General features: G+C 34.6%; 7 protein-coding genes, 1 long non-coding RNA gene and 2 pseudogenes across 11 annotated transcripts; 5 read left to right on the top strand and 5 right to left on the bottom strand.

Moving 5' to 3' along the window:
* Positions 1-15361: 15361 nt before the first annotated feature.
* Positions 15362-17465, top strand: LOC132641622 (MYB-like transcription factor 4). The gene is made up of 3 exons (XM_060358664.1): positions 15362-15752; positions 15942-16071; positions 16808-17465. Exons 1-3 carry the CDS (start codon positions 15617-15619, stop codon positions 17073-17075), a joined length of 534 nt encoding a protein of 177 aa, XP_060214647.1. The 5' UTR covers positions 15362-15616; the 3' UTR covers positions 17076-17465.
* A 12505-nt stretch (positions 17466-29970) lies between these two features.
* LOC132639838 (transcription factor MYB3-like) lies at positions 29971-30924 on the top strand. Its single transcript, XM_060356235.1, has 3 exons — positions 29971-30034; positions 30259-30343; positions 30618-30924. Exons 1-3 carry the CDS (start codon positions 29971-29973, stop codon positions 30853-30855), a joined length of 387 nt encoding a protein of 128 aa, XP_060212218.1. The 3' UTR covers positions 30856-30924.
* A 3464-nt stretch (positions 30925-34388) lies between these two features.
* On the top strand, positions 34389-39646 carry LOC132641621 (U-box domain-containing protein 11-like). Of its 2 annotated transcripts, none has more exons than XM_060358663.1 (4): positions 34389-34817; positions 37101-37202; positions 37288-37743; positions 38266-39646. In XM_060358663.1, the coding sequence occupies exons 1-4, from the start codon at positions 34563-34565 to the stop codon at positions 39340-39342; spliced, it is 1890 nt and encodes a 629-aa protein (XP_060214646.1). In that variant the 5' UTR covers positions 34389-34562; the 3' UTR covers positions 39343-39646. The 2 variants fall into 2 exon arrangements, with proteins under 2 accessions (XP_060214646.1, XP_060214644.1); XM_060358661.1 differs by having other exon boundaries at positions 34390-34817; positions 37086-37202.
* Positions 39647-42698: 3052 nt separating this feature from the next.
* LOC132642756 (uncharacterized protein At1g66480-like) lies at positions 42699-71901 on the bottom strand (annotated as a pseudogene).
* Positions 71902-74750: 2849 nt separating this feature from the next.
* LOC132641620 (uncharacterized protein At1g66480-like) lies at positions 74751-75779 on the bottom strand (annotated as a pseudogene).
* Positions 75780-79146: 3367 nt separating this feature from the next.
* Positions 79147-81416, bottom strand: LOC132641619 (uncharacterized protein At1g66480-like). Its single transcript, XM_060358660.1, has 2 exons — positions 80583-81416; positions 79147-79368 (listed from the first exon to the last, which is right to left on the bottom strand). The coding sequence occupies exons 1-2, from the start codon at positions 81213-81215 to the stop codon at positions 79306-79308; spliced, it is 696 nt and encodes a 231-aa protein (XP_060214643.1). The 5' UTR covers positions 81216-81416; the 3' UTR covers positions 79147-79305.
* A 17302-nt stretch (positions 81417-98718) lies between these two features.
* On the bottom strand, positions 98719-99102 carry LOC132639837 (uncharacterized). The gene has a single exon (XM_060356234.1). It carries the CDS (start codon positions 99100-99102, stop codon positions 98719-98721), a length of 384 nt encoding a protein of 127 aa, XP_060212217.1.
* Positions 99103-104858: 5756 nt separating this feature from the next.
* LOC132641617 (uncharacterized protein At1g66480-like) lies at positions 104859-108080 on the top strand. Its single transcript, XM_060358659.1, has 2 exons — positions 104859-105758; positions 107738-108080. Exons 1-2 carry the CDS (start codon positions 105093-105095, stop codon positions 107798-107800), a joined length of 729 nt encoding a protein of 242 aa, XP_060214642.1. The 5' UTR covers positions 104859-105092; the 3' UTR covers positions 107801-108080.
* Positions 108081-116462: 8382 nt separating this feature from the next.
* On the bottom strand, positions 116463-126252 carry LOC132641615 (putative 1-phosphatidylinositol-3-phosphate 5-kinase FAB1C). Of its 3 annotated transcripts, XM_060358656.1 has the most exons (12): positions 124921-126252; positions 123656-124381; positions 123068-123221; positions 122637-122981; positions 121077-121577; positions 120656-120990; positions 120437-120563; positions 120177-120341; positions 119535-120088; positions 118223-119165; positions 117531-117797; positions 116463-116968 (listed from the first exon to the last, which is right to left on the bottom strand). In XM_060358656.1, exons 1-12 carry the CDS (start codon positions 125376-125378, stop codon positions 116717-116719), a joined length of 4827 nt encoding a protein of 1608 aa, XP_060214639.1. In that variant the 5' UTR covers positions 125379-126252; the 3' UTR covers positions 116463-116716. The 3 variants fall into 3 exon arrangements, with proteins under 3 accessions (XP_060214639.1, XP_060214640.1, XP_060214641.1); XM_060358657.1 differs by lacking the exon at positions 116463-116968 and having other exon boundaries at positions 117757-118036; positions 118148-119165; XM_060358658.1 differs by lacking the exon at positions 116463-116968 and having other exon boundaries at positions 117757-118036.
* LOC132641616 (uncharacterized) lies at positions 126029-126620 on the top strand. The gene is made up of 2 exons (XR_009582913.1): positions 126029-126147; positions 126209-126620. It is a non-coding gene; the product is annotated as an uncharacterized LOC132641616 (long non-coding RNA).
* Positions 126621-143255: the final 16635 nt, after the last annotated feature.

The raw sequence follows: 143255 nt of genomic DNA, 5'->3' as shown, positions 1-143255 counted from the left end.
GTCCAACCCTTAGAAAATCAGCAGTTATTAGACTCAAAACCATAACAGTGAACCATCAATAATGCTGCCATAAATAACAAAAATTGCAGCCAAGGATATAACGCTTCGAACCAGCAACTGATTATGGCAGAAAACAGTTTTCAAACACCGCAACAAGCCAACAAGTGATACAACTTGACACCAGCAGGCCTTTAAAGGGTAATAATATTTGGTTTCACAACTAACCAGAATATTACTTTCAAAATGCCACAACCAACAAACTAAGCAAAGCAGCCAAAAATACGTTAAGGCAGAAACAGATAAGGATTGAGTTGGCTTATCCAGTATGGTAGACTGAAATTAACAACTAAACATAGACAGTGTGAATTGAACAATACTAATTTGTTAAGCCAAGTATAACTGTTAAACATCTAACTAGGCTAATGTACCAACAACAAATGAGCATATCAAGCTAAGTTAAGCACATTAAACATGAAAAACTCACATGAAGAAACACAGAAAAGATAAAATAGAATAGAATGTTACCAACAGCCAGCCTTTCTATCAAATGACCACATTTGTTTTTAGGAGAGCATGAATAAACTGGATAAAACACATTTTTTGCCTAGAGGGGAGGGTGGACTGAACAGGGAGAACTTCTTTGAAGGGAATCTCATTCTACAAACTCATGTTCAATGCATACACTGTCCAGAACTACTAGAGATTTAACTCATGTACTAGGTGTGTGAAGTTTGTTACCACTTCCTAGTTCGTTTTTTATTCGGCTGATCATTAAAGAAAACTGCACAAATCTTCATTTGTGGACTCTCATTTCAATCTCAGGATCTCATGTTTTAACTGATAAGCTAACACATCTTTTAAGATGGGACATAGATAAACAGTAATAGCAGCTGTAGGCAAGGTAAAAAAGGGAGAAATATGCAGTTGCTAAGGACCAACAAAGGCAAATTAGGTTGACAAACAACTCAAAACATTGATATAGAGCTAGGTGGAGTATTTCCATACAATAAAGACATAGAGGGAACAACTAGCAGTTTGGGGATACATGATACAGAGTCTTGGCCACAGGGTATAAAATCCCAAATCTCCAAGAAGAGCAACCTAAGGATCACGACACTGGACCAATTGGTCATGTAAAGTACAGAGGCAGAAGTAAAAAAAAAAACATTCACAAAAAAAAGATGTAGGAGAAGGCACTCAGATCTAAGGTCAGAACAAGGCAAGTATAATTGTGAATGATTCAGCTACAACTCATCAGAATGGTCAGGTGGGATTTCTGCTATCTAATCAGATGAATGAATGATAGGTCATAGTAAGATTTAGGGAGACAACACCAAAAGAAATAACCTATGGTACTATGATGACTCTGCAGCAAATTGGATCTTAAGTAGATCAACAAATGAGTGCAAAATTTTAGTTTTTGAAGATGTTTGCAAATGACAAGCGTACATAGACTGAACCAACAATCAATTGTCAAAGGGTTTGGGTCAAACAGCACAACAGGATTACCATGTACTACTACTTATTGGGGAAATTTAAAGACTCCATGTCGTGCCATCTAAACCTTAGAGGAACACAACCTATTCTCATGCCTATGCAAGACTTAACAACTTTTGCCAAATTAAGGAATCACCACAGAAAGGCAAACAGAATAGCAGTCTGAGTATAGTTCATAATACCACACAAGTAAGAGATATGCCACCAAGTCAAGTTCTGTCATTCATTTGTTTGAAAAGACAAATAGGCAAATATTCAAAATTTGATCCCTATATGAAAGTTTACATTACTTTCCACATTCATGCAATTGGTTGAACTTTATCAATTTAATAGTCATACGCTATCATATTGGTCTAAGCTACTTTCGTCTCACAACCCTTTAAAACATATATGATCTTAACACTAATCTAATATGCTCGTATAGTAAACTGTGATTAATGCGTCGACAGAACATTCATAATACACCCACAGGCAATCAAACAGCAGACTTAACTAACAACTAAGTAGACATGGACAAACATAGAGAAAAGTGATCACCGATTGTTCTAAGTACGAGCATGTATCAGACCACATTTATATTTTGAGAAATACAGAACCAGACCCACAGGGATCAAGATACCTAGACAGATTACCAAAATTATGCATTAGACAAACACAGGCAATACTTCAAGGGATACATATCAATTTATATATTACTCATGGTGTCAACATACAAAGTCATATGAGATAAACAACCGAGATCAAGTCATACACAAGAGATTTAAAGCTGGTAGTATAACAACAGTAATTCAGACCCGATGAACACAATCTTTGATTACCATGAATCCGAACATCCACATAAACATTACTTAACTAATATAGCCAGCAAATAACTTAACAAACATCATTGACTAAACAAAATTACCACTTAACTAATTACTCTGTTCGAACTAGGTAAAATTAACTTGGTAAACATAATTAACTACATTAAGCTTAAACTGATACTAAACTTAGAAAAGCATAACTAAAATCCAACAAAAAAAATAAAAGAGATAGGAAGTTTACCTCTTGTGGTCGCAGTGAACTGGGCACAAGTCTTGAAATCTAAACTCGAACGCGAAGAAACTGATTAAAGTAACAAAAAAGTTTCCAACCAAAAATAGAGTATTTGTTGGCTGTTCTTTTTCGAATAAAGCTATCTTTGATGGTTAAAACTTGCGTTTGTATGGGATTTTGGTTCCAGATCCTTCGCCCCCTTTTCGTAGGATTGATTTCGTCTTCACTCCAAGAACTCTAACAAGAGAATTTGAACAAACTCAGATTTAGAGTAACAAAAAATAGGAAATGTTGAGTGTTGTCTCCCCCCAAATCCTCAAAGATACCGAATATCCCCTTTCTCCAGCCAAATCCCCCCTGCAAACGTCTCAAGAAAGTTCTATTTATAGGGTTTCGATTCGGGTTTAAGAAAGGAGAGAGAGGAGCGTATGAGAGAGAGGAAGCGGGGGACAGGCGTGGTGGAAGTGGCAGGGAGGATGGCAGAGGCGTGGGGGAAGCAGTGAGTGGAGGGAACGTGAGATGTGGGGGTGGAAGAGAGAGATGAAGGAGTAGAGAGAGAGTAGGGAAAGAGAAAGAAGAAGGGAAACGAGGGAGGCAGCTGAGGCATTAGGTTTAGAAAAAATAAATGGGCTGGGTCGGGTCACGGGTAATGGGGATTGGGCTGGTCTGTTGAGTATTTTAGTTGGGCTAAAATGTGGATTGAAAATGTGGGTTGGGTATTAAAATGTGGGTTATTTATTTGGGTAGGGAAAAAATATTGTATTTGTATTTTGGGCCATTGATTTGGCTGAAAATCTTCCTCTATATAAATTCTATTGGGCTTCTAATTTAATGACTAGTACAATATATATTATGTGGAGACAATTAATAATTAATATGTAGAAAAAATAAAGATTTTACAAAGTGTTGTCTTGTAATTAATTTAACGATTCCAAACCCGAAAATGAAATGATGACGAACATTTTGAAAGTTGTGATAAAGTAGTGCTAGTAACGTTGAATAGTAAAATAGTAAAAAAAACTAATAATAGTGAAAATAAAGTGTTTCGCTCGTCAATATATTAGCAAGCCCGAGTAAATAAATTTAAATAAAGGAGGTACAAAATTGGGTGTCAACAATTGATATATTCTTTGAGATGTCCGGCTCACAGGAGCTGGGCCACCTCGACCCTCAGGTTCGCGCAATCCTCTGTAGCATTCTCGTGAGTGCTATGGAAGTGACACCACAAACCGATGTTCCTCCTGTCTGGGTTGGTCTGAATCTCCTCTCGAAATCTGGCCTCCTTCATCAACCTCATTACTGCGACAAGTTCTGTGGCACCGAAATTATGATCCGAGAACATCGGGGCCCCGACCCCTTTTGATGCTAATCCCTAAGGACGCGGGTCACAACTGTCGAGGAGACCCCAGATACTCCCGTTGTTTCCCTTGTTCGAATTCCAACCTGAAGGCTTGCGGGCCTCATATGGCTCAAACCGTACCCGGTGACTTGCGACGTTTGCTTCGTAACTCGGATCCGATCTCTTTCCAAGTGACTGCCTACTTCTGTCGGAACCATCGCCCTCTGATTCTCCCCAATGCGCATTTTAGTTGTATATTTGAGGTTTATCTCGCTGTATGTTTTAGCCGGGAATTCCCGCAAACTTTCTTTAAAGTTCCTGGAAGCGTCCGAGCTTCTTGAATTCAAACCATCCGCAAATGCGGTCGCGGCCTAATCTTCCGGGATAGCTGGCAACAATATTTTCTTTCTTTGAAACCTGTCCACGAACCCTCGGAGCAACACATCCCCCCACTACTTTATGGCGAACATATCCTGCTTGTGTGTTTTGACCTTTCGCGCCCCCGCGCGGGCTTTGACAAAAGCATCTGCAAGAGGGGGCAAAAGAGCTAATAGAATTTTCGAGTAAATGAGTATACCAAGAGAGCGCTCCCTTTATGAGCGTTTGATTAAATTTCTTCAGCATGACCGATTCGATCTCATGCTGCTTGAGGTCGTGCCCAGTAACGGCTGCTTCAAACATCGTTATATGTTTCTCCGTATCGGTGGTACCATCGTATTTGGGCATATCCGACATTTTGAATTTCCTAGGTATGGGCCTGCACTTTCTGGGTACGACAGTATACCGTACTTTTTAGCTCCTACGCCTTTCATCACGGATGGGGCTCCTGGGATTTGACTCATTCGCTCGTTCATTTCCCTTTTGACCCTGAGTAACTCCTCGATAAATGCATCCAACCGTTCTTTCACCACCTCAGCCTTTTTAGTTTTCTGGGTCGTAAGGATCTTATCCGCGTTCTGATCTGACGCTGAAGTCCTTGCCCTAGATGCTTAGCCATGGTAGTCATGGCCCTTTCCATGTGTTGTATCCTTTCATCCTATGCCTTGAGCGTGGCCATCAGTACTTCGCTTGTCAAAGAACCCGTCTTTTGAGCAGGTTTTTATCCGTCAGGTTGAGATTGCGCTCGACCCGCTCTTCCGAACATGCGGTTGCTCTGCTTCGTCGGTGTTTAGGACTCCTCTGCTTCGCTCCTCACTAGGCTGCCTGCGCGGTGTCCCATCCCTACTGCTCCTATGTTCTTTAATGGGTTCCCATCCGTGCTCGGACACTTTCACCTCCACCAAATCCTTCATACCTCTCACCAACATTTGTACGTCCTCAAGCCCCTATATATTGCTCGAGCTACTGTTAGACATATCTTTCTGTGCACAATGATTTTACTTAGAGTTTCAGGAAGGAGAATTTCTGCTGCGAATCCGGACAACTCCACAGCTGTTTATCGCCACAGACGGCGCCAAACTGTATTTCGGTGAAAACGGATAACTAATTAGAGATAGTTAGAGATTTGTATTTTATGGATGTAAAGACAAGGAGGTAGTATCCAATCCCGGAAACTCTCTTTTCGGGGTCAGTGTTTGTGATTGCAAGAGTTAGATTGAACAAACGGAACTAAAGAAACAATAAAAGCAAGCAAAATACACATAAGTTCAAAGGTAAATGATGTGCCCGGATCTGTATTGCCTCAGAGAGAAAAATGAGAGATAGGTTACAAGTAGGGGTGTACATGGACCGGGTTGGTTCGGGTTTTTTAAAGACCAAACCAAACCAATTGCATCAGGTTTTTAAATCTATAAACCAAACCAAACCAACGAAAGTCGGTTTTTTCAACCTCGTGTTTTCTCAGTTTTTTCGAGTTGCTCGGATTTTTCGGGTTTTTTGGATTTTTTTCTGATAAAGTCTTCATACAAAACATATAACTTGTACTTCAAATATTCTTTTAGTCCTAGAAAGATACGACTATCTAATAAGATATTTATTAAGAAAATAACATAAAATATGAGATGAGAGATGACATTATACTAAAATATTCAATAAAAAAATGTAGTGAATATAAAATAAAATGATCATAATCTAAAAGTACTAAGTCATGCTATAATAAATACGACTAATGTATAAGGCATATAGAAAATTATCTTAATCTAAAAGTACTAAGCCATGCTAAAATAAGTACAACTAATAAGTATAATTACATGACTAGATATTAAAGAAAAAAATAAAATTAATTTATGTATTTTCACTTTCTAAACCAACATAAAACTAAAGAATAGATATCCAACATTATTGTCATTCCTAGTGTTAGAATTGAATTTCTTTTTTAGCATTAATATTGATTTGATTTTTGTTGGGTTTTATTTGAGTTACTAACATCTATGGCTATTAAACTTATTGGACCATTCAAAATTCTAAATCCAAGCTTGAAATAATATGTTAAAAGACAAAAAACTATGAAAAAGTTTAAGAAATATTTATAAATTACATTATAATAAATATTTTTATGTATAAAATATTTATGAAATTTTATACATGTATTGTCGGGTTGGGTTGGTTCGGTTTGAACTTGTTTAGTTAAAACCAAACCAAACCAAACCAATGGTGGTCATGTTTTTTTTTTAAAACCAAACCAATTCAAACTAAACAACTAGTCGGGCTTTTTTCTCGGTTTGATTCGGGTTATTGATTTGGTGCGGTTTGTCGGTTTCCTTTGTACCACCCTAGTTACAAGAGATGGAGATAAGATTCCTTTAGCCTACATGATAAGCTATCCATATAGAAACCAAAACAAGACTTTTCAAACCTAACAGCAACTGGTGTGACCCGACTGTACACCCACATGTTGTTCTTCCACGACACTCTGATCGAGATTCGCTGATATGACCCGAGTAGGTGGAAGTGGATGCCAACTGTGGTTGCCTTCTCGGCCTCTCCGAGCTCCCGGTTACAGAAACTATGCCCGGACACGAATTTTACCCAACACAAACATTATTACACATCAGAGAGTTTCACAAACCTATATGTTGCTCAAACTTTTAAAGAATTTAGTCGTGCTCATGTCAGGTTCTTCAAGATGCACTGCTCACGCATCCGCCGACGACATATTGAAGTGTATGAGCAACATTGCTACTATATAATTTGGATAATAGTTTTCTTTTATAGCCTAGATTTATAGACGTAGTACAATATTGGTACTATTTGTCACGCCCCAAAACCCACCCTAGACGTGATCGGCATCCGATGTAATGAACAATATCGGAAGTACCTTATAAATCAATAACGTCAAGTCCTTTTTTGATAATCTTTCATTAATTAATTAAACAAGTTATAAATAACTAAATAAAATTAAGATCACAATTATGAAACAAAATCAACGGAAGTCTAATATATATGATTAGTTATGAACGTGGCAAATGACTCAAAAAGTCGTAGGAGACTTCAACATCTACCCACAATTCTGACAACTATCTATGGAGCTTCTATAATGAATAAACGAGTATCTAACTTCAGGACGCAGCCCGAAAACTAGAATAAATAAATAACGATGGAGCGGTGTCCCACGAACAGAGGTGTGGGCTCACCAATAAGTCTGGAAAGCAGCAAGTTCTCCTACTTCGTACGCGTATCACAAACCTACTCCTTTTTATTGCCTAACATACCATAAAAAAAAACAATGGTATGTTTGAGTATTGGGTACTCAGTAAGTGTCTCCGGGATAATAGTTAATAGAAAAATAAGTAATAAATATCAGTGAAATAATTTCAATAAAAACAGTTTGACATCCAGAGACAAGATAAACCATAAACTTTATAACCATCAAAAGAAACCATTAAGACACACACACATACACACACACACACACACATATATATATATATATATATATATATATATATATATATATATATATATATCCATTAAGCCGTAAATTACAATTTGAGTCTTTCCATTTGGAGTTCAATATCATCAACAAGCCACTCACAGGCAAACAAGTTCATTATCGTCAACAAGCCACTCACAGGCAAACAAGTTCATTATCATCAATAAGCCACTCACAGGCAAACAAGTTCATATTCATTAATAAGCCACTCATAGGCAAACAAAGTATAACACATGCCAATACAGGCCCAAGTCAGTAAAACGAAGGGATGACCATATAACGTTCCCTAAATAGCATAAAAGAACCACATCGGGGAAATTTGACTCATGATGACTATCCTTCCTCTCGAATAGTTAGACAAATACCACATCGGGGTGTGTAACCCTCGATGACCACTCTTCCTCCCGAATGGCTAGGATAATCCTACTAGGATCCATAGTGACTACCCTTCTTCTCGAGTAGCTAGGCCAATCACAGCTAACAGAGAATCATAGCAAAGCAGTCGAGTCACAATCATAGCATAGAACCAGAATCTCAAACCATGGCGTGGAAGCCGAATCACAAGTCATATCATGATAGTCACATTATTCATTAAGGATCATGTTCATCATCCCATCATAGGGGTACATCAGGCCATTTCAATTTTGTAGAAACTGGGTTCACTTCTTTAAACAAGTTTCAAGTTCAACACAATCCATTATAGAGCATCCACATGAGATAGTCAAGCTTTCCAATTATCAAGTTTAAACATCCCTTATGGGTTAATTCGAGTTCGAATACCAAAGCTTTATATCTCAATTTTTCAATCATCCTTTAGAGAGGAAAACAATCTTGAATACGTATAATATAGTACAAACTAGGTTTAATGTAGGATTGTTCCTCACGCACACAAACCACAACCAAAGAGTTCATTAAACACCGATCGAAAAAGTATGTTAAAAAAGAGACATACTTTAAATCCCGCTAAAATGCTACAACACGGAATTCCTATGGTTTAACATGCACGCAAAAATAGTTTTAGATGAGAAAGATTAAAACTTTAACCAATTTTAGGGATTTCTACCCTTATTCAAAAAACTAGGGCTTTTCTAGCCTTAAAAACCTTTTCTTGGATCTTATGTGAATCATTAGCGGATTCTAATCTTGACACCAATCTAAACCTTATACATAAACTCAGAAAATTAGAAGTCTTACTTCTTAGACGAACTCCACACGCCCATTTCGGATTCTTCTTGAGTTTTCAAGAACCTAGGGTTTGGAGAGATGAACTAGTGTCAAGAAGAGGTGAATTTAGTGTAGAATAAATAATAATATAGATGGAGTAGGAACTCACTTTAGAGGTTTTGGGAGGCCTTAGGGTTGAGTTTTAGTGATTAGGGATATTTAGGAACTAACCCCATGCTTAAATAGGAATAAAAACGCGAAAATCTGACTTTTGACTAGAAAATCCGTTGTTCCCGCGACGCATGGCCAACGCCTGACCCCTTTGTAGGTGCCTGGTCAGAGAGGTGTTTTCCTGCAATGGGCCCAAGACACGGGGCCAATGCATGCTCCCCCAAGCGCGACGCAAAGCCCAAGCGGGTGGCCTATGTCGGTTTCTGCGCAATGTTTTTGTAACGTGCATAACTTCTTGTACGGAACTATGTCAGTCCTCCACAATTTATCGTTGGAAAGGTATTTTACAGATCTACAACTTTCTTTTAAGTTTTCTCAAATCCTCAACGTATTTTCATGAAATGGGGATGGAAGGCAGACATACAGTAAACTTAGCCGATTCTATAATCTTAAGCACCTCACTGTTAGCCATCTTGCGACGATCATATCTCTTTACCTCGATCTCTGCTTGACCTGGTCCTTATATGGTTGGAAAGATATTTCCACGTACTACAACTTTCATTTTAGGTGCTTCTCCAAATTCCCAAATAATCGAGGGCTTATGACTGCTTGAAGTAGGTCCCACGACCACTTTTGTAAAAACGTGGAACTTTCTAAATTTCATTATTTTCTTTTAAAACGAGTCGAGCCTAAGTCAAAAAAACCGAGATACTACACTACTTCATCCCGAAAGGATTCATATAGCTAAAATGTCATCTTAACACCGATTCTTACACATTCACACCTAACTCGAATTTACGGAACATTACACTATTAATGTCGGTAAAACAATAAAGACGCGTCAATATACAAGTTGTATTGGTTATATTAATTGTTACTAATCATGTTTCTTCCATTTAAATTCATCTCTCCCAACAACACATGTATTATGAGGATTTATCATGAATTGATTAGTTTTATGAAGGGGGGTCTTCGTATCTTAGTTGATTGGCTATCTGAATTTTCACCTAGTTGGTGAGAGTTCGATTCCTCATCATGTAATCCCCTCTCCCATTTCCATCCCCCTACCCTCTATGTAATAAAACAAAATTAAAGAAAAAATAGTTTTATATTGACTGTCAGCCTACCTTAACCTTCCTCTTTTTATCTGGATTTGAGACCGACAATATCAGCAACCTCACACAGACAGATGGAATTAAAGTCCGGTGACTTGCAAGTATCAAGTAATACAAAGAGTAGATAACATCGAAAGGACCATGCAGTCCTTGTGACTACGAATATAACCCAACATTCATCATCAAAATCCTGCTTCAATTTATTCTCACCAAAATTTCTACATATATAAATCAATGGAAGTTAATAATTGCATGTTTTGTCTTGTTTTATTGTCTTTCTAAAGATGAAACAAATATTTAGTAAATATGCAATAGTAATTTTTGTACGATGTCAGGTCAGGTTAATTTAAGATACTTAGGACCTTATAAGTAGAAATTAGAGTAGAAACAAATTTAATTATCAGTTTCATTTTATGGATGATCACTAAATTTTTACTTTATTCCACCAAAATATAGTATTAGACTGTTATCGATAATAAAAAAGTCGCTCGACCTCAACTAATTATCATAAAAGTCGCTAATAACTAAACTATTTTCTATAATTGAAGAATCACTCAACTTTACCAAATAGAGTTAACGAGTCATTTAGGGCCTTAAATTATAAGCAAAATACTATACACATATGTTGTGTATTGATATTGTGATGATATATCATATAAACACAATATGCAAGTTAGTATTTTTTTTGTTTGCTTGCCCATTATCAAAATGGCAATTGCTTAGAGTCAGTGACGGAACTAAATAGTGTCGAGGGGTTCAACCAAATCCGTTTCGTCGGAAAATTACACGTGCAAATAAAGTAAAAATAACCCTTTTTCTGTTATATGTGAGCTGTTGAATCTCCTTAATGTGAAAAAATATTCAAGTGTAGCGGTAAAGAGTAGGGGTAGGCATGGTACGGCATTTGAAATATCGGTATGATAATTTCGATTTTCGATTTCTAAAAATAATATACCATTACCGTACTAAATTAGTTCGGTATGGTTCGGTATTTTAAAGTTCGATTTTGGTATTTTACGATACGGTATATCGGTATCATAGGTTGTCCGACTTCGACTTACATATACTCATATTGTGGAGAATTATGACTTCCACTACTTAAGAAACGTCTCAATTATTATGTGCTAAACACCTTACACATGTAAATATATTCAAAGGAAAGTACAAGCAGTCCCCTTCGTAAATCAATTACACAAAAAAGACATTTAAAACAAGATAGAGTAGTCAAAGTTCCAACATTTAAACAATTAGTTTTCTAATAATACTAGTTTATATGTTTGTTAGTATTATAATACTAAGATATATGAATTGTATATGTAATTATATACTTCGGTATGTTATTCGGTATTTCAGTATTTTCTTTATGAATATCGAATACCAAACTTTTTAAAAATGCATACCAAGTACTGTACTAAATACCATAATATCGAAATCGCGATATAAAAAATTTCGATTTCAGTATGTAATCGGTATTTATCATACCATGCCCACCCTTAGTAAAGGCGATTCAAAATTACTTTAGGTCATATGTTTTAAGTGACAATTGTGATATTCTAGAACTTTTTTGAATCCCTTACATAAATTTCTGATTTGGCCACTGCTTAGATCATTAGCTCAATTCTAACCCTCTTTTGAGAGATTATGAGCTCGTTTGGATTGACTTATAAGTTGCTTATAAGTTGCTTATAAGCTGTTTTCAGTTTTTTTGAGTGTTTGGCTGGCCAGTTTAAAGTCATTCTGTGCTTAAAATAAGCTCAAAAAAATAATTGAACCAATTTGACTTAGCTTATCTAAAGCAGCTTATAAGCTGAAAACAGCTCATAAGCCCAAAAAAATAAGTTAGACTACTCCAACTTATTTTTTTTTAGCTTATAAACTGTTCGCAGCTTATAGGTCATCGGCTCTATGTTTCGTGGTCTTTACGAACGTTATCATTATATGATCAGTCTTTTTCACATGACATCAATAACATAGAATATAAAAATTATGTCGACGGTCGTAGTGTCGTTTTCTGGTCTGTTTTTTTTTCCCCTCCCGCTATCACGTGTACTTATCCTGCGTGGCAAAATGTTATTGGTACCAACTATCTGCCCACGTGAGAACATCATCTCAGATGACTTATCAGAACTCTCTGTCCAATGGAATAGTCACTACTAGCATTTGTTTTATTTTATACTTATTCATGTTGTAATGACATGACATGTTAAAGAAATATTAGTGCTAAAAAGTACTATATTTTTGATATGTTGTCGATATATTCAATTTAGATTTTCTTTATATTTTTAATTGTATATATTCAATAAAACTAAACAAGCACATTTAGACATGTGATTTCATGTCATGAGATATAATAAACGTTTGGACATGCGATTTCATCTCATGAGATAAAATTTAGAATCATCCAAAAAGGTGATTTCAAAATTTTTAAGTATAAAATTTGACCCATAAGTTTATATTTTATAAAACAAGACCCATAAGTGGTAGATATTTTTAACAATTACTCCCACCAATCATTTTTAAAAAAGACCCATGCTCGGCTTGAAGAGATTGTTCGTACCATGTAGGAGGATTATATTAAAGAGCAGTTACATTACTATTCATGTTAAATTTTTCTTTTTATTGAACTAAAGTTTGATCAATTGATGTTGTATTTTTTAGAAAGGTCTTCTAGTAGAGTATTAATTTTGTTATGAACTATAACTTGCTCATTTGGTAAGATTATATAAGAATTGAGAAGTTTTTGATAGTGTTCACAACTTGTGAGATTCTTATGTCAATAAGAAAAAATATAATTCAAAAAATTTAAATTACGTGTCTAAATATAATTTCATTTCATGGTTTAAATCATGTAGAAATGGCTTCTAAGACAGATAAAATAAAGCAAAATAGTACTCTGGTAGATATATTAGAGAATTGGAATGATATGGAACTTTCGTATTAAGGAGTGGGGGGCCAATTCACGTGAACCTTTTAACATATTTCGTTCAACATTAATACAAACAATTGACTATCCTAAATGGTGGTTACCTTCTTTTGTCCTCTCCCATTCTGAAGTGATTGATCTTTTTAATTATTAGTAGTATTAAAGTTGATCAAAATAATCTTGAATGCTTAATTAATTCCTATAATATCACATTATTAACAATATAACTAGCACAAGCAAATCTACTAACACAACACTTAAAAGTGGAAAGCAATGATTCCACTAAGAGCCCGTTTGGATTGGCTTATAAGTTAGCTTATAAGCTGTTTTTAGCTTTTTTGAGTGTTTGGCTGGCCAGCTTAAAGTCATTTTATGCTTAAAATAAGCTCAAAAAAATAATTGGACCCATTTGACTTAGTTTATCTAAAACAGCTTATAAGCTGAAAACAGCTTATAAGCCAAAAAAAATAAGTTGGACTACCCCAACTTATTTTTTTCAGCTTATAAGCTGCAAACAGCTTTAAGCTGTAAGCCAATCCAAACGGGCTCTAACTGGTCTCTCTAGATGATTCGAGACCTAATTATTAGTCATTTTCAAAGCCAGTGAATTGTAATTTAATCTATTTAGATTGTGAAACTAATAAGGAATTTTTGGAGGAAATGCATTATTCAGCTTATCTAAATGGTCTTCTTAGGAGTCAGTTTTGACTTGCCACTCCCCGTAGAATCAAGTGCTATATCTTTTGACCAAAAAGAAAATAACAGTCAACATTAAAATTTATTAAATCAAGACAAGTATGTATGAGAAGTAGGTGTGACAAAGAGGTAAAACGGGTTAAAATAATAATTGTGCCCACCTAAAGGCTAAAGTTTACTTGAATCAAGCTGATTAAAGTTTTTAAACAAGAGATATTGATAAAAAAACGCGCCTCAAGTATCACCTTCTTTTGAGTTTTCTACCTAAACTATCAGGTGTGAGAGTTTCCTATCTAAACTATCACTAATTAATTTGCAAAACACACCTCAACTATCACTTGTTCACTTTTCTAGCTGAACTATCACCAACTAGTTTGCAAAACACACCAAAGTAGTTGGTGATAGTTCAGATAGAAAAGTGAACAAGTGATAGTTGAGGTATATTTTGCAAACTAATTGGTGATAGTTTAGGTAGGAAACTCTCACACCTGATAGTTCAGGTAGGAAACTCAAAAGAAGGCGATACTTCAGGTGTGTTTTTTACCCTTAACCTTTTAAACAACGATAACACACATATATAACTTAAAATCCTTGCTGAACAATATTGGCGACAGAGGCGTATCTAGCCTATAAGGTAGGGGTTCAACTGAACCCTAAACTTTCGACACACAGCCTGAATTTATGTGTAAAAAATTATTAAAATTGCAATAAATAGTAGATATGAACCCCTAACTTAAAAAATATATTGGATTCAATATTAAAAATCTTAAGATTGAACCCATAAAATTTAAATCCTAAATCCGCCTCTGGAACCCATAAAATTTAAATCCTGAATCCGCCTCTGATTGGCGGTGACACGTGCAAAAATCCTACTGCACTTGAGGATATGGCTTAGTAGTTAATGAAATGCGAAGAGAATCATGATTCAAATTCCAACGGAAGCAAAAGAATTACACCAAGTAATTTCTTCTCATTTGTCTAAGCTTTGTTGGTCGAGTTACTCATAACCGTGCTAGTAGAAGGTAATAGATATCCGATAAATGATCGAAGTGCACGCAAGTCGGCAGACCACATCATTTGTACCGTGCTAGTGGGAGGTATTAGGTATCCCATAAAATAATCGAAGTGCACACATGACGGAGGACCGCATCACTCATACCATGCTAATCAGGGGTGAATCTACACACAAGTGAGGGTGTTCACCCTAACACCCTCGGCAAAAAATTACACTGTATATATAAGATATTTTTGTATTTTTTATGTATATATATATATAGATTTTGAACACCCGGAACACAAAAGTGTTGGTTCAGTGATTTTCAAACTCCTTCAATGAAATTTCTAGATCCGCCACTGATGCTAATGAAAGGTAATAAATACACCATAAACTAATCAAAGTACGCACAACCTGATTCGAACACCACCACACCTTAAAATAATGGATAAACCCAAGCCTAACATTACTAACAATTAGTCATGATAGACAGTACGAGACCTATTAGTATTGCCAAATTATGAATTGGACGAGGGAAAGTTGGGAATTGTCACGCCTTACATGCATGCAAAGGCCAAACCACCAGTCCAACTTCCAAAGTTCCAAGTCAACACTTCCTATAGATCTTCATTTATTTATTTCTCTCTACTTCTACTTTATTATAAACACATACTCTATCCACTTTCCAAAATACAACAACCCATCTCTTTCTTTTCTCCACATTCAAATCTTCCTAGTATATATGTTCTTCATAATCTCCACAAAGAAAGACAAGCGCTAAACTAGAATATAACACCCAAAACATAGAACTATGAGAAAACCTTGTTGTGATCATACCAAGGAGGAAATGCAAAGAGGAGCTTGGTCTAAACAAGAAGACCAAAAACTCATTGATTATATCACTAAACATGGTGAAGGTTGCTGGAGAAACTTACCTAAAGCTGCTGGTAAGTACCTTCTTTTATTTTTATTTTTCAGCAAGAGCAGTTCTGCAAGTTCAACTGAACCTATTTGCTTTCTATTTGAACTATGCATGCATATGCAATAAAGAAATAATTGAAATGTAAAGATATGCTAAGATCACACTCGTTCTGAACAATGATTCTAAATATAATTCTGAATTTACCTTTGATTAGGTCTGCTTCGTTGCGGCAAAAGTTGCAGGCTGAGATGGATAAATTATCTTAGTCCAAATCTAAAAAGAGGCAATTTTTCTGAGGATGAAGATGATCTCATCATCAAGCTTCATGCTCTCCTTGGCAACAGGTTTTTCACTATTTTCATTATAAAAGGACATTTTAGATAACGAAAAGAAAAAGGAATTCTATGACATACAGCTTAAATGGACTTGTTTGCTTTGAATAATATAAACCACTAAAAAGATTAGAATTAGCTGTGAAATTCGTCAGTTGCTAAATAGTCCATAGCTAACATATTTTTCTGATAACCAACCGCTAAATTAGTGATGGATTTTACTGTTTAGCCACAAAAATATTAATCACTCGCTAATTCCTGTTTTTTCCTTCTGGTGAACTGATTTTATTGTTTAGACAAATACTTTTTGAACGATTGATAACTACACTAATCAGCTTCATTGAATGATGCTTGCTCATTACTCTTTCCATTTTAATTTATATGACGTTGTTCGACTCGTCAAGAAGATTAAGTAAGAAAAAAAGAAGTTCTTTATAATTTGTGATATCTTAAACAAGACATGATACTATTTCTGTGCCTATAAAATATGAAGTTTAAATATTTCTAAAAGATGAAAGTGTGTCACGTAAAATGAAAATTGGGGAGTTTATATATATATATATATATATATATATATATATATATATATATATATATATATTGCAAGGTGGTTAAACATAAATACTTCGATTAATAATAAAGTTTGTTAAAATTAATTAATTTTGGTTAAATATCCGAATCAAGAAAGTTTCAAGGCTAGTGCTTGTTTGTTGATATTATTTCTTCTTTTTGACATTTTAATTTTCAGGTGGTCCCTAATAGCTGGAAGATTACCGGGGAGAACTGATAATGAAGTGAAGAATTATTGGAATTCCCATTTGAGAAGAAAACTAATAAAAATGGGAATCGATCCAAAAAATCATAGGATTTCTCATTATCTTCATATAAAAAGGCTTGAATTTTTGCCAAAAAATAGCACAAGAGAAAATGATGGAGTAATATCTGATACTGCAAGTTCTTGTGCAGATGGTCAACAAATTACAAGTTCATTGCCTGATCTCAATTCACTTCCTTAAATAATATCGATGACTTTCTTGATTATCTCCACTGAGAGTTAATTTTAGCTGAATGATAATATGTACGCAAGGTTGGCTGGACACCACCGTTATGAGATAAATAAAATAATTTGCACCATGGTTGAGAATATGAACTCAACATTTTTTTTAAAAGTTTTAGCTAGCTAGAAAAGTACAATGTATGGTTGTTATTAGACTATTGTTCATGCAGTTATGGTCACATTTGATACTGTACTTTTGAAGGTATAATTTATCTCCATTTCAAGAACTAGCACTTCTCTTTCTATTTTGTTCCTAGAGAGCTACAGAGACGAGGATTCAGAATTTAAATAGTATGTGCTCAAGTTTGAAATTTTATTATAAGCCAAATGATTTAGTGGGTTCGGAATCTATTATTTGTACTTATTTAATGACTCTTCAAATATATAAAAAGTTCGAGCCAAAAAAAATAATGTGCACCGTGGCTGAGAATATGAACCCTCAACAAATTTTTAAGGTTTTGGCTATCTAGAAAAGCACAATGTATGGGTGTTATTTAAAGAGCTCCAGAGAGTTTGACGGATTCAGGATTTGAACATTATGGATTTCAGCTCAAGATTATACCACATGTCATTCCATCTTATTAGATTCAGAATCTATTATTTGTACTTAGTGGATCTTTAAATATATAAAGAAAGTTCGAACTAAAACTACCGATCGAGCCGATCATAACACTACTAGAAAATCGCTAGATTCTACGGACGTTCCATCCGAATTTGGCTAGCTCGGCGGTAAGGGGGTTTCCATCCCAGCTCGTTAGAAATTGGTGACTTTTTGTAGACCCGCACCAGGAGAGCTATAACTTATACATGTACATGTTATTAAGAGAACATTGCTTGAAATGAAAATAAAATGTTCAAGTACACTTTGAATGTTTATCCATTTGGTCATTTTCTTTTGTTCTTTTACCTTTTCTTCATATAATATTTTTTTTAATAGGTGACTAGATAAGTTTCTCTTAATGTATGTGGCCAAAGGTTAGTTTTGCTTTTTCCGTTGACAGCAACTTCTCAATAAGTTCACATATAGTACGCGACATGCAAGCAGATCCAAAAATAATATGCCAGCCTGCACTAATTTCGATTTTGTAATATTAGGTGCTGTTGGCAAGAAGCCATCTCCGATCGCCATTGATGAAATCGATGAAGCTAAGAAGCTGAGAAAGAGAAGATAAAGTGCAGACTAGACGAGGCTCCATTATTTGTTTTGTTCAAATGGATATAATGGAATAATGGGCTGATGAATTTTGTTATGGACTCTATTATTTGATTTGGGCCAATGATTCAACATAGCCCAAATTCTGATCTCAGCCCAATTTCCATGACATCAGCCCAACACCAAACAATACCTGAAGATGTCATTTTCAGCATTGTACAAGGAATATTCTAGGATGTGTATGTATACAAAAAGTTTGTTACACAAAATATGTAATTGCATTTTAGTCCATAGATAGTTTAGATATTACTAGTTTTCTATTTTCTATTTCTTGAAGAAGAATCCTCAGCTACTTGTATATATATGAGGCATTGATCAATAAAAGAGTTACACAGAAAATTCCCAAAATTTCATACATTTTATCTTGTTCTTCTAACATGGTATCAGAGCATTAATCTCGATCCATATCTCAATTTCTGTGTCATCATCTTAATCACTGTTACATCAGATTCATCTACCCACAAAATCTAGACAAAAATGGCTAACAATCCAGCACCAGCTGATGCTACTAAAGACACAAATAACACAGTAGTGACCTATGATGTAAGTCACCCATATCATCTCAATTCTTCGGACTCTCCTGGAATGAATCTCATTCACTCCATATTTGATGGAAGAGGTTTTCCAGGATGGAGAAGGTCAATCTTCATCGCCTTGTCTGCAAAGAAGAAATTAGGATTCATTAATGGTTGCATTAAAACACCAGATCTGACATCTAAAGACTATGAACAATGGAGTTGTGTAAATGATATGGTAATAGCATGGCTTTTGAATGCACTATCTCCAGATATTAGAGATAGTGTTATTTACTCGAAAACAGCTAAAGAGCTATGGGATAGCTTGGAACAAAGATTTGGAAAGCTGGATGGAGCTAAGCTCTATCAACTTCAGAAGGAATTATCAACTCTAGTGCAGGGTAACAACAACATAGCTGGGTATTTTACCAAGCTTAAAAAGATATGGGATGAGTTAGATTCTCTCAACCTTGCCTCATATTGCACCTGTCTCTGTGAATGTGAAGGTAAGGCTAAGCTAATGAAATCTCTAGAAGATCAAAGGTTAATCCACTTTCTTATGGGTCTCAATGATGCTTATGCTCAAGCTAGGAGTGCTATTATCATGATGAATCCATTTCCAACAATGGATGTTGCTTATTCCTTGCTATTGCAAGATGAAAATCAAAGAGAGGCTAGTGTTATTGCCTTCAACACCCCAGCTGATTCTGCCTCTTTTATGGCTTCTGGGAAAATAAGAGAAAACTACAGACCTGGTAATCAACTTAACAAGGGAGGAAACAGTTTTCAATTGAATGGAAATGGTAGTGCTAAACCTACAAGAGGAGAAGGTAACTAGAGGTTCAAACAGAGAAGAGCAAAGTACAATCCTAATGTTTCTTGTACCTATTGTAAGAAGGTAGGACATGTACATGATGACTACTTTAGGCTTCATGGTTTCCCTGAAGATTTTGAATTCACCAAATCAAAAGAGTATGGACACAATATCAGAGGAAATGCTGCTATAGGAAATGAAGAAACTGAGGACATGAACTTCACACCTGCTATTCAGCCAACCCAATTCACCCCTAACCAGGGAAATCAATTTAGCAAGGAGCAGTGTAATGAGATAGTCCAGCAGGTGCTAAAAGAAATGAAGCTCAGTCACTCCAATTCATCAGGTTCAGCTCTCAATGCCAGTGCCATGGCTGGTACTATTCTAAAATACACAGGTTCATGCTTTGCAGTATATAACACTAGCACCTGGATCATTGATTCAGGGGCTTCAAAACATATGTGTTTCAATCCTAACTCTTTCCTAACTCTTAAACCCCTGCCTGCACCACTGAATATAAGTTTGCCCAATTCCTTTAGAATTTCTGTCACACATATAGGGAGTGTCTCTGTTCTTCCTAATCTCACCTTAAATAATGTCTTGCTTGTCCCAGAATTTAAATACAACTTGTTGTCTGTTCATAGATTGTGTGTACAACTTCAATGTGATCTTTTATTCACTCTTACTGGATGTGTGTTACAGGACCTTTCCCTGAAGAAGGAACAAGTTTTTGGTGAAGTAGGGGATGGACTCTATCTACTCAAGCCTACTAAATTAGAGCCAAGCCAAGTCAAGGAAGTCCTTTCTATTCAAAAAGGAAGAAATTCCATAGTTCCTAGGGAAATAGTTTCAATTTCAAAAGGAGTACACTCCAAAATTGTCCCTAGTTCTACTTTAGTTTCTAATTCAGAATGTAATATTACTTCTATTGGTATGTCTGCAAGTGCTATTCCTAATGTAAGCTTATGGCACATCAGACTAGGGCACCTACCCTTTTCAGTAATGAGAAATTTAAATTTCATTCAGTTTCCTTCTTGTTCAGATTATGTGTGTCCTATATGTCCTCAAGCTAGACAAAGTAGACTACCTTTCCCATTGAGTTTCATCAAAACACATAGAGTATTTGAATTGATCCACATTGACACTTGGGGTCCCTTTAAGGCAGCTACCTATAATGGTTATTCTTATTTTTTAACCATAGTGGATGACTATAGCAAGGGGACATGGACTTTTCTTCTAAAAACTAAATCTAATGCATTTCCAGTTCTTAAGGATTTCTTATCAATTGTAGAGAGACAATTTGAAGTAAAGGTTAAGAGGATAAGATCATATAATGCCTTAGAGCTTGGAAAAGGATCACAAGAGGCTTCTTATCTTAATTCAGCAGGGATTATTCATGAGACATCTTGTGTTGCTACCCCTCAACAAAATGGAATTGTTGAGAGGAAGCATAGACATCTTTTGGAAGTGGCAAGAGGACTATATTTCCAGTCTAAAGTTCCTATTGAATACTGGGGTGAGTGTATACTCACTGCCACTCACATCATTAACAGGTTACCTACTAAGGTCTTGAAGAACAAATCACCATATCAAGTTCTTTTCAGAAAATCACCATCCTACAACAATTTTAGGTGTTTTGGGTGTTTATGTTTTGTTTCCAGTCTAACACAATCCAGAGACAAATTCCAACCTAGAGCTAAAACCTGTGTTTTCTTGGGATATTCTCAGACTAAAAAAGGGTATAAGGTTCTGGACATGGAAACTAGAAAAGTGTTTGTTTCTAGAGATGTAAAGTTTCATGAAGAACACTACTTTTTTGCCAAAACCCCTAATTCAGATCCTACCCTTTTTCCACCATTTGACCTTGCTATTGAATCTGCTCAACCTATCTCTATCTCATCACCCTTTCCACCAGCTGACACACTTCCTCCCTCACCCAGACACTCACCTAACACTCCCAGAATTTCCTCAGGTTCACCATTTACTTCTCACTTCTCTCCTCATAATGTACTCTCTGTTTCCCCTAATGTTATTCTTAACCTTCTACAAACCAGTGCAGAAATCCTTCCTATTCCCACTAGACAATCAACCAGAATTAAACAGACACCAGCTTACCTTCAAGACTTCGTATGCAACAGCATCCACTTAACTGATGTTATAAGCTCTTGCTTTATTCATCCCACAACACCAACCCTTTTCTCCTTTGCATCTCTATCACTCTCCAACTAGGCTCTTCTCCAATCCTTTTCACAAATTTCAGAGCCTACTAGTTATGCTGAGGCAAGCAAACACCCAGGTTGGATCAAGGCAATGGAAGCTGAAATTCAAGCCCTACAAGAGAACAACACATGGTCAGTAATTGAGTTACCTGCAGGGAAGAAACCTTTGCCATGTAAATGGGTATTTAAATTCAAACATAAACCAGATGGATCCATAGAGAGACTAAAAGCCAGGCTGGTCGTAAGAGGGGATATTCAACAAGAGGGAATAGACTTTACTGAAACTTTTTCCCCAGTGGTCAAAATGACTACTATTCGATGTCTACTCACAGTTGCTATAAAGAAGGGATGGAAAGTCTCCCAACTTGATGTCAATAATGCCTTTTTACATGGTGAATTACAAGAGGAGGTCTTTATGAGGTTCCCAGCGGGGCTGGAACCTCCTTCACCAAGGCATGTTTGTCTCCTAAAGAAGTCTTTGTATGGTCTTAAGCAAGCATCTCGACAGTGGTATGCTAGGCTTGCGGGAGCTTTGAGTTTCAAAGGATACACTAGTTCTTTAAATGACTACTCTTTGTTTTTCAAGACTACTGGTGATCTCATTTCCATTATCGCAGTCTATGTGGATGACAATCACAGTGATGCTGTTTCAGAAATTCTCGATGTCACTAATTTTCTTAATACATAATTCAAAGTCAAGATGTTGGGTGATATAAACTATTTTCTGGGCATGGAAATAATCAGGGAAGACTCAGGTTTCATCATAAGTCAAAGGCAATTTACTGTGGATCTTCTTATGGAATTTGACTGCACTGGATCAAGTGTGTCCTCACCTCTTGACCCTTATATGAAATTGTAAGCTGATAATGGGCCTTTGTTGGATAATCCCACAGAGTATAGGCATTTAGTTGGCAAATTAAATTATTTGACTAATACTAGACCTGATCTATCCTATGCAGTTTTATGTCTTAGTCAATACATGCAAAGGCCTTGTCTTTCACATTTCTCAGCTGCTCAGAGGGTCCTTCGTTATCTTAGGGAAGATCCAGGCCAAGGTATTCTTTTATCATCTACACCCTCTTTTGATCTACTAGCCTTTTGCGATGCAGACTGGGCTGCTTGCAAGGACGGTAGAAGATCAGTAAGTGGTTTTTTCATTACACTAGGTGGTGCTCCTATTTCGTGGAAATCAAAGAAATAGATGTCCATTTCCCTCTCATCTGCCGAAGCAGAGTATAGATCGATGAGACGAGTTACAGCGGAGCTTACCTGGTTAGTGCGACTTCTGGATGATCTCTCCACTCCTCCTTCACTTCCAAGTCCCCTTCATTCAGATAGCCAGGCCGTCATCCATATCGCTCGCAATCCCGTCTTCCACGAACGCACGAAACACGTTGACTTGGATTGTCATTTCGTGCATCAACAATTTCTCTCAGGTCTGATTTCGCTCCATTTTGTTCCTTCTCACCATCAGCTGGCAGATCTGTTTACCAAGCCTCTCTCTGGGGCTTCTCATCGTGAAATAATGGACAAGTTGGGTGTTATGACCCTTCCCCCCAACTTGAGGGGGGATGTTGGCAAGAAGCCATCTCCGATCGCCATTGATGAAATCGATGAAGCTAAGAAGCCTTGAAAGAGAAGATAAAGTGCAGACTAGACGAGGCTCCATTATTTGTTTTGTTCAAATGGATATAATGGGCTGATGAATTTTGTTGTGGACTCTATTATTTGATTTGGGCCAATGATTCAACACAGCCCAAATTCTGCTCTCAGCCCAATTTCTATGACATCAGCCCAACACCAAACAATACCTGAAGATGTCATTTTCAGCATTGTACAAGGAATATTCTAGGATGTGTATGTATACAAAAAGTTTGTTACACAAAATATGTAATTGCATTTTAGTCCATAGATAGTTTAGATATTACTAGTTTTCTATTTTCTATTTCTTGAAGAAGAATCCTCAGCTACTTGTATATATATGAGGCATTGATCAATAAAAGAGATACACAGAAAATTCCCAAAATTTCATACATTTTATCTTGTTTTTCTAACAGGCGCAAACTTGCAGAAATATTCATTATTGTATGCTCTGCAAAGTTTTCTTAAATGTCAATAAGGGCTACCTATGCTAAATAATTGACATCAATATATCTTTTTTAGACAGGATAAAGTTTAGTGAACCTCAACATATTAGTTTGTCGTAAGAATGTTTAATTTTGGTGGAGTTTGGTCTTGGATAGGATAATGACATGCTTTCTGCTATTGTCAAGCTCCAAATTTAGTGGCGCGTGATCAGCACGCCACTAACTAATTAACCTCTATCGAGTGAATCATCTAATTAACATGTATAAAGCTGAAAATCTATCATTTTTAAACATTCATGTTGAAAATGCTAAATATATCTATTAATGTCCCGACTGAGAAATAGACGATCAACATGTACTACATAGCCAAATTATAATTGAAAACTCATCAAGTCTGGATAAGTCATGAGCTAACAAGAGTAACAAAAAGTACGTGCTGCTACTATAATGGAGTATTCAGGGTATTTGAACTAAGAATTAAACTTAAAGCATAAAATAAATAGTTCATACCAGAGAATAAAGCGGGCTCACCATTGACTATGGAGAAGGATGCAGATGCTATAACTTGTGATATCGGACTCTGAGGATCTGTCTCTGCAATCAAAAAGTATGATCAAAGAACATTTTAAGCCTTTAGCTATCCCAGAAAAGTGTGACATTTAGAGCCCGTTTGGATTGACTTAGAGCCCGTTTGGATTGGCTTACAGCTTAAAGCTGTTTGCAGCTTATAAGCTGAAAAAAATAAGTTGGGGTAGTCCAACTTATTTTTTTTGGCTTATAAGCTGTTTTCAGCTTATAAGCTGCTTTAGATAAACTAAGTCAAATGGGTCCAATTATTTTTTTGAGCTTATTTTAAGCATAAAAATGACTTTAAGCTGGCCAGCCAAACACTCAAAAAAGCTGAAAACAACTTATAAGCTAACTTATAAGCCAATCCAAACGGGCTCTTATAAGTTCCTTATAAGCTGTTTTCAGCTTTTTTGAGTGTTTGGCTGGCCAACTTAAAGTCATTTTGTGCTTAAAATAAGCTCAAAAAAATAATTGGGCTCATTTGACTTAGCTTATCTAAAGCAGCTTATAAGCCAAAAAAAATAAGTTAAACTACCCCAACTTATTTCTTTAGCTTATAAGCTGCAAACAGCTTATAGGCATAAGCCCATCCAAACAGGCTCATAAGGCACATTTTTCGACCTTCGCAATTAAACCGTCACGAATTGATTTTTTTTTATTTTTTTTGTAGTAACGCTTTTTCAAGGGGGACCTAAACTACCGTAACCTTTGCCTTAAAGGCCACGCTTTTAGTACCTCATATGGCAACGTTCTTTATATCCTAAAACTAAACTTTAAAGTGTGACTTTTGCTACCTTATAGGCCACACTTTGAAGTATCATGACTTCTAGAGCGACATTTGTAAAGTATAGTCGTTGTTAATATGTACATGCCACAGTTTTACAGCCAATAAGCAACACAATTGACTCCCTGTGGCCACACTTTTAAAGTGTGACGATGTTGTCTAGACTATAAAATATTTTTGTAAAATATTTATATGCCACAATTTCTGGTTGAAAATTATCTATTTTTTTTGTATATATCCTATAATCACATAATACAGTATTGTCCTATTTTGATGGTCTCAAGCAATAAATTAGCTAATAGATAACTCAAAAATAAAAACACAAATGCATATATTTGTAATATTTTTTTTAAAAACAACATATGTCTCAGACTAGTAATGAATTCTATAAAACCAAATATATCCAAACATTACAATTATGCAAAAAGTCTTTATCATTCACTTCAATAGATCAAAATGACTTGTGATCACCGTTTCAAGTTAGATCACCTGCATTTTCCTACATATTCAAAATAAAATTAAAAATTAGAAAGAAATCAATAAATAGTATTACGTATTCATATAGTATCATGAATAATACAACACCATGGATCGAAAGAATTCAACTTGACTGACTAGTATAGGCATCCATTGATTTTGTTACAATTGAATAAAGAGTGCACAAGTTACATTTTTAATTTTACACTTTTTTATAATGAAAGTGAATGAAAGAGAAGGCTTTTAACACAATTCATCAAGATCATTTGCCTTGCCTACTCACCTTTTTAGCTTTTATGCTCCAAATCTACCACTAACAATTAATGGCGTGCCAAGGGACAAATCTTGGTCCTAATAATTTAGGTCTACATAAGGCCCATGATACAACACCGAAAATATAATTCAATCACTACTAAAATAAAATAGAAATAATGACGGACGAATTCTGTAGCTAAACAGTGAATCCCGTTGCTAATTCTATTTAGTGACGAAGTTCGTAGCTAATTTCAATAGTTATAACGTGAATTAGTTCAAACTCACATGCTTTGTTTCTATTTGAGTTTGGTTCTGGACAACATTAGTAAGTCTCATAAACGACCTACTAATTGGGGGGGGGGGGGGGGGGTTCAAGGTTTAATCAGAATATGAAATGCAACAAATAATACAAATACATTTCACATTGAAAGCTGAAAACTGGAGTACCTGAGAAAACTGACAACCGTATGATATAGTATATGTAACTAAACAACTTAGTACATGAAACAGAACAACACTGAAAATTAACTCAAATATAGCTCTGCAAGCATATGGGGCTTCAATGGCCCGACTATCATCGGTAAATTGACTTTTTTTCTTTTTTGTTCACATATAAATTTAAGACGGGGATTGGGTATATTAGGTTGTCCTAATATATGTGGCTGAAAGGTTAGTTTGTTTCCTATCGAAAGCAACTATTCAATAAGTTCATAGTACACTACATGTAAAGCTGATCCAAAATAATATGTCTATCTACATTAATTGTTGGCTGTACTATTTTGTGAATATTAGGTGGCCTAAATTTATATTTCGTGATATATATATATATCATCAAGATCAACTTCTTGGGCTATTCCTAGGTAATTTGAAAAAAAAAGGTGAATACTTAGCACAAAAAATATATATTACTCGATTTTCATGGGTAAATATCTCAAAAGGTCATTGAACTTTGAGAAATTATATAGTAAAATCATTGAACTTTGTTACATATCAATAAAATCACTCAACTTTGGCCTATTATCTCATAAAATCACTGAACTACATATTTCATCAAAAACATCTGACATGACAATATTAATTAATTATTTTCTGCCATGTAGATGTGGGCTTCACAATAAAAAAGAAAAAATTCATATCTTTAAACCCACACCCACTCATCAACCCTTCATCCAAAACCCACTTTTTCCTTACCTATACCTTCTTCTCACTGTTTCCTTAAAATTAGGTTGGATCAAAATAATTACTTAGCCAATTTATATAACTTAGAGAGTAAATCAAAATAATTATGATATTTTACATATATCTTATTACCTCAAAAATGAACAAGCTTCACACCAACGTACCAGATCCATTACCTCTCAAGACTAAGACAAGCCCAGAGAAACATGTAAGCAATCCTTAATTCTTTATACAAAAACCATCACGCATGCAAAAAAGCCACACGGAGATACACATAGTACTACTAGTCCCCCAACAATCATAAATATTACCACGATGCACCCTAAACCATAGATAATTGTTACCACACGGAGAACTTCATTTTTTAGGTAATCAGATATGTGTAAATTACCATAATTATTTTGATTTACTCTCTAAGTTATATTGGCTAAGTAATTATTTTGATCCCACCTAATTTTAAGGAACAGTGAGAAGAAGGTATAGATAAGGGAAAAATGGGTTTTGGCTGAAGGGTTGGTGAGTGGATGTGAGTATAAAGATATGAATTTATTTTATTTTATTAGGGGGCTCACGTCTACATGGCATAAAATAATTAATTAATATTGTCATGTCAGATTTTTTTTGATAACATATGTAGTTGAGTGATTTTATGAGATAATAGGTCAAAGTTGTGTGATTTTATTGATATGTAACAAAGTTCAATGACTTTACTACATAATTTCTCAAAGTTCAATGATCTTTTGAGATATTTACCCCGATTTTTATTGAGCGCAACTACTCGGGGTGCCAAATCAAAATCGAGTATATATTTTTTGTTTGATAACCAAATCAAAAGATCTTTAATTTATTTTCTTATAGAACGAGAGTGTGTTTGAATGTAAAGGTAAAGAAAGACCCTCTTTTGTAACTATTAGAGCTAATTGTTATTTAATGACCGCTAAGGGTTATTTAAAGCTAGATTGTGATAGATATTTAAACTGCTAAAAAGATCCCCCAAAAGAAGTTATATTTATAAAACGACCCCTTCCCGTTGCTTTAAAAAAAAGGAAAATAACACTATGTCAATTTTGAGCAAATATTTACCTGAAATGGCCCATATTTCTAATATTACCCGAATACAAGGTTGATATATTGTCCACATTAAGTGTATAATGTTGTATATCGTGTGTATAAACACTGTTGCGAAACAAAAGTTGGCTATGCGGATGTAAAGTTAAAAATATGGCTACGTGGGTGTAATATTTTATGCTGAATTGTATATTATTGAAATTATCCTAAAAACCCACCTTTTTAATTCATTCAAGAAAAACAAAGGAAGCGACATTGTATTAATTCAAGTCCTTCACATTTTGCACCCTTATGCATGTAATCTTTTCTAGTTTACACCCTGTCCTATTATTTTTTTACAATATGTACCCCAATCTCTTCATTTTCTTTTTCTCCAGATGTTTGTTCAGTATAATTTCATGTACCCTTTCTTGAAGAGGTTACATGGGTATATTAAATAAGGCAAAAGTGGATATATGTCCCACTTTGTCATTTTCGTGATGACTGTTTCATTTACAAACATAACCCAACAAGTAGTGTTGGCAATATAATTCTGCTTCTAAGCTTGGATTTTCACCAAATTTCCCTTCATGGGTTGTGCTGGTAAAAACTTTACCCACTAAAAAACAAACATAATAAATTTAGTAGTTAATACATGGTACGCGATAGATAATACACATTATTATGCATGCAAAGGCCAAGCTTATAAAATAGTGCCACGTAGAACCAAGTTGGTACTATTCTTTCTGCTAAAATGTCTCACATAGTTAAAAGCAAATTCAATATCATACGTAACTTTTCAAACTTTTTAATTACCAATGTGCGATTTTGTTCGCGCACCCTCAATCTCGACCCTCAAATTAAATTTTACATTTCCCATCATCCCTATCCACGAGTCTCTCCCTTGGACTAAGTTTCACGTGATCTCTTACCACGATTCACTGGTCAAGTTTTGAGATCTCTTACCACGATTCGCTAGTCAAGTTTTGAGATTCACTTCGTGTCATCTACATGATCCAATATTTATGATCATCGAAGCCCCGAGCTAGCTTATTTTTGTGCTCGTGCATATCCAAGCTACTTTTGGCATAATAAATTAAGGTAGGAAACCGAGCTTTCACATTATCATTCCACCATTTTCATGCTCGTCTCGTCAAAGTATTGACCCTGATACGAGTTGTTGGGCTAAACCAGCCCAAAAATACTCTTATCATGGTGTGAAATTGTCCGCTTCTAGTCAAAGCAAAACGGTTTTCCCCGAAAGGTCCGCATCATTAAGATTATCCCTAGCCTTATGTATAGCTTCTCCATATTTTCAATTATTAATGTCAGACTTTGATCGCACACCGAACATATTTGACACATTTTTTTAGCGCCTCTCTTAAAATAAATGACACGTTTCTCTTTTTGAAAATTATATAATCTTAACATGTCTGTTTTATTCTTAATGACGAAACTTGTTGAAACCTCATAAAAAAGTTAGAACTTTTTCTGAGTAAGAAAAGTAAAAGTCAAGTGAATTCTCGCAAACATTTATTTAAAAGGAGATAATTTCGATACTTAGCATATATCTGACACAAATGATAGGATTTTTAATTTTTTTGAACTCGTACTCATCAAACACCTTATATAAATTGAGATGGAGAGACTATCATTTTGAAGGTACCCACGAAAAATAGACACTAAAGAAAAAAATGAGGAAGCCTTGCATTGATCATAACAAGGATAAAATGAGAGGAGCTTGGTCTAAAACTGATGGTGAGTACGTTAATTTATATTTTGTTTTACACTGTAAACACTTATATACTCAAATGATCTAGTTGAAAATCTAATAGACATCCATTCAAATATGAGTATTTGTTCGGGTATTAAGCCTTTTCCCTTTTTAATATTTGTAGTGCTCCAATTATAATTTTAAGATTATAATTCTGAGATAATCTTATTTTGAATTAAACAGATTTTAATTTGTTTTGTGTTTTTAGGTCTGCTTGATAGCACAAAAGGAGGCAACTTTTCTGAGGATGAAGATGATCTCATCATCAGGCTTCATGCCCTTCTTGGCAACAGGTTTACAAAGCCTAACTCGGATCTATGTGACATGACCGAGTAATAAATTAATTAAATTATTCATGCAATATTGCATATTCGATAGACTATATTACATTCATGAAATACATATGATATCTATTTAATTGGTGTGATGCACTTTATATTATGATAAAAGTGGATCTATTAATTGGTTACTTCCATTTTGGAACTATCTACAATTTGAATTCGATACAAATTTATAGTTTCTGTTCCTATTGATTAGTAATAATTATTTATTTCTTTCATATTTCAGGTGGTCATTAATAGCGGGGAGATTGCCAGGTCGCCGTGATGATGAAGTGAAGAACTATTGGAACTCCCATTTGAAAATAAAGCTTACAAAAATGGGAATTGATCCAATGAATTATCGCATATCCGATTATGTTCGTTGGAAAAACCTCAAGTTTAATTGGCTAAAAAATGAAGAATCTGATCGAGAAATATCTGATGCCGAAAGTTCTTCCACCTCAAGAAGCTCAACCATAGGTTAAAAAATTACCTGTACCTGATACTTGTACCAAACTAATATTAATACCGCAATATTTTAACAATTTAGTTCACTTTCTTGTAACGAATCTATATTCCAATTATTTATCAAAGTTTGTCTGTTTTGGACTAGAAAATTACTTCTTTACTCTCATTCATGGGACTAACGTCTTTATCTACACTTGTGTATGGTATTGGAACTTTTGGTTATACTCCCTCACATCGATATGCAGATATGTGACGAAATTCTTTGCACATTTAACGATTTATCTGGGCATCGATGCAACACTACAACGTATTTTGTGACTTTTTAGACAAGTTGTCAACTTATTGCAACCCTTTTCTATTACGTATAATTACCGTCCATTACCACTCGCTGATCTAGTTTACAAAATTTGGCCCAATTCCTTGATTATTACCCTATAACCAATTCCTTGATCTAGCTTTGTAATTCTGTGTTGACACGGCATGCCTAAGATTAAGCATATGGGGTCCAAAAGTTGGCAACGTTGTGAGAGCTTATATTAAAGAGAAGAAAACACAAAACTTCCTTTAACTGGTTTACACCTTTCAACTTTATATGATCTTTTTGTTTCAATATTTTTGGTTTTTTATCTTTTTGTTTCAATATTTTTGGTTTTTCCATTTAATTTATGGCTCTTTACATTAACTTAATTTGAGTTTTGCTATCACTTTGTTTCATAGTTTGTTAGGATTCATATTTGGCACTGTAGTATATGTAATATTTATATATAGCTATACAGAACATAGACATTATCTATACACTGTAATTTGAGTTGGTTTCATGTGTTTATACGAGACATATACATTATATATACAAAGTATATTAATATATATAAATAGCTATACATAACATACATTATATATACACCGATGATGTAGTGGGCGACATCGGCTACAATAGGTTGTATTTATGAGTTAGTTGCCCTTTCTATTATTTGGACATGAGATTAACTAGGTATGCAAAACTCAGATGACAATACTGTTACTTAGTAAGAATACATTATCCAAAAAAATATTACAAGACGTTTGAGCGTACAATATACCATCTTATTCATCGTTTGATTCTTTTACTTTTTCTTTCATATTAAGTGTTTCGATTTGTGATTCTAAATCATAAATTCTGGATACACAGGTTAAATAATAAATATTTTAATTACACATCAAATAATCATTTTCAAAACTTGATCGCGACATGTCGATGCAACAATAGTGGAATTAGAATATATCACAGTTCATATTCTTTATTTTCGTTTTACAGCATAGCTATTTCTTTTCCACAGACCATCCCAACACATCAAACCCTGGCTTGTCCCTTTTACTATATTTTTGTAGTTGAGTTAATTTACTGGCTAAAGCGAGACATATTTTGGAGTTAGGTAACAATTTATTCGCACTTGATATTTATATCAAATTAATAATAACAGGACATGCGTCTTCTACATACTCTTTCTCATTTATCTGCGATTAATTATAAATAACGTGTGTAAGTATTTAACTTTGAATTACTCGTGAGGACTCTTAGGACCCATAGCTTACTTTCCAATCTTAAAATATTAATAAACTGAACCAATAATTGGAAAGGACATTAAAAAAAGTAAAGTTTTATTAGCTACTATATGTCTTTACAGCTTCCCATGAGCTAACAATAAAAAAGATAAAATATTCTTCTTCCATCTGGATTCTTTTGTTTTCATTCTCTCCTACAATTAATTTATCTTTTTTTTTTTTTCGTTACCTGATTCCGTGAATCTCGCCAGTTTGCTTTGCAACTCAAGCACGCGTTGAGTAAAACTTATGATATTATCAATTATTTATTCACTACCGCGAAAAATTATTTATAGTGGACAAGGACGGTTTCAAAATTTTAAATTTATGAATTTTAGATTTTAAGACTGAAAAAATTACTGGATTCGAAATAAAAATTATATATATTAAATGAATTTTAAATACAAGGTTTGAGTTAACATTATTTGGTTCTATCAAACTTGTAAGTCATAACTAATGAGGTAGATCTACTATAGGTGATGGGTGATTGAAATTTCCTCCACTTTTAATCAAAAGTCTTCATTAGAGACAGGAAATTAGAAAACTTCTTGATATGAAGCGTTTTACTCCTTCTATGTCTGGCACAAATATGAATTAATCAACTAGTGATCGGATATCGAATGATAAAACCGGAGAAAGTTATTTATTCGCTATGAGGCGGAGACATGCAATTGGAAACTTTCATTTTTTTGCATCTCGCTTGGCCAATTCTTTTGCCAAAACTTTTATTTTACGAAATCGGTGAGATTTTTATTATTGAATGACGGTATTTTCAGTTATCCAAAAAAATTTATGACTGGTAATATATGGTTGCGGTATATACACCCTAAAAGAGTTTGAGACTTTCTCCATTGAAGAAACAATAATTTTTTTAGTTTAGAGAGAGTCAAATGAATTTTTCAAATTCCTATACTTAATAAATATTCTGACTATAAAAATATAATTTATAGTAGTACTTTCAACGTAATTACTTAATGTGTAAATCTCGTTTCAAAAGGATTAATAATTCGATTTCAGAAAGGCATCACCGAAAATTAGTTAGAATGATGAGTCTGCACTCCAAATCTAGATATTTTCTTGGGACTCGTAGAATAACATCTATCACTAATTTCATAAAGTTTAGATATGTCAAATCAGTAGTGGAAATAGTTTTGTCAGTGAGAAAATCCAAAATATAAAAAGTTAAATATACGGCAAAGAAATTTAACATATTTTATTATAAAAATAATTTAATTTATATAGTGTAATTTTGAAAAAGAGGATTCAGATGAACCCCTTGCGCTTCTAGCTCCGCCCCTGTATATAATTTGCTGGTATAAATTTCTAAGGGCATATTACGGATTTTCATCGATGGGGGTGGATCGAAGCGATTGCAGCGAAGAATGAATCTGAAACGAAGCACTTCATCTATATGCATTGTAGAAAGAATAGAATATGCACATAATCGTTCTTCTCGAATCGCTCCAGATATGAGATTGCACAATAATTTGAAAAAAGAACACAAAAACTGTGTAACACGATCCAACAATACATATGTTGACATTGTACCCATGAAAAAAGGAAAAGAAGAAAAAAAAATATTACCGACTAGCAATTTTTCAATCAAATCATATTCAAACACTTAATATTAGGTTTGGGACTACAAAAACCTCTATACGACATAACGATTGGTACCAAACAATGCATAATTTCAAATTTTACCATTGATATAAATATTTGACATGTTTTACGTCGGCGTTAATAGAAAATACTTTCTCTTAAAATAAAAAAATTCAAATGTAAAATTTGAATCAGTCGAGTCCCGAATGAAAACATATATGACCTTATCAAAATGTTCTTTATTAAGAGACAAAAACATCAAGAATTAGCTTAAATTGACAGCTCATAGAACCTGGCTTTTTCTCTAGTAATATTCTTAAATATTCAATTGCCATTTGACAAAATCAATGTTACTATAGAAATTTCCTCAAAAATAAATAATTCCATAGTTTCCTTTCCTCCCTCCAAATTCCAAAATGAATTATTTTTCCTCTCTCTTCAATATTTAAATAATTTCAAAAAAGACCCCCAACTCTTTTAACTATAGCCTCATAAGTCCCCCTATTATAGTTATAGTGAAACTCCACCACCAAAAACAATCACCATGGCTGGAGACCACCCTATTAACACCTCACTTCAGCTAGTAGATGACGTGGCACAGATCTCAATTGATGGATTTAGTGGTAAATTCAAGAAAGATTGTACAGATTTAGCAAGAAGAATTACAGTTTTAGGCCATTTGCTTGAAGAGATAAAAGACTCAAATGTCCATTTGAGTTCTTGTTTTTCTGATCTGTCAGTTGCTCTTCAAGCTTCAAAACAACTACTTTTAACTGCTAATGATACCAAGATCCACTCTGTAAGTGTCTAGTTTTGCAAAGTTTCAATCTTTTTTTTTTTTTTTTTAATCTATATGTTAATTTCCATTGTGTCATGTGTGTATTGAAACTTCATTTTGCATTTGGTGTAGTAAAGTTTCAATTTTGTTTTTTTTAATCTGTATGTTAAATGTTAATTCCCATTATGTCATAAGTTTATTGAAGATTCATTTTGCATATATTTTTATCTATATGTTAATTTCCATTATGTCATATGCTTATTGAAACTTCATTTTGCATTTTGTGTAGTAAAGATTCAATCTTTTATTGTAGGAGTATATGTTTATTCCCATCATGTCATGTTTGTTGATTTTTAAATTTTTATTTTTTTGCATTTGGTGTAGTAAAGTTTCAATCTTTTTATCTATATGTTAATTCCCATCATGTCATATATTTGTTGAAGATTCATTTTGCATTTGGTGTAGTAAAGTTTCAATCTTTTTATCTGTATTTTAATTCCCATCATGTTATATTGTTTATTGAAGATTCCTTTTGCATTTGGTGTAGTAAAGTTTCAATCTTTTGATCTATATGTTAATTCCCATCATGTCATATATTCGTTGAAATTTCATTTTGCATTTTGTGTAGTAAAGTTTCAATCTTTTTTACCTGTTCAAAAAAATTCCCATTATGTCATATGTTTATTGAAGATTCAGTTTACATTTGGTGTAGTAAAGTTTCAATCTTTTGATCTATATGTTAATTCCCATCATGTCATATATTCGTTGAAATTTCATTTTGCATTTTGTGTAGTAAAGTTTCAATCTTTTTTATCTGTATGTTAATTCTCATTATGTCGTAAGTTTATTGAAGATTCATTTTACATTTTGTGTAGTAAAGTTTCAATCTTTTTATCTATATGTTAGTTCCCATTATGTCAGAGGTGGAGTCAGGATTTGAAGTTTATGGTTCTGAATTTTAGTCCTTTTAAGTTACGGAGTTCTAAATTAATAATTCGTAAATTGAAATGAATTTCTTAGAGACAATACAGAGTTTGTACCAAAGCTACTAGATTCAGCTGAACCCATAAACTAAAGTCTAGCTCCGCCCCTGCATTATGTCAACTTCACTTTGCATTTGTTTGTCTTGAATTTGGGTGGTTAATGCTGGGTTTTTGCTTTTCCTTGTTTAATTTTACTTTCTGGTTTCCTAAATTTGAAGAAATATGCTTGTTGTTATGATCTGTCCTTTCAGTATTTTCGCTTTGTTGTGAAGATGCATAAGTTGATTCAACGAATCAAGATCTTTTAATTTCTAGGAATTAGGATGCACTGCAAAGAAAGATATTTTGGGGTAATGTGGATAGAAATCATCTGATGTAAATAGGAAATTTAGATTTATTTGGCATAGAACCTTAAGGGACTGATCCGTTGTCAGTAACAAAGTTTTATGGTTAAAGAATTTATTGGCGGCGTAATTTGACTTTGCGAGCCATTAGCTTAATCTTTGCTGGAGAAGTTTTTGAGATGAACAACTGTTTCTAGTCATAATCAACCCCCGTTGTATATAGGCGAAGTTATCAAATTATGCTCCAATCAGCTCAATTCTTGTTTCTTCTGATAAGTCCAATTGAGGTTTTAGCTTGTAGATCAGAAAAAATCCAAAGGTAATCCTTCAGTAGTCCAAATGAGAGGGTTTAAAGATAGATGATCTGTTCATAGAAAATTAGGAAGATTCAATTTGGTCTACGGATCAAGAATTCAGGTCAATCTTGTACAGTTACACTGGTGATCAAGAGATGTTTCTGCTGGAAAATTGTTTTAGTCCATCAATAGCTTATATTGGTCATGTCCTTTTTTCTTTGATAATAGTGGTGTCCAGGGTAGCATGCACGCACCTCAACTAATTCACTGGGTTCCTATTACGTCCATCAGTACAAGTACTAGTTGAATCTGTTTACCAAGATTTAGACAGATAAAAAGGAATCACCTAACTTATTTTTGCCTCTGCTAGGATTGGAAACCTGTTCTCCCGTGATTGATTTAAATTCCATTGAACGCTAGGTCACACCTGTGGGTGCGCATAGGTTATATTTCCTGCTTGTTTCTCCAAATGCAGAAAGAAAACAGATTACCAGTGTTAATCACAATGAAGAGAGAGAGAGAGAGAGAGGAAAAAAAAAAGTTTTGTCCTTATCGAGTTCTTTATTTTTTTTTCAAAGAACAGAGTGATAGTGAAAGCTCTATGGTGATGATGCTCATTCAAATTAATGTCATATACCTATCTGAATGTGTGTTATTTGACTCAAGGATGTTGCTGTGCAGAAAATGCCTTTTCGGTTTCAATGTGTCACTTGGAAATTGGAGAAAGCCCTTGGTAGCTTCCCATATGATCATTTTGACATATCAGAAGAAGTACTAGAGCAGGTTTGTTTTGAGCTTTGGCTGTTATCTTTTCCTGTTTGTGCTCGTTCCTTTGTATTCCCCCTCTAATATTTCTTACTTTTGCCAGGTTGAATTGGTCAGAGCACAGTTGAGACGAGCCACAGAAAGGTACGGTGGCCCTTTAAATTCAAACTTATTATCTCGAGCATTGTCACAACCACTGGACAAGGAGATTGATCTACTCCATTCAGCAACTAGTGGAATTGGAACTTTACATATAGAAAATATTGGTAATATCGATCATGAAGTTAGGCCAAAAGTTAGACATGTTCCTCGAGGTAGTGTTCCAGATGGAAGTACTTGCACTAAGATAGTACAGGAGTCGAAAAGAGTAGGAAATTCATCCAAATTGCTGGAGGTTGATGTTCCGGAGATTTCTGGTTCGGCCAGGGAAGACGACTCTCCATTTAAGAGTCACGAGGAGAGGCAAAAGCCCAACTCTCCTGTAATTCCTACAGAGTTTCTTTGCCCGATATCCCTTGACCTCATGAGGGATCCCGTTATTGTGGCTGCCACGGGACAGGTAATATGCTTGCAACTCTCTTTACTTTAACATTCTTCTGTGCATGCGCCTCGGTTATCATTTAGATGCAGATGGTTTACATATAGCCTGTTTGGCCAAGCTTCCAGAATTTGCTATTTAGTTCTTTTTGAAAAAATAATCTTGGAGAGGGTAATAGTTTGTGTTTGGCTGATCAATTTGAAAAGCACTTTTGCAAGTATTAGAGCAGCAGTTTGTGCTTACTCAAGGTTAAAAGTGCTTTTGAAGAAGTTATTTTGTTCATACAGCTTCTGCTCCCACTCAAAAGCAATTATTTTTTCCCTTAAAGCTTGGCCAAACACCTCAACTCTCTAAAATAAGCACTTTTGGCTTCCCAGAAACTTGGCCAAACAGACTATTATAATCACAGGCAATTCCTTTTGGCTTTAGTTCCTTTTAACATTTACTTTTTCATTGAATTTTTCTTCCTAATGTTTATTTTGGGTGGAGACCTTTTAGCTTCTCTAGCATTTGTTCTAATGTACTTGTTTCTTAATCCTACAGACGTATGAGAGGTCGTACATACAACAATGGATAGACGGTGGGCACACAACATGCCCAAAAACTCAGCAACAACTCCACAATCTCACGCTCACCCCAAATTACGCTCTGCGAAATCTAATTATTGATTGGTGTGCAAAGAACAATATCGAGCAGCCATCCGCATTTGCAAATCGGAAAATAAAGAAAAGTGACGGTTCATTTCGCTATGTTAGTAGGGAAATAGCAGCTATTGAGGCAATTGTCCGAAACCTTTCAAGCAGGTCCGTGGATGATTGCAGGGCTGCAGTAGCCGAGATCCGTTCGCTTTCCAGAAGAAGCACAGAAAACAGAATTTTGATTTCTGAAGCAGGAGCAATTCCAGTCTTGGTAAAATTATTGACATCTGAAGACCGGCAAATCCAAGAAAATTCTGTCACTGCTATTCTTAACCTTTCTATATTTGATGACAACAAAGGGATTATTATGCTTGCTGATGCCATTCCTTCTATTGTTCAAGTCCTCAGAGCGGGGAGCACGGAAGCAAGAGAAAATGCTGCAGCGACTATTTTTAGTTTGTCGCTTGGAGACGAGAATAAAATAATAATAGGTGCGTCGGGGGCCATACCAGCTCTCATAGATTTGCTTCTAACAGGAAATATCAGAGGGAAGAAAGATGCTGCATCAGCGTTGTTTAATTTGTGCATGTATCAAGGAAACAAGGGTCGGGCTCTTCGGGCCGGGATTATACCGGCATTACTGAAAATGCTAACGGATTCAAGCAGCTGCATGGTTGACGAAGCTTTGGCCGTTCTTTCAGTTTTAGCCAATCACAAAGAAGCTAAAGCGGCCATATCAAGAGGTAGCACAATTCCTGTATTGATAGATCTTCTAAGGACGGGTTTACCTCGTAGTAAAGAGAACACGGCTGCTATTTTACTCTCTTTGTGCAAGAGAGATTCCGAGAATCTTGCTTGCCTTTGTAGGCTCGGTGCAGTTGTACCTCTTACAGAGCTCGTTAAGAGTGGCACAGAAAGAGCTAAGAGGAAAGCTACTTCATTGTTGGAGTACCTCAGAAAGTCTCAGCAGCATAGCAATTAGGTACTAATTATTTGTTTCTTTCATTGTTATCTGACCACAAACATTACACGTTATCTTTTAAGAGTGTGATTTACGAAAACAAGCATGAGAACAAGGCCATTCTCATTGCTTTATATAAATATATCTAATTTACTCAGCTTATGAGTGTTGCATAGATTGGTTTCCTTGTTCTTGATCTTTTTTTCTTTTTTTTAATTACTCAACGACCAGTTCATTACATTTGTTGCGACGAAGTTGTATAAACTAATGTATGAAGCAGGGCATTTTGATATATATGGAGAATTAATTTGATATTTCCTGTCAATTGACTTTTTTGTATTGTGACACTTTATTTGAATTAACGAGTTGACTGACATTGCAATAACTTTTCTCTTTGTTATTGAAAGAAATAAAGACAAAAGTGAATTCCTGCATATTCTGGCCATTGGTTTATCTTAATCTCACTATGATGGGTTGTTTAAGAACCCTAGACAAGTTTCTTGACAATGGTATAGGCAGTGACAAGGGCACGACATGTTGCCCCTTGATTAGTTGTCTCTCTGTATATCAAGGTGCTTTGAAGGAGGCAAAACAACCTTGTGATAGTTGGCAAGTTGGGAAGGGAAAGTTGGCACAAAGGCTGGGGCAGTGACAGCGCTAGGATTTTCACTAAGATTTTCACTAAGGGGTGTCAAAATATAGAAGAGTAAACTCACAAAGAAGTCAAGGGGAGTCAATATACAGCATATATACATAAAAGCTAATCTTTTACTTAGCTACACAATGTAATTTTCCGACAAAGGATATCAACTGACACCCCTCGAATACATATGGCTCCACCACTGGGCCAGGGTGCTTGGCACTAAAGTAAACAGATTCAATTGAAACCATTCATCAAAAGTAGACATTAAGCATATTTAGCGCATGAGAGCAATTTGGCGGTTGAAGGCAATTCTTATTCAGGCTTGACATGGTAGCAGACGCTGAGGGTGGCACGTGACCAGTGGCGGAGCCATCTTTACCAAATCGCTGGAAAATTACACTGTAAAATATGTAACTTTTTAGGTATTTATACTATATGTTGGATCCCCTAGATTGCTTTCTATTTTTACTTCTTTATATTTGATTTCACTTAATAAAATTTTTGATTCGACCACTGCACGTGACAAAGTGCTTACACTGACAATGATGGCTTCTGTTCGTTTGGCTAAGTCCCTCAGATATAGGCCATAACGGTAGGGGTGTCAACTACCAGATAAGATTGTATGGTCTAGTGTCAAGTATCAAGTATCAAGTATCAAGTGTCCCTATCCCTTATAACTACCCTTGGCAACATAAAAATTGGCATATATATATAGTGTTGTACACATTGTCAACTCGTGTATTGTCTATGTAATTGAGATAAATATAAAGTTCGGAGTGTTGTCTCTGCAAGTAAAATAAAATTAAAGTCCCTACAAACCTCAATTTGGAGTAAGATTGAGTCAAATTAGATTTTTTTTTTTTAATGGAATGCTTTTCTCCAAAGTGGCAGCCCTATCCAAAATCGACTTTGAATAAATTAAAGTTCTTCATTTGCAAGTGCCAAGTCGAGTAACAAGTAGCATGTAAAACTTGTGCATGCTTGATAAAAAAAATTGACTAATCAACCCTGCATTCAGCCAGCTTTTTACTACCTTTTTTGATAAAGTAATTGGATAAGATGTGGACAAAAAGATTAGAAAGGAATTCAATGATGATTTTGCTGGCTGCTAGAGAAAAATATAGCAACTTTTTTCACTATAGCAAGGATATGGAGTAGTAATTATTTGTCAAATCTTGGGTTTAAGCTTGGTCAATTATGTGCTTTCTTTCGAGAAAGCGACTCCGTTATTCTGCTATTCATTTCTCATTGGAATTTTATAGGAATGACAATAGATTAGTTCAACCTTGGTAGAAACTAGAAAGATGCCATCCTCCTTTTTGCTTTGCCAGCAGAATTCGTTCATCTCCATTCGGCCAAAGTTAAATACCGACAGTAACCGGATTCAGAATTTTGAGTTCGAGTGTGCTTGATAATAATAGAGAAGAAGTAATTTGTCATATAAAAAAATTATAGTTCCAAGTGAGATTTGAACTCTTGAACCCTTTAAGTAGCAAATCCTGCAGCAACCTCTCCATAACCAAATCGCCTATCAGACTTATCAGTGGCGTACGCAGAATTTTTTGTAAGCAGTGTCGACAATATACTCCAGCCAGTCGTAAGCTGGCATCCAGTTCCTCGTTGGACAAAATTTTAATCAACAATAACTTTTTTTGGTACCCTTAATAAAAAACGTGAAAATAAAATAAACTAGTGCGTGCTTCCTGAGGCTCGAACGCAAGAAGAGTGCTGCCTTAGCGTGGCACCAAACTAACTGGCCTACACAGCTCAATTGATTACACAGTGTCATTTATATTATTTGTATGTATATTCTAGTTTTTCAGATTTTATGTATATACATATTTACAAAATCTTTTCGATGAAGGGGTGTCGGACGACACCCCTAAGCATAGGGTGGGTCCGCCCCTGAGACTTATCACGTCATGGGTGCTCCTTAACTATTTATATGTGTTGCCTTAATATTTTCTATACAATTATGCACTCCATACCAAAGTCAATGGGTGCTTGAGCACCAAAAATTTACTGGTGGTTCCGCCCTAGCAACCCAATTATACAAAAACTATACACTAATATGTATGTTATACGTAGAGTATATGCATATTATACCTATAGTATATGTATATTATATGTGTAGTATATCTATATTTAAATATAAACATACAAAACCTATACATTTGCTGGTTATTTTGTAAACTAGACCTATCACCGAAGGTCGTGGGCTGTAATATTCCTAACTTTTATGCTAGGACTTTGTAAAAAATATTTACTCAATCTTCATGAAAGATCAAAACATAAAAAGCAGCTACATGCATCTACGGGTGTCAACCGACACCTTCGTTGGAAAACTACATTGTTTAGATGCGTAAAAAGATTTTTTTAATCTATGTATACTATGTGTTGAATCCCCTTAATTTTCTTGTATCTTTACTTTTTCATATTTTGACGCTCATTAGTAAAAATTCTAATTCTGTCCATCCTGGTATAAAGAACATCTTGACATCTTCATCAACATGTACATAACATAAAATCCTTTACGGAAAGGAAAAACAGAGCTTCAATATACTCGATAGGGGAAATAATTCATTTTCAGCTTCTTAGTCTTGGTTTAAAAAATGAACGATACATGATTAGTACTAATAAATAGCTGAAACAATTTGCCACTGATCAATTAGGAGAGCAATATAACACAAAAAACTACAGAATGAATAATGTTTTTTTCTAATTGTCATTTTTGTTAAGAAGCTGGCACTGCTAATTGAATCTCCCCTTCTGTTATCGGCAAGAACCCTACACGTTTCTGCATTACATAAAAAAAGAAAAAAGAAGTTAACCAAAAGAAGATTATACAAAATCAATATATTTTTTCAAGAATATATATTGTCCAGTGATATTTGGCACAAATATCTAGATTTAGTGTCATTTGCATTTCACTTCTTAGCACTTTAATCGCTGTTTTGAATGCAAATTGTTGTATATGAGCTTATGTTGGCATGCTTGTATGAATAGGTACAACAAAGACCAATGGAGGGTATTCCGAGCAGTTTTTGATTGATTCCAAGGCTTTGCACGTTGATTGAATGTTGGGAAGGAAGTTCCAGCACTTGAAGGCAGAATCCGGCCACTGAAGGGTCTCATGCGCGGGCCATGCGTCGCACAGCCAGTGCACAAAAACCCCATCTCTGAATCTCAGACAGGCCATGCATTGGACATGCGCCGCACAAGCAACACACAAAGGAGATCATGCGCTGGCCATGCGACGCATAGCCAGCGCACAAGAGGCGTCAGTTTTCCCACTTGGATCGGGATTGGGCCAACTTATCTTATATTTACCCTAGCGTATAAAGAGTCGTTTTTAACATTAGAAAGACAGCTTGGACGAATTTGAGACTTATGAAACTCTTTCTAGGTTTTATTCCTCTTCTATTATTTTTCTTTACATTGAAACCCTATGTTAATCATGAATTCTCGCTCCCATTCTCGAATCATGTGTAACTAAACACCATAATTCTGGGGTTGTGGCTTAGCCATGAATATTGACATCTGACAAGTATTTCAATCTTAGTAGCTTCTTCCTACGCAATTGCTTCTTTACTTCTATGCTTAATTGCTTGATTGTCTGCGCAACAGTTAAGTTCTATTTACTAATTGATACACTTGCTTGGGCAAGACGTTAATTTGGAGAAGAAGTAACGAGATTGTGACCTGAATATCCCTATAGTTGGGCTAGGATTTGTGACTAGGATAGGAATATACTTAGTTACCGCAGTCAATTTCATGCCGAGCTCTTATTGCATTCTTGATAGGTCAATACCATAGGAATATAGGAGGTGAGTTATCTTGAATCAGCGAGTAGTGGTTCGGGAGAATACTACGAGACTAATAATCCGGTTAATTGACAATTGTGAACAAAGTTGTTAAGGTGTGATACTTGAACGACTCAATAGGATTGGTGAACAAACCATGACCCTGGAATACTTCTAAAATCTTGATAAAAGCAATACTCAAATACAAATTGTAAGTTACATTATTAGTTATTTACAGTATAGCATTAGTTTACAAAACAACCATTTTATTCTTTACTTGCATAATTAGTAGTAATAGTTTATTTTTGTGAAAGTATTGGTTATAAGTCTCTATGGGTTTGACATTCGATTTTATATAATCACTATATTACTTGTACGACCACGTACACTTGCGTGTGCATTAGAACGCAACAAGTTCCCCCCAACCCCACCCCACCCCACACCTTTTGTGTTGCGTACAGTACTAATGGTGCAACCAAACTTGTCGTCATAGTTAGTTACGTTATCATAGGTGAATAATCTGTTCCAACAAATTTTAGCATTTTCTAAATTAAGTTGGTGTGGTGTGTAAACAATTCTGGTTGTTACACTACCAAAAGTGCTTACGTCTACCTGTTAGTTAACCAATAACTTTCCTTCTCTCTATATACTAGATGTCGTATGCCCATGCTATGCTGTGCACGGACCCAACACTTTGGATTATAGTGTATCTATGTGTATGTAGTTGTGTTTGGGTAGTGATAATATATATATATATATACTATATTCAAAACACGATTAATATAACATTAATTGTAGTTTGTGCTCCGTATCCAAAACTTTATTATATTAGTGTTTGTTACGAATACAAAGTTTGCAAAAATTTATTAATACTTTTTAAAAGAGAAGACTTGTTTAAAAAGAAACTATTTTCCTCTTTTTTTTAAAGGTGTAAAATATTCTATTGTTAATGTATGTAGATTGGACCTAAACAATACTTATTATTTTTCATCAAATTTTGATTTGGATAATTCTAATTATAATTATTAAATTAATTTTACATGTTTAAAACGAAACAAAGTAGAAGTTTGATTTTCTATTTAAACGAAGAAGTACTATTTTTTAATTTTTGGTGAATATTCTTGGTTTAACTCATTTTACTTGTCATGTTGTATTTTGCATGTTTTTAAGGAAACATCAATTAGAATTAGAATTTGACTAATTTACCTTATTTATTATTTGATCTCCAATTAATATTATTTTTTCTTTTACGACATTAATCTCTTTTCACATTTATTAGAGTAAGAATAAAAATGAAAAAGTAATTAAATTTTATCTTATTTTAAAATATAAATATTTTAAGTATATTTATTTTAGTAAACATAACAAATAAATGACATAGCGGAATAGCAAATACAACAGCTAAATATCTAGATTAGATCTCAGGCTAATATAAGAAAAGAAAGAAAATTGTATGGTTTGACTACTTAACCTTTTGAAGAAAAACAATAATATAGGGTCCACGTTTTTCTTGTACAATAATTTCATTTGCTCTCACTAATGGGTTGATAGGCATATGGCAATGAATCAACCATTATTGACTTAATGGAGATACTTTGGGAATTACATGAATATTGTTTGATTTTTTAATATAGGGTGCACGTTTTTTTTATAACATGAGTTTGGAGGTGGTGGGGTCCACCTTTTTTATTTTTTACATGAGTTGGAGGTGGACGACGAAACAACCCCCAACTCATGCTTCTAATATAGTATAAAAATAAAGAATATATAATTGAAGTAAGAGGTATTAAAAAGAGAGTCCGGAACCAAAATAGCTCAAAAAAAAAAATTTGAACCAAAATGCCCCAACAAAAAAAAAAAGTTACTGAAGTACCTATAGCGCAGTATTTTACTGCGCTATAGTACTAACGGAGACGGCCCCGTTAAGTCCTATAACGCAGTAAAATACTGCGCTATACGGAATACGCATCAACGTATAACGCATGATTTTACTGCGTTATAGGACTTTGCCTCTCTCCTGCAACGCAGTAAAATCATGCGTTATAGTCTCCACTATAACCGATCGGGTTCCATCACTGCCCCTTCCAGTGGCAGTTTTTTTTCAAAAACGCCATTGGAGGGCAGATTTCCGTGGTCCCCACCAAATAAAAACGTCGTTTTCTAGTAAATTTCATCCGGAAAGTTTAGATTCTCGGTATATTCAAGTCAAGGAGCAAGATTCTAAGTTTGAATTTTGAGAAAAAGCGGCGTACAACTCGATTAAAATATCTACAAAAAATCTTCGATTAAGGTTTTCTACTATGAACTTTTGTTATTATTTTGTTATATACATTATATTGCATGCATGTTTAACATTTAATCATCATTAATTAAATAAAAAATGTGTTTGATCGGCTGGGGGCAGTGGCTTAGGCCACTGTTCCGTTTTTTTTTTTTTTTTTTTTTATTAATGATGATTAAATTCATTATTTGTTAAATGTTTATGAATTGTTAATTGTTAAATGTTTATGCATTGTTAATTCGTTATATGTTTATGAGTTGTTAATTTGATTAATTATTTATGAATTGTTAACATTGTTAATTTGTTATATGTTTATGAGTTGAATTTGGTTAATTATTTATGAATTGTTAATGAATTATTATTTATACTAATAAAATTATCGTTACATAACAATAAAATTAAAGTAGCAATCAAAGCAAACATTTTATTTATACTAACAACATAATATAATACAATAGGTAACAACCATCCAAACAAGTTGTAAACGATTATGAAATGTTAATCTATACAATTTTATAAGCATGAATATATATGTTAAATTAAAAAAAATTATCTTAAAAAGAATAGTTAAAGTTCTTCTTTTCATAAATACATAAGCTAACGAAAAAAATATAAAGTTTATAGGGAAATGTGGTCGACGAATATGAACTCTTAGTTTAATTTTATCGTAGTTGTGTTGGCTATTTGGTCAACTAAAAATATATCACATATTCAAAATATAGTTCCAAACAAATATTACTGCTAAATTTCGATTAGTTAATATAATTTATCTTTCATTTCAAGAATAATGACTAATTTAGTTTGTACAGACCGGACTCTTTCATGGATCCGAATGTTCCCCCTGGGGCCGATGATCACCCGGGACCCGCTGTTCACCCGGGGCCCGCTGATAGATCAGTATTGTCTTTGCAAGACAATCATAGGTCAGAGTTATTATGGGTCGGTAGTATAGGGATATCTACTAGGCTCCGTCCCCGTAGGCTGCAGAGAGCGTGGACTCTTTTACGCGAGCACCCCCCACATCCTCGCGTGTTGGAGATATTGTTTCGGGGCGGCATCTACCGTTGCGTGTCCGTTGGTCGGGTACAGCATGATTGGGCGCTTATCACGGCCATGGTTGAGCGGTGGAGGCCAGAGACACATACCTTCCATCTTCGCACTGGTGAGGCCACGATTACACTTGAGGATGTAGAGGTCCTCTTTGGATTGCGGGTTGATGGAGAGCCACTGTACACTCAGTACGAGCCTCCTCCTAGTCGGACGTGGGTGACAGAGTTGACTAGGCTCACCCACTTCGTGCCTGATGCCGCGGCCCAGATATCCGGACAGAGTCGGGTTCAGCTTAGTGCACTCTGCACTTATTTGGAGGGTCTGGATCCGGTTGGCGACGGCACCCCGCAGGACGATATTGATCGTCATGCCCGTTTGTACCTGCTTATTATATTCGGGGGCATCTTGTTCCCGAATTCATCTGGTGCCTTTGTCAGTTTACGTTACTTGGTTTTTTTGGAGCATCTGGACCGTTTGGGAGACTACAGTTGGGGCGGTGCTGTTTTGGCGTATCTTTACAGATGCCTGTGCCGAGCGTCTATTGGTGCTGTCAGAGATGTGTGTGGATTTTTTGCTCTTCTCCAGGTAATATTTAAGTTGCGTTCCTGTAATGTCAACAAACCTCTTGAAAGGAAGGGCGACTAAAAAATCGTATTTTCTAATATCGCTTACAGTTATGGGCGTGGGAGAGGATGCTGCCTTTTCAGCCCGTACCTAGACATCACCTCGAGATTGACATGCCTTATGCGAGGAGGTGGACAGCGGGTTTTGACCGGGATGTCGATACGCACCACAACATTCTTCCATTCCGGGACCAGCTTGATCACATGACGGATGATGCGGTAAAACTATTTAAATTTACATTAATAATTTAATTAAACGTCTTTTCTACATGGTGATCACTGATTTGTATTTATATGTTATGCAGCTATTTATATGGACGCCGTACGCTGCTATATTAGATGGTTTGCCCCCTTTCTGTAGGGCAGGTCAGGGGGTTTGGAGGTCGCGGTGTCCATTGATACACCTGGACATCATAGAGGATCACATGCCCGAGCGTGTCTTACGACAGTTTGGGCATACACAGAGTATACCCCCTGATGTCCGTCATGAGCTCCGACACTACCAGCGGGACGATCGGGCTGCCATTTATGATAATTTTTTTGCTTCCATGGATGTCCAGCTCCACCGTTGGAAGAACAGGTTGGGCACCTTAGCGGTGGTCGGCCATTTGACTCCTGTTGAGCATTACATGCGCTGGTACCATCAGATCACACGCCGATTGATCGGCAACCCAGCTTTGCGTCCCCCTAGGGATGTAGGATATTCAGCACTCGCGGGGCAGTACGAGGCATTGGTGAGTTTATCATATTTAGATTTATCTAATTTCATTAATTGTTACGTTTTAAAAATAAACTTTTTTTTTTATTTCTGTTAAACACAAATGCAGCTGGTGGCCGTACAGCGTTTACGCATCTTGGGGTTAGAGCATATGCCTTACCCTGGGCTTGCGGGGCTTGCTGCGGAGATGGTTAGGATTTCCGAGGATGGTATCCGCCAGGCAGGCGAGATTAGGCGCATGGCGGAGCCTGTTCCCGAGGCTGAGTATCAGGCAGCACCGGGGGCTCCCAGAGGCGGAGGTCGTGCTGGCAGAGGACGTCGTGCTGCCGGAGGACGCCGTGCGCGTTGTTGACACCCAATTTTGTCCCGCCTCTCCTCCGAAATACCTATTTTACGCTTCTAATATTTTTGGAAAATTAAAAAATATATATTTAGATTTTTTACTATAATTATTAGCCTTTTATCAATACCGTTGTTTCACTATTCTATTACTGCATTAGTTATGATTATTACTATTATTATTATTATTATTATTGTTATTATTTATTATTATTATTATTATTATTTATTACTATTATTATAATTTATTACAATTATTATAATTCGTAATTTTTATCATTTTCGACATTTTTACCAGCTTACGCACACGCATCGCATTTATCTTTGCATAATTAAATAATAGTATTTATTTTACTGTAGATTTTCGGAATATTATTACGCGGCTATTACAACGCCATTTTTTATCTGAGCATTAATGATTGCATATTTCATATTGAGCAATATTTTAACACAATTTATTTAAACATGTATTTTATTTAAATTTAGAAGCGAAACTATTTCGTGCACTCAGTCCGTATTTTTGATTTATCGGATCCCAAATCAAAGCCCAATCAACTCATAAATATTTTCCTGACCAGCCCATATTTTGATCTCAATTTTTAAATCAGTCCGTGTTTTAATTCGCTAGCCCATTCTTTTAATACCCGGTCCAAAAAATTGACCCAGTCCATAAATGGACCGGATCTGACCCATACCCGTTCACAATAAGGGTTTCCCCTTCATTTATTCCTCTTCACCTCCCTTTACCCTAATCCCTTTTCTCCTCTATGCCGCCGCTCCCCTCCTTCGTCTCTCCCTTTCCCTTTCCTCCTCCCTTCTCCCTATTCCTCGCACCCCGCTCCTCTCCACTTACCCCTGTCCCCACCACCGCCGTTTCCTTTTCATCGTCACCCCACCACGCCGCACCTAACCCCACCACCGCCGCTCCTCTTCCCTTTTCCCCACCACCACCCGCGCCTCTTCTTCATCATCATCTTCTTCGTCCTCACCACCCCGCTCCTCCCGCTACCCCACTCTCCACTCACCGCCGCCCCTGCTTCCCTCTTTCATCATCACCTACGCTCCCTCCGCTCCTCTTTTTCCTTACTCTATATAGGGGGTGAGAATCGCAGGAAATGGGAAAGGGATCACAGTTCCTTGAACCCCCAAAACCCCTTAAAGCAAGAAACAAGTTTATTTTTCAGTGGCAAAATCACCAGTAATACTAGTTCATTAGCCGCCTCAAAATCTCCGTAAAAAAACCAGTTTCTTTAGTAAATCATAGTCTCAAACTATCTAGTCAAAATTCTAGAACATTTGTTTTGTTTTCTGCTTTTATTTGCTTTGTGTTGTTGCAAAATCCGAGCATACGCAAGTTCGAATTTCAAAGTGTTCGAGTGTAGATCGAAGATTCGCTCCACTTCGCTGCACCCGAAGAAGGTGAATCCCCTTTCTGCAAGTTTCTTTAATAATCGTCTGTGTATTTTGAACTATTCTGTCGACTTGTTTGCGTAGTCGTATTTTAATTGCGTTTGTAGTTTATTCTGGTCGAATTAAACATGTTCAGTCCTGCTTAGTTTAATTCTGGAAGTATATTAGCCTTATATGCAGGTCTAGATTCATCTGATGCTTATATTTGTTGGTTAGTATGTCATTAGATTAATTGTGTGTAGGTTCAGATTAGGAGACCTGTTAATCGTGGTTATGTGCAGTAGTTTTTTTTTATGATTAGTTAGACTCTATCTCATCCAGTTAAGATCTAATAAGGACCATTATAATGCCTATTATGTTTGCTCTCACATACTGTTCAGAAGAGTAGTGATAATCCTTGCATGTCCTCTAAAATCTGGGGTTGTCGTTTCACTATTATGACATCTAATGAGTTCTGTGTTCATTTATGATCTAGAGGCCTACCCATCCTGCTAATATGGTTTTAATTCTGCTAAGCCTGTCGATTGATTATATCAGACCTGGATTATCGGGTGATGGATTTGATCAGTTTATTTGAATGCCTGTGAGATAATACATAAGCTTCCCTGCTTGGCATCATGATTAGCACACTCAACCCTTTGTCTGTTTTCTTTTGATTAATGTACAGCTGATTTTGAATGTCCGAGATGTGTCCATATCTGTTAAGTTAAGTTCCAGATCATTTGTGACCTCTGTGTTTGATATACCGAATGTTCTTTCGTGGTGTGTTGCTTCCTAGTCTGCAAACTTGTACCAATGCCTTATTAAGTCCTGTAATACTGTTTAAAGCCCTTTGTGGACAAAACTATTAGTTGTGTACTATATGATCATCTCTATTTAAATTTGTACCTGATCAGGCTCATTTAACCATGTTTGTTTTAACATTGAATCTGTAGTTTACTGGATAAGCTCAACTAGTTGTGGGTTGCCTAATTATGTACATGCCCAATCTTAATCACACCCGATGTAAACTGTGCATGTTCATCCTAGTTGCCTACTGTTCATCTTATCTATGTTTAGTCTTATATCATTTGGTAAACTTTCTGACAGAATTAATTTCTCTGTGTTTAGTTGAACTTAGATTAACCTCTGAAAATGATCTGCTATCTGCCTAAGTCATCTTCAAAGATCATATTTGCGTAATTGAATGGCTTAATCTTACATGTCTAAGGCTTACAATTTGCATCATTAGTCATATATGAGTCATTAAGTTACGCCACTTATGAACTGATTAATATCACTAGCAAAAGTTTATGTGTTTTCTCCCACTGTCATAAAAGGGTATCAGATGTTCACTAAAAACCTATGAGTTAGTGTATGCTTCAGCATAAGGTTCAATTGGCTTAAAGATTTGCTGTTTTCTTTTTCTTTCTTGACAAAATGTGCAATGTTTGGTTTTTCCTCGGCTTTGCTTTAAGTTGTTGAAGTTTGATTTTCTTTTTCTTTAAAGCTTTGCTCATGTCTCTGTGTTTTGGAAACTGAACTAAGGCGAATGTGCAGCTAAATACTTGTTGCCCAGTTTATTTTCTTTTCTTTCCTTTTGAATGTTACTAAAGATAACTTCTTAAATCAGTAATTTTCCACTTGCAGAACTGCTTCCTAATCTTCAAATGCATATATGTTAGTTCTACATCCCTGTCCTCATTCCCCTGTCCCTTTCTTACTTTCATCATCTGGCTACGAACTCCCTAAATGGGTTACGACATGGTAGAACTTCCTTGTTTCGTGAAACATTGGCTTTATGGATGATTCATCCCTCCAAATTCTGCCCGTGACCAAACTGGAAGTATGAGACTCGAGTATTATCATAAGTTGAATGTATAAAGCATGTCCTGGCCAAAATCTATTAGACAGTAACATATCTTATCTCAATTCTGTCCATGCCAAAGGGCCATGGATGTTGCATTCTTTTGATTCTGTTTAGTTCTGTGGCTGCTTGGTTTATGTGCCATAAATGCGCTTGTATCGGTTATATATGTTGAACATGAATCCAATAGACATATTTGATGAATCGCAAGCTGCTGGTAGGGGTGATATTGGGTACAACCATCAGTTTCGTTTGTAAATATGAAAATGTGGACTAAAATGAGACAGAATATCATAGGTACCTCCCTGAGGCAGTCATTCTGTCGGATGTTTTGCCTATAAGGTCGCCAGTTTCGAATTTGGTTTGTTTAGATTTGTGTGTTTGTTGCAAGTATGTTTTGGTTGAAGTAGGCATACAGATATGTATTTAAAATATGTTCATGGAAAATATATCCTTAGGGACGTATATACATAAGATATACCAAAATATACACACAACGTTTAAAATCTGATCTGTTTTTGCGCTTATATTTCATATGCTTGTCTTTATTCATCGATTATATACTAATCCTTTTCTTCCGTTTTTATGCATGAACATCGCATACGAGTCCCTTGGACTCGTCTCCTTCCGCATTCGGTGTTGGGCTAAAACCCAACACAATCTTCTCGGGTCATCTCCCACCAGCCCAATCCGCAGCAAAAACCCAAAAGAAAGAAAAAAATGGAAATTCTGGGCCAAGGCTCAATAGCGTGGACAGTTCCCAGCAGTCAAAAAATGGGCTGGCCCATTCAATATTTATTTCCCTCTTTTATTTTATTTTGTGCATATTAATTTGTATTATGCAACTAACTCTTTGCTTGTTTTGTTTTCTTAATTTAGATAAATCCTAATGAATTAATAGGTTTAGTTTTTAGTAATGGGTAGTTTAGTTTAAGGAAAACTAACAATTAGTCCTGTAAGTTTCATTTTCTTCCGTTATATTGAAGTTATTTGAAGCATTTATAATATTTAGGATAATTAATTTTTCAATAGGAATCATGTTTTACTATCTTAGGAATTTCAAAACGTCACTAACACGCTAACACGCAAATAGGAACTAAAGAATATTTTGTAGACATCTTAAGGTTTCATCCAAAATTATGCACACTTTAGTCAAATGTAGTTAACGAAACGTAATCTCGGGTATTTCTAAAGCTCCAAGCTAATTAATACATAATTGTTAAAATTGTTTCATATAGTTATCAAAAAAAAAAAAGTATGTTACAAATTCGCATTTCTTCTTTCTATGTATATATTATATGTAAATTTTATTTCAAAGAGCATTATTATTTAAGGTCTTAGCAACATTTTATAAGTTTATTTTGAATGGCATTTGAAATTTCCTTTTATGCAAATCATCACGTTTTCTACAGGTCTCATTCTAAATAGCATTTTTTATTTAAAGTTTTATCAATTTCTATCAATTTTGTTTGAAATGGCATTTGAAAAATCTTCTTTCATGCAAACTATTATATTTTCTTTAAATCTTATCTTCAACAACATTCTTATATTTTTTTCTTAAAAAACCTTAGCAACATTTCTTAACCTTTTTTTGTTTTTCTTAAGGTTTAACGTCTTATTTAGCATTAATTAATTAACCTAAGTTTGGTCGGATAACCGTAAGTTAACGGATTCTAAAGGATGCCTAACCCCTTCCCTTTAGGATAATATAGAGCCCTTACCTAGAATCACACTGGTTAAGCAGACTATTAATTGAGGTTTAGTTTTAACTTTACCTTAGTTAACATTTAGATGTCCTAATTCATCGTTAAATTAATTAGGTGGCGACTCCTTAAAATCAAAACAATTTAGGAATCACCAATACGTCATACTCCTTAATTTAACTTCCGGGTTAAAATGGGGTGTGACAGCTTGGCGACTCCGCTGGGGAACTTTAGGCTCTAACCATAACAACTTAGGTTAATAAATAATTTGTTGGATGTTTTGTTTGTTTTGCTTTATTTTTCTTGTATTTTTTGCTTTATATGTTTTTAAATGTTTTATTATTGTTTTATTCTTTATATGCATTTTCTATGTAATATGTATGTTATTGCTTTCCTTAAATTGGCATTCCGCTCATATTTCTTCCACTCCTGGAAAACTCACACATATTCACACACTTAAAGCGGCTTCGCAGTTTGCGCCCGTGCACTACTAAATTACCCCTTTAGTTGGATTGGTCTTGTGGATTTAGTCGATCGGCGGTGCAGTCGACGGCCACGGACTTTCCACTTCCAAGTTGTCCGCTTGGGGGAGCCTTGTGTCATAGGAAAACCATTCTTAGTCTACCTAGGTAGAGCGAAAACCAAAACCTTGTAAGGACATGCATCATTTTAAACCTAGGAAGCTTAATACCCTTGGTGTATTAAGTTCATTAGTCAACCTTACCAAATGTCCAAATGAGTCTATGACTCTAAGTGACACTACTCACTATCTATGTGCATTATTTGAAGGACAAATATGTGGAATATGTGGACCTAATACTCTATAGATAAATATTTCAAGGAAACTGACATTTTGTTGCAGGTTGCCGTGGAGCATTAATTAATGCCGGAGGTTGAAGACAACCAAAGGAAATTAGTGAAGTTGAAGTATTAGATATCTTAGGTTGATTTTGAGATGTATTATTGGCATGTAATAATTTTTATTCTTGCAAATTACTTTTAGGAGGAGTTGTGGAATAATACATAAAAGACATGTTTGTCCTTCAAATATTCGTTAGGCCTACCTCTGGCATAAAGAGGTCCCTTGCATTATAAAACGCGATGTATTATGTGCAATAATGTGTTTATATGCAATAATATGTCCTTACCGTATACTGACTCATTTTCTTTTTTCTTTTTCTTGTTTTATCTTTTTTCTTTTTAAAATTTATTTTCAAAATAAAAGGTTGACTTGTGCTAAAGGGGAACTGGCGGAGCATCCATATTTCACACGGTCTAGAGCCAAGAAATCAGACTCTGACTCATCACTAATCATCTGGTTAACTAAAAAGACTCGTTCTAAAATGGATCAAAGTTTGATCAATGCAACCACTTCATCTGAGCCATCTCTTAGTTTGCCGATCACGAGTGATCCCACATCTTCTAATCAACCAGAAACACATTTGGAGATCATTGCTCGTTTGGAGCGACGAGTTGCTGAATTAAGTCACATGGTACTTCACAACCGGTCATTTTCTCAAACGCCACCACATATGACTCCATCTCATGGGGTTCGTCAGACTTTGCCTATGCCACCTCCATTCCCAAATTTGGATGAATTTAACCAAGCAAATTATTTTACCACCTCCCAGCCGGTTCGTTCCGAACCCCTCACTCAAAATGCTCCCCTTTTATTTACAGCCACCTCTTCAAAAGCTCAGTTCATACCGCCGACACATGATGTTACCAATACGCATCAAGTTCCACCCATATATACTTACACCACAGCTCCACCCATGACACAAATCCAGGGACAATGTCGCACAGATGTTGATCATTATGTCGAAGTTGAAAATGAGGCACGGTCAATTAATGATGAAATGATAAATAGAAAGCTCAAAAGTTTGGAGGATGCCATGAGAAGTTTGCGTGGACTTGGTAGTAACCAAAGCGTGAGATATGAAGAATTATGTGCATTTCCTGAGGTAGAATTGCCACCAGGTTACAAGATTCCAAAATTTGAGAAGTTTGATGGATCGGGGAACCCTTTCTTCCATTTGAAAGTCTATTGTGAAAAGTTGATTGGTGTGGGGAAGAATGAAGGGATAAGAGTCAAACTATTCAATCAGAGTTTGAGTGGAAAAGCCTTGGAGTGGTATTCTAAGCAAGATACAACCAAATGGCGTACTTGGGATGATTTGGCAAATGCTTTTGTGGATCACTACAAGTTTCATGTTGAGATCGCTCCTGACAGAATCTCAATTACAAAGTTGAAGAAGAAGTTCACCGAATCATTTCGAGAATATGCTATACGGTGGAGGGAAGAAGCATCTCAAGTACACCCACCCATGGAGGAGACAGAAATGGTTACTTTCTTCATTCAAGCGCTAGAGCCGGAATACTATGAACGTTTGGTGACAATGGGTGGAAAGACTTTTGCAGAGGTGATCAAAGCCGGGGACATGATTGAAGATGGCATTAAGACAGGGAGAATAACGAGTCTTGCGGCTTTACAGTCTACTAGTAGGGCCATACAAACTGGTACTCTCGGAAACGGAAAGAAAAAAGAGAAAGAAGCAGCATCGGTAATGGCTTTGGGAAACACATCATACCACCATCAACAACCCCCGCGATATCATTCTAACGCTCACCACTCACAATATTTTCAATATTCTCCATATCCATACAACCAAGCTTTATCTTACCAACCTCAATCACCACAAATATCCTACCCTGTTTACAACACACAACCAGCATATCGAGCTCCACGACCACCAACATGCCCAGCTCCACCATCACAATCTCATCATCCAAACAATGCATCCGCACCTCGCCCAAATAGACCTTTCCGCAATTTTACACCGTTAGGAGAGCCATTGCGCGTTGTTTTTGAAAGACTGCAAGCTTCAGGCTTATTGTATCCTGTGGAAGGTAGAATTCCAGATCCATTACCTAGAGGTTTTGATCCCACTAAAACATGTGCATATCATTCGGGGGTAAAAGGCCATTCCACTGATCGTTGTTACTCATTAAAACACAAGGTTGAAGATCTTATTGAAGCAAAACAGATCAAGGTCAAACCACCAACACCAAATGTGGTTAACAATCCACTCCCGACCCATGATGGGGCCACGATAAATATGATTGGAACAGATGAAAATGTTGACGACCCAGCCGAATTTATAGTGCCTGTGGATCGTATGGAGGATCATGATATTGTAGCCGTTGCTTTTCCGGCTGTAGTGATAAGGGGTTGTGTGCCTGTCGAGATATTAGGAGCTTCAGCAACGCCTGTGGAAGTAGTTCAAGCACCAAATCAGTTACCAGTGCTCAATACAAAAGCCGTACCATGGAATTATCAACAAACTGTGATGGAATGTCGAGGAAAGGACGCGATCACTGACAAGGTTAAGACATCAGGAATGACAAGGTCTGGAAGATGCTATTCTCCAGAAGAGCTAGTTAGATTGGGGCAAGTTAAGGAAACCAACGTACCTCCCAAAAGGGTCGTGACTGAATTCGAAGCAGAAGAATTTCTGAGGAAAATTAAAGCTAGTGAGTACTCGGTCGTGGATCAGTTGAAAAATACCAATGCTCAAATTCCTATTCTCTCTTTGCTTTTGAGTTCGGATGTGCACAGAAATGCACTCTTGAAGATTTTGAATGAAGCATATGTTCCTAGTGAAACAACTAGTGAGGCGTTAGCTGGGATGATCGAGCGCGTGCTTGACAGTCATCGAATCAGTTTCGATAATGAAGAACTGCCGCCAGAAGGATGCATGCATAACAAAGCGCTCTATATAACTGTCAAGTGTCGTAACATGTTTGTGGCTAAAGTGTTGATTGATGGGGGTTCTGGACTTAACATCTGTCCATTAACAAGTCTGAAGAAGATCGGATATAATGTTAGTGAGCTCAAGACAAGTGATGTGAATATTCGAGCATTTGATGGGGCTCAAAGGCGCCCTATTGGAGAAATAGAGTTGAAAGTGTTGATTGGTCCTGTTGAATTCATTATGGATTTTCAAGTACTGGATATTTTCACGACATACAACATGCTGTTAGGAAGACCGTGGATACATCTGGCTGGGGCTGTACCATCTACTTTGCACCAAACTGTCAAATTCGAGTGGGATCAGCAACAAATATGTATACATGGAGAAGGGGATACGTCTTTCTATCGAGAGCAATCCATCCCATTCATCGAGGCAGAAGGAGGGTTCGACGGAGCAGCTTACCACGCTTGGGAGGTTGTGAATGTCACTAAAGTGGGTGAAGTCTGTCAAACCCAAGAGTTTAAAAGGTCATGCACCGCGATTATGGTTGCAAAAGAAATGCTGAGAAATGGGTACCAACCTGGATTTGGGCTAGGGAAGACATTAAATGGGCGGGTTGAGCCAGTCGTTCTCCCTACGCAACAGTTTACATTCGGTTTGGGATATGAGCCAACTGAGGAAGAAGTGAAGAAAGCACGAAAGAATAAAAGGAAAGAGATTGCATTGCCAAAACCCATTCCTACCATTGATCAAACTTTCTCAAAACCTTCAGATCTGATTGTTGAATTTGCCTATGATGATATCGTGGAGGGAGTCAAGAACCTGTTCGTGGAAAATGAAGATGATCATGCGGTGATAATCAAAGACTTTGCTGAAATATTGACTTTATAGGCTGCTGAGCCAGGACCGGAGTTGCAAAATTGGACTTCTATCTTAGCCCCGGTTCGCCGGGAGTTTCAGTATTTTAAGTTTAAATTTCCTTTTGTAGTAGGCCGGAGGCATCAACTAGAACATTTAGTTCCTTTTGTCATGTTGCCTCTATGTTTGTTACGACCTTTTTAAATTAAGATTCTGTCATTTTGTTTGTAACGAACTACGTTTGGCCTGACTTCCTGTTGGATACGTAGGCAGCCCACATCGGGTTCGGCCACTCTTTTCAAATCATTTCAGTATCTTTGTTTGTGGTTGGAACTACGTTTGGCCTGACTTCCCGTTGGATTGCAGCCCACATCGGGTTCGGCCACTTTTTCAAAATATTTCAGTGTTTTTGTTGTATGGGTGGAACTACGTGTGGCCCGATTTCCTTTTGGATACGTAGGCAACCCATATAGGGCTCGCCCCCCCTTTTTATCAAAAAAAAAAAAAAAAAAAAAAAAAACAAACTCAAAAGTCTTTATTTTTATCACGAACTACGTCTGGCCTGATTCCTTTGGGATACGTAGGCAACCCGAGACGGGTTCGGCCCTTCTATTTTGAAATTTTTAATATCTTCGGTTTGTCCAACCATTTTGGTTCCTATAAAATACATAAGGATTTTTATATAAGATTTTGGCCTTCCTACTTTTTAAATTCATATGTCCTAGTATCTTGAAACTGGGACAAATTTTTGAAATCGGTCAAATCACTTTCAAAAAATTTCATTACAACTTTCTCACTTTTCGATTGTTTAGAACCAAGTGCCTCCAGGACTTGAAACTGGGACAAAATTTTGAAATCGGTCAAATCGCTTCCAAAAACTTTCATTATAAGTTCTCACTTTTCAATCGTTTAGAGCCAAGTGTCTTCAGGACTGAAAACTGGGACAAATTTTTAGAAGTAGCATAAAAGTGGTTTTAAATGTTTAACAATTTTAAATAAAAGTCCATCCATATATTTCTAAAATGCGGATAAATTCAAAAATAGAGTCTTCCTAATCATTTTACCTATTAGAGCCACTAAGTATTTCCCTTCGAAATCATCCAAATCTCGTTATTCTTATTTTTGCAAAATACACTTTTATGACTGAAACTCCCCAGGCAAGGCAAAATATGGGATGAGGTATCGAAGAACGTGAACGCGACCGAAACAAGGATCAATTCAAAGGCCAAGTTCCCCGACCTGCACAAGTCAACCAATTTTCTTTTAAACTCACAATTTTTCTTTGATGAGACAGGTTCATTAACATGAATGTGGTGCATATTTGACTCTTCTTAAAATTTTAATTATGCACGTGATCAAAGAGTTAGCTTTCTTCAAAAGGCAAATATTCTTCAATGTGGATGTAAAGTCAGCCTGCGCTAAACGATGGACGTTGTTCCACTCTTCATGAAATTTTGATCGCAACAGTGGACATGAATTTATCTTCCCAACTAGGGACTGCGAGCGTAATTCTTTCAAACCCAGCTATTTACATATTCTTACCACTAACAGTTGTTTTAGCTCGTGGCATTTCACGATGGATCAAGTGCACATAATCGTGGATTTAACCTTCTTCAAAGTGGATACTGACATGGGACACCTGTTATTGGTTTGAATTCCTCAACTTTGTCATCACTTTGTACATTTTTATTTATTTCAAGTCGCTAACAAGTTCTTTTAGAATGTGGTATTTTTAATAAGATAACAAGATTGAAATCTTGCGTCGTATATTAAATTGTGGGGATAATTATGGATTTAACTTCCCTCACAAACGGAAACACGGATTAAGATGTGGATATAAATGCGGATACCTTTCTACAATACTATTTTTTTTAGTGGACGTGGATTTACATTGTGGATGTGGACGTGAAAGTAGAAGTAGATTTATATCGTGGGAAAGAATGTGGATTCATATGAACATTGTGGACGTGGAAGTGGATTTATTTTTAAAGTTTGTGAAAGTGGAGGTGGATTTATTTTCTTGCACCGAGGAAAGTGGATGTGGATGTATTTCTTTTTGCATTGTGAAAGCGGATGTGGATTTATTTTTTGTACCGTATAATACGGACGTGGAGGTGGATGTGGATTTATTTGTTGGACCGTATAATACGGACGTGGAAGTGGATGTGCATTTATTTTTGGTACCGTATAATACGGACGTGGAAGTGAATGTGGATTTACATTTTTGTACCGTGAAATGCGGACGTGGATTTATATTTTTGCACTGTGGAAGTGGACGTGAATTTATTTTTCTGCACTGTGGAAGTGGATGTGGATTTACATTTTTTGTACCGTGAAATGCGGACGTGGATTTATTTTTCTGCACTGTGGAAGTGGATGTGGATTTACATTTTTGTACCGTGAAATGCGGACGTGGATTTATATTTTTTGCACTGTGGAAGTGGACGTGGATTTATTTTTCTGCACTGTGGAAGTGGATGTGGATTTACATTTTTTGTACCGTGAAATGCGGACGTGGATTTATATTTTTGAACTGTGGAAGTGGACGTGGATTTATATTTCAGTTCAGGCGCCCACCTCCGAATGCGGGTATTTTATATTTCAGTTCAGGCACCCACCTCCGAATGCGGGTATTTTATATTTCAGTTCAGGCACCCACCTCCGAATGCGGGTATCTTATATTTCAGTTCAGGCGCCCACCTCCGAATGCGGGTATCTTATATTTCAGTACAGGCGCCCACCTCCGAATGCGGGTATTTTATATTTCAGTTCAGGCGCCCACCTCCGAATGCGGGTATCTTATATTTCAGTTCAGGCGCCCACCTCCGAAGGCGGGTATTTTATATTTCAGTTCAGGCGCCCACCTCCGAATGCGGGTATCTTATATTTCAGTTCAGGCGCCCACCTCCGAATGCGGGTATCTTATATTTCAGTTCAGGCGCCCACCTCCGAATGCGGGTATCTTATATTTCAGTTCAGGCGCCCACCTCCGAATGCGGGTATCTTATATTTCAGTTCAGGCGCCCACCTCCGACTGCGGGTATTTTATATTTCAGTTCAGGCGCCCACCTCCGAATGCGGATATTTTATATTTCAGTTCAGGCACCCACCTCCGAATGCGGGTATTTTATATTTCAGTTCAGGCACCCACCTCCGAATGTGGATTCAACTTTCAAAACAGGGTTGCAAGTGTAACTTCTCCAACCCTGTCTTATTTACACATATATTTCTTTATTGCTAACATTTGTTTTTAGCTGTTGGCTTTGAACAATATCGAAGTTGGCATCACACATCAAATCGTGGAACTTTTTCTTCGGCAGCGAACTGGGGTAATTTGTCGGGAAGGATAATCAGACTTCCCGACACGGGTCAAAGATCTACCTCGAACACTCGTCTCTAATCACAAGTATTCTTTTGCATTCCAGCAATTGAATTCTCAAGTTTCTATCATAATACCCAGTGTTATCATAATTCAACACTGGGACAATATTTTGCAAGATTCAGGTGTCGTAATTATTCCAGAACTACACTCGACCTGATTCTCGTGCAGCCCGAGATATGTAGGCAACTCAGAGACCGGTGTTCGGTCATAATCCTCTCAAGTTTCCTTTAGCCGGGACAAAATAGGCTATTGAGTCAACGTCTTTGCCCGACAACTCTTTTCATCATTACCGGACAAAGAGGGACAAATTGTTGACACCCAATTTTGTCCCGCCTCTCCTCCGAAATACCTATTTTACGCTTCTAATATTTTTGGAAAATTAAAAAATATATATTTAGATTTTTTACTATAATTATTAGCCTTTTATCAATACCGTTGTTTCACTATTCTATTACTGCATTAGTTATGATTATTACTATTATTATTATTATTATTGTTATTATTTATTATTATTATTATTATTATTATTTATTACTATTATTATAATTTATTACAATTATTATAATTCGTAATTTTTATCATTTTCGACATTTTTACCAGCTTACGCACACGCATCGCATTTATCTTTGCATAATTAAATAATAGTATTTATTTTACTGTAGATTTTCGGAATATTATTACGCGGCTATTACAACGCCATTTTTTATCTGAGCATTAATGATTGCATATTTCATATTGAGCAATATTTTAACACAATTTATTTAAACATGTATTTTATTTAAATTTAGAAGCGAAACTATTTCGTGCACTCAGTCCGTATTTTTGATTTATCGGATCCCAAATCAAAGCCCAATCAACTCATAAATATTTCCTGACCAGCCCATATTTTGATCTCAATTTTTAAATCAGTCCGTGTTTTAATTCGCTAGCCCATTCTTTTAATACCCGGTCCAAAAAATTGACCCAGTCCATAAATGGACCGGATCTGACCCATACCCGTTCACAATAAGGGTTTCCCCTTCATTTATTCCTCTTCACCTCCCTTTACCCTAATCCCTTTTCTCCTCTATGCCGCCGCTCCCCTCCTTCGTCTCTCCCTTTCCCTTTCCTCCTCCCTTCTCCCTCTTCCTCGCACCCCGCTCCTCTCCACTTACCCCTGTCCCCACCACCGCCGTTTCCTTTTCATCGTCACCCCACCACGCCGCACCTAACCCCACCACCGCCGCTCCTCTTCCCTTTTCCCCACCACCACCCGCGCCTCTTCTTCATCATCATCTTCTTCGTCCTCACCACCCCGCTCCTCCCGCTACCCCACTCTCCACTCACCGCCGCCCCTGCTTCCCTCTTTCATCATCACCTACGCTCCCTCCGCTCCTCTTTTTCCTTACTCTATATAGGGGGTGAGAATCGCAGGAAATGGGAAAGGGATCACAGTTCCTTGAACCCCCAAAACCCCTTAAAGCAAGAAACAAGTTTATTTTTCAGTGGCAAAATCACCAGTAATACTAGTTCATTAGCCGCCTCAAAATCTCCGTAAAAAAACCAGTTTCTTTAGTAAATCATAGTCTCAAACTATCTAGTCAAAATTCTAGAACATTTGTTTTGTTTTCTGCTTTTATTTGCTTTGTGTTGTTGCAAAATCCGAGCATACGCAAGTTCGAATTTCAAAATGTTCGAGTGTAGATCGAAGATTCGCTCCACTTCGCTGCACCCGAAGAAGGTGAATCCCCTTTCTGCAAGTTTCTTTAATAATCGTCTGTGTATTTTGAACTATTCTGTCGACTTGTTTGCGTAGTCGTATTTTAATTGCGTTTGTAGTTTATTCTGGTCGAATTAAACATGTTCAGTCCTGCTTAGTTTAATTCTGGAAGTATATTAGCCTTATATGCAGGTCTAGATTCATCTGATGCTTATATTTGTTGGTTAGTATGTCATTAGATTAATTGTGTGTAGGTTCAGATTAGGAGACCTGTTAATCGTGGTTATGTGCAGTAGTTTTTTTTTATGATTAGTTAGACTCTATCTCATCCAGTTAAGATCTAATAAGGACCATTATAATGCCTATTATGTTTGCTCTCACATACTGTTCAGAAGAGTAGTGATAATCCTTGCATGTCCTCTAAAATCTGGGGTTGTCGTTTCACTATTATGACATCTAATGAGTTCTGTGTTCATTTATGATCTAGAGGCCTACCCATCCTGCTAATATGGTTTTAATTCTGCTAAGCCTGTCGATTGATTATATCAGACCTGGATTATCGGGTGATGGATTTGATCAGTTTATTTGAATGCCTGTGAGATAATACATAAGCTTCCCTGCTTGGCATCATGATTAGCACACTCAACCCTTTGTCTGTTTTCTTTTGATTAATGTACAGCTGATTTTGAATGTCCGAGATGTGTCCATATCTGTTAAGTTAAGTTCCAGATCATTTGTGACCTCTGTGTTTGATATACCGAATGTTCTTTCGTGGTGTGTTGCTTCCTAGTCTGCAAACTTGTACCAATGCCTTATTAAGTCCTGTAATACTGTTTAAAGCCCTTTGTGGACAAAACTATTAGTTGTGTACTATATGATCATCTCTATTTAAATTTGTACCTGATCAGGCTCATTTAACCATGTTTGTTTTAACATTGAATCTGTAGTTTACTGGATAAGCTCAACTAGTTGTGGGTTGCCTAATTATGTACATGCCCAATCTTAATCACACCCGATGTAAACTGTGCATGTTCATCCTAGTTGCCTACTGTTCATCTTATCTATGTTTAGTCTTATATCATTTGGTAAACTTTCTGACAGAATTAATTTCTCTGTGTTTAGTTGAACTTAGATTAACCTCTGAAAATGATCTGCTATCTGCCTAAGTCATCTTCAAAGATCATATTTGCGTAATTGAATGGCTTAATCTTACATGTCTAAGGCTTACAATTTGCATCATTAGTCATATATGAGTCATTAAGTTACGCCACTTATGAACTGATTAATATCACTAGCAAAAGTTTATGTGTTTTCTCCCACTGTCATAAAAGGGTATCAGATGTTCACTAAAAACCTATGAGTTAGTGTATGCTTCAGCATAAGGTTCAATTGGCTTAAAGATTTGTTGTTTTCTTTTTCTTTCTTGACAAAATGTGCAATGTTTGGTTTTTCCTCGGCTTTGCTTTAAGTTGTTGAAGTTTGATTTTCTTTTTCTTTAAAGCTTTGCTCATGTCTCTGTGTTTTGGAAACTGAACTAAGGCGAATGTGCAGCTAAATACTTGTTGCCCAGTTTATTTTCTTTTCTTTCCTTTTGAATGTTACTAAAGATAACTTCTTAAATCAGTAATTTTCCACTTGCAGAACTGCTTCCTAATCTTCAAATGCATATATGTTAGTTCTACATCCCTGTCCTCATTCCCCTGTCCCTTTCTTACTTTCATCATCTGGCTACGAACTCCCTAAATGGGTTACGACATGGTAGAACTTCCTTGTTTCGTGAAACATTGGCTTTATGGATGATTCATCCCTCCAAATTCTGCCCGTGACCAAACTGGAAGTATGAGACTCGAGTATTATCATAAGTTGAATGTATAAAGCATGTCCTGGCCAAAATCTATTAGACAGTAACATATCTTATCTCAATTCTGTCCATGCCAAAGGGCCATGGATGTTGCATTCTTTTGATTCTGTTTAGTTCTGTGGCTGCTTGGTTTATGTGCCATAAATGCGCTTGTATCGGTTATATATGTTGAACATGAATCCAATAGACATATTTGATGAATCGCAAGCTGCTTGTAGGGGTGATATTGGGTACAGCCATCAGTTTCGTTTGTAAATATGAAAATGTGGACTAAAATGAGACAGAATATCATAGGTACCTCCCTGAGGCAGTCATTCTGTCGGATGTTTTGCCTATAAGGTCGCCAGTTTCGAATTTGGTTTGTTTAGATTTGTGTGTTTGTTGCAAGTATGTTTTGGTTGAAGTAGGCATACAGATATGTATTTAAAATATGTTCATGGAAAATATATCCTTAGGGACGTATATACATAAGATATACCAAAATATACACACAACGTTTAAAATCTGATCTGTTTTTGCGCTTATATTTCATATGCTTGTCTTTATTCATCGATTATATACTAATCCTTTTCTTCCGTTTTTATGCATGAACATCGCATACGAGTCCCTTGGACTCGTCTCCTTCCGCATTCGGTGTTGGGCTAAAACCCAACACAATCTTCTCGGGTCATCTCCCACCAGCCCAATCCGCAGCAAAAACCCAAAAGAAAGAAAAAAATGGAAATTCTGGGCCAAGGCTCAATAGCGTGGACAGTTCCCAGCAGTCAAAAAATGGGCTGGCCCATTCAATATTTATTTCCCTCTTTTATTTTATTTTGTGCATATTAATTTGTATTATGCAACTAACTCTTTGCTTGTTTTGTTTTCTTAATTTAGATAAATCCTAATGAATTAATAGGTTTAGTTTTTAGTAATGGGTAGTTTAGTTTAAGGAAAACTAACAATTAGTCCTGTAAGTTTCATTTTCTTCCGTTATATTGAAGTTATTTGAAGCATTTATAATATTTAGGATAATTAATTTTTCAATAGGAATCATGTTTTACTATCTTAGGAATTTCAAAACGTCACTAACACGCTAACACGCAAATAGGAACTAAAGAATATTTTGTAGACATCTTAAGGTTTCATCCAAAATTATGCACACTTTAGTCAAATGTAGTTAACGAAACATAATCTCGGGTATTTCTAAAGCGCCAAGCTAATTAATACATAATTGTTAAAATTGTTTCATATAGTTATCAAAAAAAAAAAGTATGTTACAAATTCGCATTTCTTCTTTCTATGTATATATTATATGTAAATTTTATTTCAAAGAGCATTATTATTTAAGGTCTTAGCAACATTTTATAAGTTTATTTTGAATGGCATTTGAAATTTCCTTTTATGCAAATCATCACGTTTTCTACAGGTCTCATTCTAAATAGCATTTTTTATTTAAAGTTTTATCAATTTCTATCAATTTTGTTTGAAATGGCATTTGAAAAATCTTCTTTCATGCAAACTATTATATTTTCTTTAAATCTTATCTTCAACAACATTCTTATATTTTTTTCTTAAAAAACCTTAGCAACATTTCTTAACCTTTTTTTGTTTTTCTTAAGGTTTAACGTCTTATTTAGCATTAATTAATTAACCTAAGTTTGGTCGGATAACCGTAAGTTAACGGATTCTAAAGGATGCCTAACCCCTTCCCTTTAGGATAATATAGAACCCTTACCTAGAATCACACTGGTTAAGCAGACTATTAATTGAGGTTTAGTTTTAACTTTACCTTAGTTAACATTTAGATGTCCTAATTCATCGTTAAATTAATTAGGTGGCGACTCCTTAAAATCAAAACAATTTAGGAATCACCAATACGTCATACTCCTTAATTTAACTTCCGGGTTAAAATGGGGTGTGACACGCGTAGAGGACGCGGCGCTGCTGCCGGAGGACCTGGTGGTGGAGGACTGGTAGATGAGGCGGATGAGGCCGATCCCATTCCAGAGGGCGTTCACGGTCTAGTCCATCCGCAGCCCTTCCAGGCCGGTGGCAGCTCACCTGGAGACTCACCTACGTTTACGCCGGCGCTCTTACTTGCTGAGATACCCGGGTCTTCATCACAGCCGAGCCATAATGCATACATGGAGGAGCGTGATAACGTTGATTGGGCGGCGTTACGCGCTTCATTAGCCGATGAGCGGCCTGTGAGGAATTCAGAGGGAGCCCGGATTCTTGAGTTTGATGAGTTTTTGATCCCGGTTAGTATTTAAAATACATATTTGTTCATTTAAATTATTTATTTTAAATATATATATATATATATATATATATATATATATATATATATATATATATATATATATATATATATATATATATGTTATTCATTATTTAGTAATATTTTATATTTTAGGATTCGGCGCCAGCGGGTCCATCAGAGCCACCCACTCAGCCTGCCGAGGCAGATGTGTCTTCTCATGAGACTACCGAGGCGCATGTAAGTTTTTTACTTAAAACTAATTTTATTCAATATAAGGTCAATATTTAATATACATATTTGATCATTTAAAGTACTTATTATTTCATTTTTTTCATATTTTAGGATTCGGCGCCAGCGGGTCCATCAGAGCCACCCACTCAGGCATTTTCTCATGGGTCTGCCGAGCCAGCAGTGTCTTCCCATATGACTACCGAGCCACAGTTAAGCTTTTTATTAAAATTTATTTTATTCAATATAAGGTCAATATTTAATATACATATTTGATCATTTAAAGTACTTATTATTTCATTTTTTTTCATATTTTAGGATTCGGCGCCAGTGGATCCACAGGAGCTGCCCATTCCGGAGCATTCTCATCAGCCTGCCGAGGCAGAGGTGTCTTCTCATGAGACTACCGAGGCGCATGTAAGTTTTTTACTTAAACTAATTTTATTCAATATAAGGTAAATGTTTATTTAATTTTTATAACCTTTACTTGGACTTCGAACAGCATCTCGTCCAGGAGACTACCTCATATTCACCATCACACCCATCTCAGGAGGCTACAGACCCATCTCAAGAGCCTTCTCAAGCGCCCGTTGACACACAGGTTTGATTAAATAAATAACGGTAATGTATTCAACATAAATAAGAAATGATACTAATATTTATATATTTTTCAGGTTCATCCTTCGGCGCCTGCGGTGGCGACTCCCGACGAGGAAGAGGTCCAGTTTCCAGACCCAGCTCAGCCTGAGGTTCTGAGCGTGCCAGCGGGATAAGATCCCAAGAAGAAGCACGTTCTAGTTAAGGGCGCAAGGGCTAGGGGAAGAGGAGATGATCATGACTTGGAGCGCCCGGTTATTAAGAGGAAAAAGGGCGACGAAGACGATGGCGAGGGCGGTGGGGATGGTATGAGCCTTAGGCCTAGGGATAGTGTCCGCCATACTACATGTGGGACCCATCCTCGATAGTGTATATACATTAGTGTTGTACAATTTATCGTAAATATTATACATTTTTTGCATATTTATAACTATTATCATTAGTCTTTATTATTGATAATAAAAAAAAAACGTGACACATTCGAAATAAAGTTAAGCATTAATTTAAAAATAAGACGAAACCCTAAAAGATAAATAACTTAAAGCTAATGACTACAAGTCTTCAAACAAAAAAGGACTTCGAGCACTTTTCAACTATTAAAACGACAATTCAAAGTATCACGTATTCTTGATGTGTTGAGTCTATTTTATTAATTGTACAAATATAACTAGAGTTCTATATAAAATATTGAAGTTTCGGAGTCTTAAAGCATGATTAATATACGGCTAAACTACGTAAAAAAGTTTTTATTACGTAATAAGGGAAGAATGGAAAGGGGAATTTGTGGTTATGTGGTGTCCTGTAACGCAGTAAAATCATGCGTTATACGTTGATGCGTATTCCGTATAGCGCAGTATTTTATTGCGTTATAGGACTTAACGAGGTCGTCTCCGTTAGTACTATAGCGCAGTAAAATACTACGCTATAGGTACTTCAGTAACTTTTTTTTTTTGTTGGGGCAGTTTGGTTCAAAATGTTTTTTTTTTTTAGCCATTTTGGTTCCGGACCCTTAAAAAGACAGGTTGGACTGAAAAGCAGAGTTAATAAACGGGCGGGGGTCATGATTATTTAGACTGAAATGGATTGGATCGAAAAGGGTTAAACGATGGGTCATAGCCTAACTTGCCCAACTCTTACCAAGTTTTAATTTCTTTGGTTGTTTCTTATAATTTGTCTAATTACCTACTTTTTTTCTTCTTTAGTTATATATCACATATTAAACAAAACAAAAAATGACAAAGTTTCTCGCATGTCACTTTGGGATATAGTAGTTCATCTTTTAGATGGACCGAATTAGACACTTCAATATGGCTGACGTAATCAGTAATTAACCTGCCTAAACTTGAAAGCTTGGGCGAATCACATGTTCATTGCTTAGTTTTCCACCCCTAGTTAAAATTATCAAAGTATGACATACGCATTGTTTCTAGAAAATCAAAAAGAATTTGCAGCTTTGTTAGAGTCAACAAAAATTGTTGATTGAGAACTAAAAATTTAAGAAATTGCGGCTAGTACGTAAGACTGAAGCAGTTATTCTTGAAAATAGAGTTTCCAGAAAAAGAGAAGTGTAATTTTATTTTCAAGAACAGATAAGGAAGAGATCATTAACTCTCGTCATCTGATTCCCTTCTTAATTACTCCTCCATTATTATTATTCTTCCATTTAGGTTCTTCTCCCATCAATGGTCCACTTTTATTCTGAAACAAGTTGGCTCCGACACCATCGCTATTGTTCACGCATAGTCTCATAATTTCTCAGCAATCTCACTCTCATCTTTGCTTTGAATCATCAACTTCTCCACCTCCGCTTTTGGTAGCCTCAACTTCAGCCTCACGGGGTTGGCTTGAGGCCCACCATAATTGAGTGGGGCTGAAGCAAAACTATTATTATGATAAGACGTGTACTCTTCAATCATAATATTGGCAGGCTTCATGATTAACACGTCAGACACCGATCTCCGTGCTAGCATTAGCATCTCGAACCTATCCTTGCGCTCATTTGGATCCCCAAACGGACCCTTCTCGGGTTATTATTGTGTAAAATTTTCACAAATAGCTACCTTTTTGCTCCTTCTGACAAGTTATAACTACAAGTTCATTATTTACAATTTGTAGCTGGTTTTTCTATATTTAGGTCCTGGACGCGTCGCATAAATATAGCCAAAATATAGACTAAATACACGGAACTGTTGAGAAAATAATGTCTCTATTTATGGGGGAAAAAATCTTTTTCAAACTAAACAGAAATCTGTTTTTAATGTTCCATAAATCATGCAAATCTTATTCTTTTCCATATCTAATCACATATCTCATTCAACATCTAATCATTCACATAAAATTTGAATTCAAAAACTCTCTTCATATTTTTTCCCAAAATATAACTAAAAAAAATCTCTTTTTAATGTTCCATAAATCATGCAAAGCTTGATTTGTTCATCAACTGAATTACATGTTTCACCGTGTAATTGCAACTTTTTTATTTTTTATATTTTTTTGTACTTTTTAGTTGTTTTTCATGTATATTTTGGCTATATTTTTAATTGTATTTTGATTATTATGTTCAATATTATTTATTCTGGTTTCTGTTGACTATATTTAAGATATATTTTTCATATATTTTGACTATATTTAGAAAAATTTCAGAAAAAAAAAAGGTTGCAGTGAAAACGTTGCTACCTCAATTATGAACTCAATTATGACTATATTTTGGCTATATTTTTTAATTATATTTTGATTAATATGTTCAATATTACTTATTCTGGTTTCTGTTGACTATATTTCAGATATATTTTTCATATGTTTTGACTATATTTTTCAAAATTTCAGAAAAATAAAAAAGTTGCAATGAAAACGTTGTTACCTCAATTATGAACTCAACTTGAATTTGATATTTCAGCAGATGAATTCAAATATATATTCGTCGTTTAAAACGCAAAAATAACAGAGAATCTTACATATTTTAGGAAATAGAGTTGAATTTTGGGGGTAAAAGGTTGAAATTAATGAGCAGTTAATATAAACTAAAAATAGGAAGTGAAAGAAATCAGAAACTGATTTGAAAAACACGAAATTAGGGGAGATGGAGAGTTAGAAACGTGTATATTTAGGAAGGGGGAGAGAGAAAGTGTACGGCTAAAAAATAAGGGTGTGGGGAGTGGTAAGTTAATTGATAGAAAAGTAGGTAGCTATAAGTTGTAAAAATATAATATTATAGCTACTAAATTAAAAAGTATAGTTATGTTTCATAAATATGTAATAGTAAGTTATGCCAAGTAAAAATTACTTTTATTATTCTCTATTTGGGTAATTCTACAAGAAAATAAAGCCATTTGGGCTTTAACTCTTGTTGTGGCTCCAATGGCTTTGCTCTAATCCCAAAATGCTTTACTTCTTCAGATTCTATATAATAAATAAAATACTAAAGATGGATAATCTTTTAGTACCCCGTTGGCATAAATTGGCGTGTTGTATTTCATTGTTTGTCCATCGATTTTCATCACTTTTGCTGTCTTTTTTCCTCCAAGACTGTTCCCCATTAGTATTTTCATCACTTTGGCTGTCATACTAAAGATTTATTTGTTAAATTAATATTATTTTGCTGATAAGATTTTAATGCGATAAAGTATTGTTAGAACGACCCCAATCTTGCAAGTTTTATAATATATGAAACATTCAATTCGACACTATCTTGTCTTTGATATATGTTTCAACAACATAAAATTTACATTTCATTATAAACATCGTTTGTTATGATGGTAATGACTTCACGTCTAAAAGTTTTACCTTATTTTTAAGAAACTGTAGCCTCCTTTTTATAGAGACATACATATCGAGAAGTTGTTATCGAATGAAAGTCATATTTTATAAAATCCGTACAAAAATTCGATCAATATATGTTTTTCTTATGATGGCTAGTAAATCATTGTCAAAAAAATTCATACAAAGATTCGATCAATATATGTTTTCCTTATGATGGCTAGTAAATCATTGTCAAATTCTTAGTATACATTTGCAAAGAAGTAGTAGTAACTAATTTTGATAGATATACTTAATAGGTATTGACATCAGAAAATTTGATTGATACATATAAATCATAGTTGCACATATATGTACCTTTTGTTTGGTTCGAAATTATGAGTACTTTGATCTGTGATTTTGGTATAAAAATAAAATGTGACTTTAGATATAACGCTATCAACTTATTTGTGCTTCACTTACATGATTTAAACTGAAAAGTCAAATATTACAAATCAAATCAGAGAATTAAGAGGGAAAAAAAATCTTGTTCAATAAAAAATATTAGAATAATAGCTACGGATATGAAATTATAATCCTTGTCAATTGTACTTTCGCAATGGATCAACATCTTATATATGTCCGTCAAAACAGTTTTTATTTTTATTTTTGGCCAAAATATTAACAAAAGTTTCACTTTAAAAAGATTCAGTTAATTAATTTTGAGCAGTAAAATAAAAAATAAAAAAGACACATACGCTGAACTTTTTAAGAACACTAAATAATCGAATAATAATCTATGACAATACTTATTAAAACAGAACTAAAAAAGAAAAAGGAGATGATTTTTTAATATATAAAATTAAAATGATGTCGTGATCAGTTATAATAACTTTTAACACGATCAACATATAAACAAATATTAATAAACATCCATATTATTATTCTATATTACATAAAATTAGATAAAATCGCTAATTTTGACGCTTACAAAGCTTTTTAACTTTTACAATAGAAAAATAAGACTATAAAATTTTAAATAAATTCTAATACCTTGCTCTTTTCGTATCCCACCAACTTTACCCCAAATGATTTGGTCGAGTTCATGAAACTGGGGAATTTGGGAAGGACAGAAGATATCAAATGACTATGAAATACACTCTATTCAAAAGTCTTCACTCTTTCCTAAATCCTAAATGTCGTGTCCAGTCAAATGGGTTCACATAAATTGAAACGGAGGGAGTATATAATAAGAAAATGAAAAGCCAAAGAGCAAAAACGTGAAAGTAAATTAGAGTAAATGGAATGTAACGGAAAATTAATGTTTACTGAACGTGGACACTATATCTGAGAAGGGGAAGAGACTTGAATTGTGATTAATTGGCAGTACTCTGAAGACTAAAAGCATAAATTACTATTTAATATGGGATCTTAATCAAATAGCCAACTTCATGTTATGTGCACTTTTCCAGGGAAACTGATATAGTATTAGGATAACATTAATTAGTTCTTATTTAATTAACAGGAGGTAATTTAATTATAGGTAGACCGTAAATTGGTCGTTCAACTTTTATAGGGCATTTTTGTGCTTCTAATATATGTAGATAGATATGATGATGTAATCGTACTCACGCAAAGATAAAGAGTGGTGGATAGAGAATTTTGTTTACGCTGTCAACATGGTTTTAACGACTTTAATTAATTAACCAGCTATGGTCTCAGTTGATGTTCTGATAATGAAGTTATAAAATTTTCTAGATCTCATGGAAATTAGCTTGAACGTTGAATCAAATTATTGATATGTATTTATCGTAATGTACTATTGCACCTAATATATTTGAAATTTCAATGAAAATTAATTGTGCAATGTCAAACAATCCATTTCCATGTCCAGGTGTTCCATGTGCGATGTCCATTCATTCAGCAACATCCTAACGATCTTATCAAGATTGAATTAAGAATATCATCAATTTGGGAAAACGAACCTAGTCCTTTCACTCTATTAATGGCAGTATTAAGCAACAACTTGAAAACAGATAAAAGCTTTTCCCAGCCAAGCTTTTGTTCTTGTTAATTAGATAGTAGTACCTTTTAAGCATAGTTGAGTTTCTCCTTCAAATGCAGAGTATTAGTTTTCGTATACTTGATGATGCATGCATTATGAGTAATCTATTCACTGTCAAACGTTTGTCAACTAATTAAGCAACATTATTTAGTATAAGAAACGTAAACGATTGCTTCGGTACAACACAAGAGATGAGAAAGAATGACAAGTTTCTAGGCTAATAAGTTTATGAATAAGGAGTGGAAATGACACCTTATTCACATCGAAAAGGTAGGGAGAAAGTTGAAAGCTATCTATATAAGACAGGTCATAAGTTCACATGATACGTGTACTTTTTGGACTCGATGATGAGTGGTAGGGGAAGAGCTAGAGGAGCATCCAAACCCCTTTGCCGAGAAATCAAGTGTATATATAAAGTTCAACATTTTGTTATGTATATAATATATATAGTAAGTGTACGTTCAGATCCCTGGTCAAAAACCATATCTTCACCATTGTTGGGTACGGTGGTGACATTTGGACCCTTTACTTTGGTTAATCGTTTGAATGAGGAAACGAAATATAGAACTTTAAAATATTTCACATAATTCACTGAGGGCATATAATCTCATTGTCAGCTTCATAATCATAGTTTACAAAATGACTAATACATGATTAGTAGTACTAATAAGTAGCTGAGAAGTTAATTAGCCACTGAATTAGGAGATTTCCAATTCACATTTTGGTTAAGAAGCAGCCACAGCTAATTGAATCTCCCCTTCTGTAAAAGGCAAGAATCCTACACGTTTCTGCATTCCACTAAAAATAAGTTAGGGAAAAGGAGATTAAACATAATCAATTTATTTTTCAAGATCATTTTGTAACAACCAAAGTTGACATCATAGAATTACGTTAGAACTTTAGAATCATGATGTCAAAAATAAAATAAAATCATGATAAGAAAACAACAATCAATGCATGTTCATAATTAAGGAAGAGAACAATACCTCTCATGCTTTGAGTCCTTTCTTAATTATTCCTCCATTTTTAGGACTTTCTTCTTCCATCAACAAACCACTTCCACCATTGTTGTTCATGCAAAGTCTCATAATTTTCTCACCAACATCACTTCCATCTTTGCTTTGCATCATCAACTTCTCCACCTCCGCTTTTGGTAGCCTCAACTTCAGCCTCACGGGGTGGACCTGAGGCCCCCCACCATTAAGTGGGGCTGAAGCAGAGCTATTATTATGATAAGACGAGCACTCTTCAGTCATAATACTGGCAGGCTTCATGATTGACAAGTCAGATACGGATCTCCGTGCTAGCATTAGTGTCTCGAGCCTATCCTTGGCGCTCATTTGGATCCCTGAATGGACCCTCCTCGGGTTTTTATTATTCTCTTCAGGGTATCTGGGTAATTAATTCTACAAGAAATAAAGCCTTTTGGGCTTTAACTCTTCTTGTGGCTCCAATGGCTGTGCTCTAATCCCAAAATGCTTCACTTCTTTAATATAGTAAAGACGGATAATTTTTTAGTACCTCGTTGGCATAAATTGGTGTCTTGTTTATCATTGTTTGTCCATCGAATTTCATCACTTTTGCTGTCTTTTTTCCTCCAAGACTGTTCCCCATTAGTATTTTCATCACTTTTGATGTCATACTAAAGATTTATTTGTTTCATTAATATTATTTTGCTGATAAGATTTTAATGCGATAAAATATTCTAAGAACAACTTCAATCTTACCAATTTTATAATATATGAAACATTCAATTCGACAATTTCTTGTCTTTGATTTATGTTTGAACAACATAAAATTTACATTTTCATCATAACCATCGTTGGTTATGATGGTAATAACTTCACATCTAAAAGTTTGCCTTATTTTAAAGAAATTGTAGCCTCCTCCTCTTTACATAAACATACATATCGAGAAGTTGTTATCGAATGAAAGTAATATTTTATAAAATTCGTACAAAAATTCGATCAATATATGTTTTCCTTATGATGGCTAGTAAGTCATTGTCAAAAAATCCATACAAAGATTCGGTCAATATATGTTTTCCTAATGATGGCTAGTAAATCATTATCAAATTCTTGGTATACATATGCAAAGAAGTAATATTAACTAATTTTCATAGGGATACTTGATAGGTATTGACATCAGAAAATTTGATTGATACATATAAATCATAGTTACACACATGTGTGCCTTTTGTTTGGTTCGAAAGTATGAGTACTTTGTTTGATCTGTGATTTTGGTTTTAAAAAAAAAAAAATTGCGACTTTTGATACAACGCTATCAACTTCTTTGTGATTCACTTACATGATTTAAACTGAAAAGTCAAATATTACAAATCAAATCAGAGAATGGAAAAACAATTCTTGTTCAATCAAAACTATTAGAATAATGGCTACGGATGTGAAATTATAATCCTTGTCAATTCTAGTTTCGCAATGGATCAACATCTTATATCCGTCCGTCAAAACAATTTTTATTTTTATTTTTGGCCAAAATATTACCAAAAGTTTCACTTTAAAAGGATTCAGTGTAGCATTTTAATTAATTTTGAGCAATAAAATAAAAAACAAAAAAGATACATACGCTGAACTTTTTTAAGAACACTCAATAATAGAATAATAATCTATGACAACACTTACTAAAACAGAGCTAAAAAAGAAAAGGGAGATGATTGCATAATATATCAAATTAAAATGATGTCGTGATCAGTTATAATAACTTGTAACACGATAAACATATGAACAAATATTAATAAAGATCCATATTATTGTTCTATATTACACAAAATTAGATAAAATCGCTAATTTTGACGCTTACAAAGCTTTTTAACTTTTACAATAGAAAAATAAGACTACAAAATTTTAAATAAATTCTAATATCTTGCTCTTTTCGTATCCCATCAACTTTACCCCAAATGATTTGGTCGAGTTCATGAAATTGGACGATTTGGGAAGGACAAATGATATCAAATGACATACACTCTATTTATAGCTGAAAATTTTACATTGTAATTTCATTTTAAAAACTTATACTCCTTCCGGATAAAAAAAAAAATCCACTTAGCCTTTTTTTCTTGGATAAAAAAAGAGTCCATTTAGCAAATCAAGAAAGAATTAACCTTGTTTTTTCATATTTGCCCCTATTAAGTGTTATATGATCAAATCCCAATGCCTATTTAATTAGGAGTAGTTTAGTCAAATTACCTATTTTTGTCTCGGAGTTAGTATTTTCTTAAGGGGTGTGCAAATGGCTAAGTGAACTTTTTTTTTTATCCGGAGGGAGTACTATAGTAGGAAAATGAAAAGCCAAAGAGCAAAAACGTGAAAGTAAAATTAGAGTAAATGGAATGTAACTGAAAATTAATGTTTACTGAACATGGACACTTCATGTTAGAAGAGGAAGAGACTTGACTTGTCAGTTCTCTGAAGACTAAAAGGCATAAATTACTATTTAATTTGGGATCTTAATTTAATAGCCGACTTACATGTGCATTTTTCCAGCGAAACTGATATAATATTAGGATGGCCTTAATTAGTTCTTATTTAATATATGAGGTAATTTACTTATAGGTAGAGGGCAAATTGGTCGTTCAACATTTAAAGAACATTGTTGTGCTTTTAATATATGTAGATATGACGATGTAATCATACTCACCCAAAGGTAAAGAGTGGTGGACAGAGAATTTTGTTTACGTTGTCAACATGGTTTTTGAATACGACTTTAATTAATTAACCAGCTATGGTCTCAGTTGATGTTCTGATAATGAAGTTATAAACTCTTCTACCATGTTGGCCACAATGGCCCAAATGAGGGTAGCATAGTAAATTTACATGGGTATCTAAGACAAATTTAATAATTTATACTTAAGTTAATGTCATTCCTATCCTTCCCTCCTAAAATTCATCTTAATTCAAAATTGTACATGTAAAGGTTATAAAAGTCTTTTCATAGATGTGATCAAATTTGAGCCAAATTGATGTGGTAGTTTAGCGGCTCTCAATTTTCTAGATCTCATAGAAATTATCTTGAACGTTGAATTAAATTATTGATGTGTATTTATCTTAATGTACTATTGCACCTAATATATTTGAAATTTCAATGACAATTAATTGTGCAATGTCAAACAATCAACTTCCATGTCCAGGTGTTCCATGTGCCATGTCCATTCATTCAGCAACATCCTAACGATCTTATCAAGATTGAATTAAGAATTTCATCAATTTGGGAAAACGAACCTAGTCCTTTCACTCTATTAATGGCAGTATTAAGCAACAACTTGACAACAGAGAAAAGCTTTTCTCAGCCAAGCTTTTGTTCTTGTTAATTAGATAGTAGTACCTTTTAAGCAGTGTATTAGTTTTCGTATACTTGATGATGCATGCATTATGAGTAATCTATTCACTGTCAAAAGTTTCTCAACCAATTAAGCAACATTATTTAGTAGTATAAGAAACGTAAATGATTGCTTCGGTACAACACAAGAGATGAGAAAGAATGACAAGTTTCTATGCTATAAGTTTATGAATAAGGAGTGGAAATGACACCTTATTCACGTCGAAAAGGTAGGGAGAAAAGTGAAAGATATTTATATAAGACAGGTCATAAGTTCACATGATACGTGTGTTTTTTGGACTTGATGATGAGTGGGAAGGGCGGAGCTAGAGGAGCATCCGAAACCCCTTCGCCCAGAAATCAAGTGTATGTATAAAGTTAAACATTTTGTTATGTATATAATATACAGTAAGTGTACTCAGGTCCCTGGGCAAAAATCATATCTTCATCATTGTTGGGTGGTGACATTTGGACCCTTTACTTTGGTTAATCATTTGCATGAGGAAACGAAACACAGAGCTTTAATATATTCGAGATCGTGCAAAATTTATGGTCGGATAAGAATGAAACAAATAGATAATAAGTCCCTAACTGCTATAGGTTTAGCTCTCCAAAGCCATCTCACATAATTCACTGAGGGCATATAATCTCATTCAAAGCTTCATAATCGTGGTTTATAAAATGACTAATACATGATTAGTAGTACTAATAAGTAGCAGAGAAGTTAGCCACTGAATTAGGAGAGCACTTGTACACTATACAAAAGCTATAGAATTTATTTTTTTTAAATTTCCAATTCCCATTTTTCTTAAGAAGCAGCCACAGCTAATTGAATCTCCCCTTCTGTTGTAGGTAAGAATCCTACACGTTTCTGCATTCCATTAAAAATAAGAAAAATAAGTTAGGAAAAATTAAAGGAGATTAAACATAATCAATTTATTTTTCAAGATCATTTTGTAACAACAAAGTTGACATCATAGTGAATTACGTTATCATGGGGTAAATAATCTGTTTCAACTAATTTTTTTTTTTTCTAAATTATGAGTTACATTTTTCAGGTTGGTGTTTTATGTAAACTATTCTGGTTGTTACACTACCAAAAGTGTTAACTTCTAACTGGTAGTTAACCAATAATTTTCATGATATTATGCATAAATATTTTAAATATAGAGAATAAATAGATGTTAGTTACTTTATTAAAGTATGACATAGGCGTTGTTTCTGGAAAATCAAAAATAATTTGCAGCGTTTGTTAAAGTCAGCAGACATTGTTGATTGAAAGCTAAAAATTTAAGAAATTACACCTAGTAAGACAGAAGCTGTCATTCTTGAAAATAGAATTTCCAGAAAAGGGAAGTGTGTCACGCTTTATGTAATTTTGTTAAACCGAATCGATGATGTAATTTGTGAATTTAACGTGTTTCCATTTCGTGAAATAAATTCGACTCCTCTCCATCACGCTTCCATTTTCTCGAGTACACACTACTTGAATAAATGACATTTACTCTATTCAAACTTTTTAACTCAATCGTTATTCCTTATGAACTTTGGCTATGTCAAATGAGAAAATTAAAATTAAAACGTCTATTTTGAGAAAACATTTCTAATTCTAATTAATACGTGTAAATTCAACACCTTCATTTTATTTTATTTTTGACTAATATGATTTCACCAAAACGTAACTCGTATCAAAATGGAGCTCTAATCTATGTAACCTATGGTTCACCGAATTTTGTTTCAAAAGGGAAAATAATTAAGGAGATTATAAAGCAGGAAATCAAATATATATCAATATAGTGAAAGTTCAGATACTCAATCAACCGGAATCGCTAATTTCCAATGAAGTCGAAATTTGGCTCATTAGTATAAGGGGTTTTCGACGGGCTGGAATTTCCTATTGGAAATTAGCGAATCTTTTATAGTATATTGAGTCAACTTTCCAGTAAAAAGAATGTAATTTAATATAACTCTATACTAATTTTTACTGTAAGATTTACTAATTCGTTATATTTTAAGCAGAACTTTAGAATATTTATAAGAAAACAACAATCCACGCATGTTCATAATTAAGGAAGAGAACAATACCTCTCGTGATTTGAGTCCTTTCTTAATTATTCCTCCATTTTTAGGACTTTCTTCTTCCATCAACAAACCACTTCCACCGTTGTTGTTCATGCAAAGTCTCATAATTTTCTCACCAACATCACTCCCATCTTTGCTTTGCATCATCAACTTCTCCACCTCCGCTTTTGGTAGCCTCAACTTCAGCCTCATGGGGTGGGCCTGAGGCCCACCACTGTTAAGTGGGGCTGAAGCAGAGCTATTATTATGATAAGATGAACACTCTTCAGTCATAATACTGGCAGGCTTCATGATTGACAAGTCAGACACGGATCTCCGTGCTAGCATTAGTGTCTCGAGCCTATCTTTCGCACTCATTTGGATACCCGACCGGACCCTCCTCGTGTTTTTATTATTCTCTTCCGGGAATTTGGGTAATTCTACCAGAAAATAAAGCCTTTTGGGCTTTAACTCTTGTTGTGGCTCCAATGGCTTTGCTCTAATCCCAAAATGCTTTACTTCTTCAGATTCTAATAAGACTAAAGGTGGATAATTTTTTAGTACCTCGTTGGCATAAATTGGTGTGTTGTATTTCATTGTTTGTCCATCGATTTTCATCACTTTTGCTGTCTTTTTTCCTCCAAGACTGTTCCCCATTAGTATTTTTCTTTTCTTTTTGCTGTTTCTTTGTGAATTTAACACCAAAAATAAGAAGGAAATTTATGATGAAAAAGGCTTGTGTTGGGTTTTATTTATAAGCCTTTTTAATAGGATTTGACACGAGAAAGAGCATGAATGGCCGAGTTGGTGTAAGATAAGGACGACGGGGTAACCGGTAGTTGTATGTTAAGGGGTTGGGTCAAAGAAAGTGTAGATTTATAAAATATGGACCCATTTTTAAAGACTTTTAGAGTAACATAATTTTACACTATCTATTTTATTTTTCAAGATTACAGTTTGCATTTCTTATGAAAGCTTACCTAAAATATTTTTTGAATAACCTAATAATAATGTAAGACATTGTTTACAGTGATGGTGCATATATATATATATAACTTAAATTTGACTTAACAATCTAGAAAAGAATAGAGAGTTAGGAGTAGCATTTTTCGGGTCGTGAGATATTGATAAATTCTAATTTTGATTTTTGTATATATACTAATTAAGTATATTTAATATAATCTTCCATTTCTTAAAATGTGTGTATCCTATCTCCTTATGTACGAAATATGTTAAATTTAGATATATTTTTTCAAAATTTTATACCTTAACAAAATGGTATAGCATTACAAACCTAACGTAACATGTATATAATCGGATGATAAACGTTAATATAATTTGTTATATTTGTATATTAAGATTTACAAGCGGAAGGATTAAAAATGAAGATTTAACTAATTTAAGGTTAAATATGATTATTTAAAAATCTCAAGGACCTAAATATGTAATTGTCATATATGAGTGTCACAACTCAAAATCTCATTTGTGCCGTGAGGGCACCTATTCTTACCCGTAGGCGAATCCCAACCCAAAGCAATACAAACATAAGTAAATGTGTAAATTAAAGAAACTTCCAAAGTACCGAAATAGTCTTAATAGCTTGCTAAAAATAAATCTAAGACAACACACCCCCAAAACCTGGAAGTCACAAGTACAAGAGCTTTCTAGAATATGATTACAAGTCTTAAAAACTAATACAATACTGTCTGAAATAAGGAAGACAGAAAATAGGGATAGAGAGGAATCGGTGGAAGGCATTAACAGCTCACCCTGGAATCCAAGATAGTGCTCCCCAAACAATCACTGAACCAAGATGCTCAACTCGTACCCGAATCTGTAAACGTGCCTGCACATAAAAGATGTAGCAAGTGTAGAGTGAGTACGGGAAGCATGTGTACCCAGCAACATCGTTGACCGACCCTAAACTATTGCGATGACGAGGGTTGGTACTTCCGATACTTCTCGTCTTGCTTAGTTATTTAAATTATACAGGTTATAAGAGATTCAACCACTAGATTCTACCACAAAACCAAGTTATAAAGTTCATTACTTTCCAAGGTTCATTATAAAGTTTCAAACTTTACTTCAATTAGAGCAAGCATAGGCACAAGTTCCGACCTTTACCCAATCGGGCATCTAAACCCACAAAGATTCCACCTTTCCATCAAATTAAGCTAGTTACTTACAAAGATCCGACCTTTACACTAGTTAAGGAATTATGCTAGCAAGATTCAGTCTTTCCATACCATAGAATAAATAAGCCTTAAAGATCTCATCTTTATATCATCCAAAACACATATGGCACAAAAAACACATCAATAAGTATAAATGATATGCAATGCAAATGAAATGTACGCAATGCAATGGCCATATGCAACCGGTATACATACGCTCCTACAGTAGATTTCACGTAACCCATGTAGGATTCATGGGGTCCATATATCCACCCGGAATAATTTCCTATTAGGTCCCAGCTTTTGGCTGTAATATCATCATCATCATTCTTTCCAAGTACCATATCGAGTATCCGGCCCTTAAGGCACCTTTCCTGTTTCTCATCAACCAATGCCAATAATATCATGAATGTATGAAATGGATATGCGTACACTATGCGAATGCATCATAAAAATTCAATATCGATCATGCGTGTCTTTTTCATAGTTTCAAGACGAGGTGTAGAGTGATGACTGCAACTCAAATTAATGTTCACAAGTACTCAAGCAATCATGGCTATCATATCCCAAATAAACAACAATCATACGAACCTAAATGGATTTATCCACCATTCCCCATGGTCCGAAGGCTACACACATAACCTCCATCACAATCCATAATTAGTTCATATTTTAGTTACCCATACAGATACACCGCTACCCGCACAAGTGTTCGTCACCTCAAAAGTACGTGACCCCCAATTCCCCATTACGCCCCTTAATTATATTAACCAACACATAATAATACATAAAGGACCTAGTAAGTCTCAACTTCCGTGAATCTGAAGCCGAAGATTCACTCACAGCCTTTCCCTTCTTCTCAGGCTTTAAACGAGCCCACTCCATTCAAATATGGTATTTACGTGAGAATACGAGTCTAACAATACCCATAAAGCCACATAAGAAGATCGGGTCCAAAAAGTCAATTTAAAATCCCGTTCCAAACCCCGAAGGTCAAAATGGTAATGTTATCGTGAAAACGGGTCCAACACGGTCAAATTAGTAATCTCCATGGTTATACAAATCCAACAACACCCATATTATAATATTATAGTCCGAAACCCCAAAAATAGACCAAAAAGGTAACCCCAACCCCACGAGGGAAAAACTGAAATTTAAGCTTAAACTCGTCTTACCCATAGTCTAGATTCATATCCTAAAAATCATCAAGTTCTAATCCCAAATGAACCTTTAATTTCATGAAACACATGTACAGAAAAATCCTTATTTTCTACTTTGGAAATCATGGGTAGAAGCATAAACTAAATAAAGGAATCAATTGCGAATCACTTAGATTAAGGTTTAGATCTTAACCCAATGAAGAAACTTGGGCTTTGCACTTGAAATCTCTCAATTTCGAGTTCTATAGCTTCTAAAATGGGTAAATGAAGAATGAAAGTCGAATTGAGTTTTTAAATCTGTCCAAGTATAAAATGCTCTTCGTGAACACGAAAGAGCCTTGCGAACGTGATCAGTGACCCGACCCAACTCATCGCGAACGCGATGGGTCAACCAACACGGCCCATACCCAAAACCCTCTATGCAAACGAGAGCCCACCTGGTCCCCACCTCCTGTGAAGCGAAGAAGAAAACCGGATGCCTAAAACACCAAAAAATCTGGTTTCTTCCAAAAGTCGATCTAACACCCGGGACTCCCCGGACACAAACAAAATATGCATTCCTATCATAAACGTGCTACGAACTCGCTCGCACACTCGAATTTCCCAAAAGTGGTTGTCTTGGCTCGAGGTTGACCAAGGTCAACTCCCAAAACTCAACTTTCCAACCAAGGATCCAAATCACACCCAACTCCTCGAGACCCAAACCAAAGTCTCGACTAAGTCATAAATGACATTCCGGACCTAATGGAATCGGCGAAATTACAAAATATATACATTTACCCCCGATATTGACTTTGGTCAAACATCTCCATTTCTTTAACTCCTAAACTTATCAAAATCAATTTGAAACTCGCCCGGTTGACTCGGAAACCGTACCATCCATCCTTGCAAGTCATAAATACACAAAGCAACCTCGGGAAGAGTATTTTGAGAAATTCTAGGTGAAAGGCTCAAAACGACTCAGGAGTAGTTACACTTAGTAACTAGAAGTGTAAACTTCCCAAAAGGTTGATAAAATGTTTGTGTTTTGTTTCATTCTTTGTTTACCTTGTCTTGCAAGTTGTGGTCTTTCTTTTATTTTTTAAATCTAATAATAGAATACCTTGATTTGTCATATTCCTTTTGGTTATCTATTGGACAGCGTTGCTCATTTGCAAGCATAGAAAACAACAAATGCTCCCATTAAAAGGCAAAGTTCGGATTTTGGAACCTTCAATTTCTACATATGTTGGTCATTTTATAAGCCAATTGTGACATCAACATGCTTCTTATTATATATCATGAGACTCATGTCCCAAGATGTACAGAAGAAATCTCAATTGAAGTGTTTTCCGTTTTAAGGCAACATGAATTTAAATTAATTGGAGCCCCAAAATGAATGTAGGACACTATATGAGAAGGAAAAAAAAAAACCAGTAACAAGTAATAACGTCCTTGAGTGCGATTTCTAGAAGAAACTCGTGATTGCTAAAACAACATGAACATTAAGGATTTACACTACCAAACACAACTTGCTTTATTAGGAAGCAGGTTTAGTAGAACGCAGGCAAGTAGTGTAGTTCAAGTTATGTATTTACCATAACAAATTCATTTAATATATACATAGTATTAATTCATAACTCTGTAACACCGAAAAAATAAAATCAAGAACTAATAAGCTTAAAATCTTGTCTCTGTCTTTACACAATTGTGCAGCAGCTCCAAATTCCAATAGTTCAAATCTTCGTTTCAGTACTCGATCATATTCTCATTCATATTCTATCACAAATAGTTACTTCCCTCAGTTTACTTTTACTTGTCCACTTTAGCATAATAGAGAAAGATAAAAAAATTCTTGTTTTACCCTTAACATTAATTACTAATTTCTAAATCATTTTCCAAGTCCATTAAAATTATACATCAATTAATATGGGTATTATAGTAAAATAAATACGTCGTCTATTAATTCTTAAGGAACGTGGAGAGTAAAAAGTAGAAAGGTAAAAGTGAACAGGGGAGTAAAATAAAAACAAGCCCGTGAACTGCGGGGAGCGATTATCGGTAGTAACGTAATTTGGTAAGCGTATACCTCATTTAAAATTAAAGTAATCTCATTGGTTAATCAAATAATTACTATTAGGATTGCTTAATGAAAAAGATGTGCGTAAATCACGGTATGGATCCGTGAATTAGTAAGAGTTCTCATTCCGTTATCATCGTGTGCTTTTTTGACCGTTTGTCTTTACGTGTTAGAAACATTGTTTTAAAAGGCAGTGTCAGGACTCGCTCCGGGACTCGCCTCGGGGCAGGGCAGTGGCAAAACGTCCTGGGCTAACGTGCGGGGCTTAGTTCCTATGAGGCTTATGCCCTAAGCGCCCAACCGTATGCCCTAAACACGTCTAACGCCCAACGCCCAGGGCTCGCCTAACAGTTCCTACACAAATTATATTTTAAATTCCTTAATTAAAATCATTCACCCTCATAATTGTTTAACAAAATAATGATACTTAATAGTTTTTCATCTATAGAAATAGAAGATTGGGTGTAACTCATGTAACAAGTCGTAGTATTGAATATTTACTATTTGAGAACGTCGTGAGGGTGAATATCACTTAATTTTAAAAAAAAAACACATAGCGGAATTGTACATTTTCACTTGTCATTGGTCATAAGTCCCATGTATCAAAATTATCATATAATTTTATTTTTTATTCATGAAGAAGTTATGTTTTAATTGTAATATTGATAAATTTTATTGATTATTTGCTTAGAGGGAGATAAAATGAATAGTATGATAGTAATAGTGTTTTAAGAAACTATGTTTTTTTCCGTGTTTGAAAGTTAAAATGTTAGAATTGATTTGCATTTCATAATATCTTTTATTTCATTGTATTGTTTATACTTGTAAAATTATGTTATATATAATTACAAGTTATAAGCAGTGTATAATGGATTGCTTTGATCATTTTTTTTTTTAGGATCAAGCGCGCCACACACACACACATATATATGTATATATCATTTATTTACAGTTTTCTTTTATTTTTTTATGTAATTTTACCTATTTAAAAATATTTATTGTAATTATATTATTTTAAGAAATACTAAAAATTAAATACCCATGGGGCTTACGCCTCGTCGAGACGTATGTAAAACGCCCTGCCTTTTAAAACACTGGTTAGAAATGATTAAAAATTTAATTATGTTGGATGATTAAAAAATTTATCCATGAAATAATGATTCATTTAACAAGTTTTAAGTTTAGCTGGGTCTTTTTTTTTTTTTTTGGCTCATTTATTAACGCAGCACATATTAACTAGAAAATTACACCTTATGACCTCAAAGATTAATTTGCGGTCTTGAACTTTTGACCCCCTTCCCCTCTCTGTTTGCCTCATGGGCAAGGTCAAAATTAAGTTTGTTAAACTTGAAGTTTTGCCCATGGGAAAAGCGAAGTCAAAAGTTCAAGATCTCCAAGGTCATTCTTGTAAATCACCCTATCTTAACCTATTTAAATTCAGTTCATTTCTAAGTTGTGATGGTTTCGGCTAAGTATATATATAGCCCAGATTAACCCATGAGTAACCTTGTCGAATATATATATATATATATATATATATATATATATATATATATATATATATATAAAGAATTACTATTAGTTTTGTTTGGTAATTAAATAAACTATAACAAAACATATAGTGGTCGTTTGGTTTAAGGTATAACATGGGTTATGCCGGTATTAATTTTTATACCACGTTTGGTATAAGGTATAGATTTATCCCGGGATTATTTTATACCTTGTACCAAACGTGGTATAAAAATTAGTGCTGGAATAACTCAACTTATACCTTCTTAACCCACTTATACTGGTATTATTTTATACCATCTTTCAGATGGTATAAAATAATACCAACAGATGGTATAAATTAGTCCCGGGACTATTTTGACCTCAAACCAAACGACCACATAAGGAATTAAAATTTTGTAAGAGTTGGATGAATTGAATTATAACTCATCGTTTAGCTGATCTTAACTCATGATTGGACCATAGCTTATTTATTGATTAAGCCTTTAACCCGTGTAAATTCAGCTCAAGCCAGTTATGGATCTATTTGTATTTCTATAACTTGTTTCCATGCAAAGTATGCAGAGAGGATAAGGCAACCTATAATATTAATCATTTAATGCACGTAGAACTATGAATGCAAAAATTATATAATCATACTACGTACATAAAGGTAAAATTTGATCGACTGAGAATTTCTGGTTACGTCAAAAAGATGAGTTTTGAATATGATGACGCTACTGCCTATGGTCCAACTTGATGTCGATCCTGATTATGAAATGAAATAAAAAGTTACAACATCTCGTAGAAGTTATCTTGATTAGTGAATCAAATATATCATTGATGTTTATCCGTAAAATATCGGCGTAATGATACTGCAATTGTTTTTTTTTCCCTTCTGCCAGTTAATTCTTATTATAAGTATCGTTGTTATGTGTGAATGGTTCAAAATTGGATCAGAACCAAAAAGTCAAACGAACTGACATAAAATGACTTGTTCATTTTTTAATTTGGTTTGGTTTTAAACTACAAACACTAGAAATAGTTAGCAACAGATTAAATGAAATGCATCATTTTCGTCAAGGGAGACAATAGTTCCAAAAAATTAAATGCATCATTCTTTTTTTTTTTTTTTTTTTTTTTGGATTTAACCATTTGCTAGCATGTGTACTTACCGGCCCGACTAATTAATTCATATTTCACCGTATAAGTCCTCCGAAATGAGGAACGCTCTTATAAAAAAATTCTTCATTTCATGAAGCAAACCAAAGATTTTAGTTAAACGTGAAATTATTCATTACCGATATAAGATTTTAGATCATGACTGGTCGATCATTAGAATACAAGTCCATTGACAATGAAATCTCGTTATAAATTTTCTTACATAATTAGTAAAATGCTCCATAATTTCAGTGCAAGTCATGAATAATGTGTAACGTCAAATATGTAACCTAATTTTTTGAAATCTCAATGGCAATTATGTCAAACTATCGACCTCGATGTTTAGGCATTCCATGTGCTATGTATGTCCCACCCTTTTAGCAAAATTTGGCTTTCGTCCTAAGGATGGATCTTAATTCTTTTCGATTACTTTGAAAAAAGCTGGTATTTTCATTCTATTGCTAAGAAAAACAACTTTGACAAATAATTGTTTTGTCAGCTAAATATATTCTTGTTCTTGCTTTAATATAATTCAAGCATTTTTAAGTTTCACTAATCAAGGGTCAAATCCTGGAAATTGAAAATATCCCGATAAGGAGTGCAATTATCCCTTTAATGGGTTGTACGCAACGAAAAATTTAAAGTCAACCCCCAAAACGGATAACGGACACCGTTCGAGAAAGAGGTTTTATTTAAGTTTCTCTTTCAAATACAGTGTATTAGCTTCCGATTTTGGAGCACATTGTCTGAAATAAATGAATTGTTTATACTAATAATGTATTTAGAGTCAATTAAAGTTTTCCAAAAGATGCAACTTTAATTTCTTTTTTCTTTTTTAGTTTTATCAGTCTATATATAGGAGGTGTAGAAAATACTCAATTGTCCAATTGAGAACAAATCCACAAAACTTAGCTTCAATTCATTGGAAAATCAAATATCATGATGATCTTAATTATTATATTAATCTAATGTGCAGTGTGAACTATTTGCCATGTGAATTATTCTTTGATCGCATATCTTATTTTAAATGAAGTATGTTGAGAAAACATTTATTTTATCTAGAATTCGAATAACCAAGAACAGAATGAAAGAAAATTACTAACCAACTTTTTCTCCTTGGATGTAGACACGTAATTTTGTCATTACACTACACTTTCTTGTCTATAGAATAAAAAGATTAGTTCTTGAAAATGAAAAGAAATTTATTAAGCGAGAAATTCAAACTACTATCTAAATCTTGTCGACTCATTCTTGTAACATTGGTGTGAACATCTAAAAATCAGAAAAAGTAAAAGGTATGAACACTTGACTTTGTAGGATAATTAAGTTACTAAAAGTCAGCTAATACTATTAGTTTAGGTGAAAATACAATTATATAGGAAGAAGAGGGACCTAAATCCCATTGAGTCATTCTTCTACGGGTTCTTGAGAATATAAAAAACACATCATCTTTATCATTTTTACCTTGATTTTAAAGCGTTATAGTCCTTCAATGTTTTGCAAACCTGTAAACAAATAACAAGAGTCAAATTTTCATCATAAAATGTTACAATTTTTATGTTGGAGAAAGGTAACAATAAAGTTCCAAATTCGTTTGAAGCATGCATGTTGACAAATAGTACAATTTTATAGGCCATCGTTTAGCAAAGTCAAACCGAAAAATAAGGTAAATTGCAAATGCTCATCCCAAACTAGTTGGTGTCACATATATGAATAGTAATTTTGCTATATGATAGATCATAACTTGAAAATGAACAAAATAGGATTTTGATACGTCGTTGGTTAAAGAAGTCCCCGAATTATGAGAATTTTAGGATAATTTTGTGCAAGCATGGTTATGTGTTATAGAATACCAAACATTAAGTTAATATATATATTATTAAATACTTTTATTAAGATTTCTTTTCTTTTTTTTTTTTTAAAATCTCACTCAGTGTCTGGTACCAACATTAGAGCCCGACTATATCCTGATTCGCGCCGCGTAGGGCCCCATTCGGGGGGAAATGCTTTCTATCAAAGATTTTTCCTTACCCAGAACTCAAACCTGAAACCTCTGATTAAGAGAGGAGCTGTCTCATCCGCTATATCATATCCTTTGGTGGTCTTTTATTAAGATTTCAATTGTAAATTTAGAAGTAAAAACATTCCATTAGACTGAGAGATTAAAGATGAAGAAATACGCATCAGATAAACCAACGAAAGTTAAGTGATCATGAGCTGTAATTTGTGCCATATCCAATAAAGGGCGCAACAAACTCGTGTCAAGTCTCAAGTGCCTAGTTGTAATTTATAGTTGTAATTTATACATATGCATATCTTCTTTCTTGTAATATATAATATTGAGAATCACTCAAATTTAAGGTTATTGCAATCCGAAATTAGAAAAGATTGGCAAGCAATTTATTTATGATGCTTTGAGGAAGAGAGAGATCAATTTGTATCATAGTAAGATAATCTCCTACCAAATTTTAATTACTGATCCCACTACCATCCATAATTTATCAACTCACCAAAACAAAAACAAAAAATGGAAAAATGAAAAAGAGTCAAATATATCAACAAGCTAGAGTTATAGCCTGTTTGGCCAAGCTTATATTTCCCCCCAAAAGTACTTATTTTTTCAATAAGTGCTTATTTGAAAAAAAGTGAAATGTTTGGCTAAGCTTTTGAGAGAAAATAAGTGCTTCTGGGAGTAGCAGAAACAGTTTTTCAGAAGCTAAAAAAAAGTTTTTGCCCAAAAGCACTTTTTTTAAAAGTACTTTTGAGAAAAATACACATAGAAGCACTTTTTAAAAGCTTGGTCAAACACTAATTGCTACTCAAAAGTGTTTTTTAAATTAATTGGTCAAACACAAAATATTTTTCGTCAAAAGTACTTTTTTGAAAAATACTTTTTTTAAAGTACTTTTTAAAATAAGCTGATTTTAGAAGCTTGGTCAAACAGACTATTAATCAATATATACATATGCTTTCTATAAACTCCACTAATATGGTCCTTGGGCTATGCCACATCGCCCAAAAAGTGTCATTTCATTTTCTCGAGTATATATACATTTAGATGGAATTTATTTACTTGCGGAAATAAAGAAAATAAAAAGAGTATAATTGATAGGAATCGAATCAGGAAAAAAAAAATGCAAAAACTGTTATATTTTGTCGTAATTTTGGTTATTTAAAAGATATTTTTAATTCAAGCCCTTATGATTTTATATCGGATTACTTATTGCACTTTTAAGATATGCAATACTCACAAACAGCATGATTAAACTTTTAAGATATGAAATAGTCACCTTTTTATCACTAACAGCATGATTACCACTAAGCCAGATAAGTAACTTTTTGTCTGATGATTTACTAACGTTGACACCTAAATTTGTTTATTAGGCCAACCATTCAAATCAGTTAGAATGAGGTCACAAGCAGCATAATTAATCCAAATTTTAATATATAGTCCCTAATAATATGAATGTAATTGAAATAAAAACACGAGCATAACAAGACAGCTAAACCAAATCAAAATAATCGATAAAAGAAGAGATAGAAAGATGCTTAATATATTTTCTGGCGGGTGGACGACGAGCAAATGCAATGATAAAAAACTGTGAGAATTAGAACAATAAGTAGCAAGTATAACAACATGTATTCATGTGGACTCAGATGGTTACAAAAGTGAGGAAGTGGGGGATTTACAGGATAAATTAGTGGACTGCCTTCGTTATTCTTGCTTGTTTCCGCAGTTACATGGCTAAAATCGTGGGCATTAAATAAAATTAAATGCAATCCTATATATCTCGAATCTGACCATTGTTTGAGTTATCTCTTGTCCGGGCACTTTGATCCTTTATGGATAAATCGTTCCGGTCCCAAGCCGTCCGGTGCGAATAAGGCCTCTGTATTTTAATATACTTTTCTTGCTTTTAAAAGATCATGTTCATAACTTAAACAAAATTCCTTATCCACCACTTTTTGCTTTTACTTAAGAATGAGTTTTTGATTATACAATAACTACTTTTTTTTTTCTTTTACATGCACGAATAACTGTTCACGTGTTTTAAAAAGATTAATATTTTATAGATTGCCACTGCCAATTTGCATAGATGCTTATCTAAAAAGGGAACAAAATATAGAAATTAGAAGAGGTCAATGTTGGTGTAAGTTTTCATCATTTAAGTCCAAAAAGCACATGATGATAATGACGGAATGGGATTAATCACCATTTCACGGATTCCCACTGTGATTGACGTCCCGTAATCCTAATTATTACTACTACTACTACTTAGTAATCAACCAATTAAAATTTGAGAACATCAATCAATTGGATATAGAGTACTACGCTGGCACGGGCCCAATGCCGTGAATCTTTTTGTCTCGATTTATGTGATTTTTTTTAGTCTATCTCTAAAAGAGAATGACATTTTTTTATATAATCAATAATAATTTAATTTTAAATTTTTCATTTTACTCTTTATAAGATGCCACGCAAATATATATGACTTTTCTAATTGAAACAATCTAATATTATAGAGATAATACACGAACGATCAGGAGGTAAAGTAGAACATTATGCACATGGTGCCTAGACTTTAGTCTTTGTGTTAGCCTGTTTGTCGTCTCTAAATAAATGATATGACCTAAATTAGCTCCTTCATGAAGGATGTCACCATTATCATGTATGTGTTTAAGGATATATGAAATCTATTAACGTTTGTGTGCAAGAAAGCAAGATTCAATAATATTTTTTTAGTGAAAGTCTGCTCTGTTCAATATTGAGCTTTCTATAAGTTGTCCTTTGGTTGGCATGAGTAACAAGTTGCAGCGACGTCATTAATTAACATGCCCAAATAGTTGAAGCCGCCTCATGCACTAACTTATCAAAAGTTGCCTGCATGGACAACTTGCCCCCTACTTTCTGCTAAAGTTGGATAAGGCTAGAGCGGGGAAATTTTTTTTGAATACGGCTTTTTTAGGGCTGTTCTGATATGATTCCAAATCATACAAGATACTACAACAAGAATGTACTCGTGAAATTTCATAATATGGGGCTTGAGAAGGATACAACTTACATAGATCTTATCCCTATCTTAGAAGGTAGGGAGACTGTTTCCGAAAAACTCTCTGCTCAAGAGATAGCATGGCATGATTTGAAATCATGAATTTGAAATTATTGATTTGAATTCAGGTTGAGTTGAAGTTGAAGTTTGGATATGCAATTTAGATTACTTAAATTGTATTTTTCTCTCATAAACATAAAAACCCCGCAATTGTGGGAACTATCAAAACTTCCCTATCTTTTGTACATTCTTACCAAAATGAGCAAATTATGGTAGTTCATAAATAAGGTATTGGAATACCGTAAGGTGTTACATTAATAAATTGCATATCTTCATGTTCCTTTTATAAATAAATGTTTGCGATTACATATTATTACAAACTTTCATATGCACATAATTTCCAAAGATCAATTGGTCCAATAAATCAACATTAGTAGTAAATGACTATTCTTTGATATAAACTTCTCAAATGGCATGAACAATCTCTTCGCATCGAGCATGAGTCTTTTATTGAAAGACTTTAAATGATGGGTCTTTATTTGTAAAATATAAATTTATGAGTCAAGTGTTACATTTTAAAAAAAAAAATCACAACTTGAAATTTGAGATCCTACTTTTTGGAAAATTTGAGATTTCAAATCATGATTTTATGTTGAAGTTGACATTTTATTCACATTTAATAAAAATAAAAATAAAAAAAAACTCTGATTTCAAATCAAAATTTTAAATTTGAACCCAAATCCTATGGTTAACTGTAGGTCATGTAAAGTGTTGTTATCAATATATCTAGTGTACAAATTTGTGACGAAATTATAATAGATCCTTGTTTATGTTAAAATTTGTAATAAAATTGTGATAGATTATCATTTAATTTTATCATAAACAATTTGTAACTGAATTATGACAAATCATCATGTTCGTCATAAATTTCATTAATCTTGATAAATTTTATCATAAAATCATTATAAATTCATTACGATTTTTTGACAAACTTGTTTGTTTCTGTCACAAATTAGTATTTTCCTTAGAGGTAAGAGTGGCCTTGATTTGATTAATAAAAACGCCATGAATGCTTTTTGCAAACCGTATTTTTTATCTCATGTAAAAACATTGTCTTAGTAAACAAATTACATACATTTCTCTAAGCCGTCACCCTCGAGTTAAGTCGAAAAGTTAGGTCTTTGATCAAATGTCACCATTTTCGATAGTTTAGTTCACAATTTTTAAGTATGGTCTAATGTTGTGATCCAACATAGAGACAGGGAATGTTCATTTTTGTAGGAAATATTTTTCGTGTTTCCTTACATTCCTTGAATTGATTAATATATAAAATATTCTAACCTAAAACAGGAAATTACAAAATATACAATATATTCTAACCTAAAATAGCAGACTACAAAATATTCTAACTAGTATTTACATAATTTATCACACCCCCGCAATCGAAACGGGAGGTTTGCGAACACTGAGATTGTCCCGAAAATCTTCTAATAAGACTTATGGAAGCCCCTTGGTGAAAATATTGGCAATCTGATAACGGGATGGAACATGAAGGACACGAACCTGTCCCCGTGCAACCTTCTCACGAACAAAGTGAATGTCCATTTCAATGTGCTTGGTGCGCTGATGTTGCACTGGATTTTCTGAAAGATAAATGGCACTCACATTGTCACAATACACCATAGTAGCCTTATGAATAGGACAATGTAATTCCAACAGAAGATTGCGAAGCCAGCATGACTCGGAGACAACATTAGCAACCCTCCTATACTCCGCCTCAGCACTCGAACGAGAGAGGGTAGGTTGGCGTTTCGAAGACCGCGATATCAAGTTATCTCCAAGGAAGACACAATAACCAGACGTTGACCGACGTGTGTCAGGGCAGCCCCCCCCCCCCCAATCCGCATCAGTGTAGGAAAGGAGGTCAGTAACTGAGGATGGATAAAGATGCAAACCATAATCAAGTGTACGCTGAATGTAACGGATGATACGCTTAAGAGCATGCATATGATCCTCTCGTTGTGCATGCATGTGTAAGCATACCTGTTGAACAGCATAAGAGATATCTGGCCTCATGAAAGTAAGGTACTGAAGTGCACCTGCGAGACTGCGATAGTGAGTCGGGTCATCATATGGAGCACCCGATGTGCTGCTCACCTTCGGTTTGGTATCAACCGGAGTAGAAGTAGCCTTACAAGAAGACATCCCAGCTCGATCAATGATTTCTTCGGCATACTTGCATTGCGACAGAAACAGGCCATCCTTATGGCAAGTGACATGAATGCCAAGGAAATAATTCAAAGGACCCAGATCCTTCATAGCAAATTCCGAGGCAAGGAGAACCATAATGGAGAATCTGAGAGAATCTGAGGAAGCAATGAGAATAATATCATCAACATAAAGTAAAATGTATGCCATATCAGAGTCCTTTTTGTAGATGAACAAATAATTGTCAGATCTGCTGTTTGAAAAACCAAGAGAAGAGACATAATCTGCAAAACGTTTGTACCATGCCCTTGGGGCCTGCTTAAGACCATATAAGGACTTACCGAGTAAACATACATAATCCGGATGAGTAGGATCTCTGAAACCCAGAGGTTGATGCATATACATTGTTTCCTTGAGCTCACCGTGTAAGAAAGCATTCTTGACATCTAGCTGATGAATATACCACTTCTTTGATAATGAAAGACTGAGAACGGTACGGATCGTAGCCAACTTGACCACCGGACTGAAAGTTTCACCAAAATCAATGCCAATCTGTTGATCTTTCCATCACCTACAAGACGGGCTTTATGCCTCTCAAAATCACCATTAGACTTTTCTTTATGAGTGAAAATTCACATAAAACGAATAACATTCACATTAGGTGGACGGGGCACCAACTCCCACGTCTTATTTTTAATAAGAGCATCAAATTCATCATCCATAGCCATTTTTCAATTCGGGTCATGAAGGGCGGTCACAGGGTTACGAGGAAGAGGGGATTTCGTAACCATGGTATTTAAGTTAAACGTACATTTTGGCTTAAAAATACCATGTTGACTACGGGTAACCATACGGGGCGGCTCGGGTGATGTTTGCGTGAGTGTGAGAGACGGAGCCGAGGGCTGTTGGCCCAAGGCAGAGGGGAGAGGGGTAGGTGCGGTAGGGGAGGCGGCTGCCAACGGAGGGGACGTGGCAGTACGTGCCACGGTGTGAGGGGGCGGTCGGCTGGGTCACGGGTGCCACGGTGGGAGGGGGGACAGTCGGCGGGGTCACGAGTGCAGCGAGGGGTGGGCTGGTCACTGGTGCATCATTAGCCATATGATGCAACCAAAATGGCGAAATCCCATCATCCAAAAAATCATAATTAGGTGAATTGGGAGAATGTAAATTGGAAAATTGGAAAACATTCTCATCAAAAATCACGTGACGAGAAATAAAGATTTTGTTGGACGATAAATCACAACACTTATACCCCCTGTGATTCGTAGGATACCCCAAAAAGACAAACGGTGTGGACCGGGCTTGCAATTTGTGTATAGTCGGAGAAGGAAAGAGAGGATAGCATAAACACCCAAAAACCCGAAGATGAGAGTAAGATGGCTTTCTGTGGTATAGCACTTGCAGAGGAGAAACATGACCCAATAATTTGCTTGGTAAAATATTAAGAAGATAAGTTGCCATTTGTAAGGCGTGATGCCAAAACGAAGGGGGGAGAGAGGCATGAGCGAGGAGAGTCCGAGTGATATTATTGATAGAAAGGATTTTTTTTTTGGCTTTCCCATTTTGTGAAGACGTATGTGGACAAGAAAGACGAAATGACATCCCATTAGACTCACAAAATTTCCCGAATTGACCATTATCATATTCTCTCCCATTATCACATTGGACATTTTTAATATGACGTTCAAATTGGGCATGAATGTTGGTTTTTAAGGCTAAGAATTTCGCATAGACGTTGGATTTCTTAGCCAAAGGAAAAGTCCATAAAAACTTCGAAAAATCATCCAAAAAGAGAACATAATATCGATGACCCAATGAACTTGACATGGGAGAGGTCCACAAATCACTATGAAAAATATCAAATGGCATCAAAGTTTCGGAAATAGAAGAATCAAACGGCAACTTAACGTGTTTACCAAGAACGCAAGAACGACAAATACTAGAATGACTAGATTTATTACATTCAATGCTTTTATTAAGACTAAGACAATCTAAAATAGAATTTCCTGGATGACCTAAACGATCATGCGAAAAAAAAGAGGACAACGCCGCAAAGGTCGATGGAGTGGTGGTTGGATATTTGATGGTGGTGACTGGATAAAGATCTCCCCGACTATCACACCGCATTAGTGCCATCCCCGTCTGAAAATCCTTCACAGAAAACCCATATGGATCAAAGTCAACAGACACAAAATTATCAGTAGTAAACTTTCGTACTAAAATTAAATTCTTAATGAGTTTAGGAGCATGTAAGACATTCCACAAGGATAAAAGGGGGTTCGGGGGAGGCAAACTAGTATGACCACAACCACGAATTGGAATCGAATGACCATTTCCCACAACAATACCATTATTTTGATTGCTCAAATTAAAATAAAACGAGAGATTACTGTCCGAGGATGTCATATGAGAAGTGTCCCCGGTATCCATGTAGCAATTTTGATCTGGCAGGTTCAAGGTCATGGTGTGCATTGCGGACTCAATGTCGGTTGGAACATGCGACCCATGAGGGGCCACTGCTGCCGTGTAGAGATGCTGGGCTGGAGGAGGGTCCAATATACCCTGCTTCCGTGGCGGGACAGGCGGGGGACGAGCCCAAGAGGTCGTCGGGTACGGGCAGGGAGGAGAAACAGCCCAGCGAAGCTGCAGGACCCACTGCCAGTGGCCAACCTGGTCGGCAGTCCACTGCTGCGAAGGGGAGTCTGCTGGCTGCTGACTGTCGCTGCTATGGGCTAAACCACCGCGTCCGCCGGTGAATTTTCCGCCGCTTGAGCCGCGGCTAGAGCCTCCCTTATGACCAGTTCCAGAATTTTGGCCGCGAAAATTTTTGGGTTTCCCTCGGCGTGAGCTTGTGTTGTCCTAGGGAAGTGGCGCGTCATTGACCGTGGCTACCATATCCGAACCAGACCCGTGAGACACCATTGCCGCAAGTTCACGTTCTTCCAAAACAAGGGAAGACCGAGTCTCTGTGAATGGGGGGAGCGTCTTTGCATGGCGAATTTGTGTCCCAACCCCTTTGTACGCTTCAGTGAGACCCGAAACCAGTTGAAGGACAAGGCGTCTATTCGTCACGGGAGCCCTGACGTTTTTCAGTTGATCCGCAAGGCTCTTTAAACGTTGACAATAGGCGGAGGCATTGGGAAAATCCTCCATACGAGTCGTCGTGAATTCTTGTTTGAGAGTCACCGCACAAGAGGTTTGATGATCTTGGAATATATCACGCAAGTGAACCCAAGCGTCCATGGCAGTAGCGTCTGGTTCGATGATGGTGTTTAACAGATCATTCGAAATTGTCGAATATATCCATTAAAGCACGGCGGCGTCAATGGTCGTCCATAATTCGACTTCCTCGTCAGTTTTGGGAGTCGGCTTCTCCTTACTTTTGGGTGGAGGAATGACGTGATGAAAGACCTTGTGAGAACGAGCATGATTTTGAAAAGCTCAGCCCATGTTCTGTATTGTGAGTTCTCCATCTCAAGAGTACCAGAGATGTGATTCTTGATATTGGAGACCGCGAGGGCCGGGTGGAACGAGGGCTTAGCCGGAGTGATAGTTACGTTGGCCATGGCGGAAAAAAATAAAAAGGGGCGACGAAAAGAGGAAGAAGAAAGAGGGACTAGGGCGTAGCGGAAGGAGGAAGAAGGAAGAAGGAAGAAACCCTAATCTGATACCATGTAGGAAATATTTTTCCTGTTTCCTTTGATTCCTTGAATTGGTTAATATACAAAATATTCTAACCTAAAATAGGAGATTACAAAATATACAAAATATTCTAACCTAAAATAGCAGACTACAAAATATTCTAACTAATATTTACATAATCTATCAATTTTATCTCTTCATGACTCGTTTGGGAATAACCTTCAACTATCTCTCCATTAGGCCAGATTAATTTTAATCGTGAAAAGTAAATACGTCGTACTACTCCTATTGAAGTAAGAGATCAACAGAAATTTGAAAGGTCATTTCAAAAAGTTTACAGTAGCATTGGAAAGTTAGGTCCATCCAATTTCCATATTATTAGTACTTCATTATACCTTTCACTATACTTACCCTACCTATAATTCTAGTGATGGCACCTCTTTTTATTATACAAAATTGACTTAATGTGGTACTATTTTGGAAGGTAGGTTGAACATCTGTCTCACCAAAATATTTCTTTTCATTTGCAAAACTAGCCGTTTCCCTCTCTTTTGTGTAATGACAAAACATGTCTACATCCAAGAAGAAAACTTTAGGTAATTCTTTCAATAACTTGACATTGTTATGAGAATTCAAAAATAAATGATCTTTACACGTGTAATATTAATATAGAATGAAGTATATATGCAACGGAATAACTCAAACGTTCACACTATAAATAATTAAGATCGTTACTATGATATTCATTTTCTTATACATGAAGCTTTGCTTTGTAAAGTAAGTAGGTGATTTCTTTATCTATCCAATGTTAGGTGGAACAAAGTTATCTGATACAAGAGGGAGATATCAGATATTTCGTGAAATTAGTCGAGATGTACGCAAACAGATTCAGAGATACCAGGCCACAGTTATAAAAGCATATGTACTAGTACATAATTGTGTGGACTAAATTGAGTAATCACTCTGAAGAAATAATTTTCGGTGCCCCGTAGTTTTTTTCTTGAAAATATCACAAGGTCAATATAACAATGTGAATGGTCCAAATTTCATTTTCAGTTTTGTTGCTACGGACTTTTATACTACAAATGAGCCCCCATTAAAGGTGGCTTTTGACATAATAACAAATGAAACCTCCTGAGTCCTGATTATAATTCAAATATGTACGTCCTTAAAACTTAATTCTTTGTACGGCGTCTATTAACCAAGAAACTTGTCAATGTTGATTGATCTAAAATCTTATACTTCAAATCTAATATAGTACCTATGGATACATAAAAATGTATTGATATGATTACTTATAATTAATATGTTGATTACTTTTAATGAATAGATATGATCACCACTTCAAATATGAAATGCGAAGAAAAAAAAATTAATGAGACAGGATATATACTCCAATAATAATAAAATGTGGCAGTCCGTGTATCAAAACAAGATCAAGAAGATTTTTGGCTGTAAAAGCATTTACTAGTTGAAGCTGCTTGTTTGGCAAATGGAATAAAAAGAACAGAACTTTTCCAGAGTAAGCAAAGAAATTTCATCTTCATGAGAGTTGGATTTTGCTGAAATTAATGACGGACATGTAGCACATGGAATCGAGGTTGATGCTTTTGACATAATTTCCATTGAAATTTCTAACAATTAGGTGTAATAGTATATTAGAATAATATTAATTTTCAGTAGAAATTAAAGAAAAAACTATGAAAGTCGTTTTAGCTGGAAAAAGGAAATATAAGCCAGACATATTGATTTCATTTTTCACCAATCATTATCTAAGCCAAAGATTTTAGGACTTTCTGTTTTTTTCCGTAGCGTTGACAATCTCTCAGCCAAATAAAAACCACAAAATTATATTCCCATTTTAAAATTAGTGGTGTTTTTATCTTTTTATTTTGTTTCAAAATAAGTGGCGTGTCACAAAATCAAGGGGACATTAATTATTTTCTTCTAATTTACTCATATTTAAATAAGTGGAGTTTTACGTAACCAAGAAATCATTAAATTAAATAATTACTCCGTACTTCTTTTTTAAGGCATTTAATTGAGGGTAAATTAGTAAAAATATTTTTTACTTTTAAGTGATTTTTTTAATGGATGGGCTCAACCTAAAAACACTATTTATTCCGAAACGGAGGGAGTAGAATACAATCACTCGCCAATTAATTCTTCAAACAAGGCTGACTTTTGGATTTAATTAGTCAAACTTGTTGATTTCTGCTTTCAACTGCCAAATTTGGATTTGTCTACCACAAGTCATCTTATTAGTCAAAACAAATTTTCATTTGTCGAGTACTTTTATGAAGGCTATTCTAGAATTACACTTCGCACTTTTGTTTTCACTTAGTAGAAGTTTTAATTTGAATTATTCAAATTCTGTTTATTAAGTATGTTTTTTCTTTCTTTTAGCATTATTTATTTGCTCCGAACATGTATATACATTCTTAAATTTATTTTTTACACATTCGATCCATCATAAGACGTTGAGTTATAGATTCACACGAATACGATCTTTTACCACCACCAATAACCATATATCTACACCACTAGCCTCACTCGCAATAGCACTACCATCAACCACATACACTACAATAGCCTCAATACCATCACTAACGACGATTATTAACTACTTTTATCCTCAATTAGTACCACAGTACATGTTATTACCTCTAGCCACCATCAATAGTACTACCACAAAGTTATAACAGCATCGCACAAGACTTGGTGTTCACGATCACTTTCCACTCTAAAAATTGTCTGTTAAAAGAATCATTCAAACATGAAACATATAATAATGATATACCTATAATGACAAAAATTGCTCTTACTAAAAAAGAGAATTTGCAAAACTATCATTAGCTGCCGATATTTTGCTGTTGGAACAGTGATATTTGATTTAGTATTCAACATAGCTTCTACGCTATCTAGAAATATATACAATTTCATAATTAGAAGCTCAACTTAGACCTTAATTAGCTAGGTAGTAAAGTCATATAACGTAAACATAAATTACCAGTCCACAACGAAATTACTATGATTATAGAAATAACGATTTGTACATCCATTCATAATTCTATATACGTCTATTCCAAGAATCAATATTTTATTTGTTTCCGTAACAAATTTGCAGAAGCATGGGAAAAGTTGATGGAAATTAGAATAAGTCCATGTTTGGTGAAGTTTTGATAATTTCAACATGAACGAAAATAGAGTCAAAAAAGCACATGAGATGACAAAAATGGGATCTTGTCAGCAATTCACGGATCCACACCATGATTTGCGTACGTGTTAATTATTACCTTAATCCTATATAATTATAATTAATTAACCAATGGGATTAAATTAGTTTGATAAATCATAGACCTACCAATAAATTGAGTCACACTACTAGTCATATTTCCCCACAATTCACGGGCTTGCTTTCTTCCCCTCTTCTTTTGTCCGTAAAAAAAAAAGAGTTTAAAGTTATATATTTTCGGGTAACAATTCTTGTTATACTCTCAAGAAATATTTATAGATAATGCACATAAAAATGTGGGATTTGTGATTTTAAAATTAAGACAAGCTATTTATTGTAACAGGTAACGGTAACATGATAGTGTAGAAATTCAAACACACAGAATATTCTTGACATTAGGCAAATGCTTCAAATATATTTCTCCTCGGTTAGACTTGTCCAAGGTGGACGCCACAGCTGCGAGACATTTTGATAAGGTGAAACACTACATGGCCTGCCACCTCACCACTCCATTTCATTTTACCCGGTCTTGTCTACTTTTCTTCCACCACTAGCACTTCGTCCCTTTCACCACCAACGCCACCGCGACATCTGACAAGCACCAACATATTAATTTCAATGTCAAAACTTAAAACAGTACTTTGCATTATTGTCTATCAGGTCATCCATAGTTATTTACTGGTAATTTATAGGAGTAGTAAAATATACCCCTCAACTTTGTGATTTAGAGCAAATACACCCCCCGTTATAAAAGTGGTGTGAAAATACCCCTACCGTTATAAAATGGTGCAAATATACCATTTTTGCTGATTTTTTTTTTTAAAATCATTTAGTTTATTTTTTAATTTAAAAAAATACCACGTGGCTTTAAAAAAAAGTTGACCCATTTTTTTTAGTAGACATATTTTTCTTTTTTTTTTCCTTAATAAATAAAATAGTAGACATATTTTTCTAAAGCCACGTGATAAAAAAAAATTCTGGTGGGTCGGGTCTGGTTCGTTATTTTTTTTAAAGCCACGGAGATATTTTTTAAAACGAACTAGACCCGACCCACCAAGAAAAAAAAATACCATGTGGGGTTAGAAAAATATGTTTACTCAAAAAAAAAATGAGCAGACTTTTTTTCAAAATCTAAATGTCATATTTAATTAAAAAATAAGCTAAATGATTTTTTTTTTTTAAACCGTTAGCAAAGAGGGTACATTTGTACTATTTGTATAAGGACAGGCGTATATTTGCACCATTCTGTAACGGCAAGGATATATACACTCAGAAGCGGATCCGGGATTTAAATTCTAGGGGTTCAACCTTAAGACTTTTAGTATTGAACCCATTATATCTTTCCATTATATCTTTTATGGGTTCATATCTACTATTATTTGAATTTTCATAATTTTTTACGCATAAATTTATACTCCACATCGAAAGTTAGGGGTTCAATTGAACCCCCATTTATTATGCTAGATACGCCCCTGTGTACAACTTTTTTAACGAGGGGTATATCTGTTCTAAATCGCAAAATTGAGAATTATATTTGCACCTTTACCAATTTAAAAATAAAATAAATTACCTAGTAGAAAAACTCGTTCACAATCGGCGATTTTTAGTTAAATTCAAATTCATTTATTTATTAAGGCCAACAAAATGTAGAAAGTCAAGAGCTGCAAAACCCGATAAGTGTGGGAACATGGTTGTGTCGTTGGCAAGCAAATGAGCAAAGAGTGCAACGCCAGCCATTAGATAACCAAAGGGAAAGTGACAAAATCTTTCTAGTTATATACTATTACTAGAATGGAAAAACCACAACACACAAGACAAGGAAGAAAAGAATAAAAATTAAACAATTTTAAATTATATACACCGTCAAATTTTTTGTATTATCAGGTTAAATTCTTTAAAATGTATGGCTCGGCTTTTTTGTTAATTTTGTTGTTCAGTTACACATATTAAAACAGATTGCTTATTACAACAGGAAAATATGACCGACTTATTACACAGATAGTGTATATAACTTAAACCTAAAACAAAAAGTAAAAAACGTTTTTTATTAATATTTTCAAAATTCTCAAAAGAGTCGCCACTTTTTAAATCCTTTAGTACTCTTTCTTTGACCCTGCTCTAGCAAACAAATAAACAACTACGGCTCCGTAAAATCCCTTCAAACATCCTTATTCTACACCCATCTTGCCCTTTGTGCTCAACTCGTGCCAATATTTTCAAGAAGATTTCCAAGAAATAGCATATCAACAATAAAAAAATAAAACCCCAAAACTACCCTTATTTTCTATAAATACTGTATCTTATTTTCTTATCACAAGTCTCAAAGAACCAGAACAATAAAAGAAAAAAAGCTAATATGGGGAACACTCTCGGAGGAAGAAAAACAGCAAAGGTGATGAAAATTGATGGACAAACAATGAAATACAAGACACCAATTTATGCCAACGAGGTACTAAAAAATTATCCATCTTTAGTATTATTAGAATCCGAAGAAGTGAAGCATTTTGGGATTAAAGCAAAGCCATTGGAACCACAACAAGAGTTAAAGCCTAAAAGGCTTTATTTTCTTTTAGAATTACCCAAATTCCCCGAAGAGAATAATAAAAACACGAGGAGAGTCCGTTCAGGCATCCAAATGAGCGCGAAGGATAGGCTAGAGACGTTAATGCTAGCACGGAGATCGGTGTCTGACTTGTCAATCATGAAGCCTGCCAGTATTATGACTGAAGAGTGCTCGTCTTGTCATAATAATAGTTTCGCTTCAGGCCCACTCAACGGTGGTGGGCCTCAGGCCCAGCCCATGAGGCTGAAGTTGAGGCTACCGAAAGCAGAGGTGGAGAAATTGATGATGCAAAGCAAAGATGGGAGTGATGTTGGTGAGAAAATTATGAGACTTTGCATGAACAACAATGGTGGAGGAGACATGTATCCAAGTAAAAGTGGGCCGTTGATTGGAGGAGAAAATAATTGGAAGAATAATAATAATGGAGGAATTATTAAAAAGGGTACCAGATCTCGAGAGGTAATGTTCTCTTCATTATGGACATCGATCCACTTTTCATGTTATGTTGCTTTTCTTTATTTTTTTATTTTTGTTCATGTTCTTATCATGATTCTAAACTTATAAAATAAAACGCATTAGTATATAGTAAAAACTAGTTTGAGTAAATATAAGTAACATTTCTTAACTAAAAGATTACCTCATGGGTTTTTAACTAAAAGATTACCTCATGGGTAGAATCATAGAGCATAATATTACATGATCCTATAGATTAGCTCTGATCTTGATCTGATCAAATCGTCGTTTGAAAAGAGTTTATACATCAACAAGTAAAGAATTTTTACTTTGTCAAGTTACGTATCCAATAGATATTTACAGGCGATCCTTTTTATGAGATTTGTAAATTTGAAAATATAAAATAAATTTATCAGATATAACAAGCATTTACATTATCGGTGCTCATATATCAAACAAATAAGTGAACTTTTTGTCTTCTGCATAAATTTTAATTATCATTTAATTATAGTTAACATATGTTATATGTACACACACAAATTTATCACATAAACATGATTACATATTAGCATGATTTGGTACATGCACCTCGTTCGGATAAGTTCTTTGGTATAATTATTCTTTTATTGTATCATCATATATTTTTAGTGAAAACATAATTAAGACTTCAAAATTTGTAGGAGTAAAATATTTTACGACTTTTAGAAATATATGTGAAAACAATAGGTATATGACGACTTTTCTAGTTTCTCAAATCAAATTTGACTTCTAATTTTCTTTAGTGTTCTCATTCGCTCTCAGAATTTGGAAACAGCATGGTCAATTCAATTTTGTCAAATTACATGAAGTATGAAAAGCTTTCCTTTTATGGAGTTTTATTTCAAGAATGACTGCTTCACTCTTAAATGTCTAACAATATTATTTAAATTCTTTTAACAATTTAACTCAACTGAAGCTTGTGCCAAAGTCAAACTTTGATGATTTCAATGTTTTCTTCTTTATATTAGTTTTTTGTGTCCATACAGAGAATAAAATATAAAGTCCTAATCCTTTACCTATATAGAAAAAGAAAAAAAAAACTGGTTACGGAAAAGGAAAATTTTATTTCCATATATGATAAGATAATGTAAACACCGTACGTGCATGCAATGCTAGAAAATATTAGATTTCTAGACCAAATTGAAAGAAAATAAATGAAAGAGATTGAAGTTGAAGTATGAAGTGCCTTATCAACTAATTTGTTACCTAACGGCTACAAATATTAGTTTTATAAAATAAATAAAAAATCAATTTAGTTTATTCTTGTCAACTATCCTCAGAGCATTATCATCATTTTTTCTGTTCTTTGATAAGATTTAGGAGGAGTTTATAGATGATATCAAGAATAAGTCGTACAAGAAAAATCAATAAGTTTTTTGGCTTAACCTTTAAATAAGAAGAAACGAAAGAGAGCGAGAGAATGCGGTGAGATGTTTGGGGCCCATATTCAGGTCTCGATTGAGAATAAAAACATAAAGGTATGAGCATTTTACTCTCCAATAAGATTATTTGACACAATCTAAATTAATCAGATCAATAAAAATTAAAGATCAAATGGCGAAACCTAAAAATAAGAGAGAAACTATTGTTATATAGAAGTAAGCAGTGTGAGGAGTGTAACAAATAGAATTGTCTAATACACTAAACTAAACCAAACATGTACTAGCACTAAAACACGTGTGTGCCTCTAATTTGTCTATCTACGCAATATCACACGTAATAGATTCCCATATATTTTTAATTAAAAATTAGCTCTTCACATTATTACTCTATTGATTAATTCATTATAACTAACTACGATGTCATGTTTGGTTATGCACCTCACTAACGTACCAAAACTGATAATTTTCTTATGTCCATTCGATTTGTATTACAATATTCAATTGTGCATAACAATCTTCTATTTTTTTTTTAATTTTTCTTTCTTTCTGTCCAATGAATTGCAGAAACGTGTAGGGTTCTTGCCAATTACGGAAGGGGAGATTCAATTAGCAGTGGCAGCTTCGTAACAAAGAGGACAAAAAAAAAATCCATTTATTATATTATACAGTTTTATGTAGTGTACAACTCCTCTCCGAATTCACTAGCAGAATTTTCAGCTAGTTATTAGTACTATCATGTATTAGTCATTTTGTGTATACTAAAAATTAAGCTGAGAATTAGATGCCCAGAAGTGAATTATGTGAGAAACTGCTTACGAGATATATCTGACTCGTTCTCCTTTCTTATTATTAAATTTATCCACGTACTATCTGAAAATATGCAATCCTTTAGTACATTTTTGATCCATTTATACTCTTACCGTTAGCAAAAATATCGCCATTAACAGAACTCAAGAATAAAGTGGGTTGACTTCATGTGTCCAAATTATTTTTTATTATAATTAAAATTACTCTTATGTTGGAGCTCTATTAGGGTTCAAGGACGAAAATGAGATTTTTTTTCTTAGCAGCAAAGGTAATATTAGACCAACATTCAAGCGGTAAATAGTTGCTCAGTTTCTAGAAGTACATAGGTAAATTTAACCTTAGTATACTAAACAGCCAAATGAAAGATAAGAACAAATAAAAATAAATTTTGAATGTAGTGAAATTTTCAAGGAGTCTAGAAATTTAGGTGCTCAAACAGAATTGTTCAATTCATACAGTTCAAAACTGATAGCCAAATAGAGGTGAAAAAGTCAGTCATGATCATGATCATGCCATTTGAATCAAGTATGGCTTGTGGAACTTGAATCATTTGAGATACATCTACGTAGGAGTGTCAAATATGGCCCAAAAAATTATTTAAGTGTGTCAAATGGGTCGATAGATTCAAGTTAACAATTAAATGAGTTGAGTCAATAAAAAGATATAATTGAACACATCCAGAGTTTACTTAAACCAAAATCGATTGAGAAACTTGTCATAACCTAATCCGACTACCTTAAATTTGTGTTGATTAGTCTTTTATGTGTTAAAATAATCAATTTAGACTGTCAAATATAGGTGATTTAATGAAATTTTGACGAATTAAATGGATACATCAATAATAAATAAGTTATGACCCAACCTACTCACGTTTGTTTTAATCAAGATGAGTAGAATCAAAATAGGTTGGGGAACTAGTCAAAATCTAAATCATCCTACTTAAATTTGACTTTCCCACACTTATGGGTATCAAAATTGACACTAAGAATATCTTTTACTATTTTTTTGCATCCTGATAAGGAAGATCACGTTGGAAAAGCTATTAATAATAATTGCCGATTTTCAACGAGTTTGGCTATCCATTCACTGCTCGGTTATGGAAGACTCTGTTAGTTGGAAGCTCGAATATCATTAAGATACACTATGTATTTTTAAGTTCCCCTATATACCGTTAAAGCAATTACAAAGTCTAATAATAGCCTCCAACTTCCTTCCTTCATTTTTATTTTATTTATGACCAAAAGGTGGAGAAGTGGGTGATTCAGAGGGTAAGTGTAGGACCGGTTGGTTTGGGTTTTTCAAATAGTTTGGTTTTTAAATAACCAAAGCAAACCAAATCATTAGTCGGATTTTTTTTTTCCAATTTGATCCAAATTATTGATTTGGTGTGGTTTATCGGTTTTCATTTTACGCTCCGAGATAAGTGTATTTTCTAGTTTGAAACATCCTCAGACAACTGCAATATTTGCAAATTTCAAGATTATTTGCTGTTTATATGTTGACTCTGTATTCAGTAGAATCACATGTACCAGACAAGAGAATGTGAAGCACACTATATAATTAGTAATTAATAATGTTGGAGGGCGGTTCTTAAATTTTTTCACATGGCAGACAATCTCCATAAAAATATGGCATCAAAAAAAGTCATAAAGTCAATATATTATGTTTCCATACGGGTCCATTTCTTTTTCTCTTCTCTTTTCTCCATACATGAAGAGAAGTGATAAGAATAAAGTTGTGTCCAAATCTTTCTTTAAAGTTAAGAAAGTTGTCTCCAAGAATTGATTGATGTTAACAAAAGTGGAACATGATGTAGAAGACTCCTACTTTACTTTCCATAGATCCAAAAGGAAAAGGTGAGAAAAAGATAGCTCTTTTAAGAAGACAATCCTTTTAAAATGAAGTTATATGCATCGACGTTGTAAAAATCGTTTATACAATCATGTCATTTACAAGGTGACTACACATAAATTTCTATGATAAGCATTAATTATTAACTACATAAAGATGATAACTAACCTTCTATCAAAGATTAAAACGCACTAACAATATAGGTCTTGTTATGAAAAATAAGTGTGGATGTCCACCACTCTAGAAATAAATTCCACTTCCTCCATGATCTCAAATATAATGCCTCTTCCATTATCTTCCACCATTTTAATGGTTCTTCCATTATCTTCCACCATCTTAATGGTTCTTCCATTATCTCACATATTGAATGACAAGTTTATTGTTACCCATTTGTATGCCTATATGTAGCACTATAATAGAGGCATAAGTTTTCATATTGTACACACTTGAATATATTTGGATGAATAAGAAAGCTCTTATCTCGTATCTCTCTTTATCTCTTTATTGTTCTTGCTTCATTTTTTGATATATTGTACTAACTCTTTTAGAATGATTTTACAACACGTTATCAGCACGATTGTTCTACTATTAAGGATTAATATGTCCACCATGCACAGTTCAGTTTGGAACTTCTGCGTTTAACCACATAAGATCTTCTCATCCATTACACTGACTTTGGATTCTATAGAACATGAGCACTATTGCCAATATGCTCCACGAAAAAAAAAATAACAAGGTACAGTACCAAGAAGCAACGACTTGTTAGTGAAAGTTTTGGGTAACTTTTTGATTCACTGTTTTTCTGCCATGTTATTTTTGTGTCGTATTACAATTTGTTACTATACTAGCATTTTGAAAACAAAATTGCTTCAAAGACCGTGTAATTCGTCCAGTTTATCCATGGCACAAAGATTTGAAAACAAAAGGTATTGCACGAGTCTAATTTTTTTCTATTAACTCCTTGAATGTGATTCAAGTAATACTGCACTCATTGAACTAAGCTTGCAAAAGAACCAAAAGACATATGCTACTAGCTGACTATTTTCTGCCCACAAAATTAATTTATGGAAGAATGTACAAGTTAGCAATTTTTGTTTGCTCTCATTTGAGGTATATTACTGTTTCCTCTTTGTGATATTTTGGCCTAACTATAAAGTTTTCTTTCTCTGGTTATTTGAGATTGACTTATCTATATTAGCTATAAGAAGAGAATTAGAGAAAGGTATTTCATCTCATATAACCTTTCGCTAGTTATCACTCAAAATTATTTATGCGAAATATTATTTTTCAATAGTACAAGAATTGATGCAGTGGTGACACTTATATTTAGTCCATTGACTAATATTTTAGTGGTTACGCCTATAACAACATAATTGCTATATACAAGTAGGACATGCTTATTATAAGGATAATAATCACTATTCTCCTTATGTTCCAAATTAACATTCCAAGCATATTAAAGCTAACTGTTGTTCAATTTTGAAAAGTTGATTTTCTAATTTATAGTGCTTGTATCACATGTCTACGTTGAGTATTATGTATTTATTTCTTGAAAGGTGAAAATAGTCGATGAAATCATTAATTAGGAGAAAGTTTGAATTGGTAATTCTCTAATGCTCATATTCAAGGTATAAATTATTGTTTCTGCTCTATTTGGAACTCTAGGGGTTTTATGTGTAATTATTTGAGACTATATTTGTTAAAAGAAAAAGGCATCTGATTAACCTAATTTTAGTTTGCACTTTCACAAACTTATTTCACTATTTAGCAGGAATATGCTTTTATCCTTTCCCTTTGCAAGTTTGATTTGTAGGAATCATATGGTGTGATCTTGTTTTCGTTGATCATTAATTTGGTATTATATGCATGCTTAGGGAAGTAAGGTTTTTACCAGTTTATTTGGCAGATATCATTAATTAACTAGAGATTTTAAAGTTGTTAGCAACTTCATTCGGAAATTACTAACATGCCTTGGTATTAACTAACTTACTATAAAGGATGTATTAAACTTACTGTGCTATATCAATTTTATATGTCAATTAGTGGCATGAATGCTTAGTTTGAGAGTATTCCATATGTTCTGTAGCTAACCAATAGTGCCATCACCACCTGATTTCACCATTCTTTTTGTTATATAATTGGAGTGGTGTTGAATCCCATCCATAATGAAGCTAATTTTGTTGATCTTTGAGACCTTCTTTTATCACTGTTACAGTGGCTTCTTCATTTCCTCTGTTAAAGGAATTTTACATTTTTACTAAACTAAGTTATCATTAAAAAGGCATAAGCACATTACATTTCACTCTATATTTCATCATATGATAGTGAATATGGATCAAGTATGAATTCTAGTGCACTTTGGCCCATTATGCCATTGCTGGAGGGTAAGATGGCGGATTCAAGTCCCATCGCCCCAAGAGGATAAGACATCGGGTTAGAAGTCTCGATGCACCATGATGATAAAATGTTGGGTTCGAGTCCCATCGATTTATGGCCTAACACGTCTTTATATGGATAAGACGTTGGGTTTAAGTCCCAATGCACTATATTGATGAAATCATGATGACTAAGGCAAAATAATGTGTATTTGATGAAAAATCTTGAAGCCCGTCCCACTTGATATGCTCCATTCCGTAAGGGGAGTGTGGTAGCGGTGCATAATAATTCTAAATTAGAACAAGTGGTTAAACGAATGAACGTGGGCGTGACAAATGAGAAAATAATGTTAATCATTATTGTGGTAATATAAGAGGAAGAACATTATGGGTTCTCAAAATGGTTCTTCTAGAGGTGAAGGTAATTTTTGTCGTTAATATGATATGAAAGGTTATTAGGCACATGGTTGTCAAGGCATGACAAAGGGCTTATAATAAAATTTATGAAGTTAGTCCATTGCTTGAAGAGATGTAACTTGTGATAAGCATTGTGAATGCTCGACCATTCTTGAAAGTGAATGTGTCAAGATGTGATAACAATTATGGATAAGGATGTGCTTATGTATGGTTGATTAAATACCACAACTCATCTCTAAGGGAGGTTTGAGAGAAATTAATATATATATATATATATATATATATTGGCGTAAAAGGTCATTGGCCATGTACTTTCAGTACATTAAATATTGTGGTATGTCTTATCATTAATTACCAAAGGCTAAAAGTAAGAAATAAGTCTTGCTTATAAAGATTTTGGCCATGACCATAATAACAATTACTCACCTAAAAGGAGTTGTTCACCTTACAGATGGGATTATGAAATGTGTGGTGGTACATGATTAATTAGGAGCTTTGGAAAAGCTAATATGTTACTGCTTGGAGGAATGAAATTGTCCAATAATATTAGTGTTGTAGTAAGTCTCAAAAGAAACTTTTTAAGTTTCAAAGGCATTGGCTAGACATGAATTATATTGAGACTATAAATTATGGGAAGATTTAATATCTTCATATTACTACAACTATAGTGGGAAAACAAAATGTATGTGAAACGTTGCCCGTTTTTCCTCTGAATTTGTACCATATAAATATAAGCATGATGGAATCACATGCTATGGAGGTTGGCATGACCAGTTGACCATCCTGGTTAAAATGTGATGCGAAAATAATTGAGAATTCATGTGGTTATATTTTGAAGAAATAAAGAGTTCTTCCAGAATTCTCTTGTGCTGCTTGTTCTCATGATGAAAAATTGATTAATTTACCAACTAAGGTTGGGATTGTATCCCATGATTTTGGAACATATAAAAGGTGATATTTATATGGGTCCAATCACCTGCCATGTGGACCGGTTTACTATTATATGGTTTTTAATAGATGCATCTATGTTATGGTCACATGTGCATTTGGTATCAACTTGCAAATTTGGTTTTTGCAAGATTGTTTGCTCAATTGTTATATTAAGAGCACAGTTTCAAACTATGAAATTTAGTTGATAATGCTGGTTTATATCTAAGTTGATTTAGCAGAAATTGTATGCCTCCAATTATAGCTAATCAATTGATTATGAGAACAAATCTCCCAAAAAGAAATTTGGTTTGAGATAAATTATTTAATATGTAGCAACACTTGTAAGCATCAAGCCAACAAGTTTTGACTCTCTCCTCGAGGTTGGTTCAGGGTCAGGAACCAAGTAATTCTTGACTAGAAATTTGAATGTGCGGTATATGATTTAATTGCTTCACCACAACGCACAAAAATGGGTCACAAATAAGGTTGGGAGATAAATGTTAGATTCCTAACATTAGTGGGAGGGATGATAAGCAGCTGGAAAATAAGGTATATGTAATGAATTATCACTGGTATGATCCTCATTGAAAAGATAATTCAAGTTAACTGCCAGACGCGTTTACTGACCCGAAAGTGAATATTATATTCCAGCTGCAAATGCTCCAATTTCAATTAGAATTAAAGTCCTTGAAGGACAGAGTCTATGAGGATAGACCGATCGGTTTCAAAGATGAAACTCCTTGAAGAAGGAGAGGAGCAAATGATCAAGATGGTCATACTAATGAGGCAAGTGCTTTAAAATAGCACCACGACATAATATTTCATACAATCTTTGGTTAGGTTCAAGTACCTGAAAATGATGAAGAATAAAGAGATCTCGATAAGATATGTCGTATTGGAACCGATATCAAATAACCGTCGACGGTATCTTTGAAATAATGTAGCGCTCAACATTATAATGATGATGAGGATCTTGAATTCAAATATGTCAAAGAATATGGACAGATATAATGATTGGTCAAATAAAATACGCAGTTCAAATGTATTTTGTTTCACTTGGAAAAGTGATGTTTTGGATCTATAGTCCAATGACCTCAAGGTTTAATGTCAATGGGGTACAAATGAATTCTTGTGTGAAAAGTAAAATGAGAAATAAAAACCGTAAAAATAAATTACGGCTTGTGCCTTGTGGCATAAAGATTTTCGCAAAAGTCCTAACATTACTGTATGGAGACGTATGTATTCTCCTGTGGTGGATGAAATGGGGTTTCTTATCAGTCTGGCAATATATGAAAATTTTGAATGCGTATAATTCATTATTGTCAATATGGCTATATAGACAATGAAAGAAAATCCGTAGGGATTTAAATTGGTTTGAAGCATTTGAGGTTTATGAAAATAAAGCTTCAACAAATCTTTATATAGGTCAAAGCGATTCCATTGAGTACCCAATGGTTGTGATGTCGCTAAATATAAATAAACATCATTTTGACCTAATGATAATGATGAGTATATTGTATTGCATACTGCAAAAGAAATTATTAATATAGATTTGTTTGTCCTAACAATTATTATCAAGGTTTTGTTGGTTATGTAAATGCAGAGCATTATTTGTATTATTACATGAAGTTTGGTCTTCAAGCAAGTACTGATTTGCATGTGAGGATACTGCCACACTATGACGTTCGACATGGCAGTCAATTGTTGATACTTATACAAAGCAATTCAGGAATACGTGTCTGGCTGAGATCAATAATTCAATACATTTTGCAATAATATGATGTTTATTTGGAAATGAAGATTTCAACAATATTGTACGAAGCTTGCATAGCTCAATCAAAGAAGGATATAACAAAGGAGACAAAATACAACACATTCCTCAAAGTTCTTTTCCAGACATGATCTTCAACAGAAATGTGAAATAGGTTTTCAACAAATACGCTCGATTGATAAGTTGACGGACATGTTCAGTAAAGCATTGCTAATCTCGACATTTGAGAAGTTGATATACAAGATTTGGATGTGTTGTCTCCAAGAATTAAGTGATACTTTTATCAGGGGGAGTATAATACGCGCTGTACTCTTTTTCCCTTAGCTGAGATTTTGTCCCACCGGGTTTTCCTGGCAAGGTTTTTAATGAGGCAGCTAGCAATGCGTATTACGAAATATGTGTACTCTTTTTCGTTCACTAGGATTTTTTTCCCACCAGGTTTTTCCTAGTAAGGTTTTAACGAGACACATCATCTATTAAGACATGGACATCCAAGGGGGAGTGTTATGAAAAATAAGTGTGGATGTCCACCACTCTAGAAATAAATTCCCACTTCCTCCATGATCTCAAATATAATGCCTCTTCCATTATCTTCCACCATTTTAATGGTTCTTCCATTATCTTCCACCATCTTAATGGTTCTTCCATTATCTCATATATTGAATGACATGTTTATTGTTACCCTTTTGTATGCCTATATGTAGCACTATAAATAGAGGCATAAGTTTTCATATTGTACATACTTGAATATATTTGGATGAATAAAAAAGCTCTTATCTCTTATCTCTCTTTATCTCTTTATTGTTCTTGCTTCATTTTTTGACATATTGTACTAACTCTTTTAGAATGATTTTACAACAGGTCTATATTGTTAAGTTCTTTAAAATGGCACAAAAGCATTCTTTGACCTCCATTTTTTACCCAATGTCCATCACGAATGCTGCCTTCGACGTTCTTTTTCACGGTATACCTTCCCTCGTTCAAAGGAAGAAGAAGGGGTACTCTAACTTTAAAGATAGTAGCAGCCCAAAACGCTAAATGGTGGGGAACAAGAGTTGTCACGATAGAAAAGATTTATAAATAAATAACTTGAAGCAACTATGCAGAGAGGAAAGGAGAAATCTAATGCAAATTGATCTGTAACAAGACACATTTGATTTCATTTACTTAATGAAGCTTTTGTATAAATGTACAGATGGTCAAATGTATACTTTCCAAGATTTCTTAACAAAGATGACAACCCCTACTTCTCATCATACCCTTTTAACACCAGATGGCAAAACAAATAAGAACCAACTGGGATAATATCTAACCTTCCCTTCATCTGCAAATATGTGCAATTAGGAAGGTTTGCTAAAGGCAGAAGGCTCTAAAGAATGAATATAACTAAATTCAAGATGACCACTGATCCGGTACCGTGAGAAAATAGGTCGTCATCGCTTTTCTGAATCTTTTCTTGTATTGTTTCGGAGAAACAATAGTTGGTGAAGCGTTCTTTTGTCCAAGTATACCTGATGCCTTTACCCATGTCTCTAAGTGTTTGTCCCAAGTATACTGCCTCATGAAGTCGATGATCCCCAAAACTAGCTCTTTTCGCTCTTCATCCACCCCGACCAGCAAAGAGTAGTCCATCACATCAACAGACTGTTGAAAAATAAAACATTTATTGATGTTGAACTTTAGACGCTAAAGAAAAGAGGAAAACCTAATAGCAAAGTCGACGAGTTTGGTTATAAGTTTACAATGTCGTATAAGAAAAATATGTATAAGCTATGAGTCAATTTATGTACTATTATTTTACGCAAGGTAGAAGATGGAATAACTAAACCCTGCCTAAATAATCCCCGCATTACTAATACCTGCACAATTCTAACCAGCAACCAAACAACCTGTTATGTTATTAACTTTTAAACAGTGTAAATTTTGATAATAATTCCATCTGTCTTCATCGTATTAAGCCAAATCATAAAAGCAGACAGAACAAAGATTCCATGACAAAGGCGTTTACTGTTTCAAGCATTTAAGCGCAGATATCTCCTACGCAGTTCAAAGGTGAATTCAGTGTGACTAATTTCTACTTGATCCCTTTATTTTGATCAGAGATAATTACTCCTTTGCCACTTGGATATCTTCCATTAATGCATTTATCAGATAAGCAAAATTTCTTTTTCAACTTAGAGAAAGATGGGAGGCCAAAGTAGCTTACTGCTAAAAAGGATGTATCATTCCAAACAGCTCGCTCGAGGCTTCTTTTTGCTTTGCTTCCAAGAAATATGGGTTTGGTATGCAATGTTTCTAAAAGATTCATATCCAGCAACACTTTGTTTGCCCCAGTTGTATCTGCATTGTAGCGGGATCGTAGAGAACCCTTGAGATCATAGACCCTGGAGATCTTTCTTTCAAAAAAAAGATTCTCCATCACGATTAAATCCATTTTTGTTTCCCTGCCTCCTTTCAAGTGTTTGACCGAAACCTAAAACATATGGATATGGATAAGAAATAAGACTTCTGCAACAACTAAAAACTAGTTCGAAAATTGAAGGCACACCATTTTTCAGAGAAAATGACAAAACTGGTACCTTATGTTTGATGGCAGGTTCAAAATAGTCCCGTCAAATCTAACAGACAGCATTCGGTAAATATCTGACTGAGACTACAAGTGTCAACTTTTGGCAAATGTTTGATGGTAGGTTCAAAATAGTCCCGCTAAATCTAACAGACAACGTTCGGTAATTATTAGACTGAGACTGGAAGTGTCAATATTTGGCAAACTTAAAGACCAATATTGTTCAGTGCATACTTAATGGACTATTTTGAACTTACCCTCAAACATAAGGGACCATCTTTGTCATTTCTCTAGGAAGAAACATAGGAGAAAACAAGAGAAGGAAGTCCAACCTGGAATATTCCAAGAATTTTTGCAAGGCAAGTCGGACTCCGTGAGTTAATAGAATCGGTTAAATATTTGAAGTACTCCGGTGCAAATTCTTCGAAAGAGTCCAACTCAGTTTTCTGAACTTGTTTTATTATGAATCTTTCATCCAACGACTTGGCAAAGTAGACATTGCTCTTTCCCCCTTGAGCACTCCATCTTTTACAACGGCTTAAGGAACGTACAAAATCCAGTTCATCAGGACAACACTTCCTCCTAAGAGCATCAAACTGCTTTGCAAAGTAACAAGTTACTGAAAATTTCACCTTTCCCCCACTACTCGAAGATTCGTCATCAAAAGAGATCCTTAGGTGAGGAGAACTTTTTGAATCTGTAAAAAGGGACGTAATTGTACTCGAAGCATCTTCTGAACCACAGCTCCCGTAATGCATATAATCCATGTCTAGAGAGCCAAAAGATTGCCATGCCGAAAGGGTAGGACCCACTCCAGCCTCCTTGTTGATGTCACTTGTGTTCCAACCCGGCTCCACCCAGTCATTATACACTTTTGAACAAAGTGCATAAGATATAATGCTAGTAGGTTCACTGTCATAAACAGCTAGGACAACATCTCTGTGACTATTTTGTGGCACCATCAACCGAGCTCCGTCGGGTATAAGAGATGCATAAGAAATAAACGAGGGCGAAGAACCCATTAGTAGATTAAACTTATGAGCCTCACTAGGTGACATCTGAGAATAAGTTCTCTGAACACTGGAAACAGGGTCTCTGATCATATTCCTGTAGTCTCCAGAAGCATGAAAAGACCTAATTGATGATAAATGCAACGAAGAAGGCGGCAACCCTTTCTTGATTCTGTCTTGAAGTCTCATAGCAGAGTCGAACGAGTGAACTCTTGCAGGTGTCGTTATTCTTCTAAAAGGAGGCAAATCAAGTTGACTTGGTTGTCTGAAAGCAGGGTGAAAAAATTAGCCCATGAAAACATGACTCGCCCATTTAGCCCGACCCATTTCAGCCCATTTAAGATTGGGCTGATATGTAGCCCAAATTGACTCATGAGAAATATTGTCAAATATTTTCAAAAAGTTTTTTTTTTTTTTTTTTTGGTTTGATATGTTATAGTCATAATTAAGAAAAAAGTTAAAAGTCTTATTAGGTATTTAAAAAACTATGAAAGAGCAAACAAAGAAATTAAAACGTAGTAGGCATTGGGCGCGTTGGATTATGACCCACTTTTTTCAGCCCAACCCATTTCAGCCCAAGTAATCCATTTTGACCTGCCCAAAACAACCCAGCCCTCCCATTTGACACCCCTACCTGAAAGGAGCAGCTTCAGATCCATCTCCTTGTAGCATAAGAAGTAACTGAGCTTTTTTGGGGGATCGGTCAGTGCCGGACCAAGCAAAATCTATCTGATCAGAAAGGACCGATGCAGCTGAAGGAGCTCGCTCCAAGGATGTTCTAGCAATAACTGCATTCTCTCCTTCCATCTGAATTTCCTGCATGCTCTCACTCTCAGATGAGGTTAACATGGAGCTTTCTCGGGATACGCGAGTTCCCTCCTGTTCAGACTGCAAAGCTTTCTCGGGATATTCATCTAAGTCGGAGAACTCAGGCACAGACTCTTCATAAACATGTTCAAGAGTGTCGTTATTTAGAAACATGTCCCTTCTCCAATCTATCAGCTCATTACAAGATCCACAATCTTCTGAACCGGAACTCTTTTGGAGGAAGGACTTCACTGACAAAAGCCGACGATCCCAAACATGCGAAGCAATCACGAGGGAATGCCTCAAGCGATTTAGCTCAAGAATGTCCATTGCTGCCTGCCCTCGGTCGAAAGTTTCTTCATCATCCGGTTGAAGAAAGTCCTATTTTACAAGCAAACAGAAAGCAAATAAGCAAGGAGAAAGTACTATTTTTACAAGTATAATGGATTGATGTCCTGTTGTTTCTTACATGGTAATCATCCTTTTCCTTCATAAGCAGGTCCTTTAACTCAATGATGCAGTCATGCAATTGAGTTGTATCGGATAGTTCACATTCTAAAGAGGAACTTTTCTCTTCAATCCTGCGAAAGGCACTTGATATCTCTGCGTACAAGGCTTTGGCTTTACACAGTAACTGCAGACAACATATACCACATAGAGCTATTGTAAGCATGGAAAAAAAAAAATCAAAGACATTACAAAGAATAAAGTACTTAGAATTTCTGGCACCTCGGCAGCTTCTTTTTTTAACCACTCCTGTTCTGTGTAGCCACTAAACTCGAGAGTTAATGGGGGCAGACGAACTGACAGAATATCAATAGGAGAATAGCGGAAGAACGCTACCATACTTCCACACCTGCAAAAGCAAAGTATATTTTATTATCTAAAGAGCGATTGTGAAGCAACGAATGAATTATCACAGTGATTTCAAACTCTTGCAGAACGCACCCATAATATCGGAGGCAGTCTCTTTGGAGAGAATGACCACAGCTAGCAACACGGTTAGCTGTTGCATGATTTGAAAAACTGAGTTCCAAGAACTTCCCGAACGAGAGTCCCCAAGCGGCATCTGACATTATTACTCTGCGAGTAGCTGGTGGAACTCCCTCTATTTGTGCACACTTAAGGCATCGATGCCACATCCAAATCTTTTTGTCCCGTTCGCCAGGAAGCGAATTCACCGAGGAAAGACGTCTAACGTTTATGGTAAGATTCGCCTGCTGGTGTGTATAACAGATGACATGAGCCTCAGCTGGCTCCTTGCACGATTGACAGGAAGATATCTGATATCATGAAGTGCAATATGAAATTATTTTCGGCAATGCAATATCATGTATTGTTAAAGTTAGGGACAAAGGATGATTTCTACCTGACCAAAAAGATCATCCTGAAGATATCGCCCAAGTGGCTTATCGAAAGAACCATAAAACTTGATGCGAAGGAGCCGAGAACGTACACACACTGTTCCATTCAGAACACATCGACTAGAGAAGGACACCAATATGCTCTGACGACTGTCAGCAGCTGAATAAAATTCATTGGAGGCTTCGGTTTCATCTGACCTTTCAAGCTTTGTCAGCTCTCCTAGTTCTCTCGGTTGACTCTCTTCTTGACCTGAAGTTTCTAGCGATCCTTCATTAGTTTGTTCTTCAATTTCAACAGAACCAACAGGTCCTGTATCTTGTTCCAGAAAAAGTGGTAGATTTTCAAAATCTGCAATTGATGGTGCTGGGGACACTTTAGGTAGACTAGCACCCTCATCAGCAAGGAACGATGTCTCAAGAGACAGATGATATGCAGCAAATACAGCGTACTGAACAACCTTCTTCAGCTTCTTCAGCTCTTCACGACATGAGCCCCTCAGCAAGACCTACAAATTGTCAAATGAAAGGATAAGTAATTAACCCTCTAATTCTAACTCCAGCCTCTAGATATACAAATCAAGGTAAATGAGCATTTCCTTATCAATTTTGCATTATAGCCCGAGTGACAACTCGCAACCGTTAAGGGGTCGTTTTGTTGCTGGTTAGGAAGTGAGTTATTCATGTATTCAAACCAGCATAACTAGTACCACGTTTAGTAGCATTTTAGTTGTTATGTATAAAATCCGGCACATCAAGTACGGTGTTTGGTTACCAACTTATAATTCTGCATAACTAATACATGTCTAAGTTATGAGGGAATCTATGTATTATTTATGCAAGATAGAAAATAGAATAAGTAATACATGAATAACTAAACCCTGCATCACTACAGTTACCAGTTTCAAAAGAAAAAAAAACCTGCATAACTAATCCCTGCATTACTAACACCTGCATAATTGTTACCAATAACCAAACGACCCCTCATTGGCAGAAAAAAAGAACGTGAAAAGCACACATTGAGTGTCGACGGAACCCCATTGGAAGTTTCACATTACATTTTAACCAATGTTCGCAATGTTATCTAAAGTGAAATGCTTATAAAAGCATCAATTGTTTCCTAGGCTTAAAGCTCAAACCGCAACTAAAGTGCGTGCTTTTATGTACGTAATGCAAGACCTAACCGTAAACACAATCAAAATTTGTTTGGACTGAGGTATTGAAAAAAGAATGGCGATTGAGTCAAATATATAAAGTGAAAACCCTCTTAATGAAGTTCAAAAACCAAATTTCTTAATCAAATTAACACTTTTAGTTTCTACTTCAAAATTAGTGACAAGAAGGGAAAGGTACAAATGACACAAAAGAAATCATCATAAATGCCATAATATAAATGTACGTATAAGGAGAAAATCCACTGATTATACATTGTATTTAGAGCAACACGGTCAAAGTTAAAGTAAAAGATAAATAGACTAATCAGTATGCATCATTTAAATAATATTTAGAACTTCAAAAAAATAGAGTTGCAGTAAACAAATGATGGATTCTAGAGTAGGGGAAATTACCGTGCAACCTAAGCGCCTGGGACAACCATTAAAAAACATTAGAGTTTTTGCTGGCTTCTTGTTCGATTGGTTGGCATGTTCATGCTCTTCAGAGACCTTTTCTAAGTGAAAAAGTTCACAATGTCCCAATCTTGTTGTGGCTATGTTATCAACGGATGGGGTTATAAGAGCACCAGTACACCTGGCTATTCGCTCTAGCAGTGGGCCCTTAACATTTAACACCAACGAGATCTCTTTTGCCAATAGAAGATCCTGAGCATATGAAGACACACTTTTCTCCACAAGTAGCACATTAGGATGATGGGCCTCTATTCTTGAAACGATCACCTTCAGGTGCTCCCTTTCCTGTTAGGATAACAGAACATTGTAAACTTGTCTTTATTTGCTTTAATCTCATCATTAACAGATTAAAAAAAGAATCAACTATAAACCTGTTGCAATAAGGTGTCAAAAGATGCCAACTGATTGGCAGCTCTTTGGTACTCAAGTGCTCCTCCTAAGACGAGCAATCGGGCATTTTTGTACTGTGAAGTCATTCGCTTGTGTTTGATATTCTTAGTACAAACTACTCCTTTAACGAGGGTGCTGCATTGAACCAAAACTGAATCATGAATCTAACCACACAATCCTAAACCCCCATTTTATCACGTGATCAGAAAAATGTTAAATTTCAATGTTCGCGTGGTAAGAAGAGAAATGTTTACCCTTTTTTTCATGAAAAGGTAAAAGTATTTTATACTTGGTCAGTCCCAATTTAAGAGACATTCTTTGCTTTTTAGTTAGTCTCAAAAAGAACGACATCTTTCTATATTTAGTAATATTTCAACTTTAAACTTCTCATTTTACCCTTAATGTGATGATTTCTAGCTACATAAATATCTTTTGACTTATTTTAGGCCACAAATTTCAAAAGTCTTTCTTTCATTCTTAAACTCCGTGCCCAGTCAAACACCTTTACATAAATTGGGACGGAGGGAGTAATAAGTACCAAGAAGATACTAGAAGAGAAAGCCCTTTACCTTTCACTTCGGCTTCCTGAAGCTATGCACTTAACCTTCACATAATCAACTGGATCCATGCTTCCTCCTTTACTAGTATCAGGCTTCACATAATTCGCAGCTTGCCATGCTAGTGATGTGACTATGTCAATCCAGTCATCAGCAGTGCTTTCTTTCCCGGAATGTATATTTTCACCTTGCAATAGCTGCAAGACAAGAGCCCTGAAATGACCCTGTACAACAGCTTGTAATGGATCTGATTGTTGTTTCTCCTTTGCAGGGAAAATGCTGGAAAGGCTCCCACTTGAGAACGTTGCGCCTGTCTCTCCAATTTCATCATCCTCGTCATCATATGTGAAGAAATTATTTTGTGCCTCGGCATCTTCATCATCAGGTGGAGGAGGAAACCATATAGGACCGTTGTTTTCAAAATCCAATGGCTTTTGCTGCTTCTCAAAATGGTCTCGGCAAACCAATTTGTCAACACGGTCATCAGCAGTCTCTGAATCCTCATCATTCTGAGACCTTGGAGTCTCTTGTTGGTCCTGTACAGAATGCCCAACTCTATTGGAAGTAAAACAAATCCTAGAGGGGCTGTTTGAAGGACTAGATCCAAATGATCCAAGATGGTAAAATTTATGTCTAGTACTAACACTACTTGATTCTATATCAGAAGTATCATGACAATAATCAGTTGATGGGCTATAAGGTTGATTCGTGCAGTCCCCTCCTCCATCATCATCACTCCTGAAATATAAGCAAAAAGGTAAGATTTCTTACTTCCAAAAGCAGCTTTAAAAACTCAAGTTAATATAAGTTTGCAATCTGCTAAACCATTTGTATTCTTGGCATAAAAGGAAAAAAGAGTTTTCTTTTTCAGAAAGCTGTATAGATTGCTGGAACTTTAATGACACAAAACAAATGCGAAGTTTTTGGCACCACCTTGGTGCAATAAGGTGATCTTTTGACTTAAAAATAAGAAAATAGAAAATGAAAAAAACAAATATAAGTTAACATTACATTCGGAATACCCTGGTAGGAGACTCTAGCTTCTACACAATAAATTTTTGAATCGGCTACTTTTTAAGACAATAGACAAATCCTGGCATACATCGAAATCTCTTTTTGAGAGAACGTAAAACCACAGCTCTTATACACATCAATAACTAAAACAACTAATCTATAATTAGATAATATAATGATCCTGCCATATTAGATGTTTCCATTTAGTACATAACATATATGGAAAACACAAGAAATTCTACAAAGTAATAGGAATTTGTTACCTGGTTGGCGAGTGACGCAGAGACACCAGAGATGGATGACTTGAAAAGGCTGTAAAACTACCCTTACTAGCATCATGGGTAGAATCACCATCAAATAAGTCACTACTGAAATTTGGTGACGGCGGTTCTGGACTTTCCCTCGGAGATTCAGAAGGATAAATTTTGTCACAAAACTTCCTTGAACTTTTATTACAATTGCTTTGGTCAGAACAAAATTTGCAACTCTTGATATCAAAAACATCCGAAGATCCAAAAATGTGCACACCACAATCCCTGCAGAATACTCGATTGCAACTTAGGCAATGGAACTTGAGGCAAGAATCAGTAAACTTCATCTTGCATTCATAACAGTTTTTGCAACTGTTAACATCCATATCGGTTCGATCACTTTTACCCCACGATATCCAAGTCCTAACTTTCTCTATCAAATCCAGTACTGAACTATCAGGTACTCCCATAGACCAGCAGTCAACTCTCCAAGTATATCAGTTTTGACTCAATTAAATAAGTCAACAACTCTTTAAATTTTCTCCTAATCTAAGGTTTGTGTAATCTGATCTCTTGGTGTTAAAAGAAGAAACTATATCAAAACTATAACCCACAATAAAAATAGTGGATTCTAAGTTATATTTAATGTTTTTTTTTTTTCCTTTAACAATGAGTAAGTTTCCTCATAAATAACAAGGAGTAAATTTCCCCTCAGAAATCACTAAATATCCAAAAGGGGAGAACAGATTACAACAATTTACTTCTCACACTGAATTTGATATATATATGTATGTACAACCAATAAACTTGAAACTTATGACAACAAAAAAGACTGAAACTTTTTGACCAATCTGTTGACTCAAAACCTAAAAACCCAACTCAACCAATCCCAGAATCATCAAGATTTGATCCCAAGATCAAATTTTTCATAAAAATCAAGATCAGATCCAGAGCTCAGAACCAAACAACTATTGAAAAAACACTCATGTCAGATTCTGAAACTAATTCCTCTTAAACAAAACAGCTAAAACTGCCAAAAAAAAAAACAAATTAGCAATATTTAGAGATAAATAAACAACCCCACCTAAAAAAAGCAAGAAAGTTTTTCAACTTCAGTGTCAAATAAGAGAACCCCAGATCAAGAAACACAATTAAAAAGACTCTTAAGTAATGAAAAACTGAATCTTTTTGAGCTTCAAGAGAACCCCAGATCAAGAAACACAAGTATAAAGACTCTAAGTAATGAAAAATTGAATCTTTTTGAACCCCAGATCAAGAAACACAAGTATAAAGACTTTAGGTAATGAAAAAATGATTATTTTTTTTTAACTTCAAGAGAACCCCAGATCAAGAAACACAAGTATATAAAGGCTTTAGGTAGTGAAAAATTGAATATTTTTTGTTAAAAAGAGACAGAGATTTGAGTGAGCTTGATTTGATGATGATTGAATTAAAGAACAAAGAGAATTAAAATGAAAAGGAGAAAAAGAAAGAGTAGAGATGAAAAAATAGTATTAGCTCGAATCTCCATAAACATAACATTCATCATCTGTTTCTTCTTCAACAACCACAAACATTTCTCTCTCCTTTCCATTTTTCCCGGCATTGCTTTTGCTTCTTTCATTTTTCAACTTAACATTAAATAATAATTCATCTTTACATTACATACATATAATTTGAACCCCTTTTGCTTCTTCTCCTTCTTCTTCTTATTATTATCAAAATACAAATATTGTAAAATACTCAACACTTGTTCATGTATTTATCCATATTTTCATTCCTTTTTCTCTCTCTTAACTTTACTTTTCTATCACTGTGCACTTTATCTTATGAACAGAAACCTTTAATTTTCACTTCATTCTTTTTTTTTAATATTTAGAGCCCGTTTGGATTGGCTTGCTTATAAGTTGCTTATAAATTGTTTTCAGCTTTTTTGAGTGATTGGCTGGCCAGCTTAAAGTTATTTTATGCTTAAAATAAGCTCAAAAAAATAATTAAGCCCATTTAACTTAGCTTATCTAAAGCAGCTTATAAGCTGAGAATAGCTTATAAGCCAAAAAAATTAAGTTAGATTACTCCAACTTATTTTTTTAGCTTATAAGCTGTTTGCAGTTTATAGGCATAAGTCCATCCAAACAGGCTCTTAGTTCAAACTGGTGTTTGGATTGACTTATTAAAAATAGCTTATACTCCCCGAATAAATAAAAAATGTCCACTCAGTGAACAATCATTTATAAGCTAAAAGTTAAAAGTAATAAATTGGGAATACTCTTAACTTTTAGCTTATATTTATATTTTTTGCCTAAAATTAAGTGCTTAAAATCATGTTTTATCTTTTTCAAATACCATAAAAAAAATAGAGCTTATAAGTCAAAAAAAAACATTTAAAATAAGTCAATCCAAACACCCTCTCAGTCTAGTCTGATTTGGATTTGTTTGGTATTTAGTTGTGAGTCTATAGCCGTTGGTTAGCCATGAGGTTTTTCTTTATTATTTAAATAAATTAATATGTATTTGTAATTATTTTTCTTAGTCTAGTCTGATTTGGATTTGTTTGGTATTTAGTTGTGAGTCTATAGCCGTTGGTTAGCCATAAGGTTTTTCTTTATTATTTAAATAAATTAATATGTATTTGTAATTATTATTTTTTTCTTTTGAATCTTTTCTTTAAAGGGTGTATTCAAGTTCTTGACCTACTATTGGTCCGGAACAGCGTATGGAATGAAGTATTTTGGCAGCACAGTCAGGGACAGTATTAAGATAGTGAAAGTTTTTATTAGTGTTGTCTCTTTTTCTATTTTTTTTTTTTTTAACAAGTAATTTTCAATGTCGTCCAACTACTGTCACTATAAAGAAAATTGTACTTATATTATTGAAGAGGTGAAGAAGTCACAGTCGAACTCATACCTATTCTGTGAGAAAGATTGATGTCGCTTTACTTGTATGTTGAGACGAAAAAAAGATGTTTGGTATTTAAATTGTGTTAGTTCAAAACTCTATACATAATTTCTGGGATTTGAAAAGGGACTTTGCCATTTTCAGATAAAGAAAATAAGAACAAAAAGATCTTTATAACTTAAAATCAGCTATTTTTCAATTACATTTTCAAACACCGACTAAAAATTAACTATCGCACCAAAAAAATTACCAGCCTACACTATTTTTACTTAAAATATATGCAAGCAGAGCTCGGTGCAAAAAACTTTTTATGTAATGATCAAATGAAGGCTTTTTTGTATTTTTAAGCTAGGATGTTTGTTTCTTCTCCATGACCAAACATATATGTTAGTTTTCCTCCTACGATTGTGTTAAGTCATAGTTAAAAGGTGTAAACTAATTTGGCAAGAACTTAGGTATGAGGGTTGCAATATATATATAAAGAGAAAGTTGACACTGCTAAATAGTATATAAAAGTTACGGTCATTATCCTATTCAGAAGACTTTATTTTTAATGAAATTGTTACCATTTCACGAGCAATAGTTAGATTATAGGTGTAAGATAAGATATTCTTAATTGTACCCAAAAAAATAAGATAATCATCAAAAGTTAACATATCTAGAAACTTATTTTTTATATTATTGTGTGTATAATTTATTACACATCGATCTCCTACATAAATAGACAAATGATCAACATTCAAATCGACAGGGTATATAAGTTTAATAAAATAAGTTAGGACGGGTTTGGAAATATAGATCCACTGTGTTGAGGAAATGTCTAAATGCTAAAATAGTAGTGGATTTACCTACTAAAAGATTTATACTTTATCTTCACAAATTATTCAGAATAATATTATACTTTTCATTAATGTTTGCGTGGATGGCAGTTCACGTCCAAGTTGACATTTTTCAAACGATCCTATTAAAAATATTTTCTAATAGTAATTAAAATTAAAATGAGAGGTATAATCTTATCTTTTTAGTGAATTATGGATAAAATAACATCTTTTGTCTACGTAATGTCCAATTATATAGTTATAAATTAACTTGTGCCCATATCCACGTTTTGTCGTTCCTTTCAACATGTTTCAGGGGATGCAACAAAAACATTACATATATTCTAATATATTATATAAAAATAACCTGCTTCGTTTTGATCAGAAAAAGACATAATTTTTTTATTTATGGCTTTGGTTATGCTCATTTATAAATTTATAATCCATGCAATTTTTTATTTTTTTGGGGGAAGAAGTTGATTTGCTTTGGTCCACCTTATTTAGTAGTATAATAATAAAAATATTTGATAAACACGTCTATATATCAATTTTTTTCTTAAGAATATTAGTAGTAATATACTTATCCACCTTTTGAGATCTATCAGGGGCACTTTTCTTATTTTATTTTATCCACATGAGTTTGAAGACATGGGCAGATCCACTAAGGCCCGTGGGACGTCACGCCACCCGTAAGCTTCGGTGAAAACGTTGTGTATATATGCATATATACATAAGAAATCGTATAAATAGTTGAATTGCCATCCGGAGTAACAAATGGCCTCATGGTGTCAGTGGCAAAGTGCGTTAGTTTCCTCCTCGGTGACCAGATTTGAACCTCACTTACAACATTTAATTGAATTTTTGGCCTGCTCCACAAATTTAGGAACCCATTTATATCAGTTGCCTCTTTCCTTTTTCATTTTCTTTTTTCATTTCCTTAATTCCTCTTGACTTGCCTTTAATAATTACTACTATTTGCTAATTCTTGACTTTTTTTCCTCTCTCATTAGTTATTTCTTTAAATATAAAAATTTAAATTATCATAAGTTTTATAATCCAAAGTTCTATTCCGTGCACCAAGTTATTGTAATTATTACGTGTTTTCATTCTATCGATTTGTCTAATATAAATGATAAAAAAAAAACTAATAACCCGACCCGAAGCCCAACGTAATCGACCAAAATTTTACTCTATTTGAAATCGTAAAAAAAAAAAAAAAAAAAAAAAGTGACCCCCGAAACCTCCAAATCCTGGATCCGCCTCTGTTTGAAGAAGATACATACATGGGATTGGTTGGAAAAATATGTAGTATAAAATAAAGAAAAGTTGATGGGGTTTAATATCTCCCTTCACGGTTCTCCACAGAATACAACTATTCAAATATGATGTTGTTTTAATATACTAAGAGAGATTTGTTTTTTGTTTTTTTGGTCAAAAGGGAAAAATTTTATATTCAATCAAAACTAAATCGTTATGTACAGACCAGTCCGTTGGACTATAGGACTGATTTCTCATAGAACAGAATACATAGTAAGCCTATAGTTCAGAGTATGCTCAGCTATCAGTAATCTCGTACACATCTATATGCAGCGATCTCTTCCTTTAGCAGCATACTCCACTTTTAACATGGGAATCTATCAACTGTCTGCATTACCTTACTCCAGCCATTAGCTCGTTGGGCCAAAATAAAAATCTGAAGTACAATCTCCTTCAGTCTCTCCTAACTGGTCTTGCTGCTTTGTTGGAATCTTCGATTATTCCTTTCTATCCATATATGATATGTTGTAGCTGCAAACAAAGTTCCCAATATATCCCCTATGACTCTCTTATGCCTGACCTGCTTGGAGACCCATTCCACCTCATTGAACCAGCTACCTATTTGTCTATTGCACCCCAACCAGATTAGGAGCTTCTGCCAAATAGTTTTGGAATATTGGCAATCGAAGTATAGGTGGGCATGAGTCTCCATTGCTGTGGAGGAGCAGAGGACACACTCCTCTGGTACGCTTATGCCCCACCGTACTAATCTGTCCACCGTGTTGAGCCTCATTTGCAACGCCATCCACAATATGAAATGGTGTTTGGGCATAATCTTTTTCACCATTACTAGCTTCTTCCATGGGACCTTATTAAATTGTGGGAGGAGGTCCTTATACGCTTCTTTAATGCTAAACTTACCTTGTTTGTTGTATTTCACCATAGCTAAGTCAAAAGGTACAGTAGCATCTACCCACTTTCTAGCTTCAAATATCCTGCGTACTAGCTAACTTGCTTGCTTTGGCGTGGCTGCCTCTGCCTAGCTACTTCTCTTGATGTAAAATGCATGCAGCCACTTCACCCATAATGTATCCTTCTTGTTTGCTACAACCCATACCAGTTTAAGAATTGCTGCTCCATTCCAAATAAAGAAGTCCATTACGTTCAGGCCTCCTGTAGACTTGGGTTGGCATAATTTATCCCAAGCTGCAGGCGGTCTCTTGGTATATTCATTCGAACCTGTCCACAAGAAATTTCTGCACACATTGGTTACCAGTGTTAGTATCTTCTTGGGTAGTAAGAATACCTAGGCCCAATAAGTCTGCATTTCGAATAATACACTTTTGATTAACTGTAGCCTGCCTCCATATGATAAAAATTTGTTGCTCCAACATTTAATTCTGGCAGTCATCTTCTCCACCTGTGGCATACACTGACTAATGTTAAGTTTTTTTTTACGATAGGGGCACGCCCAAATACTTGAATAGAAGAGTCCCAAGGGAGAAGTGCATCTCACCAAGTATCCGGTTCCTAAGATCATCAGTTATGCCAACAACATAAAGGGAACTTTTCTCCAAGTTTGCCTTCAAGCCTGACACACTTGAGAAATGGTCAAACCTGTCCAGCATCATCTTGATGGACAATAAATCAGCCCTGCAGCACATAATCAGATCATCCGCGAAGCATATAAAGGTTCATTCTTTCACATCTTGGGTGATAATTAAAGTCTGGCTGCTTACAGAGCTGTTTTAAGGATTTGTTAAGGTACTCCATGTAGTATCTTAACTCCATGTAGGGAGTTTGTTCTTTTTACTCCCTAAATTATCGATATGTTATAGTTTCGATCCTTGTAGTATATGATTGAAAATATTTATCTCTGAATTAATTAATAAATGCATTTTTGATCCTTCTGCTTATAAATATTTATAAATTTAACAAATTGTTAAATGTTAAACATTCAACTACACATTTTATGTGAATTTTTGCATTGTTACTTCACAGTTGAGCGTAATATTGTTCTAAAATATAATCTAGACATAACATATTTTTTAATATAAAGGGACGGAGAAGACACATACTTCAACGTCGTTAGATATACTTAATGAAATATTATAAGGTCACAATTAGAATTCACAAATATTCGAGGGATTAGAGTTCAATTACTCCCTTTCGACCCAAAAAAAAAAAACCATCAATTATTCCATATGTTAAGCAACTTGTATTAAATAAAATTAGCCTAATATTCCGCTTGAATATTTTTTTGTGATCTACGACATTCAAAAGTTTGGTTAAATATTATCTGCTTTGGTGAAGAATCGCTCCCTGTTTCTAACTCATGGTATATTTTCATTTTTATTATTTTTCATATCACATAGGTTCGTAAATATTTATTCCCTCCGTTTCATATTACTTGACCATTTTCACTTTTGCACTCCCCTTAAGAAATCACATATAAAAGATGTATTTTACTAGGTTATCCGTATCTCTCTCCAATAAATACATTCTAATCAATATTGACTGTTTTCAAGAACATTTAGTACTAAAGGTAAGATGATAAAGATTTAATTAATTTTATCTTGATTTTGTAAATGAACAAGTAATTTGGGATATATATTTTTAATAATATAGCCAAGTAATATGAGAGGAAGGAGTAAAAATTAACAACCTTAAGATCTCCAAATGAAATCACCACAAAGTACAGCCGAACATTATTTTAGACTTTTGACCGAAGTAAACTTCCTAACTAAACTCTTACACCCAATGAAACTGTACGAATTATATGCAGCATTTAATATTTGAGAAAAAAAAAATATATCATCCAAACAATTCATTTTTAGGATGAGTGATTATAAAAACATTACAGCATCTTTGTAAATATACCCTTATATTATGAAAAAATTAGTCTAAAACTACCATTTGTTTGAGTATTCCGTCTATAGCTAATCTCACTGAGTTCATTGTTAATTTGTTATTGATCAAATTTATCCCTAATGTTAACGGAGGGGACACCTATATTGAATATAACACGAAATCATATTAGTCAATTTTTCTCCTTGGCTTTTTTTCCTTCACAAAACAACTTAGAAGTTGTCAATTTGTTCCCTACTTTTTGTTGGGATTTGAGTTGGGAAGTATAAAATCAAACAAATTGCTTAGGATTCTAGGAGGGTTCGGTGTGAGAGGTGTGCAGTACCCCACACAAAGTCTCATTTATACAAAAGGTTACACATCATTTCTGCAACATTTCATGTCATTTACAAGTAAGGAAATGGAAGGATAAGTGTAGACTTTAGGCAAAGCGGATTAGATCAATGAAGGGTAAACTTTAAAAATTGGTTAAAATTCTAACATATACTAACTATTAGATGATTTTTTTTTTCATATGTCTAAGCTTTTGGCAAGCAAAGATATCCGATATCTCTGTCAGTGAGACATAGAGATATCTGATAGAATAGTCGAACCGTGTGCAAGCTAGCTTGGAACATCGTTAAGTTATTGCCTTACCGATATCTTTGTTAAGAAATAACAAGTAATCGTGAGCAGTTGCAGAGCCAGATTTTCACTAAGGAGGTTCAAAATTAAGTAAGCACCTAAATAAGTCAAAGAGATCTAACATCTACTATATATTTATAAAATATAATATAGAATAATTTCCGTTGAAGGTGGTTCGGATGAACCCCTTGCCTTCACCTCGTGATAGATAGAGGTATTTGATAGAATAGTTGAGGTGTGTGCAAGCTGACTTGAAACATAATTTTTACTAAAAAATAACATGTATTCGATTGTAAAGAAATTGATATTGGGCCTAACTCAAACTCAAAAGTTAGTTCATAGGAGAGAAATTGCTCAAATCCATATAAGGAGGTCAATCATCTCAATAAACACCAAAGTGGTATTTTTTCATTCTTCAACATCGATAAAACAATCAAAATGAGCACAAGCTGATCTCGACATGATCGTTGCGAGAAACATAAAAAGATAAGAGTAGACGATTTTGATTATCCAAAACTCATCTTCCCCCACGAAACTCCACAACCTTTGAACCCTAGATTAGAGGAAAATTAAAAGTTCTCTATTTTCATGATCATTCGTGACTCATCACCATGTGGAGGATATTGTTATTTTGTGTTAACTTTGAGGAGAATCCATGCCCTTCTTTTTTTTTCTTCTTCTTTCTATAAGTTATGTTTTGTCAATTCGGGGTTACAATTGGGTCCTACCTAAGTACATTTATTCTTTTTAATGTCCTCGAATAGCCTTACCAATACCAAATTCCTACTTCCTCGTGAATTGAAACCCCACAATCACACGCCTAAATAAATATGCATCTACCCAAGAACCCGCGACTTAAATAGGATAAAAAAAAAAAAAATTGAACCAAACTAGTACAAAAAAAAAAAAAAAAACATAAGTAGTATTCACGCACGAAATTCGTGCGTGAAAGGACCAAACTGCAAAAACACAATTTTGGCCTTTCACGCACGAATTTTGTGCGTGAATGGGGTCACCAAAAAAAATAGAGAACATTAGTAATCACGCACTAATTTTGTGCGTTAATGTTGGAGCTTTTTTTTTTTTTTTTTTTTTTTTTGCGTTTCCTTTCCAAACACGTTTTTTTTTTTTTTTTTTCATATTTTGGGTAAAGATTAGTCATGTTTTAAAATCCCAAAATATTAATATTTTATATAAAACTTAGTATTTTTTTTGCGTACAATAATGTCGGTTCATTACATGAAGTCCACCTAAACGTTTGGATCGTCGTTTTAGGGGTTCTAAAGTGCCCCAAAGCAAGTTTTGAAACTTGTAATATTTATAGGGTTTTGATTTAAGTGTTTTATTATATTTGAATGTACAAATTTAAATATTTGATTTAATAATAATTCATCCAATACGAGAAGTCTATACTAATTAAATGGAATGAATTATTTTTTAATTAGTATAGACCTCTCGTATTGGATGAATTATTATTAAATCAAATATTTAAATTTGTACATTCAAATATAATAAAACACTTAAATCAAAACCCTATAAATATTACAAGTTTCAAAACTTGCTTTGGGGCACTTTAGAACCCCTAAAACGACGATCCAAACGTTTAGGTGGACTTCATGTAATGAGCCGACATTATTGTACGCAAAAAAAAAATATTAAGTTTTATATAAAATATTGATATTTTGGGATTTTAAAACATGACTAATCTTTACCCAAAGTATGAAAAAAAACGTGATTGGAAAGGTAACGCAAAAAAAAAAAAAAAAAGCTCCAACATTAACGCACAAAATTAGTGCGTGATTACTAATGTTCTCTATTTTTTTTTGGTGACCCCATTCACGTACAAAATTCGTGCGTGAAAGGCCAAAACTGTGTTTTTGCAGTTTGGTCCTTTCACGCACGAATTTCGTGCGTGAATACTACTTATGTTCTTTTTCTTTTTTTGTACTAGTTTGGTTCAATTTTTTTTTTTGTGCTATTTAAGTCGCAGGTTCATCTACCCAATCATATTAATTTATCGCAATTAATTGATATAATATATTGAAATAAAAATATATATTATTTAACTATTGTTAAGTTTGTATTCTTTTGTTTCAATTTATATTGTAACATCACTATTTGGGGGAATCAAAGACATTTTTCCTGGAACATATTTTTAAAATCTTGTGAATTGCTAACTGTTATGACTTATGAGTTATAAGACCTCATGTAATTTACAAATCTGTAACCTTATTTTCAAAACCTAAATTTCGAATTCACATTGGAAAATATGTATTTTGACCATCGTATTTTGAATCTTGACACATAAAGTGGGGGGCAATTTTATATAAATAAACATTCTTTGAACTTATTAATCTGATTCATGCACCGGTTTCAACCTTCATTTCTTTTTCTTTACTTTTCAACCTCTTGCCCTTTTCTCTACCCGTACACAAACTTAATTTATTTTATTTTATTAAGCATGGGCTAGTTATCTTGTTTGGTCCAATATTCCCATGTGAGGTATTAGGGTATTAATAATTTCTATCATTTCAATAACTTTCATGAGGTGTATCTAAGATTTGCAAATCAGATGATTTTTTAGACCCACCATCTATATGCATCAACCACCCCACCTATAGTATTAGAGCCAATAGTAAATTAAATGTGTTTAAAGAAAGTATATTTAACTAACAAAAGATAAAATCAAAGTGAATTATGAAACCAAAATACTTACAGCTTGTTTGGATGGTGGTTACCAATTGTGTTGTGTGATTTGTATCGTATTGTTACTTTAATGTAATATTATATTTATTTTGATTGTATATTGTATAAATCGTTGGTCAGTGACGATGAAAAGTGACATTTTATGTAACGATATCGATTTGATGTGATCTCATCTTCCCCTTATTATTTAATAAAATAATCCTACCTTTACTTTTTTTCCCGACCTTTAGTAATTTTACCTCGTACCATAGCCATACCTTTTCTTCGTAATATTATAAATTTATTCTTCAAATTATAGTGTGTGATATTATGTAACAATGTGAAATGATTAAATCTATCTAAATATTATATTCATCAAAACAATATAATAACATAGAATACACTATTTCTCTAAGTATTATTTGTAAGTTCACTTCCATCTTTACAACAATTTCAGATAAAGTTGGTACCTTATGCATGAGGAACGATAGATCTGTATAAAAAATAAAAAGAATATAATGATATCCAAATAGAGTTGAGTTTAATTTGAACATTCGAGGACAAAAGTAAGTCGTCCAATTTGTAGCCATCATTTGACTTGTTGACTAAATTTGTTCTAACAACTATAAAGTTCAGCCATTGGTTATAGACTTTTCTTTCGAGTGCCCTTTAGAACTTTATGGAAGGATTTTTATCCTATAATGATTCCGTCCAAGAAATTAATAGGATAAAAACCTTATCCTACGTTTGTTAGAAATTAATAGGATAAAAACCTTATCCTTCGTTTGTTTGGAAAAGAAAAGAAAGAAAAGGAATATAATTCATTTCACTTCTAGAATGGTCGACCGACTTTTAGGATTATGTTAGAGCTAAGCAGAGAAAAGAAAATAGAATCATGCGTTAAGAAAGAGAAGTGTCTATTTACCGAGAAAGCAGACAAATTCAGAAAAGGAGAATTGACTATCGCCTTTAAACAAAACACGAGGCGGCTTTTATCTTTATTCTATCATAAAATATATGATCGACATAATAAAGTAGAAAAATTACTGAAAAAGTGTGAAAATTATCTTTTTAGAATTATTTTAATCTTTTTCTACGATCCAAAATTAACAAAAATTATTTTAACCTTTTAATTTCCCAGGATTATACTTTCACATTACGGAAAGTGGTGGTCTACAGTTTTTCTTCTTCGTGATTTAACTTTTCAAAGATGGGACTCCGAATTAGCTATGTCATTTCATTTTCTTACTCTTATTTGCCTATTTTGGAAATATATCGTTTTCATTAGTTGGTATATTTCTCAATCGTTCAGATGAAAGTGCTGGTCCCATGAAAAAATGAGGAAGAACATTTATAGGAATTTCATTTGCATAGATCTTTGATATAAATGGGTAGGTGACTATTTGAGTTTTTGACTATTAGAAAAAGTTGAAAGGAAGGAAAGATAGATTTGTAGCAGCCTAATTAGAGGATAAGTCACAAGAATAACCTTAGCTTGGAGTTCCTTTTTTTTTTTTCCCTCTCTCTCTAACACATATGCACTCAATTTTGTAAAAGTTTAAAGTTCTACACAGTGTAAACGGCTTCAACCGACCTCTTAATCGCACGACACAACTTTTGATGTTACTCGTGCAATTACAAATAAATTTATAAGAATTGCGATAACTTGATAAAATTATAAATAACATGTAGTAGTTCCCTTTTTTTTTTTTTATTGTATTTGTGGAAGAGTGTAGGGGCGGACCCACGTGGGATCAAGAGAGTTCAAATGAATCCATTTCGTTGAAAAAAATTGCTATTTTATATAGGTTAAATTCTGCAAATAGCCAATATATACATATTTGAATCCACTCAATGCAAGTTGATCCTGCGGGGCAAAGGTGTTTTTGTTTCAAAGCCTTGCAAAGGTTATGAGTTCGAAACTCAGATGCAACATTCTGCATTGTTTTGGACTTTTGGTGATGCGCATCGTGTTTACTGCACAAGTTCCCATACATAGTGTCTGTTCTTGGTTTATTCTTCTACTTTTTCTTTTTTTTTTTTCTAAAAAAGCGAATAATAATCTACTTTGTTTTGTATTTTTTATTTTTTTTTATCTCTTTTCTCAAATTTCATAAGATTAATCTACTGTCAATTTTACTTCAAATTATCAAAAATTTCTACAAAGTGAAATCTTATATATTTTTACCTAAAATATGCAAGTGCAATCATCTAAAAATTATACTCCTACTGTCCCAATTTATATGACACACTCTCCTTTTTAGTGTATCCTAAAAAGAATGTCACCTTTCTATATTCAAGAACAATTTAACTTTAAAACCACATAAATGTCTAATGCTTGTTTCAGATCACACATTTTAAAAGTCTTCCTTTCTTTTTTAAATTTTGTATCAAGTCAAATGATGTCACATAAATTGAGATGGAGGGAGTAAATAATTTGTTAGTTCATCTAATATTAGTTTGTGCTAAATTGCTTATTTATACTGCATTGAAATTGTTAATTCACTTTATAAACAATCTTCTCTTACAGTTTGTAATAGTGTAGTTTAAGTAACAGTTTATTTATTATCAATAAGAAAAAGAGTTTAGATTTTGTCAAATTTCTGAGTGTTTATTATGTTTCTAATTTGGGTAAATAGATTCTTTTGTTAAAGTTTAACAAATTGTAAAATTCATGGACATAACGTTGTTAAATTAATAAATTATTAGCATTTTTAGCTAAAGTTATTGGTCTTTGTTAAACGTTTTAAATTTCTTCCCCAAGCTTTTTTTGAGAAAGAAAAAAGGAGTGCCGATCTCAATTATTTAAATTGTTCATTTAATTTTGTGGTAGTATTATGAAACCCCCCCCCCCCCCCCTCCCTTCCACCCCAAAAAATAAAGTGTTGGACAATCTCACTTGCCGGTAGCATATTTATTATTGATTAAAGTTTTTTTTTGAACCCCCTTGCTTAAGATTCTAGGTCCACCACTCACTGGGAGAGGGGAGCGAATGCTAAGCTACCGATGGGTTTAAATCCTCACCTTCAACTGTAAAGCAGAGAACTCATCAAGTAAGCTAGCCCTCACATTATAACTAACATTTCATAGTTGGGTAAATTTCATTGATTAAATAAATTTTTTTACACCGTCACAATATATAACTTAAACAATTATATGTACTACTGCTTGGTCGAATATTTTAGCTATGGCTTTCTTTAGTTGATGTTTATTTTTTGCTTTTTCTGGGAAGAAATGAAAGCACAAGAAAAGAAAATTTGGTTCAATTATATGTTCCTACAAAAGATAGCAGGGGATTTCTATTATTCGTTTTCATCAAATTGAAAGCAACTCAATTATTGAAAGCAAATTTTGCAAGATCAGTCCATGTGATGCACTAAAAGTTGATTAACTTTTAATTGAAATATCAAGGGAACTTACACAGATACTAGTAAATATACAATTATTTATAGAATCTATAACTATTTTTGTATTTACAGAATCGACAAACTATACCCTATAAATGATAAAACCAAAAAATCAATAGATATGGTCAATTTAGTATAAATATGGTAACAAATTTATGCAAGTTATTTTTTTTCCTTAATTTGTCCTTACAAATTCTCCTTTCCTACGTATCATTAATCTATATTATAATAAAAGGAGGGTAGTTTAGCTTAATATTAAGCCAAGTGGCGTAATATGATCAAGCCACTTGGAAAACGAATTTCTATTTGTATCAATTTTAAAAAGAAATTAATTGACATTATTAAATGAACTCACCTAATTTAGTGTATTTGATTGGAGAAATATAATTAATTGATATTCTTGGATCTAGTTTATAGTAAAAAAATACTCCTGTAAATAGTAAGATATAATATTACTTGATATAATTTGAAAAAGAAAAAACCTTAAACGGTACAGAATTGAAATGTATACGTACTACTTTGGCAATATGATAGCAATAATTAATAGTAATAGATGCGTTAAATCTTATTAACTATACTCACCTAATTTCGTGTATTTGAAATAACAAATATTGTTAATTTATATTATTGGATCTAATTTATAGTCAAGAATACAACTTTAAATGGTAATATATAATATTGTCCTTTGTTACTTTCTGCAATTAAGGAAAAGTCAAGCTCATATGAAGAGAACACGAAATTAATAGTAATAAATTCATTAAATCATATTAAATATACTCACCTAATCTGGTGTATTTAATTAGAGAAATATAGTTAATTGATATTTTTGGATCTAATTTATAGTCAAGAATACTCTTTTAAATGGTAATTTATAATATTTTCCTTTGTTACTTGCCGCAATTAAAAAAAAAAGTCAAGCTCATATGAAAAGTACACGAAATTAAGTAGAGGATAGTCATTACTCATTAACAGCTTAATGCCACATTTTATTTTAAGTAAATTAAAATGCATATAAGGTTTGCCAAGGTAGTACGTATAAGTACTATTTACTAAATTTAGTACTATTCCTTGCTTAGATCCAATCAATAGGATTTGCATACTGTTTACTGAATTTAGTATTTTTACTTGATTGACAATCAAGTAACAAACATAGTAAAATAATATTGTCATCAAGAGCCCTTCATTAATAAAACTCCATGTATAGTATTATATCTTCCGATTCTAACACTGTAATACGATATGAACCTTTTTAAAAATATATATATTTTTATTACATAGGGGGAAGAGGAAGGAGAAATGGAGGAGAGGATTACAATGTGGGGATTCGAACCCTCACCAACAAGATGAAAGTTCAGGTAGCCAACCAACTGAACTACTAAGTCCCTACCGATACGAACCTTTAACATATACATACAACAGGAAAAAAGAAAAATAGGTTCAAGCCATTACTATCTTTAAAAAAAACAATGACTGATTTTATTAGTGAAATATCTAGAACAAAGATGTTATGGTGTTTGAAAGTTCGTGTCATACGATTGTGGATGATTCCAGATAGCAAAAAGTCAGATCAGCCATTTTCAATGCCTAATTATTATGGATTTTCTTCTATGTTATGTTTCTGCGAATTAATTTTGTTATGAACATGAAGTTTTTAGTGAGACCAGTTATTTGGTTCTAATGCTTGATTATTATGGATTAGCTTTTAATTTTTATTTCTAGGAATTAGTTTTGTTATGAACATGATGTTTTCAGTGAGACCAGTTATTTGGTTCCAACACTTCATTATTATGAATAGCTTTTAACACTAGATTCAGGAGGTTGCAGTTCTCAAAACTTTTTGTTTAGTAGCTAGAATGTTATATTCTTCTAATGTCTGCTCATTAGAAGAATTTCCACTACTAAAATTTGAGATTTTGATAATGTATAATCTTATTCTTTACGTTCTTTGTTACTTTATGCAATTAAGGTAAATTCTAGCCCATATGAAGAGCACATGTACGATTAAATTGAATGCAATATCAAAATTAGAATCTATAATGTGTTCCAAAGAGTACACACAATTCTTAGAAGTAGAGGATAGTCATTAACAATTGAAGGTGTTTCTTGATTCAACTTGGACTAATTGGTGTGCTTAAAGGTTTATATTGTTAAAAAAATCTTCTGTAACTTAATAAAGTTCGGCAAGCATCAAATATAGTTGAAGCCGTCTTATACTTACTCCACTCATGCAGCTCATTTTCAAATTATGATGAGTTCATGTAGCAAAATCAAATACCATTGATTTTCATTAAGCCACTGTTACACCTCTCATTTTCATACGTTGAGTTTCGCCGAATGCTAATTGTCTTAGCCTTGGGAAGTAGGATAATTTTTTCGAAGTCATGGGGATAGATATGTCCATCTTGGGTATATAATGGAGAAAAACCATGTTTAGTAAGTCTCGGGAAGGTTTAAGACTCGTCGGATCATCGGAGTTAAGTTTCGGTGGAAGTTTAGTAAAATGTCACATTATGGCGCACTTTGTGGCGCAACATGCGAGCAGCAAAGTGCGCTTTGCGCAGCAAAGTGTGACTGTTGACACCCAATTTTGTCCCGCCTCTCCTCCCAAATACCTGTTTACGCTTCTAATATTTTTGGAAAATTATAAAATATATATTGGTATTTTTTACTATAATTATTAGCCTCTTATCAATACCGGCGTTTCATTATTCTATTGCAGTTACTAGCCATCATTATCATTATTATTATTATTATTATTATTATTATTATTATTATTATTATTATTATTATTATTATTATTATTATAATTCACAATTCTATCATTCCGGCATTTTACCAGCTTACGCACACGCATCACATTTATCTTTGCATAATTAAATAATAGTGTTTATTTCCTGTGGATTTTCGAAATATTATTGCACGGCTATTACAACGCCATTTTTATCTGAGCACTAATAATTGCATATTTTATATTAAGTAATATTTTAACACAAGTTATTTAAATAGGTCTTTTATTTAGATGTAGTAGCCCAATCAATCATACTATTTTCGGACCAATTCAGAACCAGTCCACATTTTATTTTTACCAGTCCATTTTAATGCCCAATCCATATTTTAATTGCCCAGCCCATTATTTTAACCCAATATTCAGCCCACTGCCCGAATTTACTCGACCCGACCCGGATTTTCATTTAACAAAGGAAACCCTTTTAGGATTTCCCTCATATTTTCCCCATCCCTTCCGCCGCGCCTCCCTTTTCCCCTTTTCTCTTTCTTTCCCTTCGCCCCCATCGCCACCCCACTATTTCTCTCTCCCATGCCTCCACCATACCACTGCTATCCCCCATCCTTTCCTGCCCCCCCCCCCCCCCCCCCCTCGCCGCTGTCGTCTCCACCATGTCCTGTCCCCCACGTTGCCACTGCCACCCCACTTCTCCTCTCTGACACCCCCACTCCCCTCTGCCGCCTCCACTCCACCATGTCTTGTCCCCCGTTCCTCTCTCTCTCTTCTCCAAAACACAAAAAACCTAAAGAATCCTATAAATAGTGGTGGAGTGGAATCGTTAAGAAAAAAAAAGGATTTTCGGGTTCAGGAAATTCCCCAAGAATCAAAGTCCCCGAATCATCAAAATTTCCCTTGAAAATACGAGTCTTTGATTATTCTAGTTCTTCTTTTAAAACATCGATTTTCAATTTTCTCGATATCGGCACAAAATATCAAATCTGGTTCTGTTCTTGCTTCGAGTGTTCGTTCAAATTTGAGCACACACGATTTCGAATTTCGAAGTGT

The sequence above is a fragment of the Lycium barbarum genome, chromosome 5, assembly GCF_019175385.1.
Source record: "Lycium barbarum isolate Lr01 chromosome 5, ASM1917538v2, whole genome shotgun sequence".
Classification (NCBI taxonomy): domain Eukaryota; kingdom Viridiplantae; phylum Streptophyta; class Magnoliopsida; order Solanales; family Solanaceae; genus Lycium; species Lycium barbarum.
Note: the sequence above shows the minus strand (reverse complement) of the source record. Positions and strands in the feature narration are given on the sequence as shown.

What these genes read in the sequence shown, in the direction of transcription:
- LOC132641622 (XM_060358664.1), top strand. Translation starts at nt 15,617, where the DNA reads ATGAGAAAACCTTGTTGTGATCATACCAAGGAGGAAATGCAAAGAGGA. An exon ending in AAACTTACCTAAAGCTGCTG is followed by an intron (nt 15,753 to 15,941) that starts GTAAGTACCTTC and finishes ACCTTTGATTAG; the next exon opens with GTCTGCTTCGTTGCGGCAAA. An exon ending in CATGCTCTCCTTGGCAACAG is followed by an intron (nt 16,072 to 16,807) that starts GTTTTTCACTAT and finishes TTTAATTTTCAG; the next exon opens with GTGGTCCCTAATAGCTGGAA.
- LOC132639838 (XM_060356235.1), top strand. Translation starts at nt 29,971, where the DNA reads ATGAGGAAGCCTTGCATTGATCATAACAAGGATAAAATGAGAGGAGCT. An exon ending in AGCTTGGTCTAAAACTGATG is followed by an intron (nt 30,035 to 30,258) that starts GTGAGTACGTTA and finishes TTGTGTTTTTAG; the next exon opens with GTCTGCTTGATAGCACAAAA. An exon ending in CATGCCCTTCTTGGCAACAG is followed by an intron (nt 30,344 to 30,617) that starts GTTTACAAAGCC and finishes TTCATATTTCAG; the next exon opens with GTGGTCATTAATAGCGGGGA.
- LOC132641621 (XM_060358661.1), top strand. Translation starts at nt 34,563, where the DNA reads ATGGCTGGAGACCACCCTATTAACACCTCACTTCAGCTAGTAGATGAC. An exon ending in CAGAAGAAGTACTAGAGCAG is followed by an intron (nt 37,203 to 37,287) that starts GTTTGTTTTGAG and finishes TACTTTTGCCAG; the next exon opens with GTTGAATTGGTCAGAGCACA. An exon ending in TTGTGGCTGCCACGGGACAG is followed by an intron (nt 37,744 to 38,265) that starts GTAATATGCTTG and finishes TTAATCCTACAG; the next exon opens with ACGTATGAGAGGTCGTACAT.
- LOC132641619 (XM_060358660.1), bottom strand. Translation starts at nt 81,215, where the DNA reads ATGGGGAACAGTCTTGGAGGAAAAAAGACAGCAAAAGTGATGAAAATC. An exon ending in AAGGACTCAAATCACGAGAG is followed by an intron (nt 79,369 to 80,582) that starts GTATTGTTCTCT and finishes AATGGAATGCAG; the next exon opens with AAACGTGTAGGATTCTTACC.
- LOC132639837 (XM_060356234.1), bottom strand. Translation starts at nt 99,102, where the DNA reads ATGGACGCTTGGGTTCACTTGCGTGATATATTCCAAGATCATCAAACC.
- LOC132641617 (XM_060358659.1), top strand. Translation starts at nt 105,093, where the DNA reads ATGGGGAACACTCTCGGAGGAAGAAAAACAGCAAAGGTGATGAAAATT. An exon ending in AGGGTACCAGATCTCGAGAG is followed by an intron (nt 105,759 to 107,737) that starts GTAATGTTCTCT and finishes AATGAATTGCAG; the next exon opens with AAACGTGTAGGGTTCTTGCC.
- LOC132641615 (XM_060358656.1), bottom strand. Translation starts at nt 125,378, where the DNA reads ATGGGAGTACCTGATAGTTCAGTACTGGATTTGATAGAGAAAGTTAGG. An exon ending in CCAGGCGCTTAGGTTGCACG is followed by an intron (nt 121,578 to 122,636) that starts GTAATTTCCCCT and finishes GACAATTTGTAG; the next exon opens with GTCTTGCTGAGGGGCTCATG. An exon ending in TCTGAAGCTGCTCCTTTCAG is followed by an intron (nt 119,166 to 119,534) that starts GTAGGGGTGTCA and finishes CCCTGCTTTCAG; the next exon opens with ACAACCAAGTCAACTTGATT.